This window comes from Dysidea avara, chromosome 2 (assembly GCF_963678975.1).
Source record: "Dysidea avara chromosome 2, odDysAvar1.4, whole genome shotgun sequence".
NCBI classification, from domain to species: Eukaryota; Metazoa; Porifera; class Demospongiae; order Dictyoceratida; family Dysideidae; genus Dysidea; species Dysidea avara.
The window spans coordinates 8,608-152,786 of NC_089273.1; the positions used below are offsets into that span (position 1 = coordinate 8,608).

Here is a 144,179-nt window from a genome sequence, read left to right on the forward strand (position 1 = left end):
TCTCTACAGGGAGATTTGTTTGAAGCTGAACTTTCTAAATGATGGTTTCTTTGTAGCTGAACTCTCTACAAGGTAATGTCTTCTAGCTGATCTCTCTACAGGGAGATTTGTTTGTAGCTGAACTATCTACAAGGTAACTTCTTCTAGCTGATCTCTCTACAGGGAGATTTGTTTGTAGCTGAACTATCTACAAGGTAACTTCTTCTAGCTGATCTCTCTACAGGGAGATTTGCTTGTAGCTGAACTCTCTACAGGTGATTTGTTTGAAGCTGAACTTTCTAAATGATGGTTTCTTTGTAGCTGAACTCTCTACAAGGTAATTTCTTCTAGCTGATCTCTCTACAGGGTGATGTGTTCGTAGCTGAATTCTGTATAGGTGATTTGTTTGCAGCTGAGCTCTTTACAGAATGGTTTCTTTGTAGCTGAACTCTCTAAAAGGTAACTTCTTATAACTGATCTTTCTACAGGGCAATTTGTTTCTGGCAGAATTTTCTACAGGGTGATTTCTTTGCAGCTGAAGTTTCTACATGGTGGTTTCTTTGTAGCTGAACTCTCTACAAGGTAATTTCTTCTAGCTGATCTCTCTACAGGGAGATCTGTTTGTAGCTGAACTATCTACAAGGTAACTTCTTCTAACTGATCTTTCTACAGGGCAATTTGCTTGTGGCAGAATTTTATACAGGGTGATTTCTATACAGCTGAACTCTCTACATGGTGGTTTCTTTGTAGCTGAACTCTCTACAAAGTAATTTCTTCTAGCTGATCTCTCTACAGAGTGATTTGTTTGTAGCTGAATTCTGTACAGGTGATTTGTTTGCAGCTGAGCTGTTTACAGAATGGTTTCTTTGTAGCTGAACTCTCTACAAGGTAACTTCTTCTAACTGATCTTTCTACAGGGCAATTTGTTTGTGGCAGAAATTTTATTCAGGGTGATTTCTTTGCAGCTGAACTCTCTACTTGGTGGTTTCTTTGTAGCTGAACTATGTACAAGGTAATTTCTTCTAGCTGACCTCTCTACAGGGTGATTTGTTTGTAGCTGAATTCTGTACAGGTGATTTGTTTGCAGCTGAGCTCTTTACAAAATGGTTTCTTTGTAGCTGAACTCTCTACAAGGTAACTTCTTCTAGCTGATGTCTCTACAAGGTGACTAGTTTGTAGCTGAACTCTCTACATGGTGGTTTCTTTGTAACTGAACTTTCTACAAGGTGACTTCTTCTAGCTGATCTTTCTACAGGGTGATTTGTTTGTAGCTGAACTCTCTACAAGGTAACTTCTTCTAGCTGATCTCTCTACAGGGAGATTTGTTTGTAGCTGAACTCTCTACAGGTGATTTGTTTGAAGCTGAACTCTCTAAATGATGGTTTCTTTGTAGCTGAACTCTCTACAAGTAAACTTCTTCTAGCTGATCTCTCTACATGGTGATTTTTTTGTAGTTGAATTCTGTATAGGTGATTTGTTTGCAGCTGAGCTCTTTAAATAATGGTTTCTTTGTAGCTGAACTCTCTCAAGGTAACTTCTTCTAGCTGATGTCTTTACAGGGTCACTAGTTTGTAGCTGAATTCTCTACATGGTGGTTTCTTTGTAACTGAACTCTCTACAAGGTAACTTTTTCTAGCTCATCTTTCTACAGGGTGATTTATTTGTAGCTGAATTTTGTACAGGTGGTTTGTTTGCAGCTGAGCTCTTTAAAGAATGGTTTCTTTGTAGCTGAACTCTCTACAAGGTAACTTCTTCTAGCTGATGTCTCTACAAAGTCACTAATTTGTAGCTGAGCTCTCTACATGGTGGTTTCTTTGTAATTGAACTCTCTACAAGGTGACCTCTTCTAGCTGATCTTTCTACAGGGTGATTTGTTTGAAGCTGAACTCTCTACAAGGTAACTTCTTCTAGCTGATCTCTCTACAGGGAGATTTGTTTGTAGCTGAACTCTCTACATGATGGTTTCTTTGTAGCTGAACTCTCTACAAGGTAACTTCTTCTAGCTAATCTCTCTACAGGGAGATTTGTTTGTAGCTGAACTCTCTACATGGTGGTTTCTTTGTAGCTGAATTCTACAAGGTGATTTTTTCTAGCTGAACTATCCCTTTCCATAGTTGCATGAACTCCCTACAAGGTAACTTCTTCTAGCTGATCTCTCTACAGGGTGACTTGTGTGTAGCTGATCTCTATACAGGTTTCTTGTTTCTAGCTGATCTCTTGAATTCTCTTCAGGGTGACTGCTCTATTAGGATGACTGCTCTATTAGAGTATCTCGATCTCGCACTTGCTGCACCAAGTTGGATTTCGTGTTATAACTCCGTGGCTTTAAGTCTGATTCTTCTACACCATTGATGAGCCTTTCTAAGATGATTACTCCATCTGTACAACGATTTTCAAAGCATTACCCCAAGCGGTTTATCTGGTAGGCGTGGCAAGTAGTCGTTTTTTTATTAGCCAATCTCGATTGCGTAATTGTTACACACTGTTGGTTTTTACGTTGTATCTTCCTGTTTTTTAGCTCGATTTCTTTCAAACCACAAAAGGTTTGAGGTTCAATAGTTAACCTATTCACCCACCGATTTTCAGCTTATTCCCATACGCGGTTTACCCTGTAGGCGTGACAACATATTGGTGTTATTTTTCGTGAATAATCGCTCATAACTCTTTGCCTGTTTGTCGTATTCCAGCCAAAGTTGGTACCGAGATGCGCCTTTATACCCCCCTTCTGTGTGCCAAATTTCAAGGCAATCGGATATGGCGTTCGCGTTTTATAGCAGTTTTTGTAAGTGTGCGACAAGAAAAAGAAAAATAAGAAAAAAACGAAGAAACTGAGCCAATTTTTGAAGTCGCATATCTCGGGAACGCGAGAAGCGATTTCGCTCAAATTTGGAATGTGGAGTGCTGCAGTTGGAGGGAATGTCCACAGCAAAAATCGTCTTGTTTCATCAAGGATGCACAGAGCTACGGAGGTGCGAAAATTGCGTTTTCTTTCTTCCTGTCAATATACTCACGGGTGTTACGCGCCGGCTTCTTGGGCCGCACGACACACTACCGTGTGTCTTGATTAGTACAGGTCATGTCTCTTTTAAATCAAAGGAATTCACTATAGTATACCTGGTAACCTATAGACCAGCTACATTGTTTTTCAGCTGTTTGATGTTTGTACAGCAGATTTGGAAAGGCTTTCACAACAATATGATAAAACTAATTTCACCTGTATTTCAAACTGGCACGTTGATGATGAGCTTTCTGAATTAATTTGCTGTTGTGATAGTCAACTTATTTCAGGTTATGAAGACCGATCTAACTAGCAGGGTTGCCAAGAGAAATTAAGGGGCCCAGGGCAAAGAGTTAAGTGGGGCCCCAGGGGCAAGGAGGGTTCCACTCTCAATGCACAACTTCAGCCTAGCTGTAACTGAAGACCAAATAAAATAAAAGGTCATTACATGCTCACAATGACAATAGCTACCTCACCAACTATATCTCCATTTTATAAGTTTGTTACACTACTCCTCTGAAGAATACTATGACTGCTCTATTAGAATATCAAGGTCTAACTGCTCTATTAGAGTATATCAATTTTTTAAACAGGTATTCAAGGGGCCCCGATCAAGGGCCCCTTAGGCTGCCAGCACCATAAACCACATGAAGTCATATCAGAAGGTAACTGATACAAATTTAACATTCGTAGACAAAAGTGGGTAAATATGCTAATGCTTAGCTGCCTTATCAGACTGTCAATTACCAAGACCACAGTTTTGCTAAATGGCTGAGTTGGTAGCTATATACTGACTGTAACCAGATAAACAATGTAACACTTTGAATCAAACTACACTTTGATTAAGAATCACCTCTTATAGCCATAGTGGAAAACAATGTATAAAACAAAACTCACAATTAAACTTTTGTAACTATGGAAATGCAACCCACAATCAAACCTTTTTCTTGAAGAACTTTTGAAGAAAAAGAACCTATACTCTCCTGTTAACAGAGTTGAACAATAGGTATAGTTACATAGACATAATTTGTGCTGATAGTGATGTATAGTTCCTGGAATAAGTCTGCTTTTGATACACATTAAGGATTTAGGCTAAGCACTAACTTAAAAAGGAAGCCCCCCCCCCCCTAAATCCGCCCCTGCAGTATCTATGCCTTAGTTAACGTTAGACCACCATTTAGATATTCAACTTGTACACATGTTTGTATCTGTGTGTTTAGTTTTTGTACATGTTAGCTACGTAGCTATACTGTATTTGTATATTTTGTACTGCTCTGGCAAGGGAGAATGGCAGTCATTGACTACCAGAGGGTAAATCATAAATCAATCAATCAGCAGAGACATTTGAATGTCCCTTGATGACCTGTGAGTGATCAACAACCTCAATAACAATCAATCAACTTTGACACCTACAATTTGATCAGTCTGATAGGATGAGACGAGGTCACTCCTTCATGAGCCTTGATTATGACCTTTACCAGATCACATGATCCTTCATGACATCATCAGGTATGAGATCATCATCACATGATTCCTCAAAACCAGTGATATCATCAGGGAATGGTTTACCCACAGCCACAGTGAGGTCTATCAGTTGTTGATCCCCTGTTACTTTATTGTACACCTCCCAGTCCACCATCAGCTCTGTATATGAAAATAAACATTTTAAAAATACCAGCAGTCAGATTTAACTGCATCTAAAAATACAAATATAAGCACTACCAAAAATATGGTGACCAGTGTGCATGTAGGAGAGACCCTACAAGGATAAGTGTAGCTTGTGCTCACTCCGTTTATACTAAACTAACTCACCACATGGACTGGTGTTGTTTAATTTCACACTTCTCTTAGCAGATCCACTATCAGCTGGGTGAGAACCAAACCTGAACAACACACACACTAATAGCCACACTTTGATGTAACACATAGTGGATACATCAATATACCATACAGTCTGGTTGTTAGGCACATAAAGTTCAAGAAAATTAAAATGTACTTGTTAAGAGTATGTGCTTACTTGTTGTGATTATGATTCACTCTCTTGGGGATCATGTGATTTGTAGTCACAATGTCTACCAATATTTGGAGTAGTCTGGTTACTGTGTAAATCATTTGTATGGAGCATACTTACGCAGTGACGGATACAGGGGGGTTGCAATGGTTTCAGCTGAAACCCCCTCTGAAAATAGCTCGTGCCCCAAATTTATTGACGAGTCATCGTGCCAGTGATAAAATCTCCACGTGTGTTATAGAAGGATTCTCTACTGGCGAAAATCTTCATAGTTTAGATTTTGAAATCACAACTGTAACGTTCTACAGCAGGTTGTGACCTTTTTTTTGGTCTTCGACTTACAGTTAGGCTGAAGTTGAGTGGAATCTGAAACCTCCTCTGAAAATTTCTAGATCCGCCACTGCTACGGTAGACCATTTTGCTTAGTAAGTATAGTCGTGCTATGTGAAATTTTACACCTTGCAACATTGGAGTACCTCTACAAGTCTTATAGTAGCTATCTTGTATAGCACATCTTGTCTTGGAACTTTGTGTTTGTCCACATGTGTTTTCTTTCAACCATGACTAAGTATGAGAAATGGGTAAGCACTTAACAAACAACACAAGCTTAACATATGCGTACGCTTAACAACCAGACTCTATGGTGTTCTACAAATTTACGTATTTAATCTAATCATTTAATTTAATTTAATCAGACTCAATCTACAAATTTACGAAGTCCTCATTATTACAAGCAGCACACAGAACAATTTGGGATTTTCAACTAGAGTAGGGACCATAGCACATCGATGAAAAGTACTGAAACAAGTTGGAGTACAGTGCACGCTATTAAATCACAGTAAAACAATAAGAAGTGTTATATCCCTACTGTGCATGGTCCCTACTCTAGTTGAAAATTCCAAATTTTTCCATGTACTTGTTTGTTAACTTTTTTTTTGTAAATAATTATTATGACTGGTGAACCCACGCATACCACATCTGAATGGAGCCGTGCACCCCAGCTATGTTAATTATCGTCTGAAAAGTGAGGTATCTATTACGCTTCGTTGTCAGCTATGTTCAACCCATTACACAGCATTTTGGATTAAGAACAGCACCTTTGCATCCATACACTGGTGCAGCGCCCCAGTTATTTTAATTATTGTCTGAAAAGTGCAGTATCCATTATGCTTCATTGTCTACTATGTTCAACCTGTTACACAGCAATACGAATCAAGAACTGATCGAAAAGCTCCTCTGCAATCAAAACAGCCACTACGAAAAATACGGGCGATTTCCGTTACAAAGGGAAGCCATCACATGTTACCACCAAATCGACACTTTTCGCTGTCAGCAAAGATGAACGGGACACAAAGGAGGACACTGATTAAGCTGGGTAGACTGGAACAATGTTAGAAAAGTTTCTTGTTTAGGGAAACAAATAACAGCATTAAGCATTAAACCTATATAGAACCTTATGGTTACCATGTCAACACTATATGTTTCACCAATTTGGCTGCCTCACAAACAACACACAAGCAACATTATATTTTTTACTAAAATTGTATACCAGTTGATCAGGGGGGACCACTTCTTGTAGAGTAAACTTGATGGCTACTTCTGTGTCATTCCTGAAGTGTCTTGGAGCAACCATTAGTGATCAGACCATAGTTCAGTGACGGTAAGTCACTTGTCAATGAGGGAGCCTACAAGGAACACATATTCACTGATCACTATACTACCACACATAACACTGACTATCCAGTCACACAGACAATTGAATCCACAAAACAATAGGCATCAGGATGACTAATGGTTAAGGTTAATAGCTGTAACTACAATAACTTTTAGCAAGGAAATAATGTGGCTACCATGTGAAAACAGCTACTATCTGAGGGTGGCAACTATGATCTTGTGTGTAGGAGCCCACAGCATCCTTCAAGACTGTTATCCACATGGCTCCTTTCAAAATCACTATTTCATGGCTTAGTCTCTCCTTCAAACTTGTGTTATCAACAATTGCACCAACATATTCAGATACAAGTCAGAGCTCTAATCCAACAGAAGTTACCATAATAATTCAAGGCTGCACTATAGCTATTATCTATTATCTGGGGCAACTATTATATGTGAGCCACAGCTATTCTGGTAAAATGTGGTATCATCATCTTAAGATTCTCAGAACAGTTTCATACAGTACACATAAACACTGTATCTGTATTCAGTGGCTAGCACAGAATCAACACATAAATACTCTAATAGAACAGTCACATTAGAAGAAGTACTCACTTTAGCACTAGCTCTAACACACATCACCAGGGGTAGACTACGATGTGTGATAGTACAGTTGAGATCTACTGATACGGCACCAGCCACAAGTGGCCTAATCAACACCTCACAATAGCCAACACCACTGGACACTATACAAGTGATGAATAGAACTTTCTATACACTGGAACCATATAAGAGAAATACACCTTGATATGTGAGCTACAGTGTAGAGCTATGAAAATGGACAAAATACCATAACCGGTTACTGGGCAAATCATAACTTCCGGTTATCCGGTTAACTCAACTTAATCTAATTTTATGCTGGGCTTATGTAGTTTTGTAAGCTAACTGCACCTTAAAATGTATAGAATAATTTATCAGATTGTATTTGTAGTGGCCAAAGTAATAGACAACAACTAAGGCTGAACCCCACAACAAGTGTGATTATCAATGTTGAAGAATGAAGATTACCCAAACACCACATTGTTGACCGAAATATTAGAAATCAGTTATATGATCACTGAATTTATAAAAATTACTAGTCGATTAATCAGCTAATCATAATTAAGTGTATAAGTTATGCTGACCATAATTAGAACAGCACACGCACGCACGCGCACACACAGACACACAAACACACACTACAAACATACAAACTCATACACTACACACACACAGACACACACTACAAACACTCACACTACAAACACACACACACACGCACACACACACACTACAAACACACACACGCACACGCACATGTACTACAAACACACACACACACACTACACACACACACTACACACACACACACACACGCACTACCAACACACATACACGTACACACACACTACAAATACACACACACACACACTACACACATGCACACACTACAAACACACACGCGCGCACTACAAACACACACAGACACACTACAAACACACAGACACACTACAAACACACACACAAACACACAGACTCATACACTACAGCACACACACACACACACACTACAAACACACACGTGCACACACTACAGCGCGCGCACACACACACACACACACACACACACACACACACACACACACACACACTGCAGTACAAATACACACACTAACATGGTGTTGCTGTATCTGTCTGGTCATTCCTAGTGACATTTGGTAGTTTAGAGTGTCCCTTCTCATGATGTAACAAGCTGCTACTCTTAGAATAAGACTTGTGGCTGGTGGTAGCTGTCACGTGCCTCATCTGGTGACTCTGCTCTCCCAACATGCAATGGTCTTGTGGTGGTCCTGTAAGAAAGTGTGGTGAGTTCTTACCATGTGAAATACATGAAATAAACCACAAAAAATTACAGGCTGACAACATGTCAATATACAAACTGTTTACACAAACAATACATAAACAGTCTCAATGTATACTAACACATGAGGTGTTCTGTCTACACAATTGTGTAGGAAGAAATAAAGAACACTAAAGACTTAATAGTAACTCAAATACCACCATATAACCTGTTTGATGTTCTATTAGAGTATATTCATCCTTATAGCAGTTAGTGGTCATGACTGGTCCAATAGGTAATAGTGTGGTATGGTGTCAAATCAATGACAATAATCCACTCTGATGTTATACAACAACATAATAATATCAATTCTTTAAGTTATTCTAATAGAACAGTCAATCAGTCAACTACTCTAATAGAGTAGTTATCAATGTACAACTCAACAAGTTTAATAAATTCAAGTGCAGTGTTACACCACATATGATATCAACACCACACAATGAGGTGATAACTTACCGAACTAGATTTCTGTACTTTCTTGCCACTAGCAATATCTGGAATGTGAAACAACATCATGAGATGAACATTGTACTGAGACCTGCTCACTGTGTACAAAGCCAACTATACCAACTTAAGTTTCAGCAACACTACTGTATCTCAGGTTATCTTCAAATGGTTTTTTGTTTGGATTATTTTGAAGAGGCTCTTCTTTCAAAAATAAATTATCTCCTGCTTGTAAATAAATTGCCACAATTAAAGTTCACATGACTGGCATGAACATATAATCGCTCCATGCTCGTGTTATAGCACAGTATTAGTGGTTTAGCAGTATCATTGAACAGATGATCACAGACCTGCCATTGTTGAGAAATGACATGTGATCAAGCCAGTGGCCGATTAGAATTTGCTCCACTAGAGACTTCCCCAGACTTTCTCCAGTACATAGGGACAGGGAATAATTTTCTGTTGGCAAGATATCATGCATTTGTGACACGAATTTCCATTTGTTTTCAAAATGTACACTCTTAAAAATAAAACTTCAAAATTCGGATATTGCCTCTTGTGCAAAATTTTCAGCTTTGAAAATAACCCACTATACGGCAATTTGTCAATCAACTAATATTGACGCTGGCTTCAGAACTGACCCTAATCATTACATAATGAGACAACAGTCAGTTACTAACCTAATGTTCCATATCTCTTCTTCTTGCCCATATCAGGAATAAGATTGTGATGATCTGTGTAACACAACTATTATGATCAGAATACTACCATATATGGGTACAATCTGATATGTGCTTACAGTACAAGGTTCAATTAGTAGTGCCTGAAATTACTTTTTTGAAATGTTCTGACAAAGTGTCTGAACAAACCCAAAACTGTTCAGACATTCTTATATTTGGTCTGACATAATCAGTTGAGTTCAAATACAAGTAATAAAAAAAAATAAAATATACAGTTGAGTTGCGTTTGGAAACAGAGTAAAGTTAAAACAGTAAACCACATACACAAATGAAAAAAATTGTAAAAATGATATATAATTACAATACCCAATCATCCCAGTCTTCAAGCAGAAACTTCTCTTGTTGAAGTTCATCATCCTCTTCTTCATCACCATAATATTCAACCTCTTCAGCATCGTTATCATCATCGACAACCACCACATCACGTGTTGAAATCATTGCTGATGCACTAGATAAATGACAATCTGATGTTGCTTCTTTATGTTCAGAGCTGCAGCGCTTTTTGTAATGTTTACGTGGGCCATGAGAGGGTCTTCTTTGCTTAGCACTGCACCACAAATCTATCGCAGAATCTGGTTTGAAGTCCCGAAGTGGAGATTTATCAATATTTAAAGCTACTAGGTTGCTCAAACTACTTTGGGCAAGGGAACTCCTCTTGTTGGTTTTGATAAGGTTTACTTGAGAAAACGCTCTTTCCAGCTTACCGTTAGAAGCTGGCAAAGTAAACAAAATTTTTGCTAAAAGAAGTGCGTTCTGCCATTCTGAAGAATTGGGGCAATTAAACAATCGCCACCATGCTGATTTGTAGTCCATGGTTGGAAGTGAAATAAACTGAATGGCATACTCAATCATTGACTTGAATTCTTCTCGAATTTCACTGATATCAGCACCTGCAATTTCTAATGGTACTTTGAAGTGCTTGGCCAACCTGTCAACAGCATCCAAGGAGTTTGACTGAGAACCATCATTGTTGTCATCAGCATCCCCATCAGCATCTTCAACATCGACAACATCATTTTGCTCATCTTGTAGTAGTTTTTTCCATCCTTGAGTAGCCATCACGACTATCACATCTCGGAATAACTGCATGTCAGACCATTGTAAACGTGTACGTAACTTATTTACTACAAAGTGACAAAATTCCATGTAGTGACTTTCAAATTAAGATTTTGCTTCAACAAATCTTTTCAATTCTTGCCCTTGGTACAGGTGTTTCCCATCTTCACAAGCAACCTTATTAACAATTGTAGAGTAAACTTCCATTTGGATATTGGATTTTTCTTAAGTTTGTCTATTTCTTTCACAGTTTTAAGTAGGTATGTAAGTGCGCTAACTATATCTAGCTCATCAGCTTGCATGCTTTTAGAAAATATTGAACATGGTGTTAAGATGTCAACAAATACGGCACATCCCAATAAATATTTCGCATCGGTCCATTTTTTTAAATAGCCAATGAACTTGCTGCGATCCACAGACTTGACTGATGAGTCTTCAGACAAAGTACAAAGGTGAGCAGTATATGCTCCAAATTTGTCTATAACCCTTTTCATAGCACTAACTTTATGGCACACCCATCGAGTGCCACAAGCTCGAATTGGCCTGGTTCCTCCCTGATCATCAAATAGGTAAACTTCTTTAAGATCAGAAACAATATTAGCCAATTCTCTACACTTTTTTGGAGATTTTTGGTATAGGTAATACAAACGCAGAAGCGTATCATCTACAGCCTTAAAGCAAGGGGTACCTGAAAGGGCATCACTGATAGCTAGTTCGGTTCTATGTGCTAGGCACCACATCCACACAACCCAGGGGAGTTTTCCCTGAACCAATCCACGCAAACCATTAGCAGCAATGTTGGAAGATGCTCCATCAGTAGCAATTCCCACCAAACCACTGCACATTTCTTGTGTGACACATGATATACCTAACAACTGAAGCCCTTGCTGAAGAGACTCAAAGAGACCTTCAGCATTTGTGTGAAGTGGTGTATGCATCGACAGGTAAGTCATTCTGGTATGTACAGTGTGGTCATTACTGTTTACATCACACCACATAACAAATACCATTTCATTTTCTGAATTTGATGCATCAGTAGACCCATCCATTAGGAGTGAAAAGAAAGATGAGCTCTGAACTGCTGACTGTACAGATAGCAGTTTTGATTCAGCTATATACTGTACAAATTCCTTTGCTGAATTTCCATTTAAGTATGAGGTTCCTAGGTTTACACCGTGTCTTATCTGCAACTCACATAATTTGGGGTACTTCTGGTAGGCGATGTGCTCAGTTGCCACAAAATACGCAATGTCAAACTTCAGTTTTAATTTTTGCCGTTCTTCCTCAGAAATCATACTTAGTGACTGTACAATTGGCATCAATGTAGTAGTATCTCTCCCTCTGCTTTGGGCTTCCTCCAACTGTAGAAGTCTCATGGCATGAAGGTGTTGATCTGATTTAGCATGATCAACTACATTGGTGGTCCGCACGCTCTCTGCTCCTTCAATCCACTTTCCACTGAAATTCTTTTTACAAACAATTCTTTCTTTGTACTTCTCATACTTTACATTTTAGCTTCTCCACAACTTTTTCACCATTTTCCCAAGATGTATCTGAATCTAGCCAGGCTAAAGTCTTGTACTCACGGTCATAGTCCATAAGCCATTTTCGAAAGGTGCCAAACTTTACTTTTCGACGCTTTGTGGAAGAGCTGCTGTCACCATCAGAGCTAGTAGTGCAAGTTCTCTTAGACATTGATGTACAGTTATCCAATACCTGAAATACGTACCAACAACAGCGCATAACCCAGGTAGTCACGAATAGTTACACGTGCTTTTGCTCGCCAAACTGCTTTCTGGGCCCATAAATTAGTATACTGCTTTCAAAGTTCTTCTACTGACTAGCTACCAAAGTCCGGAAAGCACTATGCGTATATGAGGTACACTAGACTTCCTCGCCCCAGCACCCAATGAAGCAGTTTGGCGAGTATAAGTTACCAAACTTACTGAATATCGCTCGGCTCAAAAACTACAGTATACGTATACAGTAACGTATATACTAAAGTGAAACAACTGCTTTGCCACGAGGAGAAATTTTTCGTTCGTAAAATTGGCACATGCTCACGTGTGCACACTTTTTTATTTGTCGATCAGTCGGACTGGTGCTAGCAAAGAAGACTTGTTCTCCCATTAGTTTCGTCGCTGGATCTCGCTAATTGAAGGGCGTGGCACTTGTTTCGTTCACGAGTATTCATCCCGTTTCGTTTGGGATGAATACTCAAGAATGAAATGGGTGCCACGCCCTTTTTAAAATCACTCGCACCCGCACGAGACGACGTTGCATTTGAGCGGTATTGTGATTAGTACTGTAAATTAAATACTATACTTGTTGGCAGTGTTCTTATCGCCTTTAATACTGGCTCGGACGTTATGTCCGTACAAAATGATACTTGTTCAGACAAATACTAATAATGGTCAGAAATTGTCCGATGTCCGACCGTAATTTCAGGCTCTGAATTAGGGATCATAGAAATAACAAGTAGTGAAACAAGTGAGGTCACCTACACCTACAGATACACAACCTACTCCATGACCAAATAAGGTATATCTGTAGGTACAGGGAACATCAACTTGTATCACTACTTTTTTCTATGATCCCTAATTTGACTTAAAATTCCAAAAAAAAATATCTTTGAACAACTAGTTAAAATGAGATTTAAAAAGAACTGCTGAACTGCTGGCAAATTACAATATTTAGTCTTCCAGTTCACCTGTAACTTAATCTGCAATACTTTTGTCACCTTGATCTATTATGATAATTACATTAGAGATTAATAACTACATGTGTAAAGTACATGCAAGCTAGGAGGGTATGGGGGCATGCTCCCCCAGGAAATTTCACAAAAATAGATGCTTTGAAATGGAATCCAGAGGCTTTTTTGCCATGCAAAGTATCTTGCTCCTTTCTTTTTTTAATATTAAGACAGCATAGACCAAGCAGTATAATTAGAGCAATGTTATATATTCTACTGACTGTTCTATTAGAGTATCACACTGACTGCTCAATTAGAGTATTTCAATCTTTTTACAAATTCAAGTAGCTGAAAATTGGCATTGGTTAATCACAGTAGCTCCTTGAACTACTATTCCTCTCACTGGTTTACTCCTTCCTACACATCCCAACCGCTGCACACAGATCTAAGTAGATAGCACCTTCAAAATACCCAACAGTATGCCACACCGTTGACGTGGGCGAGATGTGGGTGCAGCAGGAGTAATGGCAAAACTGGAGATGCCGTCTTACCAGCTTACGTTGTTCTGCTTAGATCATGCGTGCTATATTGTGATATAGTTTCTAGCTATTGCATTGTGATATAAAAAATATGTCTTATGTCGGCTATATCACCCAGCACTATTATGTGGCCACCTCAGCAAAAGCCTGCTTAGTTTTCACAACCATATGTTTTGGTAATAACAAAATTTACAACAAATGATGAAACTACACATGCTACAAAGAAAAACATACGTTGGCAAGTTTTAATCAAGCCATTACTCAAGGGAAGCTAGTCTCAAACCAATTAATTCTATATACCACCTTGTTTGCCTGTTCATGGGGAATTTGAATATCCTCGTTTTGTTTTATTAGCCCCAACAGTGCGCATGCCACATGTGCTTCCTTATGATGCAGCAAAATAGATGTTACTTCTTTATATAAAAATGTTTATTGTAAGTGACTACAGTGATGAAACTATATTGATTCATTTGCCAATTCATGGTGAACATTGTAAGCTAAATCCCAACTCTGTAGACTAATGCAAACAAAAGTTAAGGCAGCAAATTTAAATGCTTACAGTTTATTTTCATTGTAGTTGCTGTATATTTAGATTCTTTGCTCTTCTTACCATCCAGTGCTATAATTCCAAAACTGCTAACCATAATTTAAAGCTGAGAAAATAAAATGAAATTTGGAAGTTGGGTGGACCAGGCAGAATCCACTGAGATGGTCACATATATTCATACGAAAGTTTCACACACACAATCACAAACACAAAGATGATAAGTACACACCTTAGAGAAGTCCCTCTTGACCACACTACTCTTATTAGTGCTCTCCTCCACCTCATCACTGTCATCATCATCATCCAGTAGGGTAGGACTAGTAATGTCCAATGACCTCCTGGTGTTCAACTCATCTGTCTTCTTATCTGTCACTGGGTACTCTTACTCCTTAAAACTGTGGTATGAGCTAGTGGAGATGAGAGGTGTATCATAACAGAGAACTAGCTAACACACAATACACGACGGACACCGCACTGGTATATTTTTAACATACAACTTCAGAGTTGTAGTTATCTGATCACTAGAGGCTTGCATAACTACAGGGTTGTCCACTGTAGATGGAGGATACTTACTGATCTTATCATACGTATGTATTACTAAACACATGGATTAACTGTCATCTACGGATGACTATAAACAAAGAACTGTAACTTAGTTAAACAAGGTGTGAAATGGTACCTACATAGGGTAATTTAACTTACTAGACCAAAATTTTCATAAACTACTCTAAATAAAAACTATGCAAATCTTAAAAATGGTTAATATCTACACAACACAATTCACCATTCAATAGCACATCACGCCATGTTATGGCTAAATTTGTTCTTTATATGGCTGCTACTGTAAGTAATGGCATCAGGTACTGTGATATGCAGAACCTGAGGATAAATCCTGGGACACACACACACGCGTGCGCACACACACACACGCGTGCGCGCACACACACGCACGTGCACACACACACACACACGTGCGCACACACACACACACGTGCGCACACACACACACACGTGCACACACACACACACACACGTGCGCACACACACACACACGTGCGCACACACACACACACGCGTGCGCGCGCACACACACACATGCACACACACATACTACACACACGCGCACATATACATACTGTGTGTAGTGTGTGTGTGTGCGTGCGCACACACACACACATGCACACACATACTACACCCACACACACACACACACACAAACACTACAGTACAAATACACACACACGCGCACACGCACACACTACACACACACATACTACACCCACACACACACACACAAACACACACACATACTACACCCACACACACACAAACACACACACATACTACACCCACACACACACACTACAGTACAAATACACACACACGCGCACACACACACATACTACACTAGTGGTGTGCGATATAGGATATTTTCCTATCACGATTATTACACACAATTATCACGATATGATATATATCACGATAATTATACAAACTCATCACTCAGCTTGTGTACTTACACTGATGACACTTGTAGCACTAATGTACTAGAAGTACAACACAACATGGTACGTACATCACTAGCATACAACATTACATTACTGACAAGCTCTTTTATCAAAAAATATTACAGTGTACAATGACATCTTGTGTACATTTTTCTCTAATTATAGCTAAAATCTATACTTCAGCTTATATCACGATATAAAGATTCAATAACATATCACGATATAAAAAAAATTATCACGATATTTGGGATGCATGTCAATTACTGGAAAGCTTATGACGGAAGTTAAAAAAACATCACTTAGTGACGGGGGGCAAATGCCTCCCCTTGCCCCCCCCCTTGGCTACGCCACTGATATCGTCCTCGTGACAGATACCACAAGTCCGACCTAGACCTCACATGTGCTGTTTACAGTAGATAGTCTCAATGTGGAGATCACACACACACACACACACACACACACAGACACACACACACACACACACACACACACACACACACACACACACACACACACACTGTAGTACAAATACACACACTAACATGGTGTTGCTACATCTGTCTGGTCATTCCTAGTGACATTTAGTAGTTTAGAGTGTCTTTTTCGTAACAAGTTGCTATTCTTAGGATAAGACTTGTAGCTGGTGGTGGCTATCATGTGCCTCGTCTGGTGACTCTGTTCTCCCAACATGTAATGGTCTAGACTTGTGGCTGGTGGTGGCTATCGTGTGCCTCATCTGGTGACTCTGTTCTCCCAACATGTAATGGTCTAGCCTTGTGGTGGTCCTGTAAGAAAGTGTGGTGAGATGTTACTATGTGAAATACATGATAACAATTACAGGCTGACAATAAGTCAATATACCTGTACATATAAAAAGTTCACACATCACACACACAATACACAAACAGTCACAATAAATTGTGTATCTGTACACATAGGGTGTTCTGTTGACGGAACTGCATAGGAAGAAATAAAGAATATAGTATTGATGATCTGACTGAAAACCTCCTAACAATATGTGGAACTATTATTAGAGAGGATTATAATGGACAATCATTGAACATTTACCAGACAACTAACTCAAATACCATCCTATTACCTATTGGACTAACCAATGATGACTGACTGTTCTATTAGAGTATATTCATGCATTTGCAGAATGGTCTGATGTCAATGTAGTGACAAGCAGTTCATAATCCACTTTGATGTTATACAACAACATAAATATATACCATGATCACATGAAACTTCAAAGGTGCCGCTGGTTGTATATAGGGAATATACACTTCAGGTGAGTATCAAGACACACGGTAGTGTGTCGTGCGGCCCAAGAAGCCGGCGCGTAACACCCGTGAGTATATTGACAGGAAGAAAGAAAACGCAATTTTCGCACCTCCGTAGCTCTGTGCTTCCTTGATGAAACAAGACGATTTTTGCTGTGGACATGCCCCCCAACTGCAGCACTCCACATTCCAAATTTGAGCGAAATCGCTTCGCGCATTCCCGAGATATGCGACTTCAAAAATTGGCTTGGTTTCTTCATTTTTTTTCTTCTTCTTCTTATTTTTCTTTTACTTGTCGCACACTTACAAAAACTGCTATAAAACTCGCACGCCATATCCGATTGCCTTGAAATTTGGCACACAGAAGGGGGGTATAAAGGCGCATCTCGGTACCAACTTTGGCTGGAATACGATAAACAGGCAAAGAGTTATGAGCGATTATTCACGAAAAATAACACCAATATGTTGTCACGCCTACAGGGTAAACCGCGTATGGGAAGAAGCTGAAAATCGGTGGGTGAATAGGTTAACTATTGAACCTCAAACCTTTTGTGGTTTGAAAGAAATCGAGCTAAAAACCAGGAAGATACAACGAAAAAACCAACAGTGTGTAACAATTACGCAATCGAGATTAGCTAATAAAAAAAACGACTGCTTGCCACGCCTACCAAATAAACCGCTTGGGGTAATGCTTTGAAAATCGTTGCACAGATGGAGTAATCATCTTAGAAAGGCTCATCAATGGTGTAGAAGAATCAGACTTAAAGCCACGGAGTTATAACACGAAATCCAACTTGGTGCAGCAAGTGCGAGATCGAGATACTCTAATAGAGCAGTCATTCTAATAGAGCAGTCACTCTGAAGAGAATTAAAGAGATCAGCTAGAAATAAGAAACCTGTATAGAGATCAGCTACACACAAGTCACCCTGTAGAGAGATCAGCTAGAAGACGTTACCTTGTATGGAGTTCATGCAACTATGGAAAGAGATAGTTCAGCTAGAAAAAATTACCTTGTAGAGTTCAGCTACAAAGAAACCACCATGTAGAGAGTTCAGCTACAAACAAATCGCCCTGTGGAGAGATCAATAGAAGAAGTTACCTTGCAGAGAGTTCAGCTACAAAGAAACCATCATGTAGAGAGTTCAGCTACAAACAAAACTCCCTGTAGAGAGATCAGCTAGAAGAAGTTACCTTGTAGAGAGTTCAGCTTAAAACAAATCACACTGTAGAAAGATCAGCTAGAAGAGGTCACCTTGTAGAGAGTTCAGTTACAAAAAAACCATCATGTAGAGAGCTCAGCTACAAACTAGTGACCTTGTAGAGACATCAGCTAGAAGAAGTTACCTTGTAGAGAGTTCAGCTACAAAGAAACCATTCTTTAAACAGCTCAGCTGCAAACAAACCACCTGTACAAAATTCAGCTACAAATAAATCACCCTGTAGAAAGATGAGCAAGAAAAAGTTACCTTGTAGAGAGTTCAGTTACAAAGAAACCACCATGTAGAGAATTCAGCTACAAACAAGTGACCCTGTAAAGACATCAGCTAGAAGAAGTTACCTTGAGAGAGTTCAGCTACAAAGAAACCATCATGTAGAGAGTTCAGCTACAAACAAATCTCCCTGTAGAGAGATCAGCTAGAAGAAGTTACCTTGTAGAGAGTTCAGCTTCAAACAAATCACCCTGTAGAAAGATCAGCTAGAAGAGGTCACCTTGTAGAGAGTTCAGTTACAAAAAAACCATCATGTAGAGAGCTCAGCTACATAGTGACCTTGTAGAGACATCAGCTAGAAGAAGTTACCTTGAGAGAGTTCAGCTACAAAGAAACCATCATGTAGAGAGTTAGAGAGATCAGCTAGAAGAAGTTACCTTGTAGAGAGTTCAGCTTCAAACAAATCACCCTGTAGAAAGATGAGCTAGAAAAAGTTACCTTGTAGAGAGTTCAGTTACAAAGAAACCACCATGTAGAGAATTCAGCTACAAACTAGTGACCCTGTAAAGACATCAGCTAGAAGAAGTTACCTTGAGAGAGTTCAGCTACAAAGAAACCATCATGTAGAGAGTTCAGCTACAAACAAATCTCCCTGTAGAGAGATCAGCTAGAAGAAGTTACCTTGTAGAGAGTTCAGCTTCAAACAAATCACCCTGTAGAAAGATCACCTAGAAGAGGTCACCTTGTAGAGAGTTCAGTTACAAAAAAACCATCATGTAGAGAGCTCAGCTACATAGTGACCTTGTAGAGACATCAGCTAGAAGAAGTTACCTTGAGAGAGTTCAGCTACAAAGAAACCATCATGTAGAGAGTTAGAGAGATCAGCTAGAAGAAGTTACCTTGTAGAGAGTTCAGCTTCAAACAAATCACCCTGTAGAAAGATGAGCTAGAAAAAGTTACCTTGTAGAGAGTTCAGTTACAAAGAAACCACCATGTAGAGAATTCAGCTACAAACTAGTGACCCTGTAAAGACATCAGCTAGAAGAAGTTACCTTGAGAGAGTTCAGCTACAAAGAAACCATCATGTAGAGAGTTCAGCTACAAACGAATCTACCTGTAGAGAGATCAGCTAGAAGAAGTTACCTTGTAGAGAGCTCAGCTTCAAACAAATCACCCTGTAGAAAGATCAGCTAGAAGAGGTCACCTTGTAGAGAGTTCAGTTACAAAAAAACCACCATGTAGAGAGTTCAGCTACAAACTAGTGACATTGTAGAGACATCAGCTAGAAGAAGTTACCTTGTAGAGAGTTCAGCTACAAAGAAACCATTCTTTAAAGAGCTCAGCTGTAAACAAACCACCTGTACAGAATTCAGCTACAAATAAATCACCCTGTAGAAAGATGAGCTAGAAAAAGTTACCTTGTAGAGAGTTCAGCTATAAAGAAACCATTATTTAAAGAGCTCAGCTGCAAACAAATCACCTATACAGAATTCAGCTACAAACAAATCACCATGTAGACAGATCAGCTAGAAGTTAACTTGTAGAGAGTTCAGCTACAAAGAAACCATCATTTAGAGAGTTCAGCTTCAAACAAATCACCTGTAGAGAGTTCAGCTACAAACAAATCTCCCTGTAGAGAGATCAGCTAGAAGAAATTACCTTGTAGAGAGTTCAGCTACAAAGAAAACACCATGTAGAGAGTTCAGCTGCACAGAAATCACCCTGTAGAAAATTCTGCCAGAAACAAATTGCCCCGTAGAAAGATCAGTTAGAAGAAGTTACCTTGTAGAGAGTTCAGCTACAAAGAAACCATTCTGTAAAGAGCTCTGCTGCAAACAAATCACCTGTACAGAATTCAGCTACAAACAAATCACCCTGCAGAGAGATCAGCTAGAAGAAGTTAACTTGTAGAGAGTTCAGCTACAAAGAAACCATCATTTAGAAAGTTCAGTTACAAACAAATCTCCCTGTAGAGAGATCAGCTAGAAGAAGTTACCTTGTAGAGAGTGAAGCTACAAACAAATCACCCTGTAGAGAGATCAGCTAGAAGAAATTACGTTGTAGAGAGTTCAGCTACAAAGAAACCATCATGTAGAGAGTTTAGCTGCAAAGAAATCACCCTGTAGAAAATTCTGCTAGAAACAAATTGCCTTGTAGAAAGATCAGTTAGAAGAAGTTACCTTTTAGAGAGTTCAGCTACAAAGAAACCACCTGTACAGAATTCAGCTACAAACAAATCACCTGTACAGAATTCAGCTACAAACAAATCACCTGTAGAGAGTTCAGCTACAAACAAACCTCCCTGTAGAGAGATCAGCTAGAAGAAGTTACCTTGTAGATAGTTCAGCTACAAACAAATCACCCTGTAGAAAGATCAGTTAGAAGAAATTACTTTGTAGAGAGTTCAACTACAAAGAAACAATTCTGTAAAGAGCTCAGCTGCAAACATATCACCTGTAAAGAATTCAGCTACAAACAAATCACCCTGTAGAGAGATCAGCTAGAAGAAATTACCTTGTAGATAGTTCAGCTACAAACAAATCACCCTGTAGAAAGATCAGCTAGAAGAGGTCACCTTGTAGAGAGTTCAGTTACAAAAAAACCATCATGTAGAGAGCTCAGGTACAAACTAGTGACCTTGTAGAGACATCAGCTAGAAGAAGTTACCTTGTAGAGAGTTCAGTTACAAAGAAACCATTCTTTAAAGAGCTCAGCTGCAAACAAACCACCTGTACAGAATTCAGCTACAAATAAATCACCCTGTAGAAAGATGAGCAAGAAAAAGTTACCTTGTAGAGAGTTCAGTTACAAAGAAACCACCATGTAGAGAATTCAGCTACAAACTAGTGACCCTGTAAAGACATCAGCTAGAAGAAGTTACCTTGAGAGAGTTCAGCTACAAAGAAACCATCATGTAGAGAGTTCAGCTACAAACAAATCTCCCTGTAGAGAGATCAGCTAGAAGAAGTTACCTTGTAGAGAGTTCAGCTTCAAACAAATCACCCTGTAGAAAGATCACCTAGAAGAGGTCACCTTGTAGAGAGTTCAGTTACAAAAAAACCATCATGTAGAGAGCTCAGCTACATAGTGACCTTGTAGAGACATCAGCTAGAAGAAGTTACCTTGAGAGAGTTCAGCTACAAAGAAACCATCATGTAGAGAGTTAGAGAGATCAGCTAGAAGAAGTTACCTTGTAGAGAGTTCAGCTTCAAACAAATCACCCTGTAGAAAGATGAGCTAGAAAAAGTTACCTTGTAGAGAGTTCAGTTACAAAGAAACCACCATGTAGAGAATTCAGCTACAAACTAGTGACCCTGTAAAGACATCAGCTAGAAGAAGTTACCTTGAGGGAGTTCAGCTACAAAGAAACCATCATGTAGAGAGTTCAGCTACAAACGAATCTACCTGTAGAGAGATCAGCTAGAAGAAGTTACCTTGTAGAGAGCTCAGCTTCAAACAAATCACCCTGTAGAAAGATCAGCTAGAAGAGGTCACCTTGTAGAGAGTTCAGTTACAAAAAAACCACCATGTAGAGAGCTCAGCTACAAACTAGTGACATTGTAGAGACATCAGCTAGAAGAAGTTACCTTGTAGAGAGCTCAGCTACAAAGAAACCATTCTTTAAAGAGCTCAGCTGCAAACAAACCACCTGTACAGAATTCAGCTACAAATAAATCACCCTGTAGAAAGATGAGCTAGAAAAAGTTACCTTGTAGAGAGTTCAGTTACAAAGAAACCACCATGTAGAGAATTCAGCTACAAACTAGTGACCTTGTAAAGACATCAGCTAGAAGAAGTTACCTTGAGAGAGTTCAGCTACAAAGAAACCATTATTTAAAGAGCTCAGCTGCAAACAAATCACCTATACAGAATTCAGCTACAAACAAATCACCATGTAGAGAGATCAGCTAGAAGAAGTTACCTTGTAGATAGTTCAGCTACAAACAAATCACCCTGTAGAAAGATCAGTTAGAAGAAATTACTTTGTAGAGAGTTCAACTACAAAGAAACAATTCTGTAAAGAGCTCAGCTGCAAACATATCACCTGTAAAGAATTCAGCTACAAACAAATCACCCTGTAGAGAGATCAGCTAGAAGAAATTACCTTGTAGATAGTTCAGCTACAAACAAATCACCCTGTAGAAAGATCAGCTAGAAGAGGTCACCTTGTAGAGAGTTCAGTTACAAAAAAACCATCATGTAGAGAGCTCAGGTACAAACTAGTGACCTTGTAGAGACATCAGCTAGAAGAAGTTACCTTGTAGAGAGTTCAGCTACAAAGAAACCATTCTTTAAAGAGCTCAGCTGCAAACAAACCACCTGTACAGAATTCAGCTACAAATAAATCACCCTGTAGAAAGATGAGCAAGAAAAAGTTACCTTGTAGAGAGTTCAGTTACAAAGAAACCACCATGTAGAGAATTCAGCTACAAACTAGTGACCCTGTAAAGACATCAGCTAGAAGAAGTTACCTTGAGAGAGTTCAGCTACAAAGAAACCATCATGTAGAGAGTTCAGCTACAAACAAATCTCCCTGTAGAGAGATCAGCTAGAAGAAGTTACCTTGTAGAGAGTTCAGCTTCAAACAAATCACCCTGTAGAAAGATCACCTAGAAGAGGTCACCTTGTAGAGAGTTCAGTTACAAAAAAACCATCATGTAGAGAGCTCAGCTACATAGTGACCTTGTAGAGACATCAGCTAGAAGAAGTTACCTTGAGAGAGTTCAGCTACAAAGAAACCATCATGTAGAGAGTTAGAGAGATCAGCTAGAAGAAGTTACCTTGTAGAGAGTTCAGCTTCAAACAAATCACCCTGTAGAAAGATGAGCTAGAAAAAGTTACCTTGTAGAGAGTTCAGTTACAAAGAAACCACCATGTAGAGAATTCAGCTACAAACTAGTGACCCTGTAAAGACATCAGCTAGAAGAAGTTACCTTGAGGGAGTTCAGCTACAAAGAAACCATCATGTAGAGAGTTCAGCTACAAACGAATCTACCTGTAGAGAGATCAGCTAGAAGAAGTTACCTTGTAGAGAGCTCAGCTTCAAACAAATCACCCTGTAGAAAGATCAGCTAGAAGAGGTCACCTTGTAGAGAGTTCAGTTACAAAAAAACCACCATGTAGAGAGCTCAGCTACAAACTAGTGACATTGTAGAGACATCAGCTAGAAGAAGTTACCTTGTAGAGAGCTCAGCTACAAAGAAACCATTCTTTAAAGAGCTCAGCTGCAAACAAACCACCTGTACAGAATTCAGCTACAAATAAATCACCCTGTAGAAAGATGAGCTAGAAAAAGTTACCTTGTAGAGAGTTCAGTTACAAAGAAACCACCATGTAGAGAATTCAGCTACAAACTAGTGACCTTGTAAAGACATCAGCTAGAAGAAGTTACCTTGAGAGAGTTCAGCTACAAAGAAACCATTATTTAAAGAGCTCAGCTGCAAACAAATCACCTATACAGAATTCAGCTACAAACAAATCACCATGTAGAGAGATCGGCTAGAAGAAGTTAACTTGTAGAGAGTTCAGCTACAAACAAATCTCCCTGTAGAGAGATCAGCTAGAAGAAGTTAACTTGTAGAGAGTTCAGCTACAAACAAATCTCCCTGTAGAGAGATCAGCTAGAAGAAATTACCTTGTAGAGAGTTCAGCTACAAAGAAAACACCATGTAGAGAGTTCAGCTGCACAGAAATCACCCTGTAGAAAATTCTGCCAGAAACAAATTGCCCCGTAGAAAGATCAGTTAGAAGAAGTTACCTTGTAGAGAGTTCAGCTACAAAGAAACCATTCTGTAAAGAGCTCTGCTGCAAACAAATCACCTGTACAGAATTCAGCTACAAACAAATCACCCTGCAGAGAGATCAGCTAGAAGTTAACTTGTAGAGAGTTCAGCTACAAAGAAACCATCATTTAGAAAGTTCAGTTACAAACAAATCTCCCTGTAGAGAGATCAGCTAGAAGAAGTTACCTTGTAGAGAGTAAAGCTACAAACAAATCACCCTATTGAAAGATCAGCTAGAAGAAGTCATCTTGTAGAAAGTTCAGTTACAAAGAAACCACCATGTAGAGAGTTCAGCTACAAACTAGCTACCTTGTAGAGACATCAGCTAGAAAAATTACCTTGTAGAGAGTTCAGCTACAAAGAAACTATTCTGTAAAGAGCTCAGCTGCAAACAAATCACCTGTACAGAATTCAGCTACAAAGAAATCACCCTGTAGAGAGATCAGCTAGAAGAAATTACCTTGTAGAGAGTTCAGCTACAAAGAAACCATCATGTAGAGAGTTTAGCTGCAAAGAAATCACCCTGTAGAAAATTCTGCTAGAAACAAATTGCCCTGTAGAAAGATCAGTTAGAAGAAGTTACCTTTTAGAGAGTTCAGCTACAAAGAAACCACCTGTACAGAATTCAGCTACAAACAAATCACCTGTACAGAATTCAGCTACAAACAAATCACCTGTAGAGAGTTCAGCTACAAACAAACCTCCCTGTAGAGAGATCAGCTAGAAGAAGTTACCTTGTAGATAGTTCAGCTACAAACAAATCACCCTGTAGAAAGATCAGTTAGAAGAAGTTACTTTGTAGAGAGTTCAACTACAAAGAAACCATTCTATAAAGAGCTCAGCTGAAAAACAAATCACCTGTAAAGAATTCAGCTACAAACAAATCACCCTGTAGAGAGATCAGCTAGAAGAAATTACCTTGTAGATAGTTCAGCTACAAACAAATCACCCTGTAGAAAGATCAGTTAGAAGATGTTACTTTGTAGAGAGTTCAGCTACAAAGAAACCATTCTGTAAAGCACTCAGCTGCAAACAAATCACCTATACAGAATTCAGCTACAAACAAATCACCCTGTAGAGAGATCAGCTAGAAGAAGTTACCTTGTAGATAGTTCAGCTACAAAAAATCTCCCTGTAGAGAGATCAGCTAGAAGAAATTACCTTGTAGAGAGTTCAGCTACAAAGAAACCATCATGTAGAGAGTTCAGCTGCAAAGAAATCACCACTGCCCAAATTTCAAGACAATAGCTCTTTCCAATCTGAAGTTATCAATTGTCAAAGTTGGCAAATTGGATGTGTGTGGAAGACCCCTTTTCGCAAATCCGATCACATATGTATTATATATATAATTTGTACATTTACTGATAAAATATTTAAAGTATATACATCTACTTCATCGTTTCGTCTTCCTGTAGTAAAGAAAAAAAACATAGGTTTAAAAAGTCCCAAAGCTGGCCATAGGCCGGCTTTGGGGTATACAAATACAAAAAGAAATGAAATCTAATCCAAAACAGCCAAGCTGTAAAAAAAGTGTGCGGCCCTCAGAAAGGCTATGGTGAAAAAAGATGTGAAATCCAAGGTGGCGGCCAAGAAATGGCTGTGATGGTAGGTTAATGGTAAAAATTTTAATAACGACAATTCAGGTGAATTTTTGTGCCGCTTCACAAAATTTACCTGAATTGTCATTATTAAAATTTTTACCATTAACCTACCATCACAGCCATTTCTTGGCCGCCACCTTGGATTTCACATCTTTTTTCACCATAGCCTTTCCGAGGGCCACACACTTTTTTTACAGCTTGGCTGTTTTGGATTAGATATATATACTCACCCAGTTAAGTATATATATGTAATATATAAACCATGGCTACGAGGTGTATTGCACTTATATACACCCCGACTCCTCAGTCATCGAAGTTTACCGTTGACAAACGCCTCGGTTTCGCCTCAGCATTTATCAACAGTAAACTTCCTCTGACTTCGGAGTCGGGGTGTATATAAGTGCAATACACCGAAGTGAGCCATGGTTCATATGATATATACCATGTTTCTAAATTAATCCGTACTACATTACTTACTAACAACCCATATGCACACAAACCAACTTAAAGTATATACTTACACTTAATTCGCCATAGTTTGGCATGGTAGACACGCTGGAAACGTTCCTCTCACAATTCAGCTCTCACAATGAAGAATCAAATTGATTGTGGGACTTAGTAAACATATCTCCGTATATCGTCAGGACTTGTCTGTTCATATCAACAAACATAGGAGCAACGTTACTTGGTGCCACCCATAATCAAAGTTGCTAGGTATGGGTATAAAATGAATCCAGTGGGTGGACTCGTACTGGCTGGGGTGATTGATCGCCTAGCGTGACAAAGGCTAGTAGCCTGAGTCATCTGGGTAATTAGTCATGCTAGTGTGGGCGTCATTCGCCCGTCCACGTCGGGCTATCAGCCCGTAACTGTGACACAGTAATGTGTCATGTGACATCCCAGGTGAGAGTATACATATACTCACCTGTGTGTTGGGGTGCATATGCCCTATATGCAACCAGCGGCGCCTTTGAAGTTTCACGTGATCATGGGTATATATATATATATATATATATATATATATACCTACCTGGGCAGTCATGTGACAGATTACTGTCACGATTTCGGGCTGATAGCCTGACGTGGGCGGACGAATGATGCCCACACTAACTAGCATGATGACTAATCACCCAGAGACTCGGGCTAATAGCCTTTGTCACGCTAAGCAATCAATCACCTCAGCCAGTAAGTAAGAAGTAAAAGTGAAATGAAGCCTGTATTAAACTTCTGCACAGGTAAACTTTGCACTTCTTTTCAGTGGTCTGAAATACGGGTGTGGCGACTCTCCACAGACTTTGTGAATTACCTTCCCTTCAGGGTTTTACAGGTGTTTAGCAACTGAAAAACAACGGTGCAGGCCTCGTAGACTACTAGGAATAGCCTATCCCTTTGAGTTGTTGAAAGGGGGCATATCTCTTACATATGTGAACAAAAATGAAGATAAGCTTATTATTTGAGGCCTTGTCAAGAGAATTTGTGGAAAAAAAAACATGATAGTCAACAGTTTAGAAGGTATTTCTGTGCGTAATATGTTGGTAAAAGTGGTTTGTTTAACAAGCGCTTCTTTAGCAGTGCACAGTGTAATTAAAAGAATTTAAAAATTTTCATGAATTACCAAATACGAAAATTACACACTAATAATAATGTATTATTGCACAACCAAAAACCCTATTGGTTATAACAATAAAAAAGTTGGTTAGTTCCAGATGACTTAGCTAGCTGCATGATGCCTGGTTTTCAGAAGTACCACAACATACATGTAGCTTGTTTTTCTTTGAACTTGTTACTTATTTTGTAATAATACTTATGACAGGTGAACTCTCACGTACTGCATCCAAAAAAAGAATGGAACTGGAATTATTTTTTCACATCCTGTAAATGGGTAATATGTTTCACTTTCAGTTCTATTCAGTCGGTTACACAACATCACAAAATGAATAACAGTAATAATCTGGTCTCTATGACAATGTAGGGAAGCCACCACAAATCAACATCTTAATTGCGTTGTCAGTGAAAAGAAATGGGATGAAAGGAGGACAAAGGTAAGTCCATGATGTGTCTATTGTACATACTGCAGTATGCTAACAAGCGCCTGACAGACTGAAACAACTTCTAACAATATTGAAAAAGCACATACATAGTTTTAGCTGTTATTGAGGTTCCCTTCTCTGAAGGCATCAGTCAGTCAGTGAGACAGTCAGTCAGTGAGGCAGCATAGCTAAGTGGTTAGGGAATCTGCCTGGTGATCGAAAGGTTCCAGGTTCAATCCCCGGTTACGCTACTTTAGTTTTTGTTGTTGTTTCCTTGAGCAAGAAACTTTACTCACACTACTTCAGTTACCCAGCTGTTAATGGGGACCTGGTGGTCTAGTGTTAACTGGGGAAGCAGCCCACCCAGCTGTAACATCAATGGGTACCTGGTATTAACTGGGGAAGCAAATGTCCAACTGTCCTTGTCTCGCTTAGCAGTGTTGAGGCCATTGTGGAACTCTGGGTTCTGTGACCTCTCTCTAAGAGACCTGGACAGTCCTCCTGTGGGTTACTGGCCCTGCCCCAGGAGGATTTGCCTGCACAAGGCTCAAGCACCTGAGTAGTGCACAGGCATCCCAGTGCTGGCTTACTGGGTGGTAATAGCTGTGTTTTGTACAGCTGCTGTAGGCTTTGCTATGTAGTCAGTCAGTCAGTCAGTCAGTCAGTCAGTCAGTCAGTCAGTCAGTCAGTCAGTCAGTCAGTCAGTCAGTCAGTCAGTCAGTCAGTCAGTCAGTCAGTCAGTCAGTCAGTCAGTCGGCCAGTCGGCCAGTCAGGCAGTAGAAAATTCCCCTGGATTAAAAATAATGTACCAAGGCACATTTGGGCTTGGTGATACTGTACCTAACCAATACTGCCAAGGTGTCATGAGTATTGTGAGGGTGAGATTGGTTTATAGTAAATGTTTTTTTTTGGTGCACACCTTCATGATCCATAATATAGAGTTTACCAAACTGTATGATAAACACACGTACATACACATGTACACATGTGCATACACCCATGCACACACATATATATGTACACATGCACGTAAAAACACATGCACTTACCACTATCCAGGATTCCAGAAAATAGCAACAGTTTGGCCTACAGTGAACTGAACACAACTGTAATATATGCTATTGTAACTGAATGTCAGACATAAGATAACAAAATGTGGAACTTGACATAATTTCAATACCATATATGGTACATACAGTATGCATACATGTTAATGAGAGGAATAACATTTAACCCTCGATCTCACTGCCACAACTGCCCTATGGCATAAACGGCCATAGCATCATATTCTAAGTGCTCTGTAATTTCAGTCAAGCATTTTAGTAACTCCTGCACTTACACATCTTGTAGTGGCCACGCCCTTAAGTGAATGGGAACAGGGATAATTGGCCTCTCTGCACTATTGCGTGATTAGATGATGCAATCACATACTTTTGGAATGTTGATAACAAGTATTGTAGACGATTCTTCGCAGTGATAATGGCACTACTAATAAAGAGAAACGGTAAGGAGAAGGATTGTACAGGTTGGAGTGGCATGTTGCTACTTCTTTTATGCCTCTAAACAGTGACCTCATGTCTGTATGTGCATGTGCACTTGCTCAAACGCTGAAAACCAGACTTGGTGACCATCACTTCAACCATAAACAGGTTAGCGATGTTTATTGTGTTATTAGAAACAGTGATAGCCTGCAGAGTTGTGAAATTTCACGTTTGGTTTCACTTAGGCCAATTTTTGCCCTTGAAAGTTGTATAATGGCTCTGTGGTTCCTCTTGTGTAAACAACAACTCAATAATCGAATTCCTTATTCCATAGCGAGTAAACTGATATAGTTTTATATGATTATATGGTATAATGTGTAAGCTATAGCAGTTTAAAAGCAGTATATTGGAAGTGGTGGTGAGGGGTTGTAAAATTAAATTTAGTAATACAAAGTCGCTCATTACAAGGTAGCACTCCAGTTTGTACAGATAACAGATATTAGTTAGTTCACTGTACATACAGTAGTACATTGAATGAGCTCTTCTTGTCTACCTGAACTGTATTCTAATTCATTAACTATCAAGCTAACTAAACATATTTGAAGCTACTAGCTAACTGAGGCATTAAATAGTTGATCATTGAATGTGAATTGGCCAAGCAGTCAATTATATCAATTCTTAAATGACTGTTCTATTAGAGTATTTGAACAGAACTTTGTATAACAGAATTATTTTTCAGTTCAAGGAAGACTGTTTGTTTCAGACAATAAATATAATCTTCTGGCAGTTGCTGTTGACATCATTTACACAGCACTACAAGATTTTATTATACTGTAGCAACACTTCTCCAAGTAGGCCAGTGAGAAGGTTTTCGACCAATGTGTACAAGATTATGCAAGTTATCCTTCCTAACATTGCCATGCAGGCCAGCATTGTGTAAACACACATTCTCTACAAAGTTCTATGTGGGCTTAAGGTACTTACCCTATTAGGAATGTTCATATCAACACTATCCACCAATATTCTGTAGATCACCTTCACCCAGTCATCTTTGAGTGACACAGTACAAGCCTGTTGGATGATAACATGTGAACACTGTTAACAGTTACACTATGGTATATACACCACACAATGGGACCAATAACAGTTTGTATTGTACCCATACAGTGTTTAAACACTGCAACATTCTGTTAGCAGCAAAGGTCACATTTCTACACACACTACACTTTAGACACACTAGCTTACACTACATGTAACAATGAGCTCACCTGAAATGTGAACACCCTGGTAGTGGATATTGTCTTAGTTGAAAACATGACGGATATTTGGTAATGGAGCCTAACACTTGTAGGTCTTCAATCTACAATACAACATAACATACATACCACATATACTGGTAATACAACACACACATGTATACAATGGTCCCTCCATTACCCAAACTCATTGGACCCTAGGTGTTGGAAAAGTTCACACAAATAAAGCCCATACATTTATATCAGGAGTTCATAAGCCCGTAGGGCGAGGAGTATACAACGGCCAAATAGCGAAATCTAAATTAACATAGGCGATCCACTGTCATAGCAACCCTGTATCTAATAATAGTAATAATCTATTTATTCGAGATACCGCATACTTTTATTTTGCGTGAGAATGGAAGATGAAGAGCCCAGTACATCTTCTCAAGTGAAATGGCCCTCCTCTCAGATAGAGACCCCTAAGAGACCTAGAGTTGCACAAACATCACGAAGGACATCATTTCCTTCCACGTCCCGAACTGCACTGGCGACAAGTGAGCACAAACTAAACCACATTAGTGAGTGTGTGAGAAGGCGTCTTGTTGAGAAGGTGGCAACACGCAGAGACGGAGCGGGCTTGAAACCTGTCGAAGTAGAGCATGTAGTAGGTCAGTGAATTATACTCTTTGGGGTCTGTCATCTATGATATGCTCCTGATCACCAGTGATATGTATTGCTTTTCTGCAGAACATGCTACTGCTTTAGCCTTTTTGTCATCATCAGGATTTAGGATTGAAATGCCTGCAATCTCTCCTGAAGTTACAATTGCTAACGCTACAACAGTAGAAGGTACAGAGCTAATCAATAGTACTGTAGCTAATTGCATGTGGTGCCAAAACATTTCACATTGCAAATGTATGTGTATGACCTTGTAGCTTGTGCAGTTGTTTTGGAAGATTTGGACGATGATATGTCTTGTGATTCGAGGATTGAACTAAATATAAGGGAGAGTCAGGTATACTTGGAGATCAAATGTATTTTGAGGATGTCAGAGTACTCTCAACTGGTTGTAAAAGAATATTTTAAATCGTGTACGTTGTGTATTACGATATCTCGAGATACTCCAGAGGTTGTAAAAGAAGTTGGTCCCATTGATAATCCTCAGCTTGTTATGACGTATTTTGATGATCTCCGTGTAACCTATGCTTTCCAAGTCTTTTTCTTAGCTATTGATAATGGAGAATACAACAAGGATGTTTTTCTGCAGCAACTGGATCAATTGCTTCCCAGGTCTGGTTACATCGTATGCCCTCGACTTATGGATTACCCCTCCGATTCCCTGCACTTTAAACTCAAAAATGTCAGGATGTGGGGAAGCCCATTTCAGCGAATTGATGCCACCAAATGTGACCTTTTCCATATTCCGAACAATAAGAAGCTTCACCCATTGCATGAGTTATACAACATGTGTGCAACATGTAAGCAGGTACACAATAGGGCTGAGCGATACTGCCATTTTAGTATCACGATCGATACTGAAGCCACCATTCACGATACTGAATAGTTCACGATACTTGTGAATAAGTCAATCATAGCTGCTGCTACATACTATATTGCTCAGCATTCCTGCAGGAAGTCCTTATAAGTGATAGTAAACTAGCCACTATCATTCTTGTTTACAGTAATGATTATCGTAACACATGCTTTGAGGTTATGTTGTGGTGTTCACACCTCTCTGCAGGGGAAACCAGGTGGGTGGAATTTATCACTTACAAGGATTCTTAGCCTGGTACAGCATAACAAATGGGTTTTTAATGACAGTAATGTACAGGCATGGTATCACGATAGTTAATAACAAAATATCGCGATATCGATACTTTTAAAATATCGCGATATATCACTAAAACGGTAGTATCGCTCAGCCCTAGTACACAGTGAAGTTGCAAAGCTTAATCGAGCTAATGATGCAGTGCCCACTGAAGTGAAAGAAAAAAAAGAACAACTGTTCAATCCAACTATCCTATATCAAAGCTTTCTCCAGCAAGTCACAGGACTAGAGTGAAAATTTTAGCTGCTGAAAGACAGGTTCTCCAAGGAAAAGTTGAAAAGCATGAATCAGAATGGAGACGGAAACTCTGTGATGAGCAGAGCCTGGAACTTGCCCAGATAATGAAAGTTATCGATGCTAACCTATCTGATGACCTCGAGAGAGTTTTTACAGAAGCTAAGGAAAGGTCAAAGTCAGACACTCAGCTTCACAAAGAGTGGGAGAAAGATAGAGAGTACCATATTACATTCTACCGTGATCAAGCTAAGAATGGTATGATATTTCGTATACATTACAATTTTAGCACTGTTTAGTCGCATGTACTGTAGCTAACTGTATTCATACACGTATATAAAGATTTTTTTTTTGTAGTAATCGGAAAGACTTCAAACAAGTGGAGTACAATAATTTATCGAATAGGTTAATCAATGAGTATGCTACCTGTTCATGAATAATGAATTTGTTTTGTTATGCACATGTAGCTCTTGCTGTATACAGCAGATCCCCAGCTGCTTATGCTGCTCTAAAAGGATTTGGAATGCTGCAGCTCCCAAGTGTTTCTTCTCTGAAACATTACACTGGTGCCAATATTGAAGATCCTGGTGTAGTTGATGATCGATTACTGAAATGCAGAGAACAGTATCAACAACATGTTGCTGAATGGTTGCCAAAGGGAAGAAAAAGCCGCTCGGAGAAGGGGCATTGATTGCTGATGAAGTGAAAGTATAACATTAGCTATACTGTATACAGTGTGTACTACTAGAATTAGTGTAATTTAAAAATAACAGAATCAAATGAGTTAGGATAGCCATCCTGTAATGATTGGCAGCTAGTGTAAGCATGTGCAGTGCATGATATGTCCTTAAAAGAACAAGAATATTATAACTTCATTATATTTTTTTGCAGGTAGCTGCTAAGTTGGCATGGAACTCCAGGGATCATAAGTTTATTGGGCATGTTATGACAGAGGAAGAAATGTCCAGTCTCTGTGATGTTTATTCAACATTGGAACCTGAGCGCAAGACGCAGGCTGCAAAGTGTGTGCTCCAAACAGTCTGACGCGACCTTTCTTCAAAGTATGATGTTTTAGGCCCATACTTTGTCACAATCTGGCTTTGACTCAAAGTTTACCATTGCTGCTATCCAAGAAACTATGCTCAAGTTTCATTGGTATGGGTTTCACACTGTTGTTACAGTAGTTAATGGAGCAAGCTCAAACCTCAGCATGATTAAGATATGGACTGCAGGTGATACCAGTGCATATGGAGTGGCACAATATGGAGCTGACAAACACTATGTCAAAACTTGGTTTGTGGATGCATTTAATGGGCAGAAAGTGTTCTGTATTATTTGTCCATCTCATCAGGTTTGTAATTGTCAGTTAACCATCTTATTTACTGTACGTACATATTGAAATTCTTTTGGTTTTCCTTGTTTATATAATTTACTGTAATTTGCATAGCTGAAGAACATGATTTCACAGCTTTATCAGTCACGCTTGCGTGGCAGTAAGAATTTTTGTAACAACGATGTACATTTGGGTGGAAGGCAATAGAAGATGTTTGCACATGAAGTTGGAAGGCTGAAGGAACAAAAGAAAGTTCGAGTTCCTGGGCTGAAATCTAATTTTGTATACAGAGATTCGTGGACGCGGTTGAATGTTCGCCCAGCCAAGAAAATGCAGGTTTCCCATTTTTAGCTGTTTTGTATTAAACTACATATTGAATATGTATGGCAATTATATAGCTAACTAGTTACTGAATATGGAAAATATTGTGCATGTATACTGTATGGCCTGAATTGGATATTGTGCACTATAAAAGTAGCAATTCACCAATTTTTTAATATTTTTTTTTGCATTTTTACAGCAAGAGCACGTGCTAGCTGAGCTCAAAGAGTATTCCAGTGTAGAACCAGTACCACATGACAGTGATGCTGTGAGTGCGACCCATAAGTTCCTGGAGGCATGTCATTACTTATTTGAGAGGGGCATTCTAAATGGTGACATTTCACTGCACAAAGCAGATGGCTAAATTGTTCAGCAAATGGACAAAGGCCAGCAGTTCTTTGTTTCCTGGCTGGATAAATTGTTGTCTTCAGGTACGTAACAGTTATACACAATATTACTGACATTGCGATTGAGTGTTTAAATTAGACACTTAATGATTATATTATTTTAGGATATGATCCCATCCCAGCTCAACAAATCTACATCAACTAGTGATTGTAGAACCCGCAGCTCTGTGGAATATGACTGCAGTTTGTCAGCTGTGTGTTTAATCTTTGTTTTGTTCTTAACTGCTCTTTCCCGATAGTCAATGCAGCTGAATAGTACCCAACCTCCTAGCCTCAACATTGATACCTCATCATCCATAACTCTTCTTTTCTTTTACTCAAATTTGCGTAATTAGAAAATACGGTTGGAGGAGCATGTGCGTTAAAAGAAATAACTGTGATGATGGAAAACCTCGCAGAAGACGACAAAAGGCTATCTAAAATGAAGGTTACGGAATTGAAGAACTGGCTCGCCAGCAGGGAAGCACCAACGAAGGGGAATAAGGCTGAATTGATCGCCAGGTAAGATATTCATAGGCTTATTTATACGTGTCTGTAGTGGCATCCCCCACACACGCCTGTGGTGAGACCTGTACTATAGCTATCCTGTATACGTAGGTTTCACAACTACGCTTAAACGAAGGTCTATTCCCGGGGTCGACATCTGTTAGGGTATTTTTACACGACAGCGTGTTTATTACACGTAGGATATGTTGCTTGATGTTTGCATTAATATTTCATCTTATATTGTGTATGGAATAATTATTAGTGTCCATATATACATTACACAGGGTGAAGGCTTGTATTAAATATGGAATCAAGAACAAGATTGATTCTAAAGGAGTGGACATTAATAATCAAGCTGATTGCACCGACTTAGAATTCCCAGAAAGTGGATGGGAAGAGTTCGTAAAGGCTCTTATGATCACCGACAAGTTCCATTTTACTTTTGGTGAAATAGTATCTTATTTTGTAAACCGATCTGTCTCCGATGGACTTCCTGCTGATGATTTCAAAGCAATCAATTCATCTGCAGAGAACTTGTTTCGATGTGGACACATTCAAGGAATTCAGGTATGTGCTACAGAAGATAACCTGTTTTTATGAGATGAGAAAAGACAGAGTCTACTTTCTCAAGATGGTGTTGAATGCAAATAGTTGTGATATCTTTTATGCTGAATGTGGATGCCCTGCTGGAGTTGCACCACAAGGAAGTTGCACCACAAGGAAGTTGCAAGCACATTGGTGCCTTTTCCTATGCTTTAGCAGACTTTTGCAGAGTATGGTGTTTGCCAGAGTACATGACTTGCACAGACAAATTGCAGGAATGGAACTAGCCATGTGGGAAACGCATTCCAGTAGACCAACTTGGTGCTCGTCGTCGAGAATTAAAACCAGAACAATCTCGATCAAGAGGCTTGAAGGCGGTATTTGATCCTAGACCATTGAAGTTTAGAACCGCTTGCCCACAAAAGCTAGAGGAACTCCATTGCAATCTTTTGAAGCTTGAAAAGCTACCGAGTTTCTTGAATGTTATTCTACCATCATGTGACAAAATTCAGCATGATCATTGTTATTGTATCAGAAGTGATGAAGTTTCAGATATTGACCTCAATGGCAATGAAGAATGACACAGCAGCTTCGCCAAACCAACCTTTTGTGATCCCAGCAGGTGCAGTTGAGCAGAATATTTTGGAGAAGTTGATACTTACAGCTGAGGAAAGGGACTCTTTTGAATCATGCACCAGACAGCAATCTGAGTGTGACAAATGGCACGATGCACTTCGTCAGAGAATCACTGGCTCTAAATGTGGCCGTATTTTATTGCAGAAGAAAAGGACTGTTTCGTTGCTTCAGTTTTGTATGTATCCTAAGGTCATGCAGCACCTACCCAAACCTATCGCTTGGGGTATCAACAATGAGGACAAGGCAAGACAAGAATATGTCAAGGTCATGGGAAAAGATGGTCATCATGGCAATGAAGCCACTCGGGCAGGATTTGTGGTACATCCAAGGAAATGCTGGCTTGGAGCTTCACCAGATGCATGGGTTACTGATCCATCTGTAACAAACCCACAGGGCATAGCTGAGTTCAAATGTCCATATTCTAAGGCATTTGTCCATCCTCGTGAGGCTTGTAAGAATGCCGACTTCTACTGCTCCATTATTGATGGACAGCTACACCTGAAAAGAACACACAGTTATTATCACCAAATACAACTGCAGTTACATGTTTCACCCAAATCTAAGTGGTGTGATTTTTGCGTATATACCACATGTGACATTGCAATTGAAAGGATTTACCCTGACCCTTTATGGGAGGATTCTTTTTGTAGTCAACTTGACGATTACTACATGCAACATGTTTTACCCGAGCTTATATCCCCGGAACACAAGCCCAGTTATTATTTATAGAACATGCATTGTACATAGATATATAAGTTTCTTCTGTGCATAATTATGTAACATGTATAATATCATTACTATACAGGTTTTTAGAATATACGTAAACAATGTCAATAATTTACATTTACTTACACAGAGGAGGTGAAAAATTTGCTAGAACGCAGCACACAAAAAAGATTTTATCTGCAATATCTGTCAGTGAGGAAGGTATGGTACGATCAAATATATGAAAATTCTTAATCCTTTCCATGGCTCTTTCAACATGTATCCGTAGGGATGCAATTCTTCTAGTGGACACTAATTCATTTTCTGATAGTTGCTTTTTACCACGTAAAATGGAGGTATATTTAACCTCACTCCAATAAGCATCAGATCTTCTTCAATTTCAAGGCCTCTATCAGCCATAACTGAGTCCCCTTCTTCAACAAATCAAGAATGCCACTCTTCCTTGTCAACTCTTTATCAGAAATACAGCCTGGATATAGTGAGGAAACGAAAGTCATAGCACCATCTGGTGAAATACCAACTAATGCTTTGAAAGTGTTGTGATTTTTGTAGCTAGAAAATGTCATTTTTTGAAGCTCTGGTAACTGTGGTTGTTCCACAAATATTTCTGTGGCATCAATGATGACTCTGGTTGATGGGTACTTTTCTTGAAATTGTTTGGGCATGTTCATTTGTACTAGTTCTCTGGGTGGCCACAATGGAATGTCTGAGTTTTAGATACAAAAAATTTATCCAAGTGCAAACTATCCTGGATACTGTTGACTGACTAACTTGGAATCGATTAGCAATGTCCTGCTCAAAAAGGCCAGCACGTAAACGCAGCATGGTCATAAAGAATTCTTCAAGTGGAGGTAGTGCTCTTGATCGACATCTCTTAACTTGTTCGTCAGGAATGGGACCATCATGTGAATAACTCAGGTGATCTGCAGCCGGCCCAAGATAATCATAAAAACTCTTGAGGGCAAAGAATGAACTAAACCCTGTATAATAACATACTTGAGAGTCATAGTTTTTAATGTTTTCTAATCGAAACAGTTTGCTGTTTGCACTAGTAAGCTCCTCCAATAACCTACTGCTCTTTGCTTTTCTTCACGAAGCAAACGCTCTAGTTCCTCTATGCTTGGCCCTTCCCTTTGACTACTCTCACACTTACTACACACTGACACGTTTGTAGTATCACTTTCTGTAGAGCTTGAGGTTGGGATCCCCACATCTGGGCTGCAGCTGCTGGTGTGCCTGGGCTGTGGCTCGATAAAGGGGCGATCTTTAGGGGGTTTTTGAGTAGCAGTTTTATCGCCTGTGCTTCTCACCGGAAGGTGAAGAGATGGAACTTCGTCTGGCCTTAACAAACGCCCAGCTGCATTCACGAAATGAATACTGCAAACCCGAGTACTGCCATTTATCGTTAGATTTGTCCTCCTGATCACATGAATCCATTGCTTCAAAATGGCTTTTCTGTTTAACGGCAACTTAAAATAAGAAAGACCTGTTTCTCTGTCCGATCGATTTGAGCAACCTGGCACGCAGCAGGAGTGAGTCATTACTAGGAGTTATTCCAAATAATACGCATGCCCCTCCGACCGTATTTTCTAATTATGCATATTAGAGTAATGAATACGTGCCATTGCTTCAATAGCTTTGGTCACTTCTGTTTGTATTATGCTAAATGATGCAAACAGTGTGGTGGACACCAACGTATTCCAATTATCAACACTCACAGCCTTGTCATACGAGTCTGTGAGGTCTTTTCTCAACTGCACAAACATTGCTTGGGCAGGAACCGAGTGTGGCTGATTGTACCATTGTAAGTAAAATTTGGAATACTTATCAGCTCCTTTGTTGTTTTCTTGGTACAGCCTGTTGTATTCATCTGTTGTGTATATTATGTAGCTATAGGACAATATTACTATATAATACTAACCCAAAAGATGTACAACGAACTGCCGAAAGCTGGAGTGACTTGAACAATGTTCCCAAAACTGAAGTCTTTCATTAATATGACTTATGTGCACCATTCCTGTTAGATAGTATATATATAGCTTCACAAATGTATGCACCACATTTAACTTTACTGGAGTAGTGACATAGCTAGCTATATAGCTTTATGGAAGCATATACCTGATATAATCTTTACTACACCACTGTGTACTTTGCATTTGTTTAATGCACTTATAGTTGATGTTAGTTTCGACTTCTCATCCTTGTTAAGCCTTCTTTACGGCTGTACTGTAGTGTTGTCGCCTTCTCCTTGAAGCTCATCCTCGTCTTCCGAATTGGTGTACTCCTCTTCTAACTCGTACTCTTCTCCCCCTAGCTCATATTCAGGCGCCTCTTGTACTTTGTCGTCAACATATATAACAACATCGCTGTCACTCATGCTGACAAGCGCAAGGTCTGTTGGCACCATGGCTTTTAATTTTAAGCTCCTGTTTCACGCGTTGCAGTAAGAAGCACGTGTACGTATTACGTTATACCCATGAAATAATTCCGTTTAAGGCAATTTTATTTATAGTAAAGCTCGTTGCCATGCAACTACTCCTATATTAATTTAGGTTATGCATTTTGTACTATCGCATTGGTCGTTGTATACTCCTCGCCCTACAGGCTTATGAACTCCTGTTTATATACAGAACATTAAAATACACTTTAGGCAAAATACTCTAATAGAACAGTCGCTACCACAGTTTGGATAATCGATGGCCAGGTAAAGGAGAGACCGCTATATACAACCACACATAAAATACATAATTATATAACGCTAGTTGACTAACAAACAATACAATAGAGTGGTCCCTTCATAATCTTGGTGGCCTAGTGTCAACTGGGAAAGCAGCCCACCCAGCTTTAACATCAATGGGTACCTGGTATTAACTGGGGAAGCAAATGTCCAACTGTCCTTGTCTTGCTTAGCAGTGTTGAGGTGTCCTGCATAGCAGCCCGAAATCGTGACACAGTAATCTGTCACACGACTTCCCAGGTAGGTATATATATACTCACCTGGAGTGTATATGCCCTATATACAACCAGCGGCACCTTTGAAGTTTCACGTCATCATGATATATATATATATAATTATGTTGTTGTATAACATCAGACAACATAACATACATACCACATACACTGGTAATACAACACACACATGTATACAATGGTCCCTCCATTACCCAAACTCATTGGACCCTAGGTGCTGCAAAAGTTCACACAAATGAAGCCCATACATTTATATACAGAACATTAAAATACACTTTAGGAAAAATACTCTAATAGAACAGTCACTTCCACAGTTTGGATATTTGATGGTCAGATAAAGGAGATACCGCTGTATACAAACACACATTAACCCACACATAAAATACAGAATTATATAATGCAAGTTGACTAACAAACAATACAATAGAGTGGTCCCTCCATAATCTGGTCATCAAACAATAGAAATGACTGCTCTATTAGAGTGTTTTGTCTAAGGTGTGCTTTTATTAAAGTAGCTAAACAATGTTCTGTATATGCAATTATCTGAATGTACTCAGAGTCCAACTAGTTTGGATAATGGAGGGATCACTGTATATGAGGTCAACAGGGCAAGCAATTTAATTCGGCAAATTGGTGCATTTATTAGATAGAAATTTTGCAAACAATCATTATTCCAATGCTACGTGACTAACTGAAAACCTATTAGCCAAAATATCAGACAGCCTATATGTAACAAAACTGCCAAATATACAGCAGTACTGGTAGGGTAGTCAATTTCCCACAAATTGTTACAAATCAGTAATCAATCACACCACACATCACTATGCACAAAGCATAAAGAAATGCACAACACCTCAACCCATAGCACAACACACAACACTACACAGACTTTGTACATGGAACGCACAACACTACCTACGTAGTGTATGCCATCACTATAGACAGTGTACAACTGATAATAGCACAATAATAACAGTGGAAAGGATATAGGACACTACAACAATGTCAACATAGGTCAAGGGACAAACAGATTATCACTTAGTAATACTTAGTAGATATTCACTAGCGACATTCAGTTGACTATATATTAACACTTCTAATATCTGTACCATAAACAACAGACACAGGTACATACATTGATGTGTTGTTTGCACACAAAGGGATCTTTCTTCTTCTTGGTCAGTAACAGTAACCTCTGAAAGATGAGTAAGTGTCTTTCTGCTGTCAATCTGATACTAGCATTGACTAGGTTACCACCGAGAAACCCTGTAGTAAAATAGAGTGTTAACTGTATGTGAGATACACACATTAAATAATCAAATACATACAATAAATGATATAGTTTTTAGTACGGTTCCAACAATGACTGCTCCTTTAGAGCAACTCTATACTATACAGTATCTGCACTAATACATCACACACACACGCACGCACGCACACACACACACACACACACCTGCACACAGCCCAAATTGTGAACATATAAAGTGAGTACAAAGAGTCAGTACTGAAGGCACTTTTAGGCTTGATATGTGCAATAAATAATTTCCCATAATATTTTTTGGCGATGAAATACTAAGAGCTATATTATGTGACTAGCATTGTTACCTGCCCTACGTGCAGGTATGGGTTAAGTATGATTTGACTGTAATATTTAAAACCAGCTCAGTTATTTCTATCCCATTGTGCAGACAAAACAAAGAAAAATGGCTGTTTAATGGCTGGGAATGATAGGGCTTGAGCAGCAATATAAATGCAATTTACAGCATATTTCTGAGGTGTGAATAAACACAATGTATTTGCTGACAGCTCAGAAATGTGCAATTATGGGCATTTTGTAGGGTACAAACAACTAAGGTCACATGGCACATAGTTTTTGTGTTAGAAGACCCACCAAGAGGGGCGTCTGGATTCAGTGGAATGGAATGGTGGACTGGAATGGTGGAATGGACTGGACTGGAATGGAATGGTGGAATGGACTGGAATGGTGGAATGGACTGGACTGGAACAAACAATGGAATACCGATAGACTGACCATGGACTTCGACGCTTCTTGGATTATACACAGCTGTAGCGTCCCTGCGTCCTGAGCACAGTGAGGGCGCGAAGGGTTACTAAATCGCTTGGTCGCGGTGTCTAACTTATTTAGATTATGGTTTAAATCACGTACCAAGCGTCTGTTCATCATCTTCTGAATCGTGCTCCGACGTCGACATAGCTAGTCACTTTCTACATTATCCACTGTACATATCTATACGGATGTCGACTTGTAATAATTATAATCAATTAATTAAGAGCTAGCTAGATCACGTGCAGCTGAAATGCCAATTACATTTGATTTGTTGAATCGACTGTGTGATGCATTACAACTGAACTGATGTACGAAAGTCCCAGCATAGATAATACGTGCTTATATTATCTATGACTCCAATCCATTAGGTGGCACTTATCTCTCAAACTCTTAGCGCATGTATTATTAATTATCGTTGGTTGTAGCTGAGCGTGCATTATTATAATTATATTGTGTACTGTGTAGGTATGATTATAATGCACAGGTGTAATTATAATTGTGTCCAAATCATTACAAAACTCAGTGTAGCTATGCGGGAGCGTTAACAATGTTCTGGGGTACTGGTCTCGCGTGGCCAGACCCTTTCCGCACAGTCGCTTATCGATTGGAGATTATAAGTTTTGTATTGGCATCACGCTGACTTCTGCCATACGTACTGGTATATACCTACGTAGTCTATAATATCTATGGTGCTGAGTATAATCCCGGCAGCGTCGGAGTCCATGGCCAGTCTACCGGAATAGTCTACCGGAATTCCACCAGTCCATTCCAGTCCATTCCACCATTCCAGTCCATTCCACCATTCCAGTCCATTCCACCGTTCCAGTCCACCATTCCATTCCACTGAATCCAGACGCCCCACCAAGAGTAGTGTTATTGATACCTTGGCCTTGGCTGTACCGTAGCTTATTACAGACAGGGTTATAATGCCTGAAAAATTTTTGAGGTGGGTATCATATTCACGTGACATTCAAATGATCTAATCATGTGCTAGTAATTGTCCTCCAGCAGCAAGTATGACCTCAAATGCGCTTGCATGGGTTCAAACACAGTGTAACCTCAGTCAAAGTTGTCTTCAATCTCCCATCAAAGGTGGTAAATAGCTGATTATCATCACATCCTTTAATAATACTACCAACTCCATTATCCATGTCAAGCAGCAATAAATCATACTATTACCCTTATCACCCACATGCAACATTAACACTGGATTGTGCACCACGAAGTGTGGGCTACTGTCATTGAACTTTAACAACACTTACAACTACATACACCAACTACTACCTAGGTAACTACAAACTGGAGTGGGGGCTTAGCAGCAACTAATAATAAAGAAAAATAATAAATTTGGAACTGTCCAGCCCTAGACAGCCCCAGGAAAAAACCTGGTAGGCCTATTATTGTTTTTTTTTGCCTACCAGGAAAAACCCAAAAATACTCCACTCGTGTGTGTATGCACAAAACTAAGTTGTCCAAAAAACTCCAGTTGGCACAACATTAACTACTGATGAATCCACCTACAGAGATAGTTAGGAAATCACGCTAATTAAAACATTACACTGGGAGGGTGGGCGGATACTCCACTTGTCTGAACACCTGTAGAATATAATAAACCCACTGCCATGTGAGTCACAACTGACAGAAAACACAATTACATCACAGCCGATACATTCCTTACCATGATACATTCCTTACCACATCCACATGAGCTGACCCACAATACTACCAGCACCAGCACCAGCAGATGGGTGTAACTACTTAAACAAAAACTTCAGTATAAACTACATTACGTGTTTTGCGATCCTCCCTAACTAATAGTGTCAAACAATCTGGGGAGCCTACTCTAGACAGTGCTACATAAAGCATTCCATGTGTGAAGCTCTCGTCAGTCATATCTACTCCTACAGCTTTAAAAGTTTGGCCCTGGCTTTTGTTGACCGTCATTGCAAAGCAAAGAGAAATAGGAAACTGCACACGTCTAAATTCAAAAGGCAATGTAGAGTTGCTAGGAATAAGTGGAATGCGAGGGATGATGATTTCATGGCCTGCATGCTTACCGTAGGAAATTTTGGCTTCTATACTGTTGGCAGAAAGTTTAGTGATCACGCACCTAGTACCATTGGTGACTTGTGGGGGGTCCAAGGAACGTAAAATTATAATTGGTGCACCAACTTTCAATGAAAGTAAGTGTGGAGGTAATCCTGAGACTTCTAAAGAATTTAAAAACTCTGTTGGAAACTCAACTGCCTGGGATTCATCTGGCACAGAGTCCAAGGACTTGTACTGGATGCACTCACCAGGCAATTTCTCCACCAGAGTTGTGTTGATGGTGCGGGTAGTTTTATTAAGAGGAGCCAAAATGCAACGCTCCGATAACCAAGCGATGTTTGTGAAGTTGGAGAGCAAGCCAGGATAAACTCTGGACACCAACTCATCGATGTCGTGTACAAAGGTACCCATGGTCTCAGGTAGCTGGACAACATCAAGAGTATCATCCTCAGTAGGGAACTTGCCATCTCCAATGGCTAACAACTGGTCAGCAAATTGTCCAGCTGCTTGGTCCCCACAAAGGTACACTCTCATGTTAGTGTGTAGATGTTTAACAACCACACTGTCCCACAGTTGTGACTTCTTCAGACAGGCATCCACTATGTTACCTCTGGTGCCACGTTGAATAACTGGGAGGATTTGTCTGAAGTCACCACACAACAACATACAGATTCCTCCCATTGGTTGGCAGTTACCTGTCAGATCCCTAAGAGTGCGGTCCATAGCCTCAAATGCACATCTGTTAGTCATTGGAGCCTCATCTACAACAATGGCTTTGGCTTCCTGGATGACTTTGCAGAGTGCAGTTCCTCTCTTAATGCTACACATCGGGATATCCATTGCATTCAAGTCAAGTGGAATTTTGAAGGTACTATGTAAGGTGCGACCTCCAGTTAACAGTGTGGCAGCTATTCCGCTAGATGCAGTGGCTAATGCTATTTTACCTTCAGATCTAAGTTTGGCAAGAATAAGGTTGATTAAGAAAGTCTTACCTGTTCCACCTGGAGCATCCAAGAAAAGCATACCTCCCTCATTCCTATCCACCATGGAACAAAAACACTCATACACTTCACGCTGGTCTGCTGTAAGCAAAGCTGTATTATGATCTACGTATGCTTGCTGTTCCCCTTGGTCATAGTCTATTTCCCTGCGGTACACTCTTGCAAACCTATCATTGTCCACTCTTTGTGGCTGAGGTAGGCCATACTCAGACAGCTGCCTACTTCCCATGGAAATGACTTTCTCCTGCAAGTCATTGAGTGCCAAGTTGAAAATGTCATCATTAAACTCCAGGTGTTCATCTCTGTGTAGGGTACGTTGGTGATATAAGAAATCTTCTGCCATTGCTTCCTTGTGGTTGTCATATATCTCCAGTGGGTTGGATGGTTCACACCAGGCCAGTATCACTGCAAAGAGGGTGCGAAGACTTGCTGGTGAGTTGCTGACTGCCGCCTCCTCCATAGCCAAGTGATACTGATTGTCATCTTCAAGAAGATCCAACTTGAGGCATGCCTCATGGAAGGAACTACAGAGATCACCATCAACAGTCCTCAGATCAGCAAATGACTGCGGACCCTTAACATTATGTAACAACAAACGTAGATAAAAGCATTCTCCTTGACGTGGGCTGATGGTGTAGACCCTACCTAAGGCTTGAGCTTGCTTAACACCAGGATATCCAGCCACATGTGTTCCCTGTTTTCTCCTGTGCCAAGACTTGTTGTTCCATGTGTAGTACTTTGGAACATCAACATACAACAATGTCTTGGCAAAGTTGTCAACTTGACATAATGTGAAAAATTCAGTCAAAGTGGTCTTTGGAGGGTCTCCCGAAGCTTGGCCCCTCGCGGTGTCTTCAGTGAAGTAAACTCGCTGGCCATTTTCTAAATGAACAGCAAGTTGCTGTACAGTAGGGAACCTCTCATGGATGGGGAACTCCAGTATCCTCCAGGCAGCTTCGTGGCTGCTGATGTAGCGAGCATTCTGATACTCGGAGATCTCATCCACCTGATTTGAGCGCAGAGCAAATGTTGCCTGGTCACAACCTTTGTGTACATACTTGAGTACGTACTTGATGGAATTGATGGACATGCACAATTCAACATTGCAGTGGCAGTTTAAAGCTCGCAACAAAAACTTGTTGTACGGCACTACCCACCTGTTGTCAATGTCCTGAGTACAGCGACTGCCTCGTACATTCATGGTGATGGTACTTACCTGTCCACCATCTTCAGGATTTCTCCTCCTGTACATTGGGTAGCTATCAGTACCTTGTTGGGTCTCAGATATGAATGGTTTTGGGTATTTCTTACTACAGTGGCCATGTTCCATGCAAGGAGACGTAGGATTGATGCTACCACAGGGTCCATGCACCATGTTGGACATTACAATCTGGTGCAAGTCAGGGTCAATAGCCAGGTCAGGGATTTCAGCACATACGATGTCATCAATCTTATCAGGTGTTATCTTGTATTCTGGAATTAACCACACCAAGAAATGAGCATGTGGTAGACCACGCTTTTGCCATTCTACTGAGTACAGCCAAGCCCGTGGTTTTCCAAAAATCATATCGGTTTTTAACATTTCTAACATTTTCTTAATCTTTAGTCTAAACACTCGAGCCACTAAGTCTGGACGATCCTTGGGCTCCTGACCTGGAAGCAAACTATTTTTAATTCCAGGCCAATTGGGATTACATGTCATGGTTATAAACAAATCAGGGTGACCATATTTCCTAACGTAAGTCATGGCATCTTGTTGGCGCTCATGCATGTAGCGTGGCCCACCTGTGAATGTCGATGGAAGGATAATCCTACAACCTACATTGCTAGGGTCCCCATCCCCATCTATGATTGCATCTCGTAGATCCTGATAACAGTCAGCACGGAGTGCCTTCTGCTCACGTCTCAGAAATTGTAACCGTTCAGTTTCAATTTTACAGTAGGCATCTACCAAGAACTGTTGGAATAGTCGCTTAGCCCTAAGCAACACAGATACATTTTGCCTTACCATGATGTGGTAGCGGTAATACACTAAAGCCGTTAATTTTTTGTTATTAGCTAGTTTTAGGTTAATGTGCCATCCATCAGTACCATGAGAGAAAATCAGTGGGTACTGCAGTGGATCATAGCCCCTGTGCAGTTCTGAAATACTATGCAAGCCACCATCCCTGTAGTGTAACACTATGTCTCTATTGTTTGAATTTTCATTAGGCATCAACACACCTACCTCATCACACATGGGACTATTGTACCTCCTGGAGTGCTCACCTGTAGGTCTCTTTGTTTCATTGATAACAATTTTAATATTTATTGGCTCATCCTGCTGGTCAAATATTTCTTTAGCCACTTTAAAAAGCTGTACATAGTGGTTGTCATGATACAATAAGTGATTAATACCACTAACAATGTCTGGCCTTAACCCATCAACTATTTGACACCTAGTGGCCACTTGAGATTCCTGATTGTCAATGAAATAAATTTGACAAAATTTTGGGGACTCACCTGTTGAGGGAACCATGCTACCAATACGATGGTATACCTGACCCTGTATTTTAAAGGAGGGGTTGAAGCCAGGGAAAGCTATCTCATTACAACCAAAGCCGGTCATTTGGAATGCACAATTATATTTACGTATGTTGTTTAGAAAATGTTTACCATCACTATCTGTACCCTCATACAGGTGCAGTAAGAACGGCTGTGGTTGAGGGAATGGCTCTAGTTGGACATTACCTTTTGAACAACAAAGGGACTCGGTTCCCCAGGAAACTTTAATGCATCACAATGTGAACATTCTATGCTAAGTGTGCCTACATCAGTTGTGCTAAAGAAATTGTGTGGCTGGTAATTAAGGCCTCTAAAGCTAGGGTGTGTGCTTGCATGTACCTGATGTCTTTCTGTGTTCTCCATCTGCTGCTCTTGTGCACGGTATAGTGGATCAGCTCTTGCCAGCTGGTGCTGTGGTTGGTCGTGCTGTCGCTCCTCCCTCCTTGTAGTTGGCTCTAGGCGGGCATCTCTTCGAGCAGCTGCATCTCTTTGCTGTTCTTCGCTTCTCGTTACCGGGTCTAGACGAGCTTCACTTCGAGCAGCTGTGTCTCGTTGCTGTTCTTCACTTCTCGTTACCGGATCTAGACGGGCTTCTCTTCGAGCAGCTGTGTCTCGTAGTTGTTCTTCATTTCTTGTTACCGGGTCTAGACGGGCTTCTCTTCGGGCAGCTGTGTCTCGTAGTTGTGCTTGCCATCGTTTATTCCTGTCTTGTCGTTGAATTCGTTTGCGTCTCTTTGCCTGAGACGCGCGGAGTGAAGAAGTTGATCGCTTGAGCTTTGGCATTGTACTGTACAACACTATTTGAAACGTATGTAAAGCACGTATTGATTTGCTACAACAACACTCGAGTTGCCAGATGATGGGCGTTTAATTTCGCTGAAGTCCCGCCTCGATACGTGCTTTGCATGCCAAGATATGATGAGCTAAAAGCCGTGTTTTAAAAAGGTGTTCACAAAAAAGTACTAAGTAGAAAGAAAAAAAATCTGTCAACACGTGGATTTGAACCCACGACCTCTTGCACGCTAGTCAGGCGTTCTACCACTTGAACAGTATGTGCTGTGGTTTTCAAAGGAATGTTGCTCAAGTTTTCTCTACACCTTGGCATTCTACGCGCTGTAGAGACCGAACGGAAGCACGCGTGAACTCGTGATAACAATCTTAGAGTAGGCGGATGATGAGCGCTTCATTATCAGCACAGACTATGTCGATTCGCGCCAAGTCTGGTGAGTAAGCAGCGTGACCGTCAGACAGACAGACAGACAGACATTTTCAGCTTTATATATATAGATATACACAGCTGGAGTCTTAGTTAAAAGAAAATTTTAGAGATCAAAAAGTCCTTTAAAATTTTGCTACTACATATCAACAGATACAACTTCACACTCTACACAACTCATCACATTAAAACGTTGCCACAATACTGGACCTTGCTAGGCTTCAAAAATTCTGTGCCTTCATTACAACATACAAGGTGTGTTGTTCCTCGGGTATACGCTGGACAGTTTTATACACTAGGATGTGAGGAGTGATTGTGGGTTTGAGTTTATGTGTGATATGATGAGGTGGAGTTGTTAACAACATGTCATTTGTACCCTAACAGGTAGAACAGGAGTGTCAATTCTCCATTTAATATAACTGCGTAGATTACTTCCCCAGATAACACCAGATCCCCATTAATAAAGCTGGTCATTCTCTAACTCTAAAAACCCACATGTATAATATACCTTAGTAACAATTCACTGAAAAATGCACACACTGATAAACTTTTAAACAAAACCTCAAACAGATTACTGTCACTATATGGAACACAATTTGCGCTAATATAAATAATGTAATAAAGAATAAAATGTTACCTAGGGGAATACCCTGTAACCAAGTCAAAGCTTGCCATGACAACAATATTTATACAATTTAAACACACATGCTACAAACTATTCATAACTCCTTCCCAGTTCACTACATTGAACTGATAATGTTACAACATCTAAAACTGATGTTAGTTGAACATTGATAAATTGACTACTGTGTCATATTCATTCACTATCGGTCTAGTCCTTCATAACAAGTCAGTGAATGTTGTTACAATTATTTATCCTTTTCTGAGTACACAAATGATATGTTTTCTATTGTTGGATGGTTTTAGGGTTTGTACATTTGTTCCAGCTCTACCATATGTACATGGTCAACACATGACTACTACAGTACTACCTTCACACAGACGTACAATATTTGTATAACACACTACACACAGACAGATTCACCTGTGATGGTAAATATCTAGGATGAGATAGGAAACTGAAGGATTATTAACGGTAAATCTGGACATGTATGACCTAATCTCTTAGACCTATATCATCTGTGTCATTATCTGCCTGAGTGGACTGCTCCTCCCTGCCTACCACATGATCTGCATAATCCTAACCCTTAGGGTATATAACACTGGTCCATTATTGTATGTCTCTAAGGCCCCAACCTATTCATCACTCTTAGGACTTGTTAGATGAGACTGGAACACCATCTGACCATGAGGATGTTCTGTATCTGTCATCTTGTTGAGATCATGTGATCTGACTATCTTGTACTATTGGTGGTGGTCAGCACTACTTGAATCAACCTGTAACGGAACAAGTTTAATGAGACACGTATGACAAGTTAGTCAGTATGGTGTATGTATAACTACTCTATGATGACCATGGAATTATTGTGTTGTAACACAAGTTTATGAAATGAGCTACACAAGGACACAGTTATTAAACTACACTACTAATGTACATGGTTGAGAGGTAGAGGATGACAGATATACTACACAGTTAACAATATTATATCATTGACTATGACACAATTGTGTAGTCAGTCAACAGTGTTGGGAGTAACGCGTTACGTAATATTATTACTTTTGTGGTAACTAAGTAATATAACGAAATACGCTATAAAAACAGGTAACATAACTCAAGTTACTTTACTTACTAATGTAATGCGTTGCCTAAGTAATATAGTTACTGTAACGAGTCTAACATTACAAAATATTATTACTACAAGTAACGAAGTTACTGATCTCGTTAGTTATCCTCTGAGTAACGCCTAGCCACAACGAAGTAACGAAGCATACTGAATGAAGCTTATTCACCAGCTTCTTACTTACAACCAAGATTTGCACATTGTCCAACAACGCAATCATGTCACGTGATAAAGTGGTAGTTTCACACGTGACAGCTTAAGGCTGTGGACACAAAGTAATATAATATGTAATATTATTATAATTACTTTATTTTATGGGTAATATGTAACTGTAACTAAATAGTTCAGTTGCAAGTAATATGTAATATGTAACTAGTTACTTTTACAAAGTAACTTGCCCAACACTGTCAGTCAAACACACAAGATAAACAAGTGGTTAGTGACATGTATCATCCTGGAGGTAATATTTGTAGACCAACATGTAACCATCAATATATTAGTTACAGGACAAACAGGTTTCCAGTTTGAGATAGTCAAACCCTCCTCCAAGGCAATTTATCACAACAGCAGCTGAACAACAAATGTTGATTCTTGCAATAAACCCTCTACCTGCTGGTCTAAGCTATCTGTCTACACATGAACAACTCTGGTAGTTGTGGGAAACACAGTTACTGTTTCCATTCAACCAACACTGGGATGTCCATGTACCACTCATACACTCAGCTGGGGCAGGACTAGTAACACACAGGAGGAATGTACAAGTCTTACAGATACAGGACACACAACCTGAAGTTCCAGAATGATCCCTAAAACACTACTCAACACAAGGACAGGTTCCACAGTTGACATGAGACCACCAGGTCCTCACTGTATAGCTGGGTAGACTGCAACAATATGAGCAAAGTTTCTTGTTCAAGGTAACAACAGTAACTGGGAATTTAACTTGGAACTTTTCCAATTACTAGGTAGTTGATTATGATACCTCACAAAATGCATGCACACACACATGCACGCACGCACGCACGCACACACACGCACGCGCACACACACACGCTTGAGTGCACACTCATACAGACACACACTGCACAATAGCAGAATTAACCACAGTCAGAGCATGGAATATATGATGATGTTAAAAGTGGCCTAAGGTGACGTCAACTTTAATCTCAGAATCAGTAGTTGATGACAACATTACATCACTAGCATGCGTCATACATAACAATTACAGCATTAAAAAGAAGAAAACACATACAGGCATCTGTTTATTGAATTAGTTTTTTTTTTTAATTATCCTAACTCGATTCTTTTTTTGTTTGCCAGTCTGCATGCCTGCCAGCCTGACTACAGTCACAAGGCTAGAGGCCAAACGAAGCAGTGCATGGGTACCATTTTAAACCACAACAACAAACTAACTGGATGTGCCTTTTGTAGTTCTGATGAATGTCTGCCTTCTGTGCATTGTCATTATATTCAATTAAATGATCCTCTTCTCTCTTAAGATGTCAATTTTCCGTATCAGCACTTTCCTTGAAGGGGTATATTTGTGACCGGATCTGTAAGAATCCCATGTTAACATGGTCTTTTCATTGGACCAGTGGTTTGGGATAAATATGACATTCCAACCATCAGGGAATTTCACTTTAGGCCAACAGGCTGGTGTCTTCCCAGCATAGATGACTTGTGGTGGAAGAAATTTACCACTTAGTGTGCAAGTAAACAAAGCGGTGATTTGTCGATTGTCATTACAGCCTGTTATTTCTACTCGTTTAGCCGTATATGAGGTCAACAGGGAAAACAATTTGATTCCGCAAATTGGTGTATCCATTAGATAGAAATCTTGCCAACAATCGTCATTATTCCAATGCTACATGACTATTTGTAACCTCTAAAGTACCTCAGGCACTATATAACAAATGGACAGTTACTTCCTTAGTTAACTTGAGAGGAAACTAAGTACTACACACACACACACACTACACTACACACTACATACACACACACACTACACTACACACTACACTACACACTACATACACACACACACTACACTACACACTACATACACACACACACTACACCACGCACAACACACACACTACACACAAAGAGTATATTGTATATTATGAACATACAGACCTTAATTCCATACTCTCCCTTGACTGATAGTACTGTAGCTCTATTGATTCTCCTCCAGAATGACATACTGTACTCCTTTTCCAAATATGGCTTTCATTGCACATGATATCCACATTAAAAGGTTAAAACATCAAGTTGACATATTATTGTGGTAAAGTTGTCAAAACTTTGGTGGTAAATTCCCCAACTATATCATGTGATGTAACCAATGGACAAATTGACCTTTGACATGTTACTGAAGTGTCATTAAATCAACCATGACATTATTTTGCTGCTAGCTACCATCATTCCAATAGGACAAGAAAGTCATAGACTGGCCAGAACAACCGAGAACTGGTCACATTAAACTGGTGCTCAACAATAAAGACATGTAATAGCTAGAGAAGAAAGGGGAATAAGATTTCCTTTAATGTATATTGTGAAATGTTACACCACATTTGATAGGACATTGAAACATCTTACTGACATAATATTTATACACAAATACACACATACCATATTTGACAAGTTAATAGCTGTCCCAGATAGTAGCCGCTCCACAGCCTAGAATTATTGTAATATAAGAACCGTCCTCGAATAAGAGCTGCAGCTTGTATCTGAACATACTGTTGCAATTGTAGATAAGACATGTTTGAAGCAGGAACCTGACAAAGGAGTTGTTTTAAGCCAGTAAATATAATTTTTGTTAGAATGAATGACAGTATTGACAGATGAATAAGCAAGGTCAGTCACTCCTGAATCCAAATAAATGCCGTGGGCTGCTGCCACACAAGCCCATAGTAGCTACCTTTGCATAATAGCCACAGGTTTTTGCTCGTTGAAAGTTATAGTAGCCACAGCCATTAACCGGTCAAATACGGTATTCTACATAGTTACACAAGCATTTCAGTGCCAGTGCGTAAGTATTGGCAACACAACTTTATGAAATGATAGAGTACACAAGGACACAGAGATGAGAGGCAGAGCATGAAAAGTGATCTCAGATATACAACAACATTAACAAAACTATATCATTGGCTATACATTGAAATGATCATGTAGATAATGTAAGTAAGAGATATTATCTTTGAGTACTGACACAATGGGTTGGCAAGTCACAACCTTTCATATCAACTATTCTAGTTAACAAATATGATACAATAAGTACAGTAACACAAGTAGCTATTAAGTGTCATTCTGACATTTTATTACATAGAAATCTATCACTAAAACAAGGGCCACTTGTTGATTTCGTCACATTTCACTAGAGAATATTACAACTGAGCAAGTTGTATTCTGTTACTACACCCAAAGGTGTCTACCAGTTTAGTACTTCACAATTAACTGCTACACAAACTCAACATACATGACCGGGTCTGAAAACCTGACACAATCACACAAGCCTAAAGTTATAGTATAACACATTGAATACAGAGGATGAAATGCTTGCGTATAATTAAACAAAATCTGTAAACTTTTGGACGCCTTTCTCTTAGTGAAGAAATGGACAAACAATAAACCTGGATATCATCTTATTTGCCTACTTGAGAGAAGTTCGAAATCTTTGTTTCATTGCAGTAAACCCAAGGAAATGTAAGTTATGGGCATTTGTTTGCGGCACATCAAAATGGTAGAACGGAATCGATCTTTCTTCACAAATTCATCCTTTGTACAGTATGTAGTGAAGAAAGGTGGCACACAGAAAAACTTACCCACTAATCGATTTCCCTATTCATGCCAAACATGATGGTCAAAACTTTAACTCCATATATGTCATTCCATTTGTAAGTTACAACAGCTTTAGTGCTTGCATTTTATTATCCCTATACTTGTTGTATAAATCAATTTCACTGATGTTGCTACTTTGTAGGTCTGTTACTCTGAAAGTTATTGGCATATGAAGCTGAAACTTTGTCAGAGGGTATACTTGACTAAATAGATTATAAATATGTAATATACAGGAATTGTATGATAGGTTTAAATGTAGTACTAGCCACTTGTCTCACTGTATAGTAGTACTGGCAAACATGAGTAGCTTTTATTTGTGGTCTTACAGTTTAGCCTAGAATGAGTTGTATATCAATGATTATGTCACTAATATGAGTCACTTGGTAATGATGAGAATGAGTATTAGTGATATTAGTGTAAATAAGATCGGTTATAAGTATCAGCTACTGTAATTGTATTACTTAATCCAGTTATTCAAATTATAGGCTAATATTGTTATCTGCATACATTAGTTGCTGAACGTGAAGCTTTCACCACTACACATCACACTATGTACCTGCATAAACCTGTTACACCACAATACTAATGTACACAACAACACCCATCATAACTATTACATTACCATATATGGCAAACCACTAACCATATCTTTGTAAACTACTGGACTATTGTAATCTACTGGACTTGGACTGGATAAATAACTATAGTATTGAGATATAGACCAGGGATACTTTGTAAATATCAGAACAGGGTATAAAGTCTCTTGTCTAATCAGCCAACTAATCCACAAATGTGTCATTTGTGCATTAAGTGAAGTTTGTAGTACTACACACAACACAACACAAACAAACACACTACACACACTATACTACATACACATGAAGTTTGTAGTACTACACACAACACAACAAAAACAAACACACTACACACACTATACTACATACACATGAAGTTTGTAGTACTACACACAACACAACACAAACAAACACACTACACACACTATACTACATACACATGAAGTTTGTAGTACTACACACAACACAACAAAAACAAACACACTACACACACTATACTACATACACATGAAGTTTGTAGTACTACACACAACACAACACAAACAAACACACTACACACACTATACTACATACACATGAAGTTTGTAGTACTACACACAACACAACAAAAACAAACACACTACACACACTATACTACATACACATGAAGTTTGTAGTACTACACACAACACAACAAAAACAAACACACTACACACACTACACTACATACACATGAAGTTTGTAGTACTACACACAACACAACAAAAACAAACACACTACACACACTATACTACATACACATGAAGTTTGTAGTACTACACACAACACAACACAAACAAACACACTACACACACTATACTACATACACATGAAGTTTGTAGTACTACACACAACACAACACAAACAAACACACTACACACACTACACTACATACACATGAAGTTTGTAGTACTACACACAACACAACAAAAACAAACACACTACACACACTATACTACATACACATGAAGTTTGTAGTACTACACACAACACAACAAAAACAAACACACTACACACACTATACTACATACACATGAAGTTTGTAGTACTACACACAACACAACACAAACAAACACACTACACACACTACACTACATACACATGAAGTTTGTAGTACTACACACAACACAACAAAAACAAACACACTACACACACTATACTACATACACATGAAGTTTGTAGTACTACACACAACACAACACAAACAAACACACTACACACACTACACTACATACACATGAAGTTTGTAGTACTACACACAACACAACAAAAACAAACACACTACACACACTACACTACATACACATGAAGTTTGTAGTACTACACACAACACAACAAAAACAAACACACTACACACACTATACTACATACACATGAAGTTTGTAGTACTACACACAACACAACACAAACAAACACACTACACACACTATACTACATACACATGAAGTTTGTAGTACTACACACAACACAACACAAACAAACACACTACACACACTATACTACATACACATGAAGTTTGTAGTACTACACACAACACAACACAAACAAACACACTACACACACTATACTACATACACATGAAGTTTGTAGTACTACACACAACACAACAAAAACAAACACACTACACACACTATACTACATACACATGAAGTTTGTAGTACTACACACAACACAACACAAACAAACACACTACACACACTACACTACATACACATGAAGTTTGTAGTACTACACACAACACAACAAAAACAAACACACTACACACACTATACTACATACACATGAAGTTTGTAGTACTACACACAACACAACAAAAACAAACACACTACACACACTATACTACATACACATGAAGTTTGTAGTACTACACACAACACAACAAAAACAAACACACTACACACACTACACTACATACACATGAAGTTTGTAGTACTACACACAACACAACAAAAACAAACACACTACACACACTATACTACATACACATGCATGCATACACCCACCGACTCATCCACATACGCACCCACGTACATATGCACTCACGAGCACCACACCCACACACACACAGAGCTAAGCGATAGTATGATAGTACAATAGATCACAGTAGTTACTCATGAAGACAAAAGTGATAGCATTGCATCACTATCATGATAGTAGCTAGGATTTGTGCTAAAAACATTATCTATCACTAACATTTTAAACCTGTATATCTTTATCAGTGCTTTCTTCACTAACCAGTGTTATACTTCACAAAACCATTTACGTGCACTTGGAAGCATATTAATATCAGTTGAAAAATGTTCACACTAACAAATGGAACATACTAAAGGACTTGCTACAACTGCTGCCTTTGAAAAAGTGGAATAATCCAGATCAGACGTTGTGGGAGCATGCATTAAAGTTTTTGTGCTGCCTCATTGTCTGAGTTGTGTAATACAGACAACACCACCAACAGCAAACAGGCATAGAAGAGGATATACAGAATCAAGCTGTCTTAAGAAATATCCACTTGGTAATACAGTAATTCAGAAACTGCCGGGATACAGTATTCACTATTGTGATATTAGATGAGAAACTACTGTATTGTGATTACAGATTTTTGCAAGCAGAAAGTGTCAAACAGTGCCACTGTACTTGTTAGTGGAGCTGACAGTACATCAGAAATTATCTAGTATCTTGTCATAGCCTAGCAATTGTAGCATGTGGTGTGATAATGACCCACCTGCCCGCACACCAGCCTCGCGCCTGCTTGTACTCCACTTTTTAAATCTTCTGATGAGAAACTGAAAATCATCAAATTGTTACCTTATGAACCAGATTACTCAGTCTTGCGTGACCAGACCACCTCTTACTCTTTATCATTGGTTGGGAAAAACAATGACAAAGAGAGGTCTGGCCAAGCGCATGAAGTGAGACTAGAGACTACTACGGGTGGAGTAACAAAACATAACAGACTAACTGGAGGATTATACATCCCGTACAAACACATCATAAACACTTACTACACATGCTCACTGATAATTTCGTTTGGTATCGCCCCTGGTCACCTTGCTCCTGGATCCGATCGCGAGATGTATCAATACTTTCCGGATACTACCTACACCAGTCTCGTGATTTGCATTAGCCTTTGGTAGCCTCATTTTCTTCAGATCCTTGTCGATAGCTGATAATCACTCTATAACAGGTGTTTGTGTGTGTTGTATAGTATATTACAGTATGATGAAGTGTTGATTCTTGGTCGTGTCTCAGTGTGTCTTCGGGTAAGGGTAGAGGGTGGGGCGACTTAGCAATGCACAAACCGTCCGGACTTGTTTAAAGGATCACTGTTCCATCCAGACGATCTATGCAGAGAGGCTATTATTAAAGCTGGTAAAAGATCAGTGCAAGAATAAAGTATGATAGAATCACATTGATCAGTATCTCATTACGTTATGACAAATATTCTGATGTAGTGATTATGTCACCATAATTTTGGGAAGCTGTCAGTGCTGTAAGTGTGGTTTTGAAAACTGTAAGAAAATGTGCACAGTTCGTTAAATATGAGATGTTCTAATAGAGCAGTCAGAAATTCTAACAAGAAAAACTAATTTAGGGATCATAGGAGTGTACCTGAAGATAGCATAAGTGACTGATTATCAAATGAAGTTTACACTTTACTTTTCATAAATAGCTATCTCCAGGAAAGCAGTATTAACCTCAAATTTTCACCAGGAGGTAGCGCCTTTCTCGTAGAATATCTCACATAAGTTTGAGCAATAGTATCCGATTAGTGTCCATGTTACAAGTGGATTTCTGCATTCTGTATAATTTGAAATATCAAACACCGCTACCTATTATCGTTAATTTCCGTTGATCAGTTATCGAACATTTTGCACCTTTTCTACTCTGGTAACCTCAGTGCAACCTACACACTCTTAATTATTATATCAACGTGTTAACTGAAGTACCATGATACTGTAACTGAAGTATAGTTTTGATACAAGCATGCACATGTGAGTTACAACAGCGAATCGTTTAGTGTTAAAAGCATACAGTAAAAAGTCAGCATACTATGAACAATAACACAGTCTTATCATCCTTGTTTACAACAACTCCTTCTGTGGATACATCTTTCACTCAGGAAAATGATAAATAGTTGGCCAATTCTGCTGCCAAAGTCATACTCGAGTTGTAGTTCTTTCATGGCGATTCCTGTGTTCTTTTTCTTCATTTCTTCATCGGTAAGCTCATGGACTAGACTATTGGAATTCTCCATATAAATACCTTACGAGTATGTGGAATAATATTGTAAACTTCCGAATACATTACGTGACTTTAATGTTCAATAATAGGTCACTATACTGGTGGACATTTAATCCCCAATTTAGTCGTGATTGAAGAAGGGATTAATTGTCTACAAGTATATTGTCAGGTGTAGGCAACTCCATGAACTTGTTTCATTGCTCAACTTAAAATTCCTAAAGTTTCCTTATATATACTTGTTTGTTGTTTGTTTATTTTTTGTACAATAATTATACCAGCCCATAACACATTAAAACACAGACTTGGTTTATCTGAATGAGCACACCAACTTCAGTTACTGAAAAGTGGCAAGTGGCCAGTACAATTCATTTTTAGCTACAGGTACACCCCTGTATGTTCAACCCTTTAAACAACGTTACAAATGAAGAACCATATGAGAGGTACCTCTACAATCAATCCAGTCACTACAGAAAATACAGATGATTCCTGTTACAAACTTAGGGAAGTTATCACTTGCTGAATCAACACCTTGAGCTGTCAACAATGAAAAATGGGACACTAAGGAGGAGAGAAAGTTAGTCCATGATGGATACATTGTATGTACTGTGGTATCACAGTTGGGCTGAAGTGATGTCTAACAGTGACTGACTGATACTACCTGACTGACTTACTTACTAATACCTTCAGACAAGCATAACTCAATAACACCTATATATGACTATGGGCTTGATATTGTAAGTCATGCAGTAGAAATTTCTCTAAATAAAAGAAGCTCATATAGCTACAGTGTACCTAATGGAGGCATTTCAAGTAGTATTAAAGACACTTTTGTGTTTGATTATACTTAACTAATACTGCCAAGGTGCCATGAAGGTATTGTGAGGCTGGTTTACAGGGTTGTTTTTTGAGACTCCGTGATCCTTGATATACAGTACTGGTAAACAGTTACACTAGTTAAAATACTCTACTAGGATGATCCTTGATATACAGTACTACTGAATTGTATGATAAAAAGTCACACTAGTTAAACTGCTCTACTAGGACAGTCTGGTAGAATGTGAGAGCACGATTGCTAAATTATTTAACCAATCACTGCTTTAACTTTAGCAACCACATGATGACATAAATCAAAACACAGAAATTTAAATGTGTGCGTTCCGTTACTGACTCCATTGGAAAGATACTGTATCTATGAATATACTCATCCCTATTAGCTTATAAATTTCCTGATTCGTGTGATCATGTGATCCACAATAGATAACTATGTAAATATTACAACATGTTGTGTTATGTTGTTACAGAGGATAGTGATATGGCTGAAAAGAAGAGGAATTATGCTACTGATGTGAGTATACACTTATTATACCTGTATTGTGTATTGTGTTGTATAAATGTCAAACCTACAATGTGTGGTTGATGTATTAGTGTATAAAATAATGTTTGGACAATTACTGGTCAATTACACTAGTTATCAGGTCATATTTTGTCAGGAAATAATGTCTTTATAAGTTGAGTGTGTGTGAGATATTGGCCAAGGAGGGACACCAAACATAGAGGTATTGGCATGTAATTTTTGTTGTTTCCTTGTGGTGACCACAAAGCCATTCCTATAGGGTAAACTGTGAGGTTAACAGTTTACTATGTTGTACCAGCCTACTTGTCTCAGATGTGCCTGTATTGTAGTAGTAAAATGTACGTACTTATAACCTGTTAGCCATTATTACCTATTACTTGTGGTATTCACCTGTACATCTAGAATGAACAAGACATCACTGCATCTCTTACAATTTTGGCCTTAGTGATAAACCTCAATAATAAGGCCACTGGCTTTGTTTTATAGCTACACTAGCATTGGTACCTGCCTTACATACAGGACCATCTCCACATGTGTTAATGCTGGACACAGAGACCAAGCATTAAATTAAACACCGGCACTGCTCATGTAGGTATGTAGCATGTATGGTGATGTTACTTTTAAAGAACTTATGCCATCCCTCAAGGTAGGTAAAATCAGTGTACCCAGGGACCAAGGACCCGGGAACCTGCGGGAATCCAACTCTTTTTGGAATTTTATACACTTCACAACATTCTATACTTGTACTAGGACAAGTAGTCTTGCATGGACAATCCACTTTTTCCCTATCATGGTGTCTCCCAAGATGTTTATACCAATTACAAAGTACAAGCACCTCTGGAAACGTGTCTGAAGCTGACTGCACTTTATATAGGCCACTTGCCTGCATGAACATACGTACTAGTCTATTATGCCGCCTAGCTACTAGAGTAGTTTAGAAGCATTGTGCAAATTGTATGAAGTCTGGTTGTCGAGTTGCTGGAACTTGCTTAGTTTGGCTTAGCTAGTAATCGCTATTTACATAGAATATTTGTTTGCACGATATTTCTAAACTTTAGTAGCTAGGTGACATAATAGACTAGCATGCTCATTGTGCAGCAGGTGAATGGTTTGTGAATGCAGTCAGCTTCAGACATTCTTTCATAGGGGTAGGTAAAAACAGTGGACCCAGGGACCAAGGACCAGGGGACCCAGGGACCCAACTCTTCTTGGAATTTTATACCGTTCACAAAATTCTATATTTATACTAGGTACCTTTGCAAGTAGACTTGCATGACTAATCCACTTTTTCCCCCATCACGGTGTCTCACACAATGTCTCACGCGATGTTTAAACCAAGTAGAAATTATAAGCACCTCTGAAAAAGAGTGTCTGAAGCTGACATTTATAGGCCACTCACCTGCTGCACAATGACCACACTAGTCTATTATGTCGACTCACTACTAAAATTTAGAAACATTGTGCAAATGCACCACGATGTATGAAGTCTGGTTGAATGTCGAACTGTTGGACTGAAACTTGCTTAGCTAGTAATCGCTATTTCCCGTGAATATGTGTTTGCACAATGTTTCTAAACTTTAGTAATGAGTCGAAATAATAGATTAGTATGCTCATTATGCAGCAGGCGAGTGGCCTACAGTTTCAGACACTTTTTTCAGAGGTGCTTATAACTTCTAATTGGTTTAAACATAGTGTGAGACACCGTGATAAGGGAAAAAGTGGATTAGTCATGTAAGTCTATACTTGCAAAGGTACCTAGTATAAGTATAGAATATTGTGAAGAGTATAAATTCCAAGCAGAGTCAGGTCCTTGGGTCCCCTGGTCCTCGGTCCCTGGGTCCACTGTTTTTACCTACCCATTTCATAGGCGCTTATAATTTTTGGTGCAAACATCGTGCGAGACACTCTGATGGGGGGAAAGTGGATTGACAATGCAAGACCACTTGCAGAGGTACCTATAGGATCCGGGGACCAAGGACCAGGGGACCTGCAGGAATCCAACTTTTCTTGGAATTTTACGATACACTTCACAATATTCTATACTTGTATTGTATTAGTCCTACTGTTTTTACCTACCCCATCCTGCATACTGAAATTAATGATGTAAAACAACAAAGTTATTTGTCTGTGGTTTTGACAGGAATGTAGCTCATTTATTGAGTGAGTCTTGCCTACCAGTGCCTTCAACGTGTTGTAAAGAACAAATAAAAGCATTGGTACCTGCTGTACATGTAGGGACAACAAATGTGACATTATTAGTATTCTATATTGCTGTGTAGCATACATGTTGATAGTGCTTTGAACATAATCCTTATGTCATCCATATAGTGACATAATGAACATGCAGGGTTAGTTGAACTACATGCAAGCTAAGGCCATTACAGGTGGTGTACACATAGCACAGTTTCTGTCTCTGCATGACATTTACCTTACTGTCAACAAAAAGAAGAAATGAACTTGTGCGTAATTTAAAGGACATGACTAAAATGCGGAGCAGACTGGGAAAACATACTCATAAATGAACTGGGAAAACTTACTGCAGACGTCTGTTTACCACTCCTGAACAATATCAGATGCTGCAGTGACTGTAAATAAACCGCTGAACATTGTCTTGAAACTTGTATAAGCCGATATTAAGTAGAGCTGTACCAATAATCGGATCAGCTAAAATATCGGCCACCAATATGGCATTTTTTACCAATATCGGCATTGGTATAGAACAGTATCAGGACCGATATCGCTACTGATATTTATACAGCAATAGTTGGATTATAATATTGATTTTCTATGTTGTTCATGTGGTTGTTCAGTGGCAGTGGCTTATTTTCACCCTACAGCAAGCGCTATGTTACGACAAGCCATACAAATACATGCAATTCTAGTGTTTGTTGCTGGAAAGCTTATCAGTCTTAAACAAAGCAGTTATATATAGTACCTTTGTAATAAAAAGAAGAGTCACAGGATAACCAAGGAAACCTACTGTACCAGCCTTCACACAAACCAATAAAATGCAGAAATATCTGTTTAAGGCTTCATGGGAGTATGCATAAAAATGTTTGTGGGTGACTAATTGTCTGGATTGCACAATATAAACCCAAGCCACCATCACCACAGGCATAGAGTGAGCAATGAATATATCACATGTTGTTGAATAGTAGGTAAATGTACATTTTTGCATAGATTAACTATGACTTTTATTTATAATACAAATATCGGATTGACTATCGGTTATCGGCTTCTTTTGGTGGTATACATATCGGATATTGGTACATGCCAAAAACCCATATCGGTACAGCTCTAATATTAAGCACCGCACTTAAAACTGCTACTGAACTTCATTCCTTCTGTGCTGAATTAAAAGTGCATTCTTCATGGTGTGACTTTATAATGCTGTAAACAAGCCAAAGGTGACTTGTTGAAGAGATGCTGTTATTAATAATAGATTTGTGTTCAGGTTAATTGCTACATAGCTTTGTGGCTGCTTCTTCAAAGTCACACCACAGTTTTACATCACCAGCTGGTAAGACTGACTACAACAATAAAATGTGCTATAACTATAATTCAACCATGTCTACAGCACTGATAGTGACAATTTCACCCATGACTGCTATTACCTGAATTTATTAAACCTAGTTTTAAGCGCTGGGCTTGTTGTTGGCTCGGCCGCACTTTAAAACCATGGCTAAAAGCTTTTGTAAGAGCTTTGTTGTGTGTAATATTGTTTATGGGATGCTATGCTATGAGCTATACTGGTATTTAGGCTTGTTTGAACCAGTCCATTTACAAGTCCGTTCCACATTTTAACCATGTCCATTTGCAATTGTAGTTACTGCATGGCAAGCGAAGGATCAGAACTTGTTCTATGCTATGCACTTTCAGTATTAACGTTGTAGTGACACCTCTTGCCATACAAAACCCCATGCTGGTTTTAAACATCATCATTAATTTTATTGTAATATATGACATTTAATGATCCTTTAAGCAGATCTAGAGTGAAAAGATGTAAGCAGGATTAGTGAAATGATTGAGCAATTACACACATAGTTCGTCATTGTAAACTATGGTATCTGCATAGTGCCAGTAATATCAATTTTCAGATGCACAGTAATACCTGCTCAATCATGCAAGTTGCTTCTCTGAACAAAGTGTTGTACAGATTAAGTGTGAAAGAAGCTATTACCTACACACTGGACAAACACACAGATGGACAAATATTCTGGCAATTTGCCTACCCTACCACAAAAGTGCAATAAGAGTCCATCCCTATGATGTAAAGCAGTCTATGTGCCAGTGCTGAAAAACTGTAAACGTAAGGGTTTGTGGATAATAAATTGTATGTAACAGATACTGTAGAACAAATAGGTGCATCGAAATTTTTTATAAAGTCATGACCTAGGCAGGGATCAAACCTAGGTTGGCTATAATCAAGGGAGGTGTGTATATCACCTCAGTTGTTTGCCTGTGGTTTTGACAAGAATATTACTGTAGCTCAACTTTTCAGTGATCCTATCCTACACCAGTGCCTTCATCGCCCTATAAAGAACAAAGAAGAGCACGTATTGATTTACGGTACTGCTCTCGCGTAATATCTTACTCACTCGCACGCATGCAATTACAAGCGATTAAAAAACTCACTAAAAAGTTGGCGTGGCACCTTTTTTGATTGCGAGTCTTCATCCCTCGAATCAACAAATGAATACCCGCAATCGAAACAGGTGCCACACCCACTTTGTAGCAACTACTTTAATTGCGCGTAATTGCACTTGAATCTTGGGTGGTACCATACACTTGGGCAGTACCATACTACAACATCACTTAAGGTGCCAGATGATATGCATTTACACTAAAATTCCTTGTCAATATGTGCTTTGCATGTCATATATGAGCTAAACATTGAGTTTTATATAGGTGTGCACAAAAATGTACTGTTTAGAAGAAAAAAAGTGCTAACACATGGATTTGAACCCATCACCTCCAACACGTTCTACTACTTGAACAGTTTGTGTTGTGGTTTTCAAAGGAATGTTGCTCAAATTTCTCTAGACCTTGGCCTTATACATGCTGTAAAAAATGAACGGAATCACACATGAACTCGTAATTATAATCTTCGAGTAGCCAGATGATGAGTACTTCATTATCAGCTTTGATTATGTTGATTCTCTCTGAGTTTGGTGAGTAAGTGGCATGACGGATGGACAGAAGGTTTATCAGCTTTATATATACTTAGATTAATGAGGTTGTCGGTAATAGGGTCACCTTGCTAACAGGGCCACTTATTATGGTCCTATAGGTGGCTCTGTTAATGAGGTTTCACTGTTTTCTACTAGTTTCACTTTTGACCTTGTATACAAACATCCCACACTGGCATTGTGTCCTCCTTACTTTTATCAATTTCATTATTTTGCTGTGCATAACTTAGAATACACAATTGGTGGTATTAATCAAGTATTGTTAGTCTTTTCAAATCAGTTTACCTCATCTAATATCTCCAAACTAAATGACAACTCTCAGTGTTGCAAAATACAAGTTTAGTCACTGAACTTGAACACGTTTCACTAGCATTGTGCCAGCATTTTGTCAGAATTTCACCCACATTTCACTCATGTGGGTGAACGTTACCTTGGAGCTGAACCGTACCTTGTTGTATGTACATGTTGAGCTGAGTTATGAGAAAACGATAGAAAAGATAACTGGATTTGTCTATTAGATAAATGACATTTCAGCCACCTAGATGGTTGTAGTGATGACAGTAAGGTGTCAAGAGCAGACAGGTGCAGATTGACTCCATTACAAGTTTGAGAAATAGTCATAACAGACTGGGTGTTTATGACTTCCTCATTAGAAATGTATGATGAAAACTTTGATTGGCCATCAATAATGTGTCAGAGATCAGTACTACAAATGAGCCAAATTTCAAGAACTTGTGTAATTCCATACTTGAGCGTTATTTGAGAGTTCAGCTCAATGCATATAAAAGAGTACTATACTAAGCAGGCTCAGGAACACTGTGATAAAAATGCAGTGTATTTGATGTAGTTGTACTACTTGAAGAGGTGTACGGCTAGTTTAGACAACCATTACAAAAGTTACAATGCTTATAACATTGATAGATTAGCATGTGTGAATAAGTGGGCGATGCCTATCAAAATGGGTGTAGTTGGAGATGGTCGGATATCCAAATTTCTTGTAATAACCATTACTGTGTCAAATTTGGTCAAAATGTACACTTGTTATGCTGTGCCACTGCACTATTTCTAGTAGTGGTACGTATTACTAATGTCACAGTATTAGGCCATGTCAACTTAATTATTTCACAGGCCTGACCAGCCCATTGTTCAAAGATTTAAAAAAAACTCATCCAGGGAAAAGGAAGCTAAAATGCCACTAAAAACTGAAACTCTGAATACAACCCTTGTATTATTCCAATACAATTAACTACTATGTATTTACCTGCCATTCACCTTCTCAAAACCTAACTCAGAAACACAGTATGGCTGCAAATGAGTTGCTGCTTTGTTGAGACCAAACTTCCAGGTTTACTGAAATTGTTTTCATAAATGTGTGTGTACCTATCTGTTTATCTAACTATCTACCTATGTTTGTCCGTATGCACCCACATTAGCAAAATCATTAAATGATAAAAACAGATTTTACATAAGAAGTAAAAGCGAAATGAAGTCTGTATTAAACTTCTGCACAGGTAAACTTTGCTCTGAGGTGGTTTGCAGTCTGAAATGTGGGTGTGGCAACTCTCCTCAGACTTTGCGAATTACATTCCCTTTGGGGTTTACAGGCGGTTAACAACTAAAAACAATGGTGCAGGCCTTGTAGACTACTAGGAATAGCCTATCCCTTCTAGTCGAAAGGGGACGTATCCTTTGCGTACATGAACGAAAATGAAGAGCATGCAGCTTTCAGGCTTTATCAAGAGAATTTGTGGCAGAAAACATGATAGTCAAACTGTAAAACAGTTTAGAAGATACTTCTGTGCATAATATGTTGTTTGTTTAACAAGCGCTTCCATAGCAGTGCATAGCAACGTAATTGAAAGAATTATGAAATATGAGAGTTACGCACTGATAATAATTTATTATTGCACAACCAAGAACCCTATTGGTTAAAATTATAAGATAGTAATACATAGTTGGTTAATTCCAGATGAGTTAGAGCTACTGTAGCTACATGGTGCCTGGTTTTTAGAAGTAGCACAACATCAACTTGTTTTTGTACTCATATTGTTCTGATTTCTGATAATATTACATACTGACCTATCAACCCTATACTCTTGATATTTTAGTCTGTGAAACAAATAATCAAGTTGAAGTGTTCTTAATGTTACAATCATTTACCACAATAAAACAAATACCTGTGGTAGCTCAACAAGTCTCATGTGTCAATACCACAAATAAACTTCTTTACATAAATTGACCAGTTGTCAACATCACCAACTGACTTCAAACATTTGGTAATTCTCTACTGAAATAATGTGGAATGAAACATGTCCAAAGGAGTCCTAGAAGGTATGGTGGTATTGTAAAAAGCAAAAACAGTATGACTTAAATATCACAGTTTACTAATATGATACTGGTATATTGGCCAGTCCTATTTGTCATCATTCATTACACACTACTAACACTAATGTAACTTAGTTAGTTTACTTTATTATTGTAATCTAATAGTGCTCCTAGTTATAGCTAAAGTTCAGTCACTTTAACACTACACTATACAAACAGACACAAAAGGTATAACTTGTCTAAAATTAATTAAAATAAGCATCTATCCATTTTAATAGTGATATTGTCTTCACTTGAGAAGCTATTTTGGAATCATACTGTAAACAGTGGTGAAGAACAACTTGTATACTAACAATATGCTAAGGTTCTTACATTCTCAGTGATATACCTTGTGTACATAGTTGAATTTGGCTTAAAGTTTTTACCATAAATTGGCATAGCTTGGTTTTAAATGAAAAATGACAAAGATCTTGTTTATGTACATACCCCATTGTAAACAATCGCATGTCATTCATATACTGTACTCTTGGTTATACAGTGTAGCTACAGGAATGATACACAGATATTCAAAACTCTCCATGACAACAAGTTAATAAGATAGTATATGGTGATAGCTAACTTATCACACAGTGGCAGAGCCATCCTGTATAGCTGTACGGTAGTTATCATCCAGCAAGGAACTTTGACAATCCCGCACACTGGGATTTAAGAGGGTATCACTAAAAGGAGGAATGGGAAATGAGGAAATGGGAAACTGAGTATTTCTCTATAGTTTGTTTTCAATGTATTGGTGATATTGCTAGCAAGTGAGGGCCGTCAAAAGTCATCAGTGAGGGTGCAAGCTGGACATAAAGCCAAGTGCATAGTTGAAACTTGGTATTTGAATTCATTATTCAATGTTCCACTGTCAGTGCAACTTTGCTAGGAGTAGCTAGAGTGACAATGAACAAGACTGAATGAAAACAGCTTTCAAGTGTTCTCAGCATTGCGCAAACTCTACCTCATTCTTCCGACATGTGATCTCAGTCAATACATATTTGTTAACCTCCTGCTGTGATTATACTATAGTGTGATTACTCTACTCAGTGTCACAAGTTCTCTTGTCACTGCTACTAACACTGGTATATTGTACGTATGCTGTTGTAGCTATCAGATGATTACTCATGCATGACATTTGTATTTACCATGTGCTTAATGTAGTCTCAGATGTAGTGGTCGGTGAAGTAGTAGTAGTAGAACAATGAGTTGCCAAGGGAATCTCTTACACTGTATCATAATCACAAAATATTAATTTTATATCATGTACTATAGCTACTACAAACATTGCAAGGTGCAATACTATAAGTCACCTAGTTCACTATACAGTCATGATAGTACTGGTGAGCATATACTGGTAGTGGATTGGTGTTTTGTCATTACCATATCCTTAAATAAAACTGGATCAGCTTTCTTGGAATACATTATATGATATTTTCTTTTTGAAGGAACTGAGTACCAGTAGCTGGCTAGTGACACTCTACCCAAGCTACTATCTTGTACAAATCACCTCTACATATTATGCTGATTACACATGTGTCATATACATGTACATATAATCATATTACATTACCATGTGTATGTGTCATTAGTGGCTACTTACATTCATAGTTCTTGATAAATTATAATTTGATTAGTGCCAACCTTCAAGGAAAGATACAGTAGTTACACTAATTCCATGATAGTGTTGATGAAGACTTGATGTAGTGACAGGAGAATTTGAGCTCAGTAGGAGGTACACAAATATGATTGAGATCACTTGCCAGAAGAATGAGGCCAAGTTTGCACAATACTGAAGAGCTGCATTCAATCAGTCTTGCTCATTGTCACTCTAACTACTCCTACTCCTGTAGCAAAGTCACACTGACTGTGGGATGCTAATAATTGATTGAATACCAAGTTTTGACCATGCACTTGGTTTTGTGTCCAGATTGCACCTTCACTGATGGCTTCTGACACCATCACTTGCTAGCAACACTGCCTGGAACACAACAAATTAAAGTGTACTATAGAGAAGCGCTCTGTTTCCCATCTTCCATTTCCCATTTCGGTTTCCTAATTTTCCATTCCTCCTTTTAGTGACACTTGATTTAAGATGGTTTAGTTGATGTTAGACTTGCTTCCTAGAGTAACACATAATGTATTGTAGAACATCATTCCTTTTTTTCAATAGCATGCTTATTTTTCAAATATTGTTTTTTTATTTAAAAAAATATTTTGTGCAAGCAATGTGGGTTATGTTGAGATGATTGCATATACACTGAGCACTGTACGTTTTGACACTACGTTTGTTGAAACATTAGAATGAAGTCATTTCCCTTCAATTCAAGATAGGATTATAGCATGATTGGTTATTATTGTAGTTAAGTGAATGTTGAGTGCTAACATTTACATATTGAGTAAATTGGATGTGTGTGGAAGACCCCGTTTTGCCTATTCGGCAACATATGTGTAAAGATGGTATTCATCATTAGAGTGATAGTCCACTAGTAATGACCATAATAAATAATTTGTGTTGTGGTATTAGTGACTGTTGTTATGGTAACTAGTAGGTGTAGTGTGGATGATGTACAGTAATATCATGTCATATATTAGGATGAGAAGGACAGGCTTCACAAAGCTATAGAAAATGATGATTTGGACACAATAAAGAGAATGACGCAGTCCATAGATGTTAATGCCTGGATACGTGTTTATGTAAGTATTACTTCACGTTGTCATCACAAAATACATAATATAAGATTAATAGTATTATAATTTGATAAAATTACAACATTATAGACAATAACTAGAACTAGAAGTAGATAATGACTCAAGGTATAGTAAGAAACACTCTGCTACACTTCAGAATATTTTCCATAACAATTTTGAAATTTTCTGGTGATCATCTGAGCATCATTTCACACACTGATAATGGTATACCATATTTGGTAGTGTTGCCAAAGCTAGTAGGTATGATTTTTATTTATTGTTGGATTAAGGTTGAAGTTAAGGTTGACTCTGTCTCACTTTCAGTTTGCATTTTTACATAATGTATTTAACATCTGGGTCATTCCATGTCAAATCACCAAGGAATTGTAGGGTCACCTCTCGGATTTTGATGAAACTTAGTGTGTTTGTAGTATCTCCCGTACCAATTTTTAGCCCCATACACCACATGGTTCTGATTTATGACAACAAATATTTTGAGTATTTCATGAAAAATTGGTCCGTCTTGAGTTACAAAATGAACTGTAGCTCATCAGTGTGTTAATATTAAAAATAGAGTTTTCAGTGATTAAAGACTGTCATTGATAGTAATCTATAAAATTAGTTATGGGATATTAACTAATTAAGATTTTAAAAGGCTCCATTAAAACTTTAATCCTTAATATTTCAAAATGTGTTTCTTCAAAATCTTTGAATTTTTTAGTGAATTACAATTAGATCATGGTATATGGTTGATAAATTTTTTTTGTGATGGGGCCTAGGGATGAGTCTATTTTGTTTTTTTCCCACCTATTTTTCTTTCCAGCAATTATTATTTTCTTACCTATTTTACTCAATATTTGCTCAAATTGTCTCTATTTTGCTCAGCATCAATAAAAGTTATTTCACTCATACGTAGTAGAGCTGAGCGATACTGCCATTTTAGTATCACGATCGATACTGAAGCCACCATTCACGATACTGAATAGTTCACGACACTTGTGAATAAGTCAATCATAGCTGCTGCTACATACTGTATTGCTCAGCATTCCTGCAGGAAGTCCTTATAAGTGATAGTAAACTAGCCACTATCATTCTTGTTTACAGTAATGATTATTGTAACACATATTTTGAGGTTATGTTGTGGTGTTCACACCTCTCTGCAGGGGAAACCAGGTGGGTGGACTTTATCACTTACAAGGATTCTTAGCCTAGTACAGCATAACAAATGGATTTTTAATGACAATAATGTACAGGCATGGTATCACGATAGTTAATAACAAAATATTGCGATATCGATACTTTCAAGATATCGCGATATATCACTAAAACGGTAGTATCGCTCAGCCCTAATACGTAGTAGAGTATCTTGACCTTTAGTTGCCATTTCTATGAGCATATGTTGTCCTAATACCTGTACTATGCTTGACTGTCCTATTAGAGTATCTTGATCCTTTTCATACAAAATGTGCTAAGTTGCCATTCCTTGGTGCCCATTTTTCTAATTTTCCACCTATTTTTCCAGCATTTTGCTCTTTGCTATTTACCAACATATTTTTCCAGCTAAATCGGCACATCCCTAGTGGGGCCACCGTGGGTTCAAGAAATATAATTAAATATGTTGTGGTGTGTAGTGGAATTTTGTAGTCTATTATTGCTATATGGGAGTGTACACCTCTAATAACCACTCCTAATAAGGCCGTTCCAAGTTTGCCTTACACAATGAAGGTGTCCAAGTGTAGTGCAACCTGTATTAGTGACCACCTGTATTGAAAGACCACCGTTGTGCTGCAATTTATTTACTACATGGGTAATTCCATATCAGTTCTCCCAAGTTTTGTGTATGACTCCCTCAGAATTGGATGAAAATCAATTTCAACCCATTGCTTGTATGGCTCTCCAGAAATGTTTGATATTTGGTGTTATTATGAACGTTCAATGCATCATAAGTTGGGCATTTACAAATGAATTGTGCCACTTAAAAGCTCAAAGAATAAGCTTTCGTTTACTATATTTAACAGCTTAATTTGATTGATTGATCGATTGACAAAGTTGATAATTAGCCACGTCTCCTAATCTTTGACCTTTGATCTACCATAAAGTGCTGATTAGAATTTTGTGGATACTTGTCAGACATTCAACTATTAGAGTTGCAATAGTTTCAGCTTGGGGTCTCTATGGAATTACAAGATAGGTAGTGGTGTTTGCAGTGTGTGATGGTGTAATCATTTGATGTTTGTTTGTCTTAATATTATTGTTGATTTGATGTATATACACAAGTATAAGGAATTTTAGCTTGATTAGGGATCATAGAAAAAGTAAGGGAAAAAGAGAAGGTCGTCTACACCTGCACTTCAGTCATGGTATAGACTGAAGTAGGAATTAAAAGTTCACTAGTATATTTGCAGGTGTAGGTCACCTTCCTTGTTTCCCTATTTTTTCTATCATTCCTAATCAAACTTAGAATTCCTAATTTTTCCTTTTAAACTTGTTTTTTTTTTACTTTTTTGTAACATTACTGGTGAACCCGTGCATACTGCATCAAAGAAAAGGATGACACCAGAGTTAATGTTTTCACTAGTGCTGCCACGATATAGAAAAACTCTATATCATATATCACCAAGGTTTATGTCATGATATGAACATATGTCATGATATAGAGCTAACTGTAACATTTGCAAGACAAACATATACCGTATAGTAAAAAACTGGCAGTAAAAACTTTAACAAATTTGGCGAATAGCGTTCAATTCGCCAAAGTTTTTTTTGCCAATCATTTTAAATAATCACATGAGCACATTGAGTAACTAGAACTTCAGATGAAGGTCAGCTCGTACCACCCCACAATAAAGATCGAGCTGACTTTGAAATATGCCCCACAGTTGTAAGCACTCCAGCCACTCCCTGGGACAACATTTCCAACCGGCTTCCCGTTTGCACGTCAGCTAGTTCATCGTCTCGTGATGGATTTGGACAAATACTTTGATATACATGATAACATCTGCTACTGAAAAAGTAAATACGGTCGTTCTCGGCATCGCAGGAAATAGCGAAGCATGCCTTTGCTAGCTCGTCATTAGATCAGTAGCTACAAAAGTACTGTTGCAAAAACAATGCTATATAGCTACCTATAGCTACACTTACTACACTGTGTAACTGATGAGTTGATACCTTGTAGTTATCCTTACATACCATCGATTAAAATCTTTGGCAGTAAAAACTTTGGCGAATATTATTTCAATCGCCAGAGTTTTTTCCACCAATTTTTTCAACAGAGGGGTTTCGTCACACTTTTTTACCGCCAAAGTTTTTTACTATACGGTACATACTCTTCATTGTTTTAAATACCACAAGCAAAAGGTGCTCTAGTTTATCAGGTTTTAAATACATTTTGCTACTGCTTTACAGTTGAGACAAGTGGCTGACACTACATAGAAACCTTAAAACCTCCAGTTTACTTTGGGGTTAGCTTGTTTATCACACTAAACCATCAACACATAACTTAATTAAATGCCAAATACCATATGTTTGGCCTCCCCTACATCATTATACTAAGGGGCACAACCATTGGCAATATCATATCATATCATATCACCACTTTGTTATATCAATAGTATCAATGTATCGATATATCGATATATCATGGCAATATCATGGCAACATTAGTTTTCATTTGAACACGCGCTGCAACTATCAATTAATAACTCTAAAGTAAAGTGGTCATTGTGCTTTGCTTTCAGCTATCTTCATCCCGTTACACAATGCTACAATTGAAGAACAGTAGGAGAAGCGCCTCTGCAATCAATCCAGTCACCATGAAAAATAATTAAAATTTGTGCACCCCAATTATCATTTACTAACTCGAAAGTGAAGCGACGATTACACTTCAAGTTCATCTATTTACACAGTGTTACTAATAAAGAACACTATCAGAAGTACTTCTGTAATCAATTCAGTCACCATGGAAGAAATGGATGATTTCCATTTACACACGAAGAGAAGCCATACATCACGCTACCATGAATTGACACCTTGGGTAGTTAGCAAAAAGAAATGGGACACAAAGGAGAACAAATCCATGATACGTGCATTGTACTTACTACGGCAGGGGTGGATCTAGGATTTCAGAAGGGGGTGCCAACAGGGACATTTATAATGGCTGGTTTGCTAAGAAAAACGACAACTGGTTGAAACAACTAGCTATAGTAGTATAGTGTGTGAAGTACACTTAGCATGTGGAGCATGTTCTATCTAGGGGTTCTGGGGGCACGTCTCCCCACAGAAAAATTTTGCTACTGTAATGTAGCCTATTGAGATTAAATTTAGTAATATTTTTGACTGGAAAATGATGCCACTTTAAGTGACTCACAATGCTTGGAAAGCATCATGAGTCATCCAAGTGTAATAATGATGAAATAACACCATTATTCCCAAACAGTTGTCATACTAGCTGTCATATAAAGGGTACAACCAGTAACTAAAAATTTATTCTTTACATCTTAAAGAACAGGAAGGGGAAAGATATGAATATACATCTTAAAGAACAGGAAGGGGAAAGATATGAATATCAGCTACACATGATCAATACTCGCCATTAATTTTGTATTTGAATTACCTTAATTTAGCGGTACATTAGGTTTAGCAATTTTAGAGTTTTGGTTTTCTGCTAATTGACTACATCAATTCAGGAATTACTAAATTTGTATATGCTAAGTTCATCAATATACAGGATCGCTAATTTCATCTAGTGTATTGCTCAGATTAAGGTATAGCTAGTGTGCTGGTTCAAACTATAATGTCCAAACAGTAACAATGAAGAGAGGGCTTGAGAGGATAAATATAGACTCACTTGTGTGTAGAGTACACAAACGTAGAATTTTACAGCACCAAAATCCAAAGTCACATATACAAGTAGTTTGTGGCCACAACTAACCCTCTTATAACCTAGGCACACTGACAGCATAAATGCTGCAGTATCATTTGAGCTTACAAAGTTGAGCTTCAAGAGGTTTGGGAGTGCAAACTGTTAAACTTTATTAGCTTCAATTGATGCTAAAATATAGGGAGATTCATCAGATAAATGTAGCATGAAAATTTGGTACTGATAAAGCGAAATAAACATTTCTCAGATGCAAAACCCTTGTTAACTTTATACATGCTAAGAAGTTCAATGTTTTACTTAAGCATATCAACCCAAGCATCAAGTTTGTAGCAACAACTGAAAATACTCACTATGATATTAACCCATTAACGGCCACTGCCGCCATACAGTGCTCAAATACTCCAATAGAGCAGTCAGACCGTTTCATGTTAACAATCTGCAGACAGCATCAGGAATTTAACTGCATGATTATCAAAAACTTGTACATCTTATAGTAGCGTTAGGGCTGATGTAATTATGCTTATTATTTTGGAGGGGCATTCCAAGCACCCCCTAAATCCACCCTTGTACGGTATACCAAAAGGAATGTCTCGGGATGAGGCTATGCCGAACAGTTATAGCAGTTCTCGAGTTACGCATGCCTAAAGGTTTTAGGCAGGTAGTCAGTAGAACATTCCATAGATTTTTAATTTATTTTTATTTTGTAGCAATCTATTGGAAGCATTTGAGGGCATACTGAAAGCATTTTTGGGCTTGACTATACCTAACCAATACTGCCAAGGTACCAGGATGGTATTGTGAAGCTGGTTTTAGGGTGATTTTTTTTGGCCAGAAAGACCCAAACCTTCATGATCCCTAATTTACAATACTAACATACTACATAATTATGTGACCGGATCTGCAAAAACCTGACACAATTGCAAATTTTTCAAATTCCTGTATATTAAATATTTATAATCTACTTAGCCAAGTGTATCTACTGGCAAAGTTTCAGCTTCATGTGCCAATAGCGTTAGGAGTCACAGCCCTACAAAGTAGCAGCAACAGAAAAATCGATATGTACAGCAAGTATAGGGATAATAAATTACAGGTGCTTACAAAAATGGCTGTAACTTACTAACGAATCGAGGTGCGGAGCTACAATTTTCACCTTTGTGTTCGCCATGAACAGGGGAATCAATTACTGGGTAGGTTTTTCCTTTACTCACCCTTCTTCACTGCATACAAAGGCGGTATTCAATGCTTTATACTGTAAATTTATGCTTGCGCTATTGTGTTGGGTTTTCGCAGATCCGGTCACATATGTGATGATTTTGTATTCTACTGAATTGAGAAACTGTATAACACCCATCAACTAGGGGAGACAAACATCACAAGGGTTGTTGACACAGGAAGTCAGGACGTATATGTAGGATCATTTTGACTATTGTCAAGGCCTTGTTTACAAAGACAGCAAATGTGACCCGGTCTGCTAAAAGGGGTCTTATAGCCTTTCCAAATTGTCAGGTTTGACTAATCATAACTCCTCATGTTTTCAACCTATCACCTTAATATTACACCAAGCTATAGTGCTATGTTAGGGGTATAAGATGACCAAAGTACATGCATTTGAAAAGGCTATAAGACCCCTTTTTGCAGACCAGGTCACAAATGTTATAGGAAAATAATAAGTTAGAACAGGGTTCTATGAAATGTTGTGACACTTAAGCAAGGTCAGGGCACTACTACAGGTCATGTTCTGAATACACTAGGAATCAACCTTTAAGGTTGCCATAGATTCTATTTTGCTATATACTAATTATTATTCCAGCATAATGTATGCATGCCTATAGTATGTTCACGTTGAGCTGAATCCTGAAAAACAGCTAAAAAGTAAAAGTGGATTATTTCTCAACACAGTTAACATTTCAGCCAACCAGATGATTATTGGTAACAGCAAAGGTGTCAACAACAGACATGTATGGTTTGGCTCCATTACAAGTTTGGGAAAGGGCTGTAATGGACACTGTACTTATATGGCTTCCCCATAGGAAATGTATTGTGAAAATTTTGATTGGCTGTAAATATTATGCCAAACATTTGAACAGAAAGATTTTGAAATATTTTTAGCGGGTCAAGCAGTACTACAAATGAGCCATATTTCAAGATCATGTGTTATTGCATCCATGAGTTATTAAATGTTTTTGAGGATTCAGCTCAACATGAACATACTATACGTAGTTGTCGTCTAGAGGAAAAATCAAAGACCTTGTATTGTTAAAAGTTTAGCCTTATCTGTTGAGTAATCTTAGAGTTATGGTAGAGCAGTAATAGTGAAGCAATAAATTTGTGAAGTGATTAAAATTATATACACTTGGTGTTTAATTGATCATGACTTGTGAGTGAAATGGTCTGAGGAGTTGGAACTTGTCTCATTGTATTGTGAACAGGAGAATCTGTCTATTGAAGTGTTTTACCCATCAATGATTATGAGCTATAAAAACTTTGAACTGGGCATAGTGATGATAAATAATATTAATTTTTGTCGCAAGATGAGCATACTGTACATGTTTACTTACAGTATGACAAATGCTACATTAGAACATAGATTATAGACACACACACACACACACGGGATTGGAAACGCGCAGCTGATACTCACCTACAGCTAGGTGTTAAAGCTGTTGTAACTCTCCAACGGATGGTATAGGAGAAATACGTATTTGACTTGGGTGAATGGTGGATCATAACCACTGTATTACACAAATTACAGCCTTGTAGTAGTCTCTGTTGCTGAGTAATCAGTACCGCAAAATCCTTTGATGTTCGACACTGGATGCCGCCTTAGGCCATAATTCATAGCCCACTACGTGAAGAAGCATTTCGCATTTATTTGGGTACATGATGTACGTCTAACAACTTATAAATCCACAGGGTTTGTTTAGGTACTACAAGTAATTAGTACCACAAGTGTGTTGGTTAGAATTGTCTGCTAGCCTAAAATTTGACTTCATAGAAAGTTCTTTCATAAAGTCAACAGAATTGCTTGATAAGGCACTTGTATTACCTGACAGGCTTATTTAATACAAAATGGAATTTTCTGCAACAAGACTTACCTTGAGGATGGATTTAAAAAAAAAAATTGTGATATCACATGACATGTTTCCATTCCGTGTGTGTGTGTGTGTGTGTGTGTGTGTGTGTGTGTGTGTGTGCGTGCGTCCGTGTGTGCGTGCGTGCATGTGTGTGTGTGTGTGTGTAATCTATTATTAGAGCATCAGACCAGGTTTTTATGTGAATAGCTCAATGTCTAAATGCAGTATTTACTTGACAGCACAGAAATGGCACTTTTTATAAACTTTTGCTATTGAGTAGATTTTAGCTAGAATTTTCACAAAGGGGCAGTATGCCAGCCATAAAACTGCTGAAGTTATATAAGTGCAACCAGCATTTTTACATAATTATCCAGAGATTGTAGTGAACAGCAATTCTCACTTCCATACAGCCTGCTAAAATAACTGGCAATCATTTTGAATCATTTGGTTGTGGAATTACATGTCTACACAGGTTATTTAAATCAAGTAGAACATTGTTAACGGCCTGAATGCTCAAAGGTAAAGCAATGGCATGGAGTGCTTGGAAATGTAGCCACAAGAACAGTAGGACTAGCCCATCATAGACTATTAGTTAACTTGCGATTTGCACAGGGTGAAACTTATTGGAGCAGTTCTTTTCACTACCAAAAACAACAATGTAAACTGCAAGAGAGACACATTACATGTAAAACAATATAATTTTATAGTATTACCATCACTTTTCTTGAAATTATCTGTTAGAAGATCACTACAAGTTTGCTATTTTTGTGGCGTGATGCATTACACAACAATTTATTACATTAAGATTCACGGGATGTAAAATAGCACTTGTATGGCTTGGTGTACTGTCTCTTTAAGTAAGGTGAACAACCATGATTGTAACAACTCAGTGGTTAAGGATTGGGGTATTCAGTATGGAGATCCCTGGTTCAAACACTGTGGTAATTTTTTTTCATCAAAAAAATATTATACACATTTCATTGTCTGATTCATTAAATAATAATCCTTTGCATTGCTCCAGTTTAGGATTCAATTGAGATCATGCTGTAAAGAAATTTAATGTATGATGTCATCTAACTGCATAGGGGAAAGTGTCCTTAATTTTTCATACTGTGCCAAAGTGTGCTATATTTTCCTCTTAAGTCTGCTTTATTTTTCTTTTTATGACAATAACATACTTTTTGTGGATGTTACACAACCATAAACACGACCAATGGAAACACTGGAATGACCACCACTAACAATGCTATCAACAACATTACCATAGCAATTAATAACAAGTAATGGCTATGCACACAAATGTTTGTAATTCCACTACAGTAATCATAGTACAACTCAGTCTTAAATTGTTTACTAAACTTCCATCATGGGTGTACGTAAGTCTAGCTAATTCTTGCTAAGATTTAGTGGGCCTCTGACATTGAGGCCTTCAACTTTGTTGCATTGATGGCCTCACTCCTGAACAACAATATCTAGCCTTCCTAAGTCGTTCTCCTCGTCCTCCTGTCCCATTACTAAGTGAGTTCTGGATCTGACGAATCATAAATCATGTGATAACTCAGCATTAATAATTATTAATGGCTACAAATTAACCTTCTGCTAATCATGAGTACACTGTATGTAGGCAATACGTTTCTCACTGCCATCATGGTGTTCCTTACACAGTTACCTTCTTCTTGATTGCTACTCCGGATTCATATATTCAACCAGTTAACTCACTGCATACGCTTGTACACTACGGAAAATGCCAATAACTACATGTACAAGAGGGCACTCTCAAAGATTCAGATAGGTGTCAGCTCACTTAAATGTTTATTCTCACTCATTTTCTCCTGCCACTATTAAAATATGGAACAGCCTCCCAGCTACCGCAATTGAAGCAAGCAATTTAGATGACTTTAAGAAAAGGATTGTAGACTATGTTTGTATTAGCCCAGCTATAGACTAAAATGTATTTCGCTTTGTGCTTATGTATGTTTCTTGTGTGTACCCGTGCTTTATACTCCCTATTTAAGGTCTGCACAGTATCAATTATAAATAAATATAGCACTCGGGTCTGGTCTTGTGCCAAATATAGCACTCAACTTTACTTCGCGCTATGTTTGTCTTTCGACTACATTCTCTTGCTATATATTCCGTACTGCACTTGTCACGGTGCTTTGACTACTATATATTGATATGGTTAGAAATAATCTTACTTTGTGTCATCAGCAAATAGAAATAGCAAGGATAATATGATGGAGAATAGTAAGTCATTAATGAACAAAGCAAGCAGAAGTGGTCCAAGAATGCTTCCTTGTGAATAGCTGAAAGAACAGACACCACACTTGAATACCTGTTGTTGATGTGCACACATTGTTGTCTAGAGCTAAGACATTGCCCCTGATTCCTAGTAACCACATTTTTTTTACGTTTATAGTTTACCATGTGAGACTGAATCAAAAGCCTTCTAGACTAGCCTTTGATTGCATTTAGAGCTACAGTGGATCCTCAGTTATTCGAACAGCTTTGTTCTTATAGTTAGCCAAAAGTATTCAGATAAGTGAAATTGTTCGGATAACTGAAACCCATTGATTTATATGCAGAGCTTTGTTCAACTACTCTAATAGTCACATTTGGTGTTCATATAATCAAGGTGCTCGGATAACCGAAGTTCAGATAAGCGAGGATCCGTGCAAACACAAGCTGGTTTGTAGCCAAAACACGTTTTTCCTGTGTATTCTCAAGTGATAGCGTAAGCTGGTAAGTTATATTTGTAATTGTACACCTATTTTTAGGTAGTGACGATGTTCCAGCTGGATTTATCACCCAATAACAAAACATTGACTGTGTGTTGTTACGAGGCGTTACCTATCGAAGAGCAGGCTTGGAAACTCCACAAACAACAGGAAGGTGTCCCAGTGTGTAAAGAAACAACAGCTTTTCTTTTGTTCAGAACTTCATTTATAACTTGTTATTTGATAAAGTTGGCATATATGGTTTATTGGAATTTGTTGTAATAACTTGTTGGCGTGCGCAGGTTCTACACTGCATTGTAAAAGGTAATATTCTGGAATGCACGATAGTCGGATTTCTACCAAACTTTTGGTGGGCCATCAGTGATAAATTTGCAAACTTTTAGCACATGGGATTATAATTGTTGTAATCCAGCACAAAGTTACAAGGCCTCGAAGTTAAAATTTGTTTGCGAGCACTCGCTCTTTGTTTTATAACTCAAAAAAGAAGAAGTGCAAGGACAAATCCATACGCTAAGTTTCCACAAGTTTATTGAAGAATCTTCACAGCGAATTTGATACCTGTGCAAGTAGCCAGTATCTCAGAATAAGAAAAATGTATGGGTTAACTTTGAGGGACTATAGTTCCTTAATGAAACAAGGTGCGATCTTATACTTTGGTCTCTGAATAGTAGGAAGTTAGGTCAACCTTTGAAGCAGTAGTTTGGATTCCTTTTGTCTGTATAAGTTGTAAAAAGAACAGCATTTGTGTGGCTTCAAAACCCGCTAGCATACTTAATTCGATGTTTGTGTCAGTGAATATATGAATGTTATTTTGTTATTGCAAGTACTGGAATTTTAAGTTTGATTACGGATCATGTCCAAAAACTGAGGTGCATTGAAACAAGGTAGGTTGCCTACACCTGCAGATAAACTATTTAATGGACATTGAATTGCTGCTTCAGTTTATGCCTATTTTGAATTAGGGGTTAAATTATATTTGCAGGTGTAGACGACCCATAGACTGAATTAAGTAGGGATTAAATGTCCAGTGTTGTATCTGCAGGTATAGATGACCCATAGATAGAGATATAGAGATTAATTGTGCACATGTGCAGTATATCTGCGGAGGTACACAATATTATAATCAAGCACTAATGAGCCTCAGAAGGCAAGCAGTTAGTAGGCTACCCAGCACGTTTTATTCTTCTCAGTCAACCACACAGTGTTTTCCAATACAATACATTAGTAGTAAAAGACTTTTATACTAGTCTTTGTTTGCATTTGAGCTATCTGAACTGTGTTAGCTACACTAGCAGAATTTGTACATTAAAATGGATGGACCCAAACTGTATGTTTAATAGTCATTGTATCAGAAATAGCATTGTTTTGTCGTACACTAGTCTTTCTAGAACTTTAGACACAATACATAGTAAAGAGATAGGATGATAGTTGTTCACTGCTACACAATCTTCAGATTTGAATATAGATGTGATAGAATGTATCAGCAATTCGTTGGAAGTGTGCTGTTGGTTAAGCAGATGATGGAATGGATAGCATAGAAATGATGCACATGCTTTCCATACCTTTCGACTAATCTGGTCAATTAGCACTGTAAACATATTGTGGAGGAATGAAAATGCTGACCATAATATTACTGTTACTACTGTTGATATAGTCGGTAAATAAAGTTTGTTGAAGAGCTCTTAGTGAAACTTGAGGAGACAGTACTGCACTGAAAGACTTCACCTCTCAAGTTATCTGCTTTTGTTCATTTTATTGTACAGTACTGTCATTATGTATTAATCTTTATTTTGAGCCTTGTATTATGAGAGTAAATAAAATGTTCGCAGGGCTTGTACAATTATACAGAGTATACAGATTGTAGTTGATTAAAGTCTTTAACAAATCGCTTGACAAATCACAATTACAAGGCAGCAACAAATAACAACAACTAGTAGTATAATAAGAACTACACTGCTTATATAATCTAGCTTCATGTGTTTAAGATGCACATTTAATCAAATCAGTCTTGTTACAAGCTACTGACATCATCACATCATATCCCTCCCTTGTCCCGAGCATCATGTTTAAAACATCCAAGTACTTGTTTTTCTGATGACTTTTCAATGAGTATGGACATCTGTTATGCTTAGACTGTTCATTTTGCTGTTTCCGGCAATTAGTATCTTCGCTTATAGTCTGTAATTGATAAGTGACTGAGCTGAAGGATAGGTCTGGCTTAACTTGTTCCTTGAGTGAGTCTTTGAGCTTGCTCTAATAAAGATATCATGCTAGTTGACTGTCGTTGTTATGTACATCCCCTTCATACAACATGAGTGCTGTAAAACGAAAAATAGTAAAATTATTGTTAACTTTTGTCATGCATAGTCCAGTCCACTAAATAGTGATGACCAAAAGGGATTGTTGTAGTAAATCAACAATAGTTATGAGGATTTGATGTTATTTTGCTCATAAAGCTGAGCATTATGATTTTGAGTAATGCTACAATATGTGCCACCTTTGAGGAATGTCCAAATTATGCCACCATTTTAACCAATATTGCTGTATCACAACATTTGAGTTGATGATGTGACTTTAAATAGGCTTCTTCTCCTTAGTTAGTTACTATATTAAAGTAATTCATCTCATATTTGTGACTTATCTATACATGTGACCACTTTAATAGGCTAGCATTAATAATGTGACTGTTCTATTAGAATTTCTGACTGCTCAATTCTTTTTAGGGAATTTTGCAAATGACAGATTTTCTTACTGTTAAACTTTTATAATTGCTTCAAAGCACTAGCGTAATTGCAGCAGCTTCACAGAGACAACTATGTGACTGAATTTTGGAAAATCACTTCGGGTCGTGCCTGAAGCAATTAGAATTTTTGGAACTAGCATGGTGCTGTTAATGGTACAAAACACCTCTCAAATATTAAATTTTTCTTATAATTCAAGGTAGCTATGGTTTATTCCACCCTTAAATGGGTAGGAATTTAACTTATAATACTGTGTTTCAGAACTAAATATTTTATGTGTCAAATGTGCCCATAAGGGTGATTATCCAAAATTTGGTCACATGTAGCATTTTGCAGTAAACTGGTCATAATGTCTTGTCATATGTAGGCTTGATCGGTCGTGGTAGGACAGAGTGGGACATTTCAACTAATACTTAGATTGTACATGATTATTAATTCTGGTATATACTGTTCACTCATTCATTGCTCTACTGTAACAATTCTAATTGAATGGGAGTAGGCCTAGTACATTCATGGCCACCCCCCTTGGGTTATAAGAATGTAGTATCACCTAGCAACCAAGTGGTAGTTATGATTAGCAGTACAAGCCATAAACCAATCAAATAAAATGTATTCCTTAGGCTCCATCCCTTTTCTTTTGATAGCTAGGACATTATGTCTGAGCAAACTAGGTTATGGTCCAGACCCAGAGGCAGCAAATGTCAAATGCCTGGTGATCGACTGTTATAGCATAAGTAATTGATTATCGACCAAATTTCGTACTTATAATGGTGTAACGTATGACAGGAACCTCACATCTACTTCCAGATTTCACCATCATAATTGGCTATTCTTGGTCTCCTCCATAATCTAAGGTTATATACACTATTGTTTGCCTAAGCAGTGCATGTTAGACTAAGACCATATTATAAAGCTGTGATTATCGACCACCTGTACAAATTCAATAAAAGTATTATTGACCACCCTGCTACTTCCCTTACACGTGAATACTCTGCATGCAATTTACCTTCCACTGATATACTAACATAATAGATTTTCAAATTGTTTATGTGCGTTATTGGCAAGTTATACAGCACACAAATAATATTGTTCACACAGTGTATTTGTTAATGCAAAAAGAAGAAAAATGTTGAAATCCATCATTGTCTGATACAACATCTTCAATGCAGTCTTCATGCAACCATCTTCCACACTTGAAGAATATCCACTCTGCTCCACCCCCTTCCAGTACATCATGATGCCATGATTGAAAACACATACAATGTATGTTCGGATCAATATCTTCATTGTCCATTACGTTCTTTTGCTGAGTTATTTCTGTCAGTAGCTCTTCAGCAGCAATATCACTGATCTGAATCATCAACTCCACCATTGATAGCTGTAATGCCAACAGTGCTAGCACTACTGTTTGTTGTAGTGGAATTCTTTTTCTTCCTAGATACCCTCTTTGATGCTTGTCCTGCTGCCTTCTTGCTCTTTCTTGAGCAAACCTGGGCCCTTTGTTACTCTTTGTTATTTCTTATCTTATGTGTTTCTTATCAGCTCTTTCCTGCTTTCTTTTTTTTCCTCAAGCTCTCTTTTCTTCTTGTTTTCCTTTTCTTCTAACATTGCTAAGCTCTCATCACTAGTAAGTAATCTAGCACAAGGCAATGATCTCCCTGGTGTAGATGATGGCTCCAGGGACACTAAGAATTCTGATATGCTTGAGTTTGAGGACCTAGGCACTCTGCTGGGAGTTTCTGCAGATGCATTAGTTAAAGATCTTTGCACAGTTTGTTCTGGTGTAATACCTGATTGTAACACTGGGGCCTTAGCAACACTCATAGGGCCCTCTGCAGATGCAAAATTCATTCCACCATCTGGTGTCCTGCAAGCATCTGGCACACTAGGATTTCCCAGAATGTTACATGAAAGACTTGATCCAGGGACCATAGCAACCCTGGCAGGGGTTTCTGCAGGTATGATTACCTCATCAGGTGTAGTGGGAACAGGTTGCTCTGGGATGATGCATGACAACCTTGATGCAAGGATAGTATCCCTGGTAGGAGTTTCTGCAGGTATGGAAATTGTACTTTCAATAATACTAGCGTGGTCAAAACTGCTACAGGTTCTTCGGGAGAGATATTTGAAAATAAGGCAACAACTGATTCAGATTCTGAACAGCTACTTGGATATGATTCAGGATGGTACATTCTATGCCATCATACGTAATCTGGGTCAATATACAAATTATATCCTTCATCAAATCTCTTCTTGTACAATTGCTGTTGCTCAGCATTAAAACCACTAGGTTCTGCATCTGTGTCCACAGGCACATCATTGTATGTGCTAGAAATCTCAGTAGCAGGTGATCCTTCATCATTGCTGCAAGGTGGCCTGCCTTCCACTGCTGTATTACTGCTTCCTGATTGTAAGGATGGAACTTTTATAGCTGAAGAATTGAAAGGATATACTCCAGAAGACTTAAAACCCGCCATGATAATAGCAGGTACAACAGACTGCAACCAAGCCTTTGAAAAAAGTAAATTAAAAGTAAACTTGGTAATTACTCTACCGGGATTATGTTGGAGAAACTCATTGCATACTGTTCTCCATTGTGACTTTAATGGTGCAAATACTGTGCAATCCAAAGGCTGTGCCTTGTGTGTAATGTGCAGTGGCAAGCACAACATTATTATCTGTTTAGATCTTGCGAGGCGGACAACTTCAGGTTGGTGATGGGTACTACACCCATCTAACAGCAACAATAATGGTCGGGCACCTACTGCATGCTTGATAAAGTGGTCACTCACTCAAGACTCAAAACAATCTATGTTTATCCACCTTTTATCACTGCAACCTGGAATTTCCCCACTTGTTCAAGCATGGGATACTTTCTTTGCATCAAACAACACTGTTGGTGGTAACACCTGTCCTGCATCACTCACACATGCAACAACTGTAATTTGACCTTTCCTCCCTGTAGATCTATATCGCACCTTCCTAGTCCTTGTCTTTGTAACAACATTTGGTGCCTTTGGGTCTATAGGGATGCCAGTTTCATCAATGTTGTAGATCTGAGCAGGTGAATTTAACGTTCTACTATGTATGTTCATAACTTCAAACCTAACCTAGTCTTTCCATAACCAACAGCAGCAGAATCTTTCAGAAACTCAGCCAACTCCTTCTCTTCCTCATTATTTAAGTACTGTTTTGGCCCTGACTTAGTGACTCTATCCCTAAGTCTGTCTTTCAGTGTTGTTTTAGGAACCACAAATTGAAGAGTGTTGCCACAAGAAGCACTCAAATGAAGGTATTTCAGTATCCTTGCCGTTCCACATGCTCACAATTATTGTTTGTTTGTAATGTTATTATAACAGGTGAACCTGCACATATCACATCATAAGAAAGAGTGGTACCTGAGTTAGTGTCTTCCACTGAATGTGCTCCAACTATCCTGACCAGAAAGTGAAGTGGCCATTACACTTTACTTTCAGCTATGCTCAGCCTGTTATACAGTGCTACAAATGAAGAACAGTAGAAGTGCCTCTGCAATCAATCCAGTCAGTGCAAAAAAATATAGATGATTCATGCACCCCAATTACCAATTAACTGATGTGGCCATTATGCTTTGCTTTCAGCTATGTTCAGCTCATTACACAATGTTACAAGCATAGAACAGTAGGAGAAGCGCCTCTGCAATCACTCCAGTCTACATGGAAAATATGGATGATTCCTGTTACAAGCATAGAGAAGCCATCCTCCTACTATGAATCAACACCTTGGCTGTAATGGTACACAAAGGAGGACAAAGTGAAGTCCATGATGTGTGCATTGTATGTGCTGCAGTATGCCAAACGACACCTGTGAGGCGGAAGAGATATCAAATAATGAAAAAGTCAAGCCTGTATATATCCTTAGCCGTTATCGAGTTATGGTTTTCTCAAGGAATTTAGTTAGTTAATTAGTCAGTCAGTCAGTCAATCAGTCAGTCAGTCAGTCAGTCAGTCAGTCAGTCAGTCAGTCAGTCAGGTAGTAAAAAATGCCATTAAATATTAAAATTCATATCAACATTTTTGAAGCACTTCAGGTCATACTGAGGGTACTTTTGGACTTGGTTATACCTAAACATTACTTCCAAAGTGTCATGAAGGTATTTTGAGGCTGGTTTTAGGGTGATATTTTTGGCCACAAAAGCCCAAACCTTCATGATCCATAATATATAATACTACTGTACTCTATGATACCATTATAGCCAAATAGCATTTTAATAATTGCATATATAGACCATGACACACCGCTTGATGTATTGTATTATATAGCAATTAAGAGTACACATATCTAAACATCTTATTACTGATTCCCAACATGGCTTTCGCCATAAACGCTCAACTGTCATTCTTTTACTTCAGCAACTAATGACTGGGCATTTTTCCTTGAAGGATGGAACTCAGTTCACTGTGTATTGTTGGAGGCATTTGACTCAGTTCCACATTGTCACCCATGTTTAAGCTTGAATGTCTTGGTATCTAGAGAAATCTACTCTGTTGATTTAACTCATTTCTAACTAATCACTATCAAGGAGTTGTTAATGGTAGCTTCTCAGAATGGCTTCCTGTTTGTTCAGGTGTCCCTCAAGGCTCTGCTCTTGGGCCCCTGTTACTTTTACTTAAAATTGTTGAAATCCACCATATTATTTCTAATAGTACTGTTAAGTTATTTGCTAATGACATTGCCCTATACAAGCAAATTGTTACAACTCGTGATGAAGCCTTACTTCAAGAAGACTTGACCAAAATTTATCAGTGGTCACAGTTATAGCAACTCAAATTGAATCTTTTAAGCGATCTCCACCGACTTGTAAATACCATCTTTATGACCAACCAATTCCATCTAAATCAGTAGTTTGGTACAGTGTACTTGGGGATTAATTCTCATTAATGGAGTGATCATGTTAAACACATATCAGCAATAGCCTCCCACTCTCTCAACTTTTTAAGACACACTCTTTTTGCAAGTCCACCTACTGTTAAAGCTGCAATTGCCTTGTTAGGCCCTTATTGGAATACGCTGCTAATGTATGGTATTTATATTCTGCCAGAGACACTGCTCAACTGGAAGCAATTTAGCAAAAGGCCTGCACACTGGGTGTGTGGTAGCAAATGTAATCCTCATACCTGTAACTGGTCCAAATCTTCCACCTCTTGTTTATAGGACTTAAGATGATGGCCTACATATCTGTCGGTCGTACCTTGCTATAGCTCAAGTACATGACATTCTACACTGGGGCACAATTTGTTATCATATCTTGTACATAGTGTGTGTTGAATATAGAAACTTAACACTCACAAAAAGCAAAGTCTACAAACGTGCTCCCTTTACAGAGACATACATAAAAGAACAAGCACAAAAACAACCATAAATAAACTTACAACAGAATATGACACACAAAAATATCTATACAAGAACAAGACAAAATAAATGAGGTCAGTTAGTTAAACAGAATACGATGAAGTACGAACCAGAAAGAAGCTGATTTTAAAAATTTCTGCAGGTAGTAAGTTCCAAAGGAATGGAGAATTTATACAATTGTTAGAGAACTTAAAATGTGAATTAAATGGGATAGAGACCCTGTTATGTACAACAATTGTGACCGGATTTGCGAAAGGTACCATTTCCACACATTTTACATACCAGCAAACAAAATGATGTAACACTTGGCTCCATACACTGATTAACTTGCTCTTAGTATCAAACTGCAGCCAAATACTGTAGCTACACTCATGGAAAATTTCAGCCAATTATACGAAATGATCAAAAAGTTTAATCAAAGTTCAAAAAATGGGTCAAATTTTGTGTGTGAAAAAGGTACCCTTTTGCAAATCCAGTCACAATTATTGTGGTACCCAAACATGGGTACTATCTCTTGAGTAGGAAGCTTAGCAATCCTCTGATCTGGAGTGGCAAAGACTAATGGCCACTTTTTAAAAAATTCTGGAACACAATAGCATATCTATAGCCATTAGCTATTCGTGGCAATTCATCAATATCTGCTCCAATAATCTGGTCCACAAGGGTAGACTACATTTTGAGATTTTGGTCCATCACCTTGCATGTTGCTCTGGCAGGTTTGGTGAGTCTAATATGGCTTTAATAGCAGCATTGTGTGTTATGATGGTCACAATTTGTCTTAGCAGTTTCCCATAGTACTGCTAGCATTTCCAATTTGGCTATAAAATAATTGAATTCAGCAGCATGCAGAGACAGAGCAGGCGACTGGATGTATTTTCTTATCTTCTTGATACAGTGATAGTATTGCTCCCAAACCCTGCTTGCAAGTGTCAGTTTCTAGTGTAAAATCCTTGTTCAAATCAGGACAGACTAGTACAGGTGCTGTTAATGACTGACTTCACAAACATTCAAATACTATACTTCACTATCAGCAGTCCAATTAAACATTGCTCATTTTATAGTGGATGAGCAATCATAGTGTAATCCTTGATATAACACTGATAGTGGGATGTACAGTAAGTACCAAGAACTGTTGTAAAAATCTCAAATTATCAGGTGTAGGGAAGCACTTTACAGCATCCAGGTTCCTGTAGTTTAATTCAGCTTGTGTGACCAGATGACCCAAATAATTATTCTACTTCTTCACAAACAAACTTGCTTTTGTGTGTATTGAGGTTCAAGCCTGCATCAAACACAGTTCTCAAGTGAATAACATTGAAATGACTCTGAACAAATTATCACAACATCTGAATAATCAGATTCAATTTTTTTTTACTATAACCAGACTATAATCCATATAACACTCTCAGCATACAATGTTGGAACACTGCAAGTCCATTCATCACCCCATAAGGCATCACATTTAAACTGGTATAATTGTTGGGTGATAAATTCAGTCCTGCTAATAACCAGTCGCGAGATGTAAAGTTATAAATACTTGGAACTTAAGAGATGATTAACCCTTGTTAAAGGGAATACATCTGGGTTGGTTATAAAATTTGGTACACAAAAAAATTGGAGTGTTCCATCCCTTTTTAAAAACAGGACTTGGCTATGGACTCTAAGATGGCTTTGTCACCCTAATTGTTAGCATCTTCTCCAATTTGTCAGCCGCTTCCTTTCTAACAGCGAAGGGTACTCTCCTAACAGGTTGCTTCCTTGGGTGCTCAGAGGAAATGGAACACTCAACTGCCACTGTGGATCATAATCTAGAAGAATAAACAATATAACCCACTTTTTCTACTCTTGGGAAGACTAACTGCAAAGGAACTACAGAAACATCTGCCTAGAAGCCTTGTGAAGAAACTTACAATGGAAAGGGCAACATATCACAAGTGTTTCTAATCAAAACTATATGCATATCAGCTATTACTTCTGCAACAGTGTCTGTACAAACTTCACATGCACAGGGTCCAGTGCTTTTAAAGCATTATATTTATTTGAACGTTCTTTACAAATTCTAGAGTCTCTTGTTAGGACCAATCCCACCTCTGTCTTCTTGCTTCCTGCCTGTGGAAAAATGTTTCCTCCACTTGGACCAAAAGCTGAAGCAGTCAAACTTCTATGTACAGCTTGCACATCAAGGTGATAGTCAACTATAACCAACCTATGACATACCTGTACTGCATCGGATAACTGCAGTTGGTCAGGTGCTACTAACTTAATGTACAAAGTACCATACAATATTTTCTTGGTGGGGTCTATTCTACGGAAAGGAACGGAACGTAATGATGGACTAAACGACGGAATGGAATGCTTTCTTAAATTGAAGTTTGCAGCTTACCATTGCTGTAGAAGTTCTTGGTGACACCTCCAGCAGGTAATTAAACGTACCCCAAGAAAGATAGAAACAATTTATGGATCGATTGTGGGTTCTTGTTGCTTGTCATTAGTAACGAAGTACTAAGCTGACTCAGTGTGTTCATTTTGAGATGTATCAAGTAGGGAACTTAATGCATGACTTGTTTTTACTAGTATGAGAGTTGTTTTTTTGCTTACTTTGACTTTAGAATGCACAGTCTGGGAGCTACACTATACCATAGGAAATAAGTATGGTGACAAACTGAATCAACTCAGTCTAAGCAGGAATTTTGTGCAGTGTGTGACATTCAGATACCACAAGGAAGCTATATTGTGTTAATATCAATGATTCATTAACAGTGCAGTGGACTAATGCCAGCCGCTATCTCATGGTTGAATCCAGGATTGGGATGCTTTCTGAATCAAAACTTGCAGTTTGGCTATCATCACTGGTATTGCATTTTATTAGTGAAACCTCCTGGAAAATGGAATAGGATAGTAATAAAATATTAATAGCTGTCTCATGCAGTGATTATTCTCCTACCTGATAAATCAAGCAGGTCCATTCAATTCATTTATTGCATGACCAAGGCAAGTTTTGTTACTGAAATACAGAAGCTGATTGGTATCAATTGTTTCTGCTGATCTTGACAAGATAAAAAACCACTCAATTTCTTCAGTTTCAGAACATAGTGTCCACAGAGAAATTAACTAGAAAGTTATGGTGACAAGAAAAGGCATGACTTCTGATTCAGTCTAATAAACAGAGTAATTAAATGGTTGATTGAGGAGGCATCACTTATGGAATGTTCAGACGACCAGTGATGAAATGCATGGATTCATCAAATTTTGGTTGTGGTTGGAGACATTAAATATCCTAAAGCAAACTGACTGGTTATACAGTGATTTACTTTCTTTTTATTTTCTCAATTTTGAGCCTGTAGCTATACAAGTAATTAAATTTTTCTCAGTCAATAGAAATCGTAGCATAAGATGGGAGAGAAAATATATTTTTGTTTACCTATACTGTACAACTTCAAAGGAAAATGAAGAAAGCATACAGAAAAATCAATAAAATTATAATAGTACAATTACAATAAGGTGAATTATATAGATTTAAATACTTGATATGAATTAGTGCCTTTAGATAAATTGTTCCAAAGCAAAATCATAAATGGAAAAAACAAAGACTGGTGAGGTCTTGATTGATGACAGTGGTTGGAGATTAAAAGGGTGGTAATTTCTTGTTCTTGAATATGTTGCGAAGTGGAGGTACAGTTAATCATTATCAAAATGGGATATCAATTTCATTGTGAATAATTTGTATAGTAAATAATCAAGCATTATATTGTATTCATTTGCCCTCCACTTAAATATGCCACAATATTGGCAGTCTACCTTGATATCTCAACTATCCAACACAGAGCAGCCTGCTTTGTAACAAACACATGTGATCCCACTGTAATTTCATGGACCAGCTGGACTGGGAATCACTTGAAAGTAGACGAACGAATTTAACCTGTCTTGTATGAAGTGAAGTATGTGAAATGTTACACCTAGGATTCTTAGGTGGTATGTGATTAATGTGAGCATTCTATTTCTGGTCTGACTAAATGCACTGAAATCACACATATATACATCTTAGTCCAAATCACATTTCCCTTGTGGATATGGGCATGATTTCACATGTATGGAAGGTATAATTGAAATCTGGTTGATTTTGGAGTTTTGGCATTTAGCCTGATTCATGGCTATGGCAGTCAGACTCATCCTTGAATTTGTGCAACAGAAAAATCAGCTCAATACTGAATACTGTATGTCTGGCATCAGTCCACTGCACCAGCTGTTAATAACTCCATACATGCACTTTAATAATGTTTGCAGAATATATAGCCTCCTTGCGGTGTCTGCCAAAATATTTGCTCCTCACACACTGCACAAAATTTGTCAAGTTTTAATTCAGCTAGCTCTTTCCTGTCACCAGTGTCTTCCTGCTTGCTTTATTTTTATTATTATTATTATTATTAACACTTTACAGTGACCAGCACTGAAGGTCTACAACAACATGTGCTGCAGCCTTAGGATTACCTAACCTAGTTTCAAGGACTTAGACTTAATGACTTATACAGTAGCTGGAAAGGTGTAACAGAAAAGGGGCCAAAGTAAGGAAAAAAATCCCTCCAACTCCAGGAATCGAACTGCAGGTCACCCAATGTCTAGTCGGGGCCACACTCAGTCTTCCTCCAGGAGGGATGGATTTTCTTCCTTAATCCTAAGGTATTTATTAATCCTAAGGTATTTAGTATAGCTGCATTCAGTATAACTTGAAAAGCCAGCCCCGTTTGTTTTTCTAAAGTCAAAATAAGCAAAACAGCTCACATACTAGTAAGAACAAGTGTCCTTCTTGATATATCCATAGATAAACCATGGATGAACATCACTGAGACAGCTGGTCACACAATTAGTACTTCGTTACAAATGACAACCAACAAGAACCCACAATCGATCCTTTGATTGTTTCTATCTTATATTAATTTTAATCACCCGCTGGATTCGGCTGGAGGTGCCACTGATAACTTGTAAGGGCAGTTTCAGCAATGGTAAGTTGCAAGCTTCCATTTGAGAAAGCGTTCCGTTCCGTGGTTTAGTCCATCATTCTGTTCCGTTCCGTAGAATAGACCCCACCTGTTTTCTTACCAAAAGTAATATTCTCATCTATATCTCCTTCTAAGTTTATGGGCTTTGAATCATAGGTGCATACTTTTGTTTATCAAGTCTGACCTTACTGGACTTCAACCCAGCTGATGAATATAATGTGATAAAATCACAACAGATAATTGTTATGTCTGATCCTGTGTGTATCAAACTAGTACCGTGTTTTTCAGGTTTCTGGCGAAAATCAAATCATTAACGTGATCAAACACGTGATCCGTGCTTCGAACTAGCAAGGCTTACATAACTTGCAGCATACTAGCAATACTTGAACGTGTACAATGATCGGCAAAAGGTGCGAATATTCACTTTAAATGCCTTGCAAGTTCGAGATATTTGAATTACAGCTCATGTGTTTGATCACGTTTATGCTTTGATTTTCGCAAGAAACCTGAAAAACACGGTAACTGGTACTCCCTCAACTTTGACTTCAACACAACACAAATCTCTGCCACCTTCCACATAGGATCTGGTCCATATCATCTTGTTATCCTTTGGAGTGTTTCTGTTTTTTGTATCTTAGCCAAAAGTTTGACATTGTGTATTTTCTATTGAGCTGAACATCCCAGCTGACTGTCATTGGGTTATTGGTTGTAGTGTATCTGTTCCCAATTTCACAACTGATATAAATGTGACCGCGGATCTGTGATAAAAGGACATAATCGCACAAGCCTAAATTATAGCATAAAGCATTGAATACACTGGGCGAAATACTTGCATATTATTAGGCATTCCAGACTGATCTTAAAATTTTGGAAAAACAGGCTTTTTATATGCTCAATAGATAGAATATTGATTGCTGATCTCAGAAATATATAGTTTGTTGGGTTGGAATTAGCTACTTTGGCATGCACAGTGCTTAAAAACTGGAAAAAGGTACATTTTTTCTCCAGGGCTCCCCATACATTTTACAGGGGAAAATGGCACAATTGAATCAGGAAGCCATCTAGCAATCTGACTATCTTGAAACTGCAGTTGCTTCTAGCTGCAAGTTTGTACATGTAATGAGAGTAACTTCAGGTCTTATTGGATCTCAGCTATCTTTGTATGCTTTGTGGTGAGCAAATATGTTTCACCTACTGCACACTTCTCAATACAATGGTGTATGCCCATAGGCAAGTGGCTATCTCAAGTTGGTAAATACATCAAGTTAAGGGTGCTCGCTGATATTTGAAGCCGTTTAAGTGCCAGCCCAGAAACCACATGCGGCTATTACATCATAATTGGCATTACTACGCATACTTGTAGTATCCGTGTTAAGTGGACATGTTTTGCGCCAGAGAACACGAGGAAGAATAGCTCGAAGAATAGCATGTTTTTTCGCTTTAGAATCGTCACTGAAGTGTTAGCAAATGATCGTCTGATGGATCAACAGTTATGAATTAATCTAAAAGTAAGTGTTATTTAAGGCAACAAGTGTGAACGCACTTTTCGCTTGTAGGCAACATGCGTTCGTGCCTTGTTTTCTCGAGTGATAGGGTATGCTGGTAGTTAGTATTGTAATTGTAAGCTGCTTATGTAGGGGACAATGTTACCAGCTGGAATCACAAGGCGTTACAAGCTGCTGATGATGGCGTGCCTAGCGTAACCTATCCAAGAGCGACTTGGAGACTCCAGGCGGAGCAAGAAGCTGTTCCTGTGTGTGAAGAAGAGAAAACAGAGCTTTTTGTGTTTAGAACAGCATTTATGACATGTTATTTTGAAAAGTTGGTGATTGCGGTCAATAGGAATTTGTGTGGTTATTGTATCAATAATGTTGGGCGCACGCAATCTTTACACATGTTTACTAAAAATAAAACTAGTTTTTGAGTGATACCCGTGAAGGCTTCAAAGTTTGTAGGGAGATTCGCTGATAAATTCTCCAGAGGTCTATGTTTAGATTTTGTCCGTATCGTTATGGCTTCATGAGTTACGGCACCGAGAACGTGAGGTTTTGAATGGTGTAGCACACTTTTAGTACTAACTTAAGTTCTATGTACGCTGTGTACTAATACTAAACATAGAGTTGTGAGTTATAAGCTGAAGTTTGTTCAACGTGGTTTCCAGTGCGCTACTGCGAAAAATGGAGGACTAGTTTCGATTTAAGCGCTTCATAAAGAACTACGCATAGTTATAAAATGGTATAGGCTAGAAGAATTCTGTTTGGTTTGTGTTGAAGAGAAAGAGAAGCACTTCCAACGTAAGTAGCATATGGATTCATTTTATACATTATGTGAGTATTAGCAACAATACAAAAAATGCACGTTGTATGGCTTCAAATAGCCGCGAGCACCCTTAACAACTTATAAAGGTAAATAACTAAAGTGGAGGTGCCACAATGATGCAACAATACCTAAGGTGGAGTTGTGGTTTCAATTATGGCATTGTTATGCCAACTTTGAAGTGGTTTATACTTTTGAGTTGATGATACAACCATCAGAAAATTGCTCTGGAGCTGAAATTCGCTAACCCGAGCGAAGTAACTACGCACTTTAAAGTAAGCACCAGTGACTACCTTCCACCCGACCGTACGTTTTTTTAAGTTTTAAAGTATTCTACATACATTACAAGGCTTGAAAAGATTACAAAACAACACAAAACTTACTTATATGTAACGCGCACGATAAAACTAAGATTTTCATGATGATCAGCGTGTGGACAAACCCCACAGCGATTTTCACCCTCATTGGAGCTCGGACGACGGAGCAATCCCAAGTTAAACACGAGTTGTCATTTTGTGCCAGGGTTCTATTGGGGAATATACGGAGAATTTTTTTATTAAAAAATCTCGGATACTGGAATGCCTAGTATTATTGAAAAATTCCGTAAAATTTTAAATCCCTCTTTCTTAGTGAAGGAAGGGACTAACAATACAAACCTGGATAACAACATATTCGCCTGCTCAAGAGGAGTTGGAATATCTTTGTTTTGTTGCAGTAGACCCAAGGATACGTAAGTTACGAGCGTTTGTTTACGTCATGCGAAGTGATCGTTTTTTTTAAATCGATTTTCTTCACGAATTTCACCTTTGTATGCAGTGAAGAAGGGAAGTATAGGAAAAACTTACCCAGTAATTGATTCCCCTGTTCATGGCAAACACTATGGTGAAAATTTTAGCTCCGTTACCTCAATCTGTTGTTGGTAAGTTACAACCGTTTTTGTAAGCGCCTGTAATTTATCTTCCCTATACTTGCTGTACAAATTGATTTTTCTGTTGTTGCTACTTTGTAGGGCTGTAACTCCCACAGTTATTACCATATGAAGCTGAAACTTTGCCAGTGGGTACACTTGGCTAAGTAGATTATAAATATTTAATAAACAGGAATTCGAAAAAAAAAAAAAGTGATTATGTCCTGTTTTTGCAGATCCGGTCACAAATATCCAGCTCTCTGAGTTGTTTGTCAAACTTGCTTGCTTCAAGCCTCCAACTATTTGATTGAAGAAATGGGGTAGCACTAACTCTTGTAATACCTGTATGTTTGTCTATTTGCATCTACATGGTCAGTCTTCCAATTTAACTACTGTATACGTAGTTCTATTTCCATCTGTTGTAGTCTATCTTATAAATGTTTCATTTTCATCTCCTTCTCAAGCATCAGGTTATGGTGAGCTAAATTCTGTTGGCAGTTTGTTTGCCAAAGTTCTTTATTTCTATCCCTTGCCATTTACACCACCTGCATGCTTGAGATCTTGTACCTGTGGACATGATAACTGTTCTTGGAGGGCTTCATTCTTAGTAGGGCTAAAACGAATATTCTATATGAAAGAGAACGAATATTTTTAGTCAAGAACGAATAATAGAATATTCTATATATAGTGTAATGCTCTTATACAGTGTACATGTGTTATTTCTTATTATTTGTATTCAATTGTAAAACATCATTAAAATTTGTTACAGTAGGCAGCTTTTGAAATGAAGTGAAAGTGTCTGATGATGTAGCTACTAGAGGTGTGCCGATAAGGATTTTTCAGTTGTATTGATATCTGATTAATTTGTACCTAAAAGAGCTGATACTGATTATATACCGATTAAATTATTGTATATTCGTAAATCAAATAGAACTACAGGTGTAGCTACTGCATGATGTATATTCTAATGATTTGTAGCATTGAGAAAAGAGAAGTGATGTAACTTTACTATATTGCACAACTACCTATGGTGGTGTGGCCTCTATTACACAACCCAGACAATTAGGCACCGCAAATATTTTAATACATGCTCCTTTGTCCGGATTACTCCGTGTTTTGATTAGTTACCAAGATGGCTGTTATACACAGGTGATCACTTTAGTTTTCCTGTACTGCAGTTTTTTATTCTTAAAGTGCAGCTAACAGCTACTGTTCTGGGTAAGAATATTTTAACACTAATAGCAGTACTCACACACGTCGTCATATGGCTTCTCGTAACTTAGCGTTTTATAGAATAGTGTAGAGAGGCTTTCTGTTCGTTTGTAGTGAGCAAAAAGCCTTTTCATAGCTGGCCATGCAAACTAATCGATTCATAGAGCGTTTGTGTCCATTATTACTGAATATGGAAGGTATATCGGCAACTAATCTGATCACCCTCGCGATCACCAATCCGATTATCGGTACATCTCTAGTTCAGTGTCTGATGTTGTTGAAGTTGTAGAGACTGACAAAGATTCCTCATTACTAGTGTCTGCCATCTTTACTGTAATTTCGATGTTTCGAATTCAATAATTCCTTCGAACGAAGTCGAATCGAATACGAATTCGAATATTCGGTATATTCGTTTTAGCCCTAATTCTTAGTAGTCAATTCTGGCCATCTCTAGGATTCTAAAAGATGCTCCTGCTATGCTGATAGTTCTTTCTTTAAATGTGCCACCTCCTTCAGCCGTGTGTTTGCCAACTCAGTGTTCATAAAGCTCAGAACTTACTCCAAATGTTTTCTACTTGCTTTTCCCTGTGAAATATGGTCATCTAATTCATTTAAAGCCTTACTGTCTTGATCTGGCATTGTCCTAGATGAACCTGTCACCAAAGTTGAAACTGATAGTTCTCTCTCTGGAGCTGGTTATGATGTTCTGTATTGCACAATATAACTGTAAGAAATATTTCATTGAAATCTTACAGAGATAGTTCACAGCAAAAATAGTGTTCCAATACTACATATTCTAACCCTGTCTTTATTCAGTATTGGAACAACTATTTTATAAAACTCCCTATAACGAGACAAAACGAAACTCAAATCTACAAATGACTCTAATGTTATTCACTATTCAGTGCTGTGGTCTATTTTTGTTTGAGCCAAGGTAGAATTTGTGGACTATTAGTTCCAACAACAAAACATAGACGAATAAATACAGTCAGTATTTGTGTATGAAATATGTTGTGGTTGTTCCCCTTCCTCAGTCTGTGTGGCCACTACTTGGACATCAGAGGGGTAATGGTTACTCTCAGTAAGTATTACACTTATTGTTACTATTATATCATTGCTTAAAATTGAAGGCAAATCCAATTCCTGCATTAGGAAAAGCTTAAGTCTCTTAGAACTGAGAGGAAAGTTTACTGTTGTATACTAAACATCTATCCTGCTCACAGGCAAGAATGCTATCTATAGAAACAAAGTCTATTGCTCTTTAGAGTACTACCTCTTAACTACATTGTCTCTCACCTAGCCTCACTTCTCTATAAGTGGCACACTCAGTCAAGGTCCCAAACTTCTTCATAACTTTCTTTTTCATCCATAACTTTTTTACCCAAAGGGAACTTTAGAGGATTTTGGATGTGTTAATCTCCAGAAAATTCTGCATCTATTAATTTCATCTTACTTCCAGGTATGGCCATTTTTTTTACCTTCAATAACTGGACTAATAAACAATGGGTAAAATACTTGCATGTTTCAAATAAAAATTCTGTAATTTTTTACATACATTTTTCTTTGTGATGAAAGGATCTAACTATAAAAATTGGATATCAATGTATTCATCTAATCAAGAAAAGTTCTAAAATCTTTGTTTCATTGTAGTAGACCAATGGATACATGAATTATTGACATTTGTTTGCATCACATCAAAGCAATCATATGCAATTTATCTTTCTCCACTGATTTCGTCTCTGTATGCAGTGAAGAAAGGTTATATGTGACTGGGCCTGCAAAAATAAGGCATGTAGGCACATAAAAATTGCCTACTTTTTCAAACTTTGATTCGTCATAACTTTGTATTCCATTACTGCTTGGCCATGAAATTTTCAGCATGTATTAAAGATTTAGTTGACTTTAAAGTACAAGTTACAGGATAAAATATTTCATTCCAATACTGAGATATGAGACGTTACATGTTGGGGTGTATTTTTGCCCACATTCCCTGTTTTAGCAGGCCCGGTCACATATAATAAAAACCTACCCAGCAATGAATTCCCTTCTCCATGGCAAACATGATAGTGCATGTTGTAACTCTGTATATCTTTGCATAAATAAGTTGCAACCATTTTTGTAAGTGCCTGTAATTTGATTTCTCTATGCTTTCTGTACAAATTAATCTTTCTGTTGTTGCTACTTGTAACTCCAAATTTTATTCGCATATGAGGTCAAAACTTCACTAGAGCATATTTTTGGCTATGTAGAGTATAAGTAAAAATGTACCATTAAGGGTGCTCTGTACAGATCATGTACGGCTCCCATGAAACTACTATAACTCACAAATGGTTTGGGCAAATATACTGTACTTTCTTACTGGATATAAGCTAACAATAGAACACACTTTAGTCCAAACCCAACTGCTAATTTGCTGTAGAATGCGAGTTATAATTTTTCCCTTTAAACTAGAACTGGTCTTACAGTTTACACACTAGAGCCTTGATACTTTCATGATACATTATACAAAACAGTACAAACTATTGTTGTTTTTATTTTTGTCTTTTAGCTTCTCAATCATCAGATACTCAACTTCCGGTTTGACACTACCACCAATCTTTCCTTTCACTTCCATGCTATTTGTCATCCGAAGTTGCTATCATAAACTGCAAGCGCTCTTTTTTAGCAAAATTACTACAGTAATTCATCCAAAATTTTCATGCCTTTTGGGTGAAAAATGACAGACTAGTTATATTTTAAACATAACGATGTAGAATAGCAAGGGATGTGTCTGTTGCCTAACACACAGGTGCTAAAAATTCAGTAATAAGCCACAGACTAATTAATGACCATAATATTTCCATCAACGTAAAAGATAACTTGTTTCACCATGTGATTGTGGAGCATGCTGATGCATTCTCATGACAACCTGTTTTATCTGCACTACCTAACTCGGAGGCCAATTCAGAAGTTTAAGTTGCTCAGTGATGATAGAAAACTTGATACCATCAGCTCTTTACTATGTAAAGATCCTGATGCTGGTGGCAATCGTGAGAGCAAGTCTATTGCTGAGGAGCAGTTAAAGGGATCCTGGTCTACTGCCAATTATTCAGTATCTGTCAGAAAATGTTCTGCCAGCAGAACCTTGATTTGCAGAGAGAGTTGCTTAAGCTTTCATGTACACAATGGTTGATGATATTCTATATTTCAATGGACAAAAGGGTGATTCCCCTAGAGCAGTGGTACCTTGTGGATTGTAGCAAAACATGTTGGTGGAGTACTACAGTGGAATCACAGAAAGGCACTTTCTCTGGTACGAAGATCTACAAAACCATGTCTCATCAATGGTGGTGGCAGAATATGTATCGAGATATCGCCAACTATACCCACGATTGTGCCTAATGTGCTATTGTCACTGGCACAGGAGAAGACAGCTGCCCCCAATGCAACCTATTCCTGTATATAGACCATCCTTTCCAGCTCATTGGCATCGATATCTTGGAGCTACCTTTTGACAACTAATGGCAATAAATATGCAATTGTATTTCAAGATCTCTTTAGCAAGTGGCCAATGGTATATGCTACACCTGACCAGAAGACTGAAAGGATTGCTAAGCACTTGCCTCAAGAAATAGTGCCAATGTTTTGAGCATTGCTATCAGATCAAGGTATAAACCTATTGCCATGTCTTATGCAGGATGTGTGCAAGTTGCTTAGAATGAAAAAGTTGAATACCACTGAACACCATCCCCAGTGCAATGGGATGGTAGAACTTTTCAACCAAACCTTGTTCAGAACATGTTAAGAAAACACGTTTTCAAATTTGGAGTGCATTGGGATATGCACGTATCAGGGATCCTGTGGGCTTACCACAACACGCCACATTCTTCAACCGGTGAAAAAACGTCGTTCTTGCTCTTTGGGTTTAATTGCCAACAGAGTCTGCCACTTTACCATCCAGGTCATTGAAGCTAACTGATGTGGCAGATAATCGAGAAGGACTAGTACTATCCCTATCAACTGTGAGTGCTTTAGCAGCCAAATCAATTTTATAAGCACAGGAACATAAAAAGACCCAATATGATATGATTATTCATTCTTGCCCTGTGAATTATTTCTATTTTCTTAATTCCACTTCCATATAGCTTACATCACCATCGAGCATGTTTCCCAGTAAGATTAGGCAGTCCTAAAATGGCATTATCAGCTGCATGATCTGCTATGACATTCACATTGTGACCATAAAGGTAATATCTAAAATGTGTAACAGCCCAAACTACTGCTAATGTTTCTAGGTTGGTGATGGCATAGTTGGACTCAGTTGTGGGCACAGAATGGCTAGCATATGGGTCATTCCATGTCAAATCACCGAGAAATTGTAGGGTCACCTCTCGGATTTTGATGAAACTTGGTGTGCTTGTAGTACCTATGGTGCTCATCATCCACACCAATTTTTAGCCTCACACACTACATAGTTTCTAATTTATGACCTCAAACATTTTGAATATTTCATGAAAATTTGGTTCGTCTTGAGTTACAAAATCAACTGTAGCTCACCACTGTGTTAATATTTTAAAATAAAATTTTCAGCAATTAAAGACTGTTAATTGATAGTTCGAATAATCCTTAAACTATGGGATATCAATTTAATTAAGGTTCAAAAAGGCTCCATTAAATACTTTAATCCTTGATATTTCAAAAATCGCTGCTTCAAATTCTTTGAATTTTTTAGTAAATAATAATTAGGTTATGGTCTATTGTTGGTAAAATTTTTGTGGTGGGGCCACAATGGATTCAAGAGATATAATTAAATATGTTGTGGTATGTAGTGGAATTTTGTAGTCTATTATTGCTATGTGGGAGCGTACACCTCTAATAACCGCTGCTGATAAGGCCATGCCAACTTTGTCTTACACAATGAAGGTGTCCAAGTACAGTGCAACCTGTATAAGTGACCACCTGTATTGAAATACCACCTTTGTGCTGCAATTTATTTAGTTGGATTTACTGTATGGGTAATTCCATATTAGTTCACCAAAGTTTTGCACATGACCCCCTCGGAATTGGACAAAATTTGGTGGGTTGGTATCCAAAGTGGTCATGTGTCCTTTCACCCATTGCTTGCATGGCTTCTCAGAAATGGCTTATTTAGCATACTATTTTTGCTGTACTTGTGATCATTCAAAGCATCATATCTTGGGTGTTTTTAAAATGAATTACACCACTTTAAAGCTCAAAGAAAAAGCTTTCGTTTGGTATATTTAGCAGCTTAATTTGTTGAAGCTGATAATTAACTACATCTCCTAATCTTTGACCTTTGCTCTACCAAAAAGTGCTGATTAGAATTTTTGTGAATATTTGTCAACTTTCACCTATTAGTTGCAAAAGTTTCAACCTGGGGTCTCTATGGGATTATGAGATAGGTAGCTAATGGTGTTTGCGGTATTATACATGTAGTAGATATCCCATGCAGTATTGCATACCTTGAAACCCATTCTGTTGATTTAGGTTTGCAGACACACAAGACTCTTTGATTCAACTGCAAGTTAATACAACAGGTTGTGACAAAGGCATGTAATACAAGTTTGTCACTGTGGTGATACAGTGTCAGTGATGCTGTTTGGTAGCAAAAGTCATTTCTTTTTTTGTCAGAGTACACACAACCACTTCTTGTCCTTGGGTCTATGAGAGTTAGAATGTCATCCATTGGTATAGTGTGGATATTCTGGGGCTCTGAGTACTTGAACAAGTTTGATGGACCACAGAAATGTCAGCTTTACTTCCTAGTGTCACTGCAAACTTCAAGCACACAAGCTAACCACCGATTGTCTTCTTGTAAACAAGTGACAAATCCAACAATTGATTCTGGTGAAACTTCATTCTTTGCTAGAGTAATTACCTCTCTTTCCTGAAAACATCAGATTATGAGTAAAATTTTATTTCCACTTTCTGAAATTGGCACAAAAGAGTGGTTTTCTCATACCATGGATTATACGTGAGAGTTGAAAGCAACGTCCCTATCGTCTCAAATAATCTTCATTGTTACAATATCCAAAGTAAGCAGCAGGTATGTTACTACATGCTCAATTGAACAACTGACATGGTGTCATTAGCTGGTCATTGTACTGCCTTTGCAAGCTATATAAGCTGGCTGCATTTGAAAACTATACAACTAAACAAATTGCAGCACAAAGGTGGTATTTCAATACAGGTGGTCATTTATACAGGTTGCACTGTACTTGGACACCTTCATTGTGTAAGACAAAGTTGGCATGGCCTTATCAGCAGTGGTTATTAGAGGTGTACACTCCCATATAGCAATAATAGACTACAAAATTCCACTACATACCACAACATATTTAATTATATCTCTTGAACCCATTGTGGCCCCACCACAAAAATTTTACCAACAATAGACCATACCTAATTATTATTTACTAAAAAATTCAAAGAATTTGAAGCAGCGCTTTTTGAAATATTAAGGATTAAAGTTTTTTAATGGAGCCTTTTGAACCTTGATTAAATTGATATCCCATAGTTTAAGGATTGCTTGAACTATCAATTAACAGTCTTTAATTGCTGAAAATTTTACTTTAAAATATTAACACAGTGGTGAGCTACAGTTGATTTTGTAGCTTAAGACAAACCAATTTTTTCATAAAATATTCAAAATATTTGTGGCCATAAATCAGAAACTATGTTGTGTATGAGGCTAAAAATTGGTATGGGTGATGAGCACCATAGGTACTACCAACACACCAAGTTTTGTCAAAATCCGAGAGGTGACCTTACAATTTCTTGGTGATTTGACATGGAATGACCCCTATGCTACCGAATGTAATTTCTTATCATCTTGGTAATGTGACAGTGTGTTGCCCAAGGCCCCAAGCCTTGCTTGCTAGCATAACTCTCTAGTGTGAAATCCTTATCGAAATCTGGATAGGCAAGCATTTGGTGCTGCTAATAACCTGATCCTTAAACTTTCAAAGGCTACTTCACATTCAGCTGTCCATTGGAAAAATGCTCCCTTCTTAGTGAGTAATTATAATGGGTGAGCAAACTTGGCTTAACCCATAACAAAACGACAATAATGAGATGCTAGCCCAAGGAACTGTCTCAACTGCCTCAAGTTAATGGGAGTGGAGAAATGCTTTACAGCATCCAAATTCTGGTTGTTTGGCTTCAATCCAGATGGTGTCACCAGATGAGCCAAGTAATCTACTTCATCGCAAACAAATTTGCATTTCTTTGGGTTGAGTTTCAAGCCTGCTCTCTTTAAACAATTAAACACATGCAGCTCTCAGGTGAACGACATGATCATGCAAAGATTCTGAAAGACTATTACATCATCCAAATTGACTGATACAAATTCTTTGCCACTGTCAGACTGTATTTCATGCAATAGTCTCTGCATTAAATGCTGGAACACAGCAAGTGCATTCATTACACCAAACGGCATCACTCTGAATTCATAGAATCCCTGGTGCATAATGAATGCTGTCTTCTCTTGGCTGTTCTCATGAACTTTAGTTTGCCAATACCCTGATGCAAGATCTAATGTTGTAAACACTTCCAACTGATCTAAAAGGTCATTGTTTCTTGGTAAAGGGAAAGTGTCTGGCTTGGTAACAGAATTAAGATTATGGTAATCTACACGATATCGTAGTGTTCCATCCCTTTTCTGACCAAGACAACAGGACTGGACCATGGGCTCTTAGATGGTGTGATCATGTAACATTTCTGCATCCTCTCTGGCTGATTTGCTATCTCTTGGCAGGCAGCAAAAGTTGTTCTTCTCACAGGCTGTTTCCTTGGGGCCTCATCACTGGTGTTAATCTCAAATTCAATCAGGCCAGTCTCCCCTCTCTCATCCTCTTCTAGACTAAATATGTCATGATATTCCACTAACAGATTTTCTAAAGTAGGTGCTGTTCTAACAGTAGTTTGTTAGACTCCATCAGCACCTTGCTGATCTGTTGTAGACTCCACTTAAATTGTTCCACTGTTTTCTCATATGGTAGGCTGATATTAAACAGGTGTACTTGATCTAGTAGGGTCTTACTGCCTCCTCAACTAGAGACCATTCACAGACAACAAGTATGTCTTCATCTTTAGCAATGACAAACTCCACTCCAACAACTTGACCTCAGTCCATACCTTTCTGTAACTGACTCTCCAGTACTGGCTACCACTGCTGCAGAAGAGCCATCCTCTTTTGCTTCTATAAGAGACCCTACAATCTTCAATGAGGTGTGCAGTGAATCTGAAGGCTCTAACATAACTGTGCTTTTCACAGTACTTGTACTACTGTAGTGAAATTGGCAGGAAAATGTGTAGTTTTAATCAGATTCACTAGTGAAATGTTCTGTGCTCACTGAATTGTTGTTTTTAGAGCAATTGTGCATATCTAGAATTATTGTTGTGTATATGATAGTTACTTCTGATGATCTATATCTTCAAAATCACAATCCAGTGCTTGTGGTCAATGTACCCAGGAACCAACTGGCTAAAGGGCAAAGGCTCAATCATCAAACACAGTCCTCAAGTGAACAATATTATAAAATGAATCTAAAAAAATTATCACAACATCCAAATAATCAGATATGTACATTTTTTTACTATAACCAGACTGTAATCCATATAACACTTTCGGCATACAGTATTGGAACACTGCAAGTCCATTCAGCACCCCATAAGGAATCACATTTGAACTGGTATAATTCTTGGGTGATCGAGATTTAAAGTTGTAAAATACTTGGGTCATTAATCCTTGGTGAAGGGAATAAATCTGGCTTGGTTATAAAATTTGGTAAACACAGAATTGAAGTGATCCATCCCAGGACTGGACTATGGACTCTAAGATGGTTTTGTCACCCTAATTCTTAGCATATTCTCCAATTTGTCAGCCATTTCCTTTCTAACATCGAAGGGTACTCTCTTAATATGCTTCCTCCTTGAGGGCTCAGGGGAAATGGAACACTCAACTGCCACTGTAGATCCTAATCTAGAAGAATAAACAAGACAACCCACTTTTTCTACTCTTGGGAAGACGAAATGCAAAGGAACTACAGAAGAATATGCTGAGAGAGAAGATCCTCCTTGTGAAGAAACTTACAATGAAAAGGGTAGCATTTTACAAGTGCGTCTAATCAAAACTGTATACATACCAGCTATTACTTCTGCAACAGTGTCTGTACAAATGTCACATGCACAGGGAACAGTGCTTTTAAAGCATTATATTTTTGACCCTTCTTTACAAATTGTAGAGTCTCTTGTTAGCACCAATTCCACCTCTGTCTTCTTGCTTCCTGCCAGTGGAAACAATGTTTCCTCCACTTGGACCAAAAGCTGAAGCAGTCAAACTTCTATGTGCAGCTTGCACATCAAGGTGATAGTCAACTATACCCAACCTATTACATACTGCATCAGATAACAACAGTTGGTTAGGTGCTACTAACTTAATGTACATAGTACCACACAATATTTTCTTACCAAACGTAATATTTACTTACCAAACGTAATATTTACATCTATCTCTCCATCTAAGTTTATGGGCTTTTAATCATTGGTACATGCTTTTGTTTATCTCTAACCCAACCCAGCTGATGAAATAATGTGATAAAGTAAATCACAACAGATAATTGCTAAGTCTGATCCTGTGTGTATCAAACTACTGTAGTAACTGGTACTCCCTCAACTTTGACTTCAACACAACACAAATTTCTGCCACCTTCACATAGGATCTGGTCCATATCATCTTGTTATCCTTTGGAGTGTTTGTATTGTATCTTAGCCAAAAGTTTCACATTGTGCATGAACTAGTAACCAAATAACTACTATACATGTATTTTCTATTGAGATGAGCATTCCAACTGGCTGCCATTGGGTTATTGGCTGTAGTGTACTTGTACCCGACTGATATTAATATCCAGTTCTGAGTTGTTTTTGACTGTTTGTCAAACCAAGCCTCCAACTATTTAACTGCGTAGTTCTATTTCCATCTTCTGTAGCCTATCTTATAAATGTTTCATTTTCATCTCCTTCTCAAACATCAGTTTATGATGAACTAAATTCTGTTGGCAGTTTGTTTGCCAAAGTTCTTTATTTCTATCCCTTGCCTTTTTCACTACCTGCATGAGATCTTGTACCTGTGAACATGATATCTATTTATGAAGGGCTTCATCCATAGTAGTCAATTCTGTCACTTTGGCTCTCTCCATCTCTAGGATTCTAAAAGGTGCTCCTGCTGGGCTGATAATTCTTCCTTCAAATGTACCACCTCCTGCAGTGATGTGTTTGCCAACTCAGTGTTCATACATGTAAAACTCAGAACTTGCTCCAAATGTTTTCTACTTGCTCTTCCCTGTGAAGTATGGTAATCTAATTAATTTGCAGCCTGACTGTCTTGATCTGGCTTTGTCCTAGATGAATCTGTCACCAAAGTTGAAACTAACAATTCTCTCTCTGGAGCTGGTGATAATGTTCTGTATTGCACAATATAACTGTAAGAAATATTTCATTGAAATCTTGCAAAGATAGTTCTTCCCTTTCCTCAGTCTGTGTGACCACTACTTGAACATCAGAGGGGTAATGGTTACTCTCAGTAAGTATTACACTTATTATTACTATTATATCATTGCTTAAAACTGAAGGCAAATCCAATTCCTGCATTAGGTAAAGCTTAAGTCTCTTAGAACTGAGAGGAAAGTTTACTGTTGTGTACTAAACATCTATCCTGCTCACAGGCAAGAAAACTATCTATAGAAACAAAGTCTATTGCTCTTTAGAGTACTACCTCTTAACAACACTGTCTCTCACCTAGCCTCACTTCCCTAAGTGGCACACTCACCCAAACGTCTTCATAACTTTCTTTTTCATCCATATCTGTTTTACTCAAAAGGGAATTTTTGGAAGATTTTGGATCTGTTAATCTCCAGAAAATTCTACATCTATTAATTTCATCTTACTTCCAGGTATGGCCAATTTTTACCTTCAACAACTGGACTAATAAACAATGGATAAAATACTTGCATGTTTCAAATAAAAAAAATTGTAATTTTTACATGCTTTTTTCTTTGTTATGGAAGGATCTAACTGTAAAAAATGGATATCAACATATTCATCTAATCAAGAGAAGTTCTAAAATCTTTGTTTCATTGCAGTAGAACAACGGATACATCAATTATTGACATTTGTTTACATGACATCAAAGCAATCATATGCAATTGACCTTTCTTCACTGATTTCGTCTCTGTATGTAGTGAAGAAAGGTGATATAATAAAAACCTACCAAGCAATGAATTCCCTTCTTCATGGCAAACATGATAATGCAAGTTGTAACTCTGTATATCTTTGCATGCATAAGTTGCAACCATTTTTGTAAGTGCCTGTAATTTGTTTTCTCTATGCTTTCTGTACAAATTAATCTTTCTGTTGTTGCTACTTGTAACTCCAAATTTTATTCGCATATGAGATCAAAACTTCACTAGAGCATACTATTGGCTATGTAGATTATAAGTAAGGAATTTGAAAACTGTACCATTAAGCCAGGTTTTTGCCAGATGCGGTCACAAATAATTTGGCAAACATAGCAGAGTTTTGCTTAACCAGTCACATATATAATTGTGTTTTCTTATGCGGTACCTTCCACAAGCATGCAATAATGACTTACAGATCTTTAGACACTGCTTGAAGTATCTTAGTTTACTACAGTGGTATATCCCCAGTACATGGAACAGTTAATTGTTTGTTATTTTAGTAGCTTTTCAGTAAACCCGCATTCAGTGATGTTTTACTGAGAGTTTAAAACTTAGTAAAATAATTATGTTCCATATACTTAAGTCTACTGACACTTTACTATCAGTATATCTACAGCAAGGCATCTTAACAAATTAGTAAACTAAGAACCTTCAAGCAGTGAGAATTGCAGGTACTGTACATATAAAATGGCTTGATTGTTTAAAATTTGAATTTAGAAGAGTACTCCTGCAGGTGTGCTGATATGTAACATCATGTATTAAATAGGCAGTTGCAATTATTATTAAGCTAATAACAGCTTCGAGATTAAAGTTAGTTGAACATGGCTATTAGTACAAAATAATTCATGGCTATTGAAACCGCTTTGAAAATGAAAAATGTAAACTCCAGCTAGAGTGCTAGGAATTATCATACAGTGTGATGTTACTGCATCATCACACTGTATATTTGGTAACATGATGGTTTGGACCTTTCTCAAACAATTCCAATAGGTTTATACAAATTTTAAAACAATCAGTGGAATTTTCTACTGACTGACTGACTGACTGACTGACTGACTGACTGACTGACTGACTGACTGACTGACTGACTGACTGACTGACTGACTGACTGACTGGCTGACTGACTGACTGACTGACTGCATGACTGCATGAATTCCTTACTGACTGATTTGTGACTCGATAATGGCAAAAGCTACAAGCTTGATTTTTCACTATTTTTCGTCGCTTCAGCCTGGTGGTGGGAATTGTCCCAGTTTTTGATTGTAACTGCGTTGATTGCAGAGTTCCTTCTCATTATATGTTCTTCATTTTTAATGCTATGTAGCAGGCTGAACATTGCTGAAAATGAAGCTTAATGGCCACTTGTGTATTTTAGTAATTGATACACTGTAGTTGTGCACACATTCAAATGAAAACAATAATCCTGACACCATTCTTTTTTTCTAATGCATTATGTGCATGCTCACCAGTCATAATAATGTTACAAATAAAGTTAACTAACAGGTATATTAGGAATTTTAAGTTCAATTAGAGATCATAGAAATCAAAAGTAGTGAAACAAGAGGAGTTGCGTACATATACAATCCCTAATTCAGCTGTAGGCATAGACTGAAGGAAGGATTTAATCTCCACTAGCATATCTTCATTTAATGTATGTAGGTGACCTCTCTTGTTTCCCTAGTCTTAACTTCTATGATTGCTAAAAATTAAAATTCAAAAATTAAGAGATAGGAACTATGTTATAATGTGCTGTGAACTATGTTATCTCACCTGTCATCCCCAGTCATGATAGGATTGATTATTCTACTTATGCTCATTTTTGTGATAATGAATACACATCAATTATGATACTACTATTATTACATCATTCACAACTACTACATGCTTGACTTATCAATGATGATCCGAATTGCATCTCTTGTATCTAGTACATAGCCATAGCATCAAAGGTGATTCTAAGGGGGGCCATGGCTCCCCCTGCTGAAAATAACCGTTTTAAGAGTCTTGGGGGAAGTTGCAGTATAGAATGGTATTGTTATTTTAGCATTTTCATGTTTTTACCATCAATTTTAGGCAGTTTTCAAGCTTTAAATTGCAAACATCCTGCAGCTTCTTGCACCTCCAGACCCCCCTGAAATTCTACTTTATAATACAGTCATTCAACAATAGTTCTACTGTTCCCTACTTGGCTCCCATGTAGGTCAGGTCTAGAATCCCCACTGCATAGCATCTAGTGTACCTAAATTATGACTGAATTTAGGAAATCTCCCATATATGGTTGTGCATAAAGCAATAAGAATTAACAGAATGCAGAAAATAATTTTTGCAATGTTGTAAACTTTAATTGTACTTCAAAGTATTTAGGTTTATTCTACAAATCAATGAGTAGAAATTCAGCATTAACTGCTCTAGTTAAAGATTAATATATTATTTAATAATTCACTAATATGGTTGACTTTCAAAAATTCAAATGTTCATTTTATAGGTGGATTATTGTGGCTGTTGCTATTACTGGAACAATGGATTAACATATTTTTGTTATTACACATTTGCTTGACTGTGTCACCTTAGTTTAGGACCCTTAATTAGGGAAGCTTGAGCCCTCTATGGAAACTGGATACAAGCCATTGAATGTGTGAAAACTGTTTTTTCAACAACTTTACTTACTGTTATATATGTGACCAGATTTGTGAAAAGGGGTCTTCCACACACATCCAATTCTATGAATTCAGAAGACCATAACTAAGTCCTCAGGTAATGCATTAATGTGAAAAGTTCTCCATCTACTAAATAGACTATGTTGGTACTCACTACTGACCAAATTATAAATCGATAGCCTTTTCCAGTCTGCAGTTATGAGTCATCAAAGTTGATAAAATGGATATGTGTGGAAGACCCCTTTTCGCAAATGCGGTCACATATTATGTCACTATGTAGCACTTACTCTTATTCTCACATGGCCAGACCTCTATTTTAGTGCAGTGGATATCAATTAAAAGTGCCCACACTGAAATGTTGCACTTTATATCAAAATTACCATGTTTGCATCAGTGACCAAATAAATGTTTTGTTTTGTTTATCCTATAGGTACTTCATTTATATTGTTATTGTGAATATCACATGTGTACACATTTATTATGTCTATGTGTGTGATGTGTTCTTTGAACTATTTTTGTTACTTTATATATACTTCTTTATTTTATGTTCATTTCATCAAATTTGATGGATGCATAGATGGTAAGTTATCATAAGTAATCTTGATTCAATTAATAATGTTATTACTGTATGTGCATAACATGTGTACACATTGATTATGTCTATGTGTGTGATGTGTTCTTTGAGCTACTTTTGTTACTTTATATATACTTCTTTATTTTATGTTCATTTCATCAAATTTGATGGATGCATAGTGGGTAAGTTATCATAAGTAATGTTGATTCAATTAATAATGTTATTATTGTATGTGCATAACATGTGTACACATTGATTATGTCTATGTGTGTGATGTGTTCTTTGAGCTACTTTTGTTACTTTATATCTACTTCTTTATTAATATGTTCATTTCATCAAATTTGATGGATGCATAGAGAGTAAGTTATCATAAGTAATCTTGATTCAATTAATAATGTTATTACGGTATGTGCATAACATGTGTACACATTGATTATGTCTATGTGTGTGATGTGTTCTTTGAGCTACTTTTGTTACTTTATATATACTTCTTTATTTCATGTTCATTTCATCAAATTTGATGGATACATAGGCAATAAGTTATCATAAGTAATCTTGATTCAATTAATAATGTTATTATTGTATGTGCATAACACGTGTACACATTGATTATGCCTATGTGTGCATGTGATATGTTCTTTGAGCTACTTTTGTTACTTTATATGTGACTGAATTTGACAAAACAAGGCTTCGACGCACAAAGCTTTGTTAGGAGATATGGCGATTTTAAGGAATCATTGTGTAATAACTTCCCAGTGCCTACAGCTGTGCAAACAAAATTTGCACCAATTGTTCATCTGTTCACTAGCTATCACTGAGTGGGTGTATACATTTCTGATACCCAAAATTTGCCCTGTTTTGAGCAGCTTTTTTCGAGTGGGTAATAATATCACAGATGGTAGTACTCAGGGTGGGAGGGTGGGGGTGGACGGTGGTCTTAATAAACGGGTATAAAATGGAGTAAGAAGACGATTGGAGTCCAGAGGCCAAGTTTGGGCTCTCCATGGCCCTCCATGGCCCTCAAATTACTCCAAATCGACTGAGAACACTATTGGCAAGCTCTCTGTGAAGTCCCAGCTCACTACACACCATTATCACAAAGCCATGGCCATTTAATGGTGCCAATCTCACACTCGTGGCTTTGACAGGGTCGGAAGAAAGCTGCTACAGAAACCACACTTGCCAGTGCTGAAGGAAGTACAGTGTGAAATATGATAGTGTATTAGACCAGCAATCCATTTCTGGTAAAATCGTAAGTTTGATTTTGTGTGTGTGGAAGCCTTGTTATATGAAATCCGGTCACATATATACTTCTTTATTTCATGTTCATTTCATCAAATCTGACCGGATTTGTGAAAAGGGGTCTTCCACACACATCCAATTCTGTGAAATTGGGAGACCATAAATGAGTGTTCAATTAACACATTAACCTGAACTTTTTACCATCAATTCAGCTATGTTGCTGCTCACCTTTGACCAAATTTCAAGTCAATAGGTCTTTCCAATCTAAAGTTATGAATTGTCAAAGTTGGTAAATAGGATGTGTGTAGAAGACCCCTTTTTGCAAATCCGGTCACAAATTTGATGGATGCATAGCTTGTAAGTTATCATAAGTAATCTTGATTCAATTAATAATGTTATTACTGTATGTGCATAACATGTGTACACATTGATTATGTCTATGTGTGTGATGTGTTCTTTGAACTGTTTTTGTTACTTTGTATATACTTCTTTATTTCATGTTCATTTCATCAAATTTGATGGATGCATAGGAAGTAAGTTATCATAATTCAATTAATAATGTTATTACTGTATGTGCATACCATGTGTACACATTGATGATGATGTGTTTATTGTACAACTTTGTGAAATGTGTGACTTGTAATTGTATCAGTTGTATCACGTACTTAATACAGTACATGACTATTTACTGGTGATAAGTTTAAAAGGTCACAATGTTTCTGACTGTAAGTGTTGCATGTTTTATGGCATAAACCACATGCACACACACATCAGTTTCTTTCTGGTGTCAAACTGTATTTTTAGTGCAAACATGATCTTCATGCTGTAAGCAAGTTCATTCTTGAAACAACACTCATAAGACTTATTTTATTATCAATTGTGCAACTTGTATAAATTGTGTTGTTGTGAGCCTTAATTTTAGCGTAATCTTCATTTTGAAAGCATTCTTTTGAGCATAATAAGATTGATTTTTGAGGATTACTCAAAATTATAATAACTTAAGTATAATTGGCTCAAACCTGCTAGTTATTCCCAGCAGGCTCAAGTTTCCACCTTGCAGGGCTCAGATAAGTGATAGCCTTGATACGTTTCCATGCCAGTTAGTTTGTATAAACTACAGGTACACAAAAAAAATGTTAGAATTTTCAACTAGAGTAGGGATCATAGCACATCAATAAAGAGTACTGAATCAAGCTGGAGTTGTGCATAATATTAAATCACAGTTAAATCCATCTGCTCAGATCTACAACATTGATGAAACTGGCATCCCTATAGACCCAAAGGTACTAAATGTTGTTACAAAGCCAGGGACTAAGAAGGTGTGATATAGATCTACAGGGAGGAAAGGTCAAATTACAGTTGTTGCATGTGCGAGTGATGCAGTACAAGTGCTACCACCAACAGTGTTGCTTGATGCAAAGAAAGTATTCCATGCTTGGACAAGTGTGGAAATTCCAGACACCAGTTATGGTTGCAGCCTTGCAGTGATAAAGGATGGATAAATACAGATTTTTTAGAGTCTTGGGTGAGTGACCACTTTATCAAGCATGCAGTAGGTGCCTGACAATATTGTTGCTGTTAGATTGGTGTAGTACACATCACCAACCTGAAGTTGTCCGTCTCGCAAGATCTAAACAGAAAATGTGACTGGATTTTGGAAAAACGATCCAAATCGCACATTAGAAGTTTCGAGATAAACGGTTTAAAAGAATTGAAGCCAGCATAACTCTCCAAGGATAGTAAGCACGCGTATGAAATTTACACAAAAGATGCATCAATCTGTTACCTTTCAGGCCACTTCCAGTACTTGTAGATGCTTGTACAGTTTCCCACCAAATGAGATAGAAAATCTGAGCAGTTGGACGAGTGAAGTAGTATCACGAGTGCTGACGAAGGGGTGGAGGCTGGCGGGTGGCGGGAAGGGCAAGAGATAGACCTCAAAATGGAGGCAGACCACGATTGGAGTCCAGACACGAGATTACAGTGCTGTGCTGGCTCCTTAGTGGCTGATATGTAGCAAAATCAACAGAGAAAATGTCTGGCCAACATTATAAGGCTGTCCACCAGTAAACCACTGATTCTTGCCCAGCCAGGTCCTTCACAAGGCCTGAAATTGCCATTTGAGCACTCCACACCACCCAGAAAAGATGTCTGTTAAAACCAGCCTCGTGTAGTTTGAGTAGTGCTGAGGGTCAAAACTTATAGTATGGTAGTGTAGCTATCCGCTGGTGGTGTTAGTTTGATTTTGCCTGATGTGCGATTTGGATCGGTTCTATAAAATCTGGTCACAAATAATGTTGTGCTTGCCACTGCACATACACACAAGGCACAGCCTTTGGATTACACAGTATTTACACCATTAAAGTCACAATGAAGAACAGTTTGCCATGAGTTTCTCCAATGTAATCCCGGTAGAGTAATTACCAAGTTTAATTTTAATTCACTTTTTCAAAGGCCTGGTTGCAGTCTGTTATACTTGCTATTATCATGGTGGGTTTTAAGTCTTCTGGAGTATATCCTTTCAATTCTTCAGCTATAAAAGTTCCATCCTTACAATCAGGAAGTAGTAATACAGCAGTGGTAGGCAAGCCACCTTGCAGCAATGATGAAGGATCACCTGCTACTGAGATTTCTAGCACATACAATGATGTGCGTGTGGACACAGATGCAGAACCTAGTGATTTTAATGCTGAGCAACAGCAATTGTACAAGAACAGATTCACCTGAATTGTCGTAATTAAATTTTTGCCATTAACCTACCATCACAGCCATTTCTTGGCCGCCACCTTGGATTTCACATCTTTTTTCACCTTGGAGACCACACTGTTTTTTTACAGCTTGGCTGTTTTGGTTTAGATTGTAATACACATGACCAATACTCCACTACATATACTCTTCAGGTTTTGTGTAAAAAGGCAACTACAATAATACTGTATAGTACAGTAGGTGTGGGCATGGCCCATGAAAAAACATCACCCAAAAACCAGCTTTACATTTCCCTGATGATGATGGGGCAGTATTGGTTAGGTAAAATTAAGCCCAAACAAGCCTTCAGATCGACCCAAAATACTTTCAACAAGTTGCTACGGAATTTTTGTAAAAAAACTATAAACAGAATTTTCTACTGACTGACTGAGTACAACTATATCAATTAATCATGATAATTGCATCACGATGCAATAATTATCACGATAGTAGATCCAATAATTATTTTCTATGCATATATGTCATACCAAAATACAGCAAAGTGCAATCTCAGAGAATACATACATAATTGAGTAATCAACAAATACTTTAATTGTTAGAGTAATTCCAGCGAGATAAGAATGTCTAATATTGGTGCTCATGATAATCACAGGCTATTATCATATCACGATAATGAACCTCTGTGATACGATTATCACACTATTGATATTATAGCACATTACTACTATGGTCCCTGCTCTAGTTTAAAATTTCAATTTTTGTGTACTCTTTTTTGTAAAATAATATTATTATGACTGGTGAACCCATGCATGCTGCATCAAAGTACAGAAATGGCACCGCATGTCCCAGCTACCAATTATATATCGTCTGAAACCTTTACGCTTCATTGTCAGCTATGTTCAACCCGTTACACAGCATTACGAATCAAAAACTGTTCGAAAAGCACCTCTGCAATCAAAGTAGCCACTATGAAAAATACGAATGATTTCGGTTACAAATGGAAGCCATCAAGCGTCACTACTAATTCGACACCTTTTGCTTTGCCTTTTTCTGTCAGCAAAGATAAATGGGACACAAAGGAGAACACTGGTAAGTCCATGAAGAATGCATACATACACACTGTACTATGGTATGCAAAACGGCATCTCTCAGGCCAAAGCAACATCAAACAGTGAAAAATAAAGCCCGTAGCCTTAAATTATTTTTGTCTGAAGACATCAGTCAGTCAGGCAGATTGATAAAATACTGAAACAAGTTGGAGTAGTGCATGATATTAAATCACGGTAAAACATTAAGAAGTGTTATATCCCTACTGTGCTCAAGATTCCACAGTGGAAATTCACAGTAGGGATATAACACTTCTTATTGTTTTACACATAATTTTCTCTTAAAGTGGTTTCCAACAAATGGTAATAATGATCTAATCCAAAACAGCCAAGCTGTAAAAAAGTGTGCGGCCTTCAAAAATGCTATGGTGAAAAAAGATGTGAAATCCAAGGTGGCGGCCAAGAAATAGCTGTGATGGTAGGTTAATGGTAAAAATTTTAATAACGACAATTCAGGTGAATTTTGTGCCAATTGACCAAGCGGCACCAAAATTCACCTGAATTGTCGTTATTAAAATTTTTACCATTAACCTATCATCACAGCCATTTCTTGGCCGCCACCTTGGATTTCACATCTTTTTTCACCATAACCTTTTTGAGGGCCACGCACTTTTTTTACAGCTTGGCTGTTTTGGATTAGATTTCACTTCTTTTTCTTTTTGCATACCCCAAAGCCGGCCTATGGCTGGCTTTGGGACTTTTTTAACCTATATTTTTTCTTTGCCACAGGAAGAAGAAAAGATGAAGCAGATGTACTTTAGATATATTTTATCAGTAAATGGACAAATTATATAATATAATACATATTATATTTATCACAGAACTCTCTATGGTGGTTTCTTTGTAACTGAACACTCTACAAGGTGACTTCTTCTAGCTGCTCTCTCTACAGGGTGAATTGTTTGTAGCTGAACGATCTACAAGGTAACTTCTTCTAGCTGATCTTTCTACAGCATGATTTGTTTGTAGCTGAATTCTGTACAGCTGATTTGTGTGCAGTTGAGCTCTTTACAGAATGGTTTCTTTGTAGCTGAACTCTCTACAAGGTAACTTCTTCTAGCTGATCTCTCTACAGGGTGATTTGTTTGTAGCTGAATTCTGAACAGGTGATTTGTTTGCAGCTGAGCTCTTTACAGAATGGTTTCTTTGTAGCTGAACTCTCTACAAGGTAACTTCTTCTAGCTGATCTCTCTACAGGGTGATTTGTTTGTAGCTGAATTCTGAACAGGTTATTTGTTTGCAGCTGAGCTCTTTACAGAATGGTTTCTTTGTAGCTGAACTCTCTACAAAGTAACTTCTTCTAGCTGATCTCTCTACAGGGTGATTTGTTTGTAGCTGAATTCTGAACAGGTGATTTGTTTGCAGCTGAACTCTCTACATGATGGTTTCTTTGTAGCTGAACTCTCTACAAGGTAACGTTTTCTAGCTGATCTATCTACAGGGTGATTTGTTTGTAGCTGAACTAACTACAAGATAACTTCTTCTAGATGATCTCTCAACAGGGTTATTTGTTGGTAGCTGAATTCTGTATATAGGTGATTTGTTTGCAGCTGCGTTCTTTACAGAATGGTTTCTTTGTAGCTGACTCTACAAGGTGACTTCTTCTAGCTGAACTCTCTACATGGTGGTTTGTTTGTAGCTGCTCTACAAGGTGACTTCTTCTATCTGATCTTTCTAGCTACAGGGTGATTTGTTTGCAGCTGAACTACCTACAAAGTAACATCTTCTAGCTGATCTCTCTACAGGGTGATTTGTTTGTAGCTGAAATATCTACAAGATAACTTCTTCAAAATGATCTCTGTACATGGTGATTTGTTTGTAGCTGAATTCTGTATAGGTGATTTGTTTGCAGCTGAACTCTCTACAAGGTAACTTCTTCTAGCTGATCTTACTACAGGGTGATTTGTTTGTAGCTGAATTCTGTACAGGTGATTTGTTTGCAGCTGAGCTCTTTACAGAATGGTTTCTTTGTAGCTGAACTCTCTACAAGGTAACTTCTTCTAGCTGATCTCTCTACAAGGAGATTTGTTTGTAGCTGAACTCTCTACAGGTGATTTGTTTGCAGCTGAACTCTCTACATGATGGTTTCTTTTTAGCTGAACTCTCTACAAGGTAACTTCTTCTAGCTGATCTCTCTACAGGGAGATTTGTTTGTAGCTGAACTCTACAGGTGATTTGTTTGCAGCTGAACTCTTTACATAATGGTTTCTTTTTAACTGAACTCTCTACAAGGTAACTTCTTCTATTGATCTCTCTACAGGGCGATTTGTTTGTAGCTGAACTCTCTACATGGTGATTTCTTTGTAGCTGAACTCTACAAGATGATTTCTTCTAGCTGAACTATCTCTTTCCATAGTTGCATGAGCTCCCTAATTCTAGCTGATCTCTCTACAGGGTGACTTGTTTGTAGCTGATCTCTATACACGTTACTTGTTTCTAGCTGATCTCTTGAATTCTCTTCAGGGTGACTGCTCTATTAGGATGACTGCTCTATTAGAGTATCTCGATCTCGCACTTGCTGCATCAAATTGGATTTCGTGTTATAACTTCGTGGCTTTAAGTCTGATTCTTCTATACCATTGAAGAGCCTTTCTAAGATGATTACTCCATCTGTACAGCATTTTTCAAGGCATTAGCCCAAGCGGTTTATCTGCAGATCTGAGCTTATCATAACCATTTTAATGCAGATCTGAGCTTATCATAACTATCAAGATAGTGATATCCCTACTATCACGATAACGATAGTGATTTACTATCGTGATATATCACACTATCGAGACTATTGCTCAGCCCTAACCTTGTTAGGACTTCAAAAATTCTGTCACTCCATTAAAATATACAAAGTGTGTTGGTCCTCTGGTATACACTGGACACTTTTATACACTTGAATGTGAGGAGTAATCGTGGGTTTGAGTTTGTGTGTGTTATGATGAGGTGGAGTTGTTAACAACATGTCATTTGTACCCTAACAGGTAGAACAGGAGTGTCAGTTCTCCATTTAATATAACTGTGTAGATTACTTCCCCAGTTAACACCAGATCCCCATTAATAAAGCTGGTCATTTTCTAACTCTTAAAACCCACACATATAATATACCTTAGTAACAATTCACTGAAAAATGCATACACTGATAAATTAACTTTTACACATAACCTCAAACAGATTACTGTCACTATGGAACACAATTTGCGCTAACATAAATAATGTAACAAATATTTGTGATGTAATAAAGAATAAAATGTTACCTAGGGGTTTACCCTGTGACCAAGTTAAACTTGCCATGACAACAAAGTTTATCCAATTCAAACACACATGCTACAAACTATTCATAACTCCTTCCCACACTAGATAATGTTACAACATCTAAAACTGATGTTAGTTGAACATTAATAAATTGATTACTGTGTCATATTCATTCACTATCGGTCTAGTCCTTCATAACAAGTCAGTGAATGTTGTTACAATTATTTATCCTTTTCTGAGTACACAAATGATATGTTTTCTATTGTTGGATGGTTTTAGGGTTTGTACATTTGTTCCAGCTCTACCATATGTACATGGTCAACACAAGACTACTACAGTACTACCTTCACACAGACGTACAATATTTGTATAACACACAGACAGACAGACACACTTACCTGTGACGGCAAATATCTCAGAGGAGGTGACAATATGGGTGACAGGTTGATACTCTCTCCTAATCACTCTCTTCTATATCATCTATGTAATTATTTGCCTGAGGGGCTGCTCCTCCCTGCCTATCATATGATCCTTATAATCCCAACCCTTAGGATATATAACACTGGTCCATTATTGTATGTCTCTAAGGCCCCAACTTGTTCATCACTCTTAAAACTTGTTAGATGAGGCTGGAACCAGGAATCTGACCATGAGGGTGTTCTGCGTCCGTCATCTTGTAGAGATCATGTGATCTGACTATCTTGTACAATTGGTGGTGGTCAGCACTACTTGAATCAACCTGTAACAGACAAGTTTAATGAGACACGTATGACAAGTTAGTCAGTATGGTGTATGTATAACTACTCTATGATGACCATGGAATTATTGCGTTGTAACACAAGTTTATGAAATGAGCTAAACAAGAACAGTTATTAAACTACACTACTAGTGTACATGGTTGAGAGGTAGAGGATGACAGATATACTACACAGTTAACAAAACTATATCATTGACTATGACACAATTGTGTAGTCAGTCAAACACAACAAGATAAACAAGTGGTTAGTGACATGTATCATCCTGGAGGTAATATTTGTAGACCAACATGTAACACAATATATGTGACCCGCTGAATGAAAACCTGACTAGTTTGCATAATTCTGTTTTTGAGAAAAACCACATTGAAATACATTAGGCAAAAAATGCGTACTATACAAAATAATTTTTACACGCATTTCAATTGCTTCAGTAAACAGTGAAACAAGCCTCGAATCGAGATAACTAAGTGACCAACAGATTTACCTGCTAATGGTGAATAAGAATATCTTTGTTTTGTGCCATGAAGCAAACATGAGTTTAGGCATTTGTTTGCGTTGTGGTAAAATATTACATAAACGTTGCTGTTTCTAAATTTAAACAACTTTTTTGTTTAAATGCATGGATGTATGTAGGGCAAATACCATACCTTGCTGAATGCCCCAATTCATTGTGAAGACAATGAGCCAAGTCCCATCTCCATAGCTTGTTTCCTTCGTGAGTTCTGATCAATTAATTGAGTGTCAGTAATTTTTTTCCTGTATAGTCACTGTACAAATCAATTGTTTAGCACTTCCTGCTGTCTATCGCTATAACCCAACAACTATTCGCCACATAAGGCTGAAACTTTGACAGCCCATTGGTTTTTCCCTCTGGATGGATAACAAAGAAGTTCTAAAAGGAAGTTTGATAAAAATGCAAACTAGTCGGGTTTTCGCTCAGCGGGTCAAATATTAATAACAGGTCGAACAGGTTTCCAGTTTGAGATAGTCAAACCTTCTTCCAGAGCAATACAATATTTATCACAACAGCAACAAATGTTGCTTCTTGCAACAATCCCTCTACCTGCTGGTCTGAGCTGTCTGTCTACACATGAACAACTCTGGCAGTTGTGGGAAACACAGTTATTGTTTCCAGTCAACCAACACTGGAATGTCCATGTACCACTCATACACTCAGCTGGGGCAGGACTAGTAATACACAGGAGGACTGTACAAGTCTTACAGATAGAGGACACACAACCTGAAGTTCCAGAATGACTGCTAAAATGCTATTCAACACAATGACAGTTTGGTTTGTATAGCTGGGTAGACTACAACAATGCGAGCAAAATTTCTTGTTCAAGATAACAACAGCAATAGTAACTGGGCATTGAACTTGGAACCTTTCAATTACCAGGTAGTTGGTACAGCCACTTGGCTATGATACCTCACACAATGCATGCATACACAGACAGACAGACACACACACACTGCAAATCTGCACAACAGCAGCTTCAATCACAGTCAGAGCATGATGATGTGTAAAATGGCCTAACGTGACATTGTCTTTAATCTCAGAATCAGTATTTTCCATGACAACACTACATCAGTAGCATACACAGGTAAAATGACATCATCATAACAACATCACAAAAAAAAAAAATGTTATGTACAGTGAAACCTCTAGGACCATGAAATTGGACCTACTAGATGTGGCCGATGTAATGAGGTGATCTTATTAAACATCAAACAGTATTAGTATTATCAATTACCGGTAAAGGCACTGCCTGTATACAGTACGGTTGTACTGTTCAGTAGAGAGTTCCCCCTAAAGTGATATGAGTCACTAGTGTTGCACCGATAATCGGATCGGTTATCAGAAAAACCATATAACGGCTGTATTTTTGTATATCGGTATCGGATCGACACCATGGTAGAAAAAAGCGGCAGATATTATGTATTATTTTAAAATACATGCTCATGTGCACTAAACTGTGTATAGAGTAACATTTTACTGCTTTGTAATGTTGTTATTATTACTGCTTAAAAGTGCTGTCAGCTATTGTTGTGGCACTACCGCCACTACAAACAAGTTAAATTAGTCCTTTATAAACAGCTTTGTGGTAAAATTCAATGAAGGATAGACATTTAGTATTATATCGGATCAGCTAAGTTTATCGGCTTGGAAATATTATCCCATATCGGTTATCGGAATATCGGCAAAATGTCATATCGGTGCAACACTATGAGCCACTAAGAAAGTTGCATTTAAAAATCATCATGAAAATATCATACTCAGCGAAAATCACCTGTACAGAATAGCCTTACTTCATTCAGCATCAATTACAGCATTGAAAACAAGAAAACACATACAGGCACCCGGATATTTAGTTTTTTTTTAAAATCACCATAACTTGAATTTTTGTTTGCCAGTCTGCCTGACCACAGTCACAAGGTTAGAGACCAAATGAAGTAACATACGGCCACCATTTTAAGCCACAACAACAAACTCACTGGTGGGATGTGCCTTTTGTAGTTCTGATGAATGATGAATGTCTGCTTTCTGTGCTTTGTCATTTCTTTTATCTTCAATTAAATGATCCTCTTCTCTCCAGGAAACCATACCAAGATGTTAATCTTCCATATCAACACTTTTCTTGAAGGAGCATATTTAGATGCCACTAAACTATTTGAGGTGCTCAACAGACTGGTAGCCGCTAAGCTGTGCTGCTTTTAAAACAATTGCCACACCCCTTAAAGATCAAAATGTGACACGACAATCTAGCTTCATAGGAAAACAAGGTGTTGTGTCATGTCCACTAGCTTGATCTAATGTGTAGCTTAGAGGCAAGATCGAGATACCACACTAGCATATTTCATAGCTAGCTCTAGCAAAAAAGAACCAAACTAGTGCAATAAAAATTATATAATTTAAAAATGAGGTATGCTTACAGCAATAAAACAAGAAATTCTGATAGTTGTGAGGGAAAATCCCTAGTTACGTACTTGGAATTGTAGCAAAGTGGGGAAACCCCTACTTTTGAATCCATCATCTCTTGTTTCACTACTTCTTATCGCTGGAACCACACGTACCTCATTTTTAAATTATATAATTTTTATTTACAATAAATTTTATTGCACTAACTTTAAGGTGGTCACTATAATGAGCTTGTCTCAGGGAGGGTAGGACAAGCTCACGTTAATACGTAATAACATTGCACAAATACTGAAAGTATTTCACGTGAACTGAATAGACCCTGTACAAAAAGTAGAGGGAGGGGATTGACGGGGATTAATACATATTTTAGTTCTACTTATTTTGTTGTTTGCAATGATGTGATTCACGATTGGAAAAACGCTGCTGTTATGGAGTAATTAGACTTACAATGATGATGATGTGTGGCAGTGATGACTTTCACATCAACAGTAACAGTGGTCATCAATGATTACAATACAATTGTTTTTTGTATGATATATTAATTTCAACAGGTAGTATGACTATTAAAACAAATACTTTTGTTAGTGCTCCGTAGTGCACATGGCCCTGTCCTACCCCCCTGAGCTTGTCTTATTAAAGAGGTGGTAATATAAGGTTTCACTGTACTAATATTATAGAATACACTAAAACACTTTGTTGTTACAGGCCCACAAGCTGTTGACAAGATACAACAACAAACAATAGTGTCAGTTATACAATCACTCAGGACCACCACTTTGGTTAGGTACCACAATATAACACCTTCACATGACTACATTCAACCATAGATATACGACTCTTAATAGGGATTGGAAATGGCGTCACACACCCAGTATACTACTTGTACATTTGACGACACCAGGTAGATACAAGGCACACTTCGCTTGCTACCGCTTTGAAGAGGATGAGAAGACTAACACTTCTTATTGTAGACTATTACTGTAGGTTTTGTATAATATGAAAGTTCTGTAAGGTTGAATGCAGAGGAGGTTGGACACACTTTAAGCACCACCAAATATTATTGCCGTTAATTGCATTATTTTAATTGGTACTTCACGTGACCCTCAATAGTCTCAATACAAATGGTGGAGTAGAGTGGAGTAGAGTGAGGTATTGTAAAACTTGTAAATCCGTACCTATTCATAATTATTTTGTCAACATTTTCTTATCAAAATTTTCTGCTATAAACATTGTAATTCTATTTTGCAGCACTTGCTGTCTATGTCCGAAGCCCTGCAGCATATAAGCTCTAAAAAGCTTTAGTATCTTGCAGCTTCCTTCCCGTGCTACACTGCAGGCATACACAGGGGATTTCCTGTATGAAGCTGGGGCTGCAGTGGAGTCAATTGGCAAGCAAGTAGAAGCGTACAGAATATTTCAGCAATCCTGTTAAGCTGAGCATAAATCAAGGCTAAGAGTGCAGGGGTGCTAATTTTTTATGAAGTAAAAGTTGTGTCGTCTCTTATGTGGAACTCACAGAGCCATAGAATAATTGGACTAGCAATGACTGTGGAAGCACAGGCATCCTTGCATTATGTATTCCAGCTGTTTGATAGTGATCACAGAGTAAAGCAAACCAACTACATTCTACAATTCCTATGGAGAGACCTTACCTCCTCATGTGACATTGTGGGGCCATTTTAAACTAGTGAAGAAACGATGACAGCTAAGTTTATTTGCTCTTGTGTGTTGGAGAGTATTAGACTTTTTTCACGTATGTTATAACATAAGTTAGAATAATTTAGCATTTTTCTAACATGTGTAGGTTCACGACATCAAAACTCTTATCCTAGTGTGTGATGGTGCAGTTCCTAATCTGGCAGCATCAAAGGCTACCCATGACTGTTATGGAATGTGTGGTACTTGCACTGGCCCAGATCCATATGCAGTGAAACCATGGTTTGTGAACCAGTGTGATCCACTAAGATTTGTTTATTGGCTTATATGTCCCAGTCACCAGGTAAACTAGCATAATTATTACATCAAAAGTTTATGGTATTTATCTATAGTGGTATTATAAACTCTTGATCAAGTCATGCAGTTGATTTGATTTTTTTTTGTATAGTTGAAAAACATGATAAATGCTTTGTTCTCATCACAAGAGAGGAATTTACCTCTGCTGATGGGACAAAGTTTGGGTGGAAAGCGACACTGGATTTGTATTCTAGGGAGTGCCAAAGAAGAGACAAAGGTTGTGCACGCATGGTGCCAAAGCTTAAAGAGGTTCATGTCCTTCGTGATGCCTGGACAAAGCTAAATGTCTTATCCGCTAAGATCATGCAGGTACATATAAAATAATTTTAAGTCAGCGTGCATTGTTGATGTATTTAATTGTAGCAAGAACTGGTACTATCAGAGCTGTACCAATACATTAATCAAGATCCTGTGCCTAAGGATGCTGCTAGTGTTAAGCTTACGTTAGAGTACCTTGAGACGTGCAGTAAATTATTTGAGAAGTGTTTCCTGAGTCACAAGAAGGTATGCGACTTAAGCAGCGAAGTATTTCAGTAAATTTCTTCTGGGTTTTTATACTTTGTAAAGTGGCAAAGATCTGTCAAGAGAAGGTCTGAATGTTAATGCATGGTTTTGATTTGCCTTTACATGTATCTATACATTATAGGTACTTTAGAAGCACAAGACCGGAGATTCCTCAGTTGGCAAAGTAAGTATTACGCATGTTGTTGTGCTTTTTATCACACTTTTTTTATAATGATGTAGCATTTGATCTTCTCAGGGTGTGCACTTACAGTTTCCAAGCTTTTGTGAAAAGTTTCCTAGACGAATTTCCAGAACATTTTATTAGTCCCTTACGACTTTCAGGAAGTGTGGTTGAAACACTATTCAGCCAGTTCAAGCACACAGCAGGAGGCAAGCTTAACTATTCTACTGCAAGAGCAGCACATTTGGTAAAGCACACTGTGGCATACCACCACAGCTCAGTTAACTATAGAGATGTTCCCCTACACTTATCCAATTGCACATTAGAAAAGAAGAAATATGGATGTAAACAATAATCAAATGTATTTCATAATGTAAATATTGTTAGTATCACTGTTTAGTTTTAAGGTTAACATGGTGTGTCAATAATGAATCCCGTAGGTTCTGCCCTGCTAATGAAGCACTTCCCTTTTGAGCAGCTCCTTTGTGTTTAAAGGTATCAAGATACTCTTGTACTCTGATATGGGCAAGTTTCTGTACCATCTCCTTAAATACAGCATACACTGTTGTGATGGGTAAATCACACATTCTAGCAGCCAAGGCGGTTGAAAACACTGCAAGAAGATTGCTATAACTGTGCAGTGATTCCACTATTATAGTCAACATGTTTGAACCCAGATGGTTAAATTTTGTATCATTAACTTTATTTTTGGTGGCAACATCAACAGCTTTTAAAAATGGAAGTAGTTCTGTACAAGGAAAGTACATATTTCCTTGGTCTCGGTACTTAAGGTAATCCGGTATGTGGTCCTTGTCTTCTTTCTTATGTATACTGCAGTAGGGCTAGTTCTAGTGAGACTGTAACATTCTGTTGTGATGAGCAGACTTTTATTTTGTCATATCTCCTATGCAGCATACTACATAGGGTAGCACCACCAAAACGATAATAAATGTCCTCTGTGTCCTCTAAACATATGATGTCTTTTTGTCTGTCAGCTTGAATAGCTATGTGACATTGTCGAAGTAATTCATCATATACGCAACTGCAAAATACCATTAGGAACTTCTTGGATTCAGATGATAGAAGAGAATGTAGAGAACAAAATTTTTTCCACTTTGACCAAACAGCCACCACTTCAATAGCCAAAGGGTCTGTTGGATGCAGACCAACCGGTGAAAGCTGACAGTTCTTATCAACTAATAAGTAGCTGCAGTATCTATGCCACCTTATCTGAAACTGCAGGTATCTCTCCTTCAAAGTCGAACACTCCTCGTAAAGTCTTATAAATACCTTCTGCAAGTGTTCTGACAAAAACTTTAGCTGGTTGGGAATAACAGATGTACAAAACTGTTTTAGTTCAGAGTTGTAGCTTGGCAATAGTTTTTGCACGTTGTTTAGAGACACAGTGGTAACTACTTCAGGCTTTAATGAACCAAGGTGATCTGTTATTCGCAACTTCTCCTTTTTATTTAGTGCCTTTTGTTTTCGACCTGCAGTAGAGGACAAGCTGGAGGCTGACTCTGATGGTTGTGGTTGAACTGTATTAGAGGCAGCGTTTGGTCGTGTACTTTTTCGTTTCCCTTCCCCTCGTACCGAGTTTACTTCAGCTTGCTCATCGCCTTTCACATCGTGAGCCTGAAGCGGTCCTTCTTTACCATCCAGTGACTTCTCGCCGGGGAGCTCAGTTGAGTCTTCTCCGCAACCACTAGGCCTGTCTAAAGGATTCCATTCAATCAGTCGTCTTCTCTTCAGACGTGAGGCCTGATTTTCAAGCACGGGTTCTTCACCAAATATTACTGTATTCGGGTGCCACATTATCGATATGAGCACTTTTATTTTAGGCGTGCATATAGTTTGCACCACTTGCTACAAACCAGCCTCGAACAAACCAGCCTCGATCTGGCTGCCCTAGTATCAACACTAGAAGGTGTAAAATCACTACAAATCAGTGTGCGTTTGACTTATACACTGGTTGTTAGACACTCTCCCCCCCTACAATATTATGAACTCTTGATACTATGGTAGACCATTTTGATTGGTAAGTATAGTCATTTTAGCCATGTGTCATGTGAAATTTTACACCTTGCAACATTGGAATACCTCTACAAGTATTATAGTATCTTGTATAGCACATCTTGTCTTGGAACTTTGTGTTTGTACACACGTATTTTCTTTCAACCATGATTAAGTGCGAGAAATGGGTAAGCGCTAAACAAACAATACGAGCTTAATATATTATACGTGTGCTTAACAACCAGACTCTATGGTAGTACTTTCTGCAGTAGGAGAGTACGAAAAACTTGTAGAAGTTTGATAATTGCATTTGACATGTGTTGCAATAGATAAAACTAAACAAGCACTAAAAATGTGACCCTATTTTGGAAAACCATACATTTGTTGCAATTTGTGAACAATACAGTGATACAGTAACAAAACTTCGTTTCCGTTGCTTACATTAGAAACTCTTGGTAGAACGATCTTTCCAAATGACCCCAGCTTTTTTTTTACATTGTGACATTTTTCTACTGTAATCAGAGGATGTCACTCCTTTATTGTGAATTGGTGTCAATGTGTCCTCAATATACAGGCCATATAACTGATGTTCTTACCTCACTATAGTGGAGCCATATGTAGCAGTGGTAGGGAACAATACAGGACTACCAACAACTCCATAACTGATCAGAATTGAAGCATCAGCTAACCCTGGTACCTGAATAATATAGCAAAAACACTCTAATTGATGTAGGCTGCATGTATACACTAATCCATAAACCAAAGCATCCACCATTTTCAGTTTAAAGAAATGTTGCAAACATTACTGAATGTGTAGACATTAGCTCAGACAAGCTGAACTATAATTTTAATTTAGTAATGCAAGGGAATTTTCAATACTACACTGATTTCTAAAAACTTATGAAAATCCTCTCTTTATCCTGTCAAGTCTAGCAAACATACTTCACTGTAATTTGGTGACATCAAAGAAATGAAGTTACACAATACCAAATGATGTCACATAACATAAGGTGGCATCACATGACCTTCTAAGACATTACCTGACACACAAGTTGATCAGAGTACACTCCTCACATGTCAGAGTATGACTACACTTGGATCATGTGACTAGAGTGGGCAGGAATGTCTGGGGTCATTACAAAGCCACACCCCTTTCCTCTGGCCAACACCTGATTGGTTAGATCTGCAATGACAACTGAAGCATCACATGATCATCACATGACATATCTTACCTAACTGGTTCCTTTTGTCTGTCATACTCTTGGGATTAGCTAGGTCGGAAGTTTGACTAAGCATCGTGCTCTTGCCAGCTCTTGTAGTCGGTGGGTCAGCAGGTATCACAGTTGGTACTACATGGACCACTAGACTAGTAGGTATGACAGTGTTGTTTGTCACTTTAAGGTATAGACGGTGAGGGGCCTAGCCCAGTGAATTGGTACTGCCAAAGTCTAGCAGGTACCTAATGTAACACATGGTGAGGTAAAGTACATGTACAGTATATAACACACATGTCATGACATGTGATTCACACACATACAACACATGGTGAGGTAAAGTACATGTACAGTATATAATACACATGTCATGACATGTGATTCACACACACACAACACATGGTGAGGTAAAGTACATGTACAGTATATAACACACATGTCATGACATGTGATTCACACACACACAACATTTACAAATACATGAAAAAATTTGGAATTTCAACTAGCGTAGGGACCATAGCACATCGATAAAAAGTGCTGAAATTAGTTGGAGTAGTCCATGATATTAAATCACAGTAAAACAATAAGAAGTGTTATATCCCTACTGTGCTCAAAATACCATAACAGAAATGCACAGTAGGGATATAACACTTCTGAATGTTTACTATCATGGACTACTCCAACTTGTTTCAGTACTTTTTATCGATGTGCTATGATCCCTACTCTAGTTGAAAATTCCAAATTTTTTCATGTACTTGTTTGTTAACTTTTTTTGTAAATAATTTTATTATGACTGGTGAACCCACGCATACCACTTCTGAAATGGCGCCGCACACCCCAGCTATTGTCTGAAAAGTGAAGTATCAATTATGCTTCATTGTCAGCTATGTTCAACCCGTTACATGGCATTTCGAATCAAGAACTGTTCGGAAAGCACCGCTACAATCCACGCATACCAAAAGAAATGGTGCCGCGCGCCCCAATTTTATTATTAATTATCGTCTGTTTGAAAAGCACATCTGCAATCAAAATAGCCACTATGAAAAATACAGACGGTTTCTGTTTTGAAGGGAAGCTATCACGTGCTATTGCTAAATCAACACCTTTCCCTGTCAGCAAAGACGAATGGGACACAAAGGAGGACACTGGTAAGTCCATGAAGAATGCGTTGTACATACTGTGGTATGCTAAAAGGCACCTGTTGGGCTGAAGCAACGTCGTACAGTAAAAAAATCAAGCCCGTGGCCTTAGCCGTTATCGAGTTACGCTTGTCTGAAGGCATCAGCCAGTCAGTACTCAGTCAGGCAGTAGAAAATTCTGTCAAATAAAAAGAAATTTAAATTCCACAGCAACTTGTTGAAAGTGTTTTGGGTCAATTTGAAGTCTTGTTTGGGCTTAGTTTTACCTAACCAATACTGCCTCATCGTCGTCAGGGAAAATTGAGGCTGGTTTTGGGGTGATGTTATTTTGTGGGCCATGCCTACTCCTTTGTGGTACCTACCATACAGTTACTATCGTACTGTATGATAAATGCAAAAAGGAAAGCAAAATCCTTCAAAAAGTCTTTGGCTCTCACCTATAATGCAATCATGCCTACCCAGTGAACCAGCACTGGGACACCTGCATGCTACTCAGGTGCCAGACAGTGCAGTGTGTTATAAAACATACACCACAGAATCCCACTGACACACTAGTGTAGTTTTGTTGGCCTCCATAAAAATTACAGGAAAAGTTGTACACTTTTTGAAAGCCATTTTCTAGTGGTCCATTTGAAAAATGGTAAACTTCAATAGACTCAGCATATAGTTTACATCGGGTGATCCATTATATCATGTGATATGGTTGTACAATCACACATGGTGGTCAAGGACATTCTAATAAAGTGCTGAGGTGTTTGTAATTTTGTAACAGGAAGGAAGACAGGAATGACAGGATGACAGACAGACAGGATGTTATTGTAAATAAAAAAAAGAAACTCATACGTAGATGTACATGCTATGATATGAGATACGATAGATGATTCATTTCAAACATGTACCATGAACAAAGTAAACAAGTTAGTTGTTCAAGTTTAATTAACCATTGATGTTATAGCTGGGTGGGATGTTCCCCAATTGACATTACACATGCACACACAAAGCAAAGCCTCCAGTGGTCATGTGAAACACAACTATTGCTGTCCAGTGAGCTAGCACAAGGATGCCTGCACACCACTCAGGCACTCAAGTCTAGTACAGGCAGGTCCCAGGACTAGTAACCCACAGGAGGACAGTGCAGGTCTCAAGCAGAAAAGTCACAGAAGCCAAAGTTCCACAATGACCTCAACACTGCTAAGTGAGACAAGGACAGTTGGGCATTTGCTTCTCCAGTTAACTCCAGGTACCCATTAATGTTACAGCTGAGTGGGCTACTTCCCCAGATGACATCAGGTACCCATTAATGTTACAGCTCAGTGGGCTACTTCCCCAGTTGACATCAGGCCACCAGGTCCCCATTTAACAGCTGGGTAAATTGGAGCAATGTGAATAAAATTTCTTGCTCAAAGAAACAACAAAGTGGCATAACCGGGATTTGAACCTGGGATTTTTATCACCAGCCCAATGCCCTAACCATTTGGCCTTGCTGCCTCACGGCATCACACTCACATGCTCACTCTCACACTACACAAACACTACACACATGGGCTTGAAATAACATTCGACAATCAGCCAATTTCAAGTCAATATTGTGCAATGACTGGTTAATTTTAATGTTGTCCAGACATTGTGGTTGGATAATTCATACACCACTGCTGGAGGGAGAGCATCCATACAAAGGCAGTAATATTTAATTAAGCTGTTTGTTTATGGCTTGTCGCCACAAGTTTTATCTCAAGCCAAAACAGTGATGTTTGGAACACCAGCCTACTTGTACTTGTCAACTTATGAATGTGCAAAATTTATTTAAAACCATGTTATCCAGTGTTACCTTTGACTTGTGGGATGCATGAAGTTTTATTTAATAGCTAGAAGACTGTTGCAGTGGACTAGGAACAGTGTGTTACATTAATTTATGACATCGTTACATTAATTCTGGCATAACTACATCTTTAGTACTGAAAGCTTAACACAGGGTATCAGAACATTTTTATGTTTTGACAGGACAAAATCTGTGTTGTACTGACAGTTTGACAGTACATTCAAAAAAATTACCGGAAGCCCTGCACACACACACACACACACACACACGCATGCACGCACACACACGCATGCACGCACACACACTCACATACATACACAAAAAGCAAAGTTTCAGCTACCACTAGCAGTCACACCCACGCAGTGAACCAGCACTGGGACACCTGTGTGCTACTAAGGTGCTTTGAGTCAGTGCTGGAAAATTTTCCTGGGGCGGGACTACTAACCTGCAGGAGGCTGTACCATGTCTCACAGATGAAGGTGTGGGCAAGTTTGTGCATTGGTTATCAGAGAAGCTGAAACTCTACAAGTTTTGCATGATGCAGGTTGGGATAGTTAAATAAAACAGTAAAAAATCAGATTACAATTACTTGTGAAGGGAAGAGTGGCTAAAGATTGATGTACTCTAATGGAACAGTCACAGCATGTATGAAATATTTTAATAGAACATTCAAGGATGCACTAGACACTAGAGGTGTACCGATAATCGGATCGGCTACAATATCGGCCACTGATATAGCATTTTTTTACCAATATCGGTATCGGTACAGAACAGCAGGAGGACCGATATCGCTACCGATATTTATACAGTAGCAATAGTTTGTACATAAATGGATTATGCACTGGTTTTCTACGTTATTCATGTGGTTCTGGCTTATTGTTCACTCTGCAACAAGTACTACGCTATGAGAAGCCATATAATTACATGCGATTCTAGTGTTTGTTGCTGGAAAGCTTATCACAGTCTTTACAAATGAAGCAGTTATAGAGTATACCTTTGTAATAAAAGAAGGATCACAGGATAACCAAGGAAACTTGTTGTACCAGCTTTCTCACAAGCCATTAGAATGCAGAGTACTGCAGAAATATCCATTTAAGGCTTCATGGGAGTATACATAAAAATGTTTGTAGGTGTCTGATTGTCTGGATTGCACAATAGAAACCCAAGCCACCATCACCACAGGCAATGAATACATGCACATGTTGTTGTAGGGTAGGTAAATGTACACTTTCGTTTGCTTAAAATATTAATGCAAATATCGGATTGACTATCGGTTATCGGCTTCTTTTGGTTACATCAATATCGGATATCGGTACATGCCAAAAACCCATATCGGTACACCTCTACTAGACACTCTAACAGGCAGTGAAGATACAGTTTTCTAAGAGCATATTTGAGGCATAATGGGACACAATTGGGCATAAGGAAATTTTGGGAGAGCATTGCTCAAAAGCATAACAGGCATTTTCAAATGCATACTAAGCTTAGGTCTACTGGTTGGGTTGCTTCCCCAGTTGACACCAGGTCCCCATTTAAACAGCAGGTTAGACTGGAGCAATGTGAGTAAAGTTTGTTGATCAATAAAACAACAGTAACACCAATTTGGCATAACCAGGAAACCTTCCAATTACCAGGCTGATGTCCTAAACTTGGCTATGTTGCTTTACACACTACAGACAGAGAGACAGAGAGACACACAAACACATGCATACCAAGAAAAGATATCTGTCATTACTATAGTCATGCCAAGTGCTAGACACCCACACATATACTGTATAAGCATCAATTTGGCAAGCAGAATATTTGGCGTTGCCTGTGAATACATTATTGTAGCTATCCCACATTGCTTTTCATCTGCAAAGAAGTATATAGACACTCAATTACCCTGTTGCCAACATAGCTACTGGTCTGCATACTGGAGACTCTTGTGCGAAATGGAGGGTGCCAGGTGTAATGTATAGCAGCCTTCCGAAGGAACAAAGTGATTGGGCGCATTCTCTGTGAAAGTTAGCTAGATCTCTGCTGCTTTAACCTACAATATTACAGACAATCTTAGAATTCTATGATTAAGCACAGGGTGGATTTACATCTGACTCAATCTGAGGCTCTGAAAGCAAAAATTTAGTGCAGACTGAGCCTCCCATAAAGCTCCTCTTGTCCACAGTGGTTGGGACCAGCCACCACTCAAATAAAATACCCACCACTACCAATCACAGATTTACCTCTAATTCATACAAGTTAAGGCCCCACACATTTTGTACTATATCTTCTGGACTTGACCTCATACCTTGTAGCCACCACTCTTCTAAACCATTACACATTCCTGAACTTGGTCGCACTTCTCTTTTGAAAACCTATAATGTCACCATACTTGACAAGTTTGCTAGATAAAGTGCTTGCTTCTTCATGCCTGACATACATACATGTGCTTCACTCGGTTAAAATATTATAAACACTGATAAAATAATTCAATGACAGTAAGATTTTAATTTGGCGGTAATGTAAGAATTCATCAAATCACCAATGTTAATTCCACGTCAAAATTTCTGCTCATACAGTATACAACACAGGTGCTGGAAACAGGAAAAGTATGTAGAGCTGCACCACGCCCCACAACAAATAGTGTGGATACTGTAACAGTATGTATAACATTGAGTAATACAGTCTTTGTAAATATCTACACTTGCAATGAAGCCTTAGTAATTATTAACACTTGTGACTTGTTGATGCACACACAATAGGGCTATGTTTTATAAGAGAGACTATTATTTTTGTATCAGTTGTTGAATTTCTTGTATTGAGAGTAGTTCAATATCGTCCTCGTGACAGTGGCATAGTCGGCAGGATCAGCAACTTGACAAAGCCGGACGAGACAGGGAGTCTGAGTGCTGACTGAACTATGCGTAGCAGAACTGGCAAACGTTTCAACTGTGGTACCGTGGTTTAGTTTCATTTAATGGTACCCGGAAAGGTAGACAGTGTGATATTCAGTGCTGTTGTTTTCTTAGCAATTTGTTTAGCTCAGTACAGCGAAGAAGATGACTGATGGAGAGGGGGCATCACGCATTCAGCCTACGCGGCCATTGGTATTGCCAGACACGTTTACTGGAGATGATAATTTTGATCACTGGATCAGTCATTTTGAAAGTGTATCAACTGTGAATAAATGGACCGACGACGATAAACTACTTTGGTTGCGAGTTAGGCTCACAGGAAAGGCACACGTGGCACTTGGTCAACTGTTTCACGAGAACCAAGATCTTACACAACTGTTAAAAAGGCGCTACAAGAAAGATTTAAACTGGAAAGCAAGCGCATGCTCTATAAAGCTGAATTTGAAACTCGGAGGAAGAAGAGTGCTGAAACGTGGGCAGATTTTGGAGATGACTTACGTCGATTAACTGACAAGGCCTTTCCCACTGTACAACTGGAAGCACACGAGCAGCTGGCCCTTAGCCGTTACATAGACCAGTTAGATCCGCCACAGATATCGTTCGCTGTGAAGCAACATCGCCCCAAGAACCTGCCAGAGGCTGTGAGTTCAACCATTGAATTAGAGTCATACCTGCCAAAAGATCAACCTGCGCGTGCTGTGAATGAGACTGCATTCGAACCAGCTACAACCCTGACACCGCGAGTGATTCCTGTTCAAGCTGTAAGTGAACATTCGCTACTGCAGCACCTGCTAGATCGTATTGAGAAGCTGGAGATAACACGACTGCAGCATGAAACACAGATGCTGCAGCCAAGAACACAGCAGAGGCCACTGAGACAACCTAGACAACAACGTGGTGTACCAAGAGAGATTACGTACTACCGATGTGGAATGCCAGGCCACTATGCTCGAGGATGTACAGCTGGGAGGAACAAAACTGAACAGCCCTTGAATCATAGTGCTCAATCTTTTTCAATTAACAAATCAACTATCTATCCCTAAACCAGCTTCATCACTTGACAAGAAATTCAATGTTGTTGTTTATGGTCTAAAGGAATCACCAACAAACACTAGTAAGCACGACCGGACGAAGCATGACCTTGACTGTTTGATGAAAGTTTTCTCTGACCTCAAGCTATCTATTACACCTGAATCAATGAAGGATTTCCACAGACTCGGAAAATATGATCAAAACAATACTCACCCCCGCCCCATTCTTGTCAAATTCCTGAGAGCCTTTGAAGCTACCCTTGTTCTATCATGTAAAAGTTCTTTGTCATCTGGTATAGCAATCAAACCTGACGTCAGCTGAGGAGCGTAAAATCGAAAGTATCCTACTAAAAGAGACGAAGCCTCATTGATAGTGGCACCGAGAGCAAGCACATCAAAATTCGTGGGAACGGTCTGTACATCAATCATAAGCTCTATGCAGCAGTGCAAAACTCTCAACTCTGCTTACTATCTGCAAGCCTCCAACCTGTGACCTATGTTTCAAACACTGCCACATCCAATGCCCCAAATGCTTCCACCAACTCCTCAGTCTCCACTCCATCCTCTATGGAAGAGTCAAATTGACTAGACTTCAGTGCCTGTTTGTGGAACGCACGTAGTCTAGTAAACAAGTTAACTAATCTGTCAAGCTTTGTCCTCTTGCATGATTTTTAAGTTATTGCAATCACCGAAACCTGGTTGTCAAATTTTATCTACGACAATGAAATTTTACCGCCTTCCTTCTCAATCTACCGTCATGATCGTAAAACCAGAGGTGGAGGTATACTGATAGCAATTAAACAGACGATCCCCAGTAGAATTATTAGCATCCCTGATGAAGTTGAAGCCCTTACTGTCCAGCTAATGCTGTATGAACCTATTAACCTGTGTCATATTTATAACCCACCTAACTGCTCTGAAGTATACAAGCAGGATCTCTTGTCCTATTTAGAGACTACAATGCAATCCTTAGTAAAGACCTATATACTTGGTGACTTCAACTCCCCAGACATTGATTGGGCCACTCTGTCTAGTAACTGCAATTTTTCTTCAAGCTTATGTGATCTTTCATTTCAATATGATTTCTCTCAAGTTATTGACAGTCCAACCCATATTCATGGCAATACCCTTGACTTAATCTTCACTACTTCACCCGACTCAGTCACAGACATTGTTATATCTAATGATCTAAATCCGGTAACAAAGTCTGACCATTACTTAATCAGCTTCAAACTCCAGCTATCAACTACCCAGCACAGTAACACCTCTGAACCAATCTACATTTTTGACTACAATAATGGAGACTACGATGGCCTGACTAACTTTCTGTGCAATATTGATTTTTCTAATTGTTTCCAGTCTAACAATGTTGAATTTATCTGGTCATATATAAAATCCTCCTTATGCGATGCCATGGCAAAATTTATTCCAAAGATCAAGCTCAATTCTACTCATCAGCCCAAATATTTCACTCCAGCAATCAGACATCAGATTAACTGTATCAGGTCTCTTAAATGAAGACTTCGCAGATCTCCCTCCTCCAGTATCAGGAATCGTTTACACACTGTTGAACAGTCACTGTCTGATGAAATCCATAAAGCCAGGTCAGAGTTTGAAAGAAAGTTAATAATTAACTTTGCACCAAATAATAACTCCATGATCTACAAATATATAAGAAGTGTCAAAAAATCCAGCTCTATACCATCCTCTGTCCTTTACAACGGTGCTCCTGCCACTGACAGTGCTGATAAAGCCTCTCTTTTTAACGAATATTTCTTCTCTGTGTTTACCTCCTCAGACTTCGTACTCCCACCCTACCCTGACAAAATTGACCCATCTGTCAGATGTCATTTAGTATCAATCCAAATATCTGAACAGGAAGTATATGAAGCACTCGTCTCACTCCATACTGACAAGGCCACTGGTATTGATGGTATTGGCCCAAGGATTCTCAAACAATATGCTAACATTCTTGCTAAGCCATTGCACTATTTGTTTACAATCAGTTTAAATAGTTGCTCCATACCTTATGAATGGCGCATACACACGATTGTTCCTGTACATAAATCTGGTGACAAGACTCAAGTTACTAACTATTGTCCAATTTCTCTACTCTGTATAACATCTAAGGTATTAGAACAACTAGTTTACAACAAAACCATTTCTTACATTTCAAGTTTTCTCTCACCTCAGCAGTTTGGCTTCTTAAAAAATCGATCCACAGTGCAACAGTTGCTTCTCATGTTGAACACCATACATAGTACTAATGACCAAACTGATGTAGTCTATCTTGACTTCAAAAAGGCTTTTGACAGTGTCCCCCACAAGGAACTGTTATTCAAACTTCGATCACTTGGAATTTCTGGCAAGCTTTGGTCATGGTTTGAATCATACCTACTTAATCGTTATCAGTGTGCGAAGATTAACAACTCTTTGTCTCACCTTCTCCCAGTTCTATCCGGAATCCCACAGGGAAGTATACTTGGCCCACTTCTATTTCTCACATATGTTAATGATATTCCGGACATCATTAAATTTTGTCTATTGTTTCTATTTGCAGACGACACCAAATGCATCAAAACTATCTCCTCACCACTAGATTCACTTAAACTTCAAGAAGACTCAAATAATTTAAACTTTTGGAGTACCCACTGGAATCTTCTATTCGGTCTATCAAAAATCTTTCTGCTATCTTTTAAAAGGAAATCTCCAACATCTTACAATATCGGCACCTCTCAGATTTCTTGTCTTGATACATACAAAGATCTAGGAATTATGTTATCAAGCGACCTGTCATGGGATGCTCACCATAACCACATTATCTCCAAATCCTATCAGGTACTTGGACTTCTAAGAAGATCTTTCTCCCTACAAAATTATGTCCAAGCCAAATCTCGACTATATACCTCTCTTGTTAGATCCCAGTTTTTCTACTGCTCGGTCATCTGGAAACCCCACCTAATTAAGCACATTCAGCAACTCGAATGTGTTCAGAGGCGTGCAACTAAATACATTCTAAATGATTACTCTTAGCTACTGACTACAAGTCTCGTCTTATTAATCTCCATATGCTACCCCTGATGTACATTCTTGATGTAAATGATGTGATGTTCTTTCTTAAAAATCTCCACAACCCCCACAATGGATTTGACATCAATAATTTCATTAAATTTGCAACTGGTCACACACGTCTAGCTTCTGGAAACAAGCTACTCCAAACAAGATCACCTGACAATTCCACTAGTAACTTTTATTTTAACTGGCTTCCTCGCATCTGGAATTCCCTTTCCATTATCAACTACCAGGACAACCCACTCAAGATAAAGGCCAAACTTTTAGATTATCTGTGGAATCATTTCACTGCTAATTTCACCTCCAACAACACCTGCTCTTTTTCATTTCTATGTCCATGCTCAAAGTGTTCAAAGATCCCTCACCAACCTAACTTCAACTCCCTTTAACTGTTAATCCCCCCCTTTTAAGTAATCTAGTAAGTAAACTTTGTAGCTAATCACTACTACAATTTAGCTTCCGGCCACTGACACAGGATGTCAGTGGACCATCAGTGTGCTGCCATATGTCCCGATTCTATCATACCAACATCTGCAACTTGTATGTATGTATGTATATGTACACTGTAAAGTTCATTATTATTATTATTATTATTAATATTATTATTACTAGGACCGCGTCACATAAAACCAAGTACATACACCAACGTGACAGCCCCCCTGGTGAGGCTATTAGGTGGTGAAGGCATGATCCCCAAATCAACTCAATATGTCAAAGTAGTGACAGATACAACACAATAGTGGCATCGTAACTAAAGGCCACCAGTAGCTAAAGTGCTAGTACATCATTGGTGTGGTAATGGCACAGAGATGTGTACACAGTATATGCAAACAAAACCTACAGGAGATGCACAATACTGTAGGAGTATACAAGCCAGGTGAACCAGATAAAGGAAGACAGCCAAGCCAAGCCAGCCAGAACCTAGTAAGCTAGGTAAAGGCAAAATGTACAATAATTAATATAAGAAAACATTTAAAACATACCACACTCTTACAAAACATTAGTACAAACAGACAACCAAACCAACCAGAGCCTAGCAAGCCAGAAAAAATATAGTAAAATACAAGACATATGTACATTACAATACAAACAAACATACCTGTCCTTGTGCAGCTGGCATGTCAAACCTATTCATCAAGTGTCCTGCAGCCATAGATACACAGAGCGCATCCACTGGCAGCTGGCATGGCGACTTGAGACTTAGTGTGCCAGCTGGTAACACTTTCAAGCACAATTGAACAGTAGTTCGCTCGTCTAAATAACCATTTGAATCTGCTCGATTAGTAGTGGGTATATCACGTGCTGTTTTGATCGGCATTAAATAGAATTGTCGTACGTTTCTATCACCTCCACAGAAACATTCACCCATTATACGATCATCTCTTCATACAACATGGATTCTATTCCCGGTGAGTGCGAAGCCTTAGGCCTTGTAGTTTTCTCAAACATTATTTATTATTTATTTATTTCATTCATTATAATGATGTAATTTTAACCGCATTTTGTATTATTCTTACTACTTGGTTGTATAATAACAATGTTTCTAGTTATTCATTGCCATGCTGCATGAATGATGTTCCAGTATCCTTCCTGGTAGACACTGGAGCAGGAGTGTCCCTCCTACAAGGCACTGTTTGGGATAAGATAAAATCTCAAAACCATAAGCTAAAGACTGTAACTGTACATTGATTGGTTGGGGTGGATAGCATACCAATCAGTGTTAGAAGTTCTGCTGTGACACAATTTTCAATTAATGTTATCAAGTTCAAACATGAGTTTGTGATAGCAGACCACATAACAACTGAAGCCATACTAGGGCTAGATTTTTTGGAAAGTAACAAATGTGTACTGGATCTTGCTAATGAGAAGATGTACATCCAAAACAAACTGGTACCCTTGCAACCCCTGCAAACATACAATGAATCACAATATCTGAAAGTCACAGTGCCACCATGTAGTGAAATGGAACTGATGGCCCATGTTGACACAATGCAGCAAGGTACTTGGTTAGTTGAAGGTACCAATAGCCCTGTATTAGTTGCTAGAGCTATAGTTGTGCCTCGTCAATGTAACATGGTAGTGAGGGTAGTGAACACACAATTAACACCAGTGAAACTCTACAAGAATATGAAAATTGCTAATTCTGAGCCTGTTGAAGAGCACAGTATTTGTGAAATCTCAAATGGGAAAAGTGATCAAGAAGTGAAAAGTGATCAAGAAGTGAAAAGTGATCAAGAAGTGAAAAGTGACGAACCATTTCAAATGACTTTG

General features: G+C 38.2%; 3 protein-coding genes and 2 long non-coding RNA genes across 13 annotated transcripts; 2 read left to right on the forward strand and 3 right to left on the reverse strand.

Annotated features, from left to right (window-relative positions):
* Positions 1-4,136: 4,136 nt before the first annotated feature.
* On the reverse strand, positions 4,137-58,626 carry LOC136246405 (deleted in lung and esophageal cancer protein 1-like). 8 transcript variants are annotated; one of them, XM_066037789.1, is made up of 18 exons: positions 58,512-58,622; positions 53,197-53,573; positions 50,576-50,716; positions 50,364-50,525; positions 41,573-41,703; positions 30,984-31,075; positions 30,700-30,786; positions 29,284-29,330; positions 16,649-16,891; positions 14,828-15,005; positions 9,705-9,758; positions 9,037-9,074; positions 8,357-8,530; positions 7,257-7,387; positions 6,538-6,673; positions 4,790-4,860; positions 4,391-4,621; positions 4,137-4,340 (listed from the first exon to the last, which is right to left on the reverse strand). In XM_066037789.1, the coding sequence occupies exons 13-15, from the start codon at positions 8,508-8,510 to the stop codon at positions 6,593-6,595; spliced, it is 366 nt and encodes a 121-aa protein (XP_065893861.1). In that variant the 5' UTR covers positions 8,511-8,530; positions 9,037-9,074; positions 9,705-9,758; positions 14,828-15,005; positions 16,649-16,891; positions 29,284-29,330; positions 30,700-30,786; positions 30,984-31,075; positions 41,573-41,703; positions 50,364-50,525; positions 50,576-50,716; positions 53,197-53,573; positions 58,512-58,622; the 3' UTR covers positions 4,137-4,340; positions 4,391-4,621; positions 4,790-4,860; positions 6,538-6,592. The 8 variants fall into 8 exon arrangements, with proteins under 8 accessions (XP_065893861.1, XP_065893860.1, XP_065893862.1 ...); XM_066037788.1 differs by having other exon boundaries at positions 50,364-50,716; positions 58,499-58,579; XM_066037790.1 differs by lacking the exons at positions 8,357-8,530; positions 9,037-9,074; positions 9,705-9,758; positions 14,828-15,005 and having other exon boundaries at positions 50,364-50,716; positions 58,512-58,626.
* LOC136246337 (uncharacterized) lies at positions 41,472-48,885 on the reverse strand. The gene is made up of 4 exons (XM_066037729.1): positions 48,442-48,885; positions 44,566-48,253; positions 41,594-41,703; positions 41,472-41,540 (listed from the first exon to the last, which is right to left on the reverse strand). Exons 1-4 carry the CDS (start codon positions 48,883-48,885, stop codon positions 41,472-41,474), a joined length of 4,311 nt encoding a protein of 1,436 aa, XP_065893801.1.
* On the forward strand, positions 58,362-82,321 carry LOC136246406 (uncharacterized). The gene is made up of 4 exons (XM_066037795.1): positions 58,362-58,680; positions 61,040-61,083; positions 71,238-71,339; positions 82,064-82,321. The coding sequence occupies exons 2-4, from the start codon at positions 61,051-61,053 to the stop codon at positions 82,283-82,285; spliced, it is 357 nt and encodes a 118-aa protein (XP_065893867.1). The 5' UTR covers positions 58,362-58,680; positions 61,040-61,050; the 3' UTR covers positions 82,286-82,321.
* Positions 82,322-96,413: 14,092 nt separating this feature from the next.
* LOC136246408 (uncharacterized) lies at positions 96,414-96,828 on the forward strand. The gene is made up of 2 exons (XR_010696403.1): positions 96,414-96,661; positions 96,791-96,828. It is a non-coding gene; the product is annotated as an uncharacterized lncRNA (long non-coding RNA).
* Positions 96,829-122,829: 26,001 nt separating this feature from the next.
* On the reverse strand, positions 122,830-132,416 carry LOC136246409 (uncharacterized). Of its 2 annotated transcripts, none has more exons than XR_010696404.1 (4): positions 131,972-132,414; positions 131,780-131,922; positions 131,336-131,436; positions 122,830-123,092 (listed from the first exon to the last, which is right to left on the reverse strand). It is a non-coding gene; the product is annotated as an uncharacterized lncRNA (long non-coding RNA). The 2 variants fall into 2 exon arrangements; XR_010696405.1 differs by lacking the exon at positions 122,830-123,092 and adding an exon at positions 131,249-131,273 and having other exon boundaries at positions 131,972-132,416.
* Between the last annotated feature and the right edge of the window lie 11,763 nt (positions 132,417-144,179).

Bases quoted from the DNA above. Each gene is read 5' to 3' on its own strand.
- LOC136246405 (XM_066037789.1), bottom strand. From the start codon at position 8,510: ATGTTGGGAGAGCAGAGTCACCAGATGAGGCACGTGACAGCTACCACC. The intron at 7,388-8,356 runs GTTAGTGTGTGT...TCACTTGTATAG, and splicing joins GACAGATACAGCAACACCAT to TGTCCAGTGGTGTTGGCTAT. The intron at 6,674-7,256 runs GTGAGTACTTCT...TGTTCCTTGTAG, and splicing joins GTGTTAGAGCTAGTGCTAAA to GCTCCCTCATTGACAAGTGA.
- LOC136246337 (XM_066037729.1), bottom strand. From the start codon at position 48,885: ATGCCAAAGCTCAAGCGATCAACTTCTTCACTCCGCGCGTCTCAGGCA. The intron at 48,254-48,441 runs GTACATGCAAGC...CCTCAACCACAG, and splicing joins AGAACACAGAAAGACATCAG to CCGTTCTTACTGCACCTGTA. The intron at 41,541-41,593 runs GTGTGCAAACAA...TTTATGGTACAG, and splicing joins AGAAGAAGAAAGATCCCTTT to ATATTAGAAGTGTTAATATA.
- LOC136246406 (XM_066037795.1), top strand. From the start codon at position 61,051: ATGGCTGAAAAGAAGAGGAATTATGCTACTGAT. The intron at 61,084-71,237 runs GTGAGTATACAC...GTCATATATTAG, and splicing joins AGAGGAATTATGCTACTGAT to GATGAGAAGGACAGGCTTCA. The intron at 71,340-82,063 runs GTAAGTATTACT...ACCTATTTTTAG, and splicing joins ATGCCTGGATACGTGTTTAT to GTAGTGACGATGTTCCAGCT.